At 54.6% G+C, this 136532-nt stretch overlaps 6 protein-coding genes and 1 long non-coding RNA gene across 24 annotated transcripts; 3 read left to right on the forward strand and 4 right to left on the reverse strand.

Annotated features, from left to right (window-relative positions):
- The first annotated feature begins 6742 nt into the window (after positions 1-6742).
- Positions 6743-19843, forward strand: COPZ2 (COPI coat complex subunit zeta 2). Of its 5 annotated transcripts, none has more exons than XR_010918515.1 (10): positions 6743-6906; positions 7743-7817; positions 9652-9733; positions 10485-10576; positions 11001-11056; positions 11781-11858; positions 12686-12737; positions 12858-12978; positions 15779-15817; positions 18333-19843. XR_010918515.1 is itself a non-coding variant. In XM_067541130.1 (10 exons), exons 1-10 carry the CDS (start codon positions 6787-6789, stop codon positions 18373-18375), a joined length of 663 nt encoding a protein of 220 aa, XP_067397231.1. In that variant the 5' UTR covers positions 6743-6786; the 3' UTR covers positions 18376-19843. The 5 variants fall into 5 exon arrangements, 2 of the variants coding, with proteins under 2 accessions (XP_067397231.1, XP_067397230.1); XR_010918516.1 differs by lacking the exon at positions 12858-12978 and adding an exon at positions 16823-16918; XR_010918517.1 differs by lacking the exons at positions 12858-12978; positions 18333-19843 and adding exons at positions 16823-16918; positions 18056-18120.
- LOC137148398 (uncharacterized) lies at positions 16462-28661 on the reverse strand. Its single transcript, XR_010918518.1, has 2 exons — positions 28541-28661; positions 16462-16767 (listed from the first exon to the last, which is right to left on the reverse strand). It is a non-coding gene; the product is annotated as an uncharacterized lncRNA (long non-coding RNA).
- Positions 28662-48356: 19695 nt separating this feature from the next.
- On the reverse strand, positions 48357-60174 carry CDK5RAP3 (CDK5 regulatory subunit associated protein 3). Of its 2 annotated transcripts, XM_067541131.1 has the most exons (14): positions 59986-60174; positions 58791-58836; positions 57931-58062; positions 57428-57528; positions 56732-56780; positions 55920-56098; positions 55047-55183; positions 53949-54093; positions 52890-53018; positions 52370-52445; positions 51592-51680; positions 50337-50542; positions 49905-50076; positions 48357-49744 (listed from the first exon to the last, which is right to left on the reverse strand). In XM_067541131.1, the coding sequence occupies exons 1-14, from the start codon at positions 59989-59991 to the stop codon at positions 49679-49681; spliced, it is 1533 nt and encodes a 510-aa protein (XP_067397232.1). In that variant the 5' UTR covers positions 59992-60174; the 3' UTR covers positions 48357-49678. The 2 variants fall into 2 exon arrangements, with proteins under 2 accessions (XP_067397232.1, XP_067397233.1); XM_067541132.1 differs by lacking the exon at positions 58791-58836 and having other exon boundaries at positions 59986-60065.
- Positions 60175-66476: 6302 nt separating this feature from the next.
- PRR15L (proline rich 15 like) lies at positions 66477-73358 on the forward strand. The gene is made up of 2 exons (XM_067541134.1): positions 66477-66681; positions 71336-73358. Exon 2 carries the CDS (start codon positions 71373-71375, stop codon positions 71682-71684), a length of 312 nt encoding a protein of 103 aa, XP_067397235.1. The 5' UTR covers positions 66477-66681; positions 71336-71372; the 3' UTR covers positions 71685-73358.
- On the reverse strand, positions 72053-84440 carry PNPO (pyridoxamine 5'-phosphate oxidase). 3 transcript variants are annotated; one of them, XR_010918519.1, is made up of 8 exons: positions 84195-84440; positions 83017-83141; positions 82392-82491; positions 81709-81762; positions 80500-80628; positions 80203-80273; positions 74635-74784; positions 72053-72180 (listed from the first exon to the last, which is right to left on the reverse strand). XR_010918519.1 is itself a non-coding variant. In XM_067541133.1 (7 exons), exons 1-7 carry the CDS (start codon positions 84333-84335, stop codon positions 79398-79400), a joined length of 786 nt encoding a protein of 261 aa, XP_067397234.1. In that variant the 5' UTR covers positions 84336-84429; the 3' UTR covers positions 78463-79397. The 3 variants fall into 3 exon arrangements, 1 of the variants encoding a protein (XP_067397234.1); XR_010918520.1 differs by lacking the exon at positions 72053-72180 and adding an exon at positions 74154-74175; XM_067541133.1 differs by lacking the exons at positions 72053-72180; positions 74635-74784 and adding an exon at positions 78463-79563 and having other exon boundaries at positions 84195-84429.
- An 86-nt stretch (positions 84441-84526) lies between these two features.
- LOC137148403 (uncharacterized) lies at positions 84527-93773 on the forward strand. 5 transcript variants are annotated; one of them, XM_067541135.1, is made up of 7 exons: positions 84527-84605; positions 85670-85953; positions 88116-88786; positions 89443-89513; positions 90298-90540; positions 91559-91805; positions 92795-93773. In XM_067541135.1, the coding sequence occupies exons 2-7, from the start codon at positions 85739-85741 to the stop codon at positions 92902-92904; spliced, it is 1557 nt and encodes a 518-aa protein (XP_067397236.1). In that variant the 5' UTR covers positions 84527-84605; positions 85670-85738; the 3' UTR covers positions 92905-93773. The 5 variants fall into 5 exon arrangements, with proteins under 5 accessions (XP_067397236.1, XP_067397241.1, XP_067397239.1 ...); XM_067541140.1 differs by having other exon boundaries at positions 91559-91789; XM_067541138.1 differs by lacking the exon at positions 92795-93773 and adding an exon at positions 92039-92788.
- A 1260-nt stretch (positions 93774-95033) lies between these two features.
- Positions 95034-111945, reverse strand: SP2 (Sp2 transcription factor). 7 transcript variants are annotated; one of them, XM_067541144.1, is made up of 8 exons: positions 111856-111945; positions 107881-108041; positions 102880-102956; positions 101438-102388; positions 100499-100799; positions 97781-97955; positions 97450-97643; positions 95034-96928 (listed from the first exon to the last, which is right to left on the reverse strand). In XM_067541144.1, the coding sequence occupies exons 3-8, from the start codon at positions 102940-102942 to the stop codon at positions 96828-96830; spliced, it is 1785 nt and encodes a 594-aa protein (XP_067397245.1). In that variant the 5' UTR covers positions 102943-102956; positions 107881-108041; positions 111856-111945; the 3' UTR covers positions 95034-96827. The 7 variants fall into 7 exon arrangements, with proteins under 7 accessions (XP_067397245.1, XP_067397243.1, XP_067397246.1 ...); XM_067541142.1 differs by lacking the exon at positions 111856-111945 and adding an exon at positions 111666-111727 and having other exon boundaries at positions 107881-108675; XM_067541145.1 differs by lacking the exon at positions 111856-111945 and adding an exon at positions 111666-111726.
- Between the last annotated feature and the right edge of the window lie 24587 nt (positions 111946-136532).

The following is a 136532-nucleotide window of genomic DNA, read 5'->3' on the forward strand; positions in this document are numbered from 1 at the left end:
GTGTCTGAACACGAGTTGGCCCTTCAGCCACGCAGACTGGCCAAACTGTTATAAATCAGCTGGACTGGAATCTTATTTAGAGACAGCTCCCCAACTCCCCAGTTCTGTGGCCAACGCAGCTAGGGACTCAGGGGAAGTAGAGTCACCCCCATTGACTAGCTCAAGATTTGTAGTCATGTTCAGAGCTAGTCTAACAATCTGATCACTGCCTTGGGACTCAGGTCTCCTGAGCAGAGCTGGGAGACATTTTTCGGTGAAATTTTTTTGGCTGGAAAATGCAGCTTCAGTGGAACCAAAACATTTAGCAAATTTGTGTCAATGTCACCTTTTTCAGGGAGGGGGTGGGGGGGAGGAGATCAGGAAAAAAAAACTACAAAAAAGTTCAGAAACTGAAATGTGTCAATTTTTTGGTTCAAAATGACTCTTCATTAAAAAATTTTCTTTGCTCTTATTTAAAAAATCCATTTTAAAATGGTAGAAATCAAGATGAAACGTGTTAACGATTTAATTAAATGTTTCCTTCGGACCAAAACTAATCCCGTGCCCCCCTCCCCATTTTCAATTCATCCAAAATTTCAAAAGAATTGCTTGCGGCTCGACCTGAAAAGAATTCTTTTCACCATTTTTTTTAATTGTCAGCACACTGAAAAACCCATTCCTCATACAGCTCCGCTCCTGGGTCCTAATCTCATCCTGATATTGCCTGGCCTCAGAAAGCAGTGGGAGGAAGTGAACACTCATTTTTCTTCACAATAGGAGCACTGGATATAGGCCAGATTGTGTCACACACTCTTGTCCTTCTCTGGGATTAGAAAGGAACCAGACCGGCTCTCCTAGCCACAGGGTGGGACTGTGGGAGGGCCATGGCCAGGACACACTCGGCTCCAGCGGTCTCTGGTTTGTGAATGCCCTCTTGGGCTCCACAGCCAACCACTGTACATTAGAGCAGGCCCTCAGGGGGTTCATATTGTAATGTGCTTCTCCTCTAAGGGGCTGGGGTATAACTGGCCCTTGAGAGAGGCTGTTAATCAGTGAATTGTTTAACAATAAAGGCAAAATGCAGATTTTTGTCCCCAGAGAGATTACAGCAGAAACCCGACGTTACAAGCATCATAACTGTGAGGATTTGGGCCATGGGGTGCTTGGGTCCCGTCAGCCACCAAAGCTTTGCTTTGCTGGATCTAAACTATTGCGACTTGTGCTGCAGTTTAGGAGTTCTACAGCAGTGGTTCTCAACCAGGGCTATGAGTACCCCTGGAGGTCTTCCAGAGGGTACATCAACTCATCTAGATATTTGCCTAGTTTTACAACAGGCTACATAAAAGGCATTAGTGATGTCAGCACAAATGGAAATTTCACACAGGCAATGACTTGTTTATACTGCTCTATACACTGAAATGTAAGTACAATACTTATATTCCAATGTATTTATTTTATAATTATACGGTAAAAAGGAGCAATTTTTCAGTACTAGTGCGCTGTGACACTTTTGTATTTTTATGTCTGATTTTGTAAGCTAGTCTTTTTTAAGTGAGGTGAAACTTGGGGTATGCAAGACAAATCAGACTCCTGAAAGGGATACCGTAGTCCGGAAGGGTTGAGAGCCACTGGTCCAGGCAGAGGCATTAGCCATCCTTCAGGCCACCAAAAATCAGAGCTGCATGGTATACAAGACTGAGCAAAGAGTACAAAGCTGACACAGGTATTCCAGAATTGGAGCGGCCATCGAAAATATACATAAACCTCCTTTTTATAGATCATCATCTGCTAATTCCGGAAGGTCAGATCGGATGTAAACTCCTCCTAAACTGTTAGGAGCAGAAGATCATGCTAGATGGCACTGGAAGATTGATTTCCCCTAGCCTGGCAGTCAGGTCTCTGTTTTCACATGCAGTGTCATGATAATTAAGGTGTCAACCCCACTGGGGTCAACCAAATTTTCAAAGAGGAAAGGAAATAAAATTTCTCTCCAGCAACAGCAGCACAGCAATGGTGACTGCATGGAGTTCAGTTCTACCCACAGTGTATATAGACTATAGAGTCCTACATCAGAAAGGAAGTGCAAAACAGGGAGTGTTTGATGCAACCTGATCCAGTTGTCCCTGCATGGGTTTATTTTTAGTTTAGCTATTTGAAGGGAGTCTCTACCGTCCAAGTCATGTGATGATTGATTAAACTCCAGGACTGCTTCCTGCATTGGTCTTCAGAGTTCATCTGATTTGGGGAAGTTAAGAAGCAGCTGAGAAAGGAGTGCAAGGCCCCTGATCCTGGCATCCAAGACGTGCAGTTGGAATTCTAGCACCCACACACAGGCCCCATGAAATCAATGGCAGGGGCCATGCCCACACAAATCAGCTGACAGGATCGGGGCCAGTGTAGAGACATAGCTCTACAATGATTATTTATAATACCATCGTACATAGGAGACCCAGTCATGGATCAGGACCTCACTGCGCTAGGTGCTGTACAAACACAGACCATAAAGACAGTCCTTGCCCCCAAGAGCTACAATCTAAGTAGCCATGACACTACCCATCCATGTTTATTTGAACCTCAGTTGTCAGAGGACCCCCCCCCCACAATACTCACCAATTGCTCTGAATATTCTCTGAATTAAACTGAACCCTCATCTATCCAGATGAATTCAGTTTTCCCCCTGCCAATCAGATCATTGAGATTTGGCTACAAATCATATAACTTAGGCCTTCCCTCATTGCAGAGGTCCCCACATTCGGGGTGGGGGGAGCAGAGCCTGGGCCAGTCCCCACAGGGGGGCAGGGAGGAAGAACCACCAAGCCCCATTCTGCTGTGAGCTCTGCTCCCGCCCCACGCTCCAGCCACGGCCCCTGGCCTGTCCGTGGCCCTAGCCTCAGCCCCTAGCTTGGCCTCGGCCCCCAACACCGCAGCTTCAGCCCATCCGCGGTCTCTGCACCTGACCCCTGCCTTGGCCCCTGGTTTCGGTGTAGGGCCATGGTCTCAGTACCCAGCCCTGGCACAGTCTCAGCCGCCATGGCCCTGCTCCCAGCCGCAGCCCCTGGCCCCGACTGTGGCCCTTATCCCAGCCCCAGCTGGAGGAGAGGTGGGAGGGGGCATGGACAGGGGTAAGGGGAGGTGTGGGGTGAAAAGTTTGGGGACCATTGACCTATTGCCTTCCTCCGGTATCACTTACTAGATTATATTGAGGGGGCTTTGCTGGACTGGTCTAAGCATCCTAATGACACTTCTAAATGTGGGGCTGGACTTGTGAATTTCGTGATGGGATGCCTTCACCTCTAGCCCATCAGTGCAAATTCAACCCAGATCAGTACAGGCTAAAAGTCATGACCCTCTGACTATTCAGTGGAATGAGTTTGGTGGGTCTTGACTCTCAGGTCAGCTTCCAATGAATAAGGGTCCTTTCATCACAAGACCCTGTCTCAGAACAGACAGGAACTGGCCTTTCCTTAGTAGTCTCAGGAGAGAAAGAATCCTCTACCCTCTGTGGCTGTTTATCCAGCACCTTTCACCAGCCTTTAAATTCATCAGGATATTTTTTTAAGGCTTCTACTCTCCATCTTCTTTTCATGCACAAACACTTTCATCTCCCGCACTCAGGTGCATGCCCCATTTAAGGCCTAAGCCTTTTCCCATTGAAGTCAAGAGCAAAACTCCCCTGGATTTCAACAGGGCCAAAGCGAGTCCTTACTAATTGATGCATCCCTGGCATTTTGCTTGGAGCTGTGTTGCAGGGTGGAAAGAGGCAGCCAGCCTTCTTCAGACGCAGCATGTGGCAGTGGGGAGTGAAAAGGGCACAGCAAGCTGCAGGAAACTGAAAATACCCATGGACTGACTGAGTGGAGGGTCAGCACAGCATGGGTGCGAGGCCGCTAATAATAACCATATTTAGCACATCTACAGCATGTTCTGAGCCCAAACCTGTGCTCTGGCAGTGCAGCACAGCTGGAGCAGCTCACGAGAGAGGTGACTTTAAGCCACCTTTTCTCCTGAAAGATTCTGGGTAGCCCCCTGGGTCAGTGTGGCTCCTTGCATAATTCACAGGGGCGCTGTGAGGCTATATTAGATACAGTTTTCTTCATCTGAGTATGAAAGGGGCTAGTATAATCTACTGGGTCAGTTGTCCACATACGTGGATAAGAGCCTACTGTTGCTGCCCGTTAAAAGGATTGCTCCTTTAGCTCAAGTGGTAGAAGGCTGTGCATTTAGGGTATTGAGTTCAATCCCTAGCGATGAGCTGTGTGATGGATAGAAGATCATTACAACAGGTAACTCCCAGACAACTAAAGACCTGGGTACACAGGGCAGGTTGCCCTGAAAGTTGTGATTTCATAAGGACAGTAATCAATTATTCTCCATGTCTCCTGAAGGCAGAACAAGACGGAATCAGCTAATATACACCAAGGAGATTGAGGTGAGATATTAGGAAACACTTTCCCCTTCTCAGGGCAGTTAAGCTCTGGAACAGGCTTCCAAGGCAGGTTGTAGAATCCCCATCAGTGGTGGTTTTTAAGAGCAGCTTAGACAAACACCTGCCAGGGATGGTCCTGGGCATAGGAAGATGGACTCTAAATGACTTCCTCAGGTTCCTTCCAGCCCAACATTTCTATAATTCTAGGACAGGTACAAAAGGAAAACTTACTGGAGGGGAAAGAGCTTTTCATCCACAGAAAAGATTAATGGATGGGGACTTTCTAAAGATGGGGTTGAATCCTGCAGTCCTCGTTCAGACAGAAATCCCAGAGACAGCTTGTGGGAGTTAAGTCTGCAGTATTCGTCTCTCGCAGAGACACACACCCTAGTGGAAATTCACTAAAACAGCTTCAAAGGCTCAATGTTGAAAGGTCAAAATATGGGACACAGACAAGGCCAGATTTGCAAAAGAGCCCATCACGCAGCCATCAGGGCCAGCTTTTCACGGGCTTAGCACCCAGTGTCCCCCTACTCTGACTCTCAGCACCCAAAATGCACCCAACATGCTGGGAACTTTAGAGGCTCTGCCCCCCGGTAGCCAGTGCAGGAGTCTGTCTCCTTCCATCGCATCACTTGCCTGCATCCCCAAGGGTTACAGCAAACAAGGAATTAAAATAGGCATTTCTATGAGTCATTGAGAAATCTAGCAGCCCAGTTACACCATCGCAGCAGAGTTGGGATAAGTAATTAGACGCGAATTACCTAATGTCAAAAGAGGTACGTGGCATGCACGGCTGTGTTTGGGTACAGATGGCCCTTGGCTGTACGGACCAGGTACAGCCTAATGTTCCAGTATAATATTAATGGTCCATGGGAGAACAGGTGCCAGCGAGAACCGGCAAAGAATGGATTAACATTAGTGTGCTGCTCCTTCTTCTGTCATCAGTGCCAAAGGCAAACATTGTGAAAACAGCACCGACCACTCTGAAAATGATTGCCTTGGATGATACCAAACCTGATCTTCTAGTTCCCTTTTCAGATGTACACTCATTTACCTTGCATCCCGCCCATCCTGCCAACCTTCTCCACACTACAGATCTTCTGGGAATCAGGGCTACGTCCAGAGGCCTGTGCAACACGTGCTATCCGCACAGGGACTTGTGCTTTTAGGGGCTTTGCTCTCCAGAACCCCAGCAGGTGAGAAGAAGGGAGAGAAACTGATGCTGCCCCTTGTAGCTAATCCAGGAGAGAGAGAGAAAGAGAGAGAGAGAGAGAGACCACCTTCACCAGTCACTAAACCTTCTGATCCCCCCACTTATGTTCCTATAACCCGAAGCCCCAACTCAGTGTTTTTATGGAAGCTTACCTCAGACTTCACACATCTGACCACTCAGAACTCCATCAAACCAGTTTCTTTCTCCTCAGCCATCACCTCCCATTTCTCACACTCTTTCACTCACATTTTCTCTCCTGTGCCAACCCCAGACTTTTTCCGAGTCCCACGGGGAGGGCGTACACACACACTCCCTCTCCCCCCCCATGCTCTGCCCCGGGTTCTGATGCTTCCCTGGCTTCCACATACCAGCAGGTGACAACAGAGGCCCCCTGACTTTGAGCCACAAGACCCAGGGATTGGGTTAGCCAGAAGCTCTTCCACAGTGGAGCAAATCCTCGTCTTCTCACACCTGCTGCGAAGGCCCCCGTTTAGACACCCCTCTGAGCCATCTGCCAGGCCTTCACCATTAGCCTGGCCACAAGCCCAGGCGCAATACATAACTGCATGGACTCACCCGAAAAGCCAGATCTTCCCAGATTTTTTTGGTGGGGGTTCAGCTCTCCAGATCACCCACATTGCTGCAAGCTGCCCTGGGGTCCCCCCGATCATTCCTATTGTTGCAACTTGCAGGGGGAGCCCATTTAAGGAAGAGCCCCCTCATATTGCTGACTGCAGAGGAGACGGCTTGATGGGGGGGGGGTTGCGTCACCCTAGGTCCCTCCATGATTTCAGGCTGTGGTGCACGCGGGGGAGGGGCCTGGTTTTAGAGAGAGCCCCCCCCCCCCCGGCCCACGTTACTCCAAGTTGCAAGACTGTTGGGGGGGGGGCAGGCTCTCTACTAATGGGGGTGGGTGAAGGGATCCCATTTTGGGGGGGATCCCCGATTTCCCCCTCCCCGTTAGTGCAGGGGGCACTGGGGGCAGCTCGCTTCCAGTACAGAGGGGACCCAGCCCCCCAGGACTGCAGGCTGCGGGGGGGGGAGCCCCCCAGCTACGCCCTTCGTGCAGCTCCGAGGGGGCGCCGCTGGCCTGTTCCTCCCCCCCCCACCCCGCCCCCGCGGTGCATGGGGCGGAGCAGCCCGGCCGAGCTCTCCGTGCCGCGGGATGCAGCGGGCTGAGGCCCGGCCACGTCAGCACCCCGAGGGGGCTGCCCCGGGAGGCGGCGGCGGCGGCGGGGACCGAGCAGCTGGAGCCACTGGAGCCATGGACCCCGCAGGGCTGCTGGTACCAGGGGGACTCCGGGGACAGGGGCGCGGGCGGCTCCTCTGCCTCCGGGGACGGGGCTCGCCCGCAGCGATGCCAACTCGGCAACTTCTCGGCCGCTGGGCAAAACTTTCTGCGCTGGGAGCAGCGCCGGGGAGGGAATCCCGGGGGACAGTCCGGGGAGGTTCCAGGGGGAGTCCCGGGAGGTTCCAGGGGGAGTCCCCGGTGGGGGAGAAGAGTCCCCGGAAGCAGAGTCCCTGGGGAGAAGAGATGGGGGCAGGGGAGCCAGGCCTAGGGGGTAAAGGGCAGTGCCGGGGGGCTGGAGGTTCTGGTGCCAGGCCCTTCTGAACCCAGGTTCTGGTGCCAGGCCCCGCCCTCAGCTGGTTCTGGAGCCAGACCCCTTGGGGAGCCATCTCAGCCCAGGCTCTGGTGCCAGGTCCCCCGGGAGCCATCTCAGCTCTGGTTCTGGTGCCAGGCCCATCTCAGTCCTCTCGGCCCAGGTTCTGTGGTACACTTGGACTCGGACTCTGGAGCAGTCAGTGCATGACAGAACTTGGGTTTGGATGGACCCTTTCGCTAATGGCCCCCAGCCATCGAATCTCCTCCGGCTCCTGGGACAGGGGATCCGGCCTGGAGCGGGGCCTCTGGCTTCACAGGGATGAAAGTGGATCAGCACAAGGCCAGACACAGAGTGGGCCAGGCTGTCTGCACTGGAGACTGTGAGCACTACGGCCCCATTTCAGCCTCATGGGGGTCACTCTGGGGAATGTTGCAGACCCTGTCCCGGGGCATGCAAGGCAGCTGGGTTCTGGACATACCTGGATGCAGCCTCTGGCTTCACACTGTCCTTATGTCAGTTTCAGGAGCCTTCCCTCTACACAGTCAAGGCCATTTTCATCTTGGACAATGATGGACAGCGACTCTTAGCCAAGGTAAATGCCACTTGCCCCAGAAGAAAACCCTAACACCAGGCCTCTGGCCTCCCAGGGAGGTGGGGCTGGCTAGGGCCGCTCCTGTGGAGTGAGAAGCAAAGCCAGAGGCATCATCGCTTTGTGGAGGCCTCTACACCTCCTCAAAACACATTCCTCCGTGAGGCCTGTCGACCCTATAGGTATTTGCTAGGTACGGCAACAATGTAATGAGCCTACAAGGTCTGTAAAACAATAGCTTAGCAGCTAACCCTAGATCATAAGTTATCACAAGAGAGAACTGCTGACAGGTAACCACAAGATGCTAGTTTATACCAGTTTGGGATATTTTACATTAGGAACATCAGCAGATGTCTGACCACAAGAATGCCATGGTGACTAATTTATATATATGCTAATAAACTTGAGGTACGTGGACTAGTAACTTATGGGAGAAGGGCACCCCAGCCTTAGTAGGGTGAGGAAATACAAATAAGGAAAAGGGGAGAAACCTCTACTGAATATGCACTAGGCATAGTGACAGCAGCATCTCAGCCTGTGTGCCTGCTTGGGAGATATAACTCTTGGGAGATGCCAGGATGACAACCACTGGTGCTGATGAACATGGGGCGGAAGATGACTTACGCTTCGGGTTCTTTTGCAAGGGATGGTATGCATATACGGATGCTCAGATGCACATTCTGCGTTGTCTCGATCTACCTTGCTGGATTGGAGTATTTGTAACTTCCTGTATTAACCCAACTATTGCAAATTCAAAAGGTTTCTCTTGAATGTGAGCGTTGCAGTTGTGTACATCGGGGTTCCCAACTGAACTTTAATTTTAATAATACGGGGCATGATCTTGGGACAAGAACCTCAGATTGTTAACTGGGAATTCTTAAGTAATCAATTAAATTAATACACAATCAATAGATCAGGCAACACCTATAAACCTAAAGTCCTCCATACATTGAATGTTAACGCGCGCACACACACACACACACACACACACACACACACACACAAATCATTGATCTAACACGACAGGTAGCAAACAGTACCCATTTGTCACTTGCTTTGCTGGATCATTTCCTTCCAGCCTTTGTCTTGTTCAGATTATGAGCCTGTCTTCATAGCTGTCTGTAAAGCACCTGGCAATTTCCTCATTTTTACAGCATTTGCCTTTTTAAATGTTCACCCCAGATGGAATTGTATTTTCTGATGCCTCCTCTGAGTGGGCCGGGACTGCATTATATACACTGGCTGGGTGTTGGGCGAGTTGATCTTTATAATTTCTATGATTGTTATGGAAACTCATGGGGTAATAGACATTGATTGTGACTTCTAGATTAATATCATTGGTACTGCGGAAGCATCTAAGAGCCCTAGTCGTGCACCAGGACCCCCTACTGCTAGGTGTTGTACAAGCACAGAACAAAAAGACAATCCCTGCCCCAAAGAGCTTCCAATCTAAGTCTACAAGGAACAGACCATACAGGAAGCACATGGAAATAACACAGTACTGGTGGGCATGATAGGCTCATCACACCTATCCGTGATCCAGGTTTTGAAGGCACCACTGCGAAGGAGAGTTTGAAGGAAAGATTTGAAGAGGAACAGTGAAGTGGCCTTGACTTGCGGAGAGAAACCGTGATCCCAAAGCTACTTAAGTGACTATTTCCCAGCCACCCCAAAATGTTCTTTGATATGGCTGTCAGCATAGAGAGCCTTTTATGGGTCTCTGTATTGATTCTCTCACCATGATTGGTTCATCTAGCTCAGCTCTCTTTACTTTTTCTTCCTATTCCGTTGGCTAGTCCCATGGCTGCTCTAACTCCTTTGTTCCCATCCTCTGCAGTACTACGACGACACCTTTCCATCCACAAAAGAACAGAAGACCTTTGAGAGCAGTGTTTTCAACAAAACCCACAAAACTGACAGTAAGTAGCTGAGTTTTGGGTGAGGGACCAGAAGATGAAGAGGAGAGTTTCCCTATATGTTCCTTCAGGCCATTGGCTACTTATATCACTGGATTATATGGAGGTTGCCAGTGGTTATGCACCCCTTGGAGTGTGTGATAACTTCTTTGTCCCATGGGTATTGCAGTCCAGGAAGGGGAGTTGAAAGGGTCCCGATATTGATGATAACACCCTGGAGGTGATCATCTCAAATCGCTCAAAAGAAATAGCGTAAGGACGCTAGCAAGGCCTATGCAACATCTCACGTTTGCACACAACTGCTGGCCCAGGAGTTTGATAAGCAGTGGTTGCAACACCTGAGATGAGACCTTTACGCCACCTCACCTGGAACAATTCAGTTTACGACACTGCTTCTGATGTGGGTAGGAAGCTATAAGATTTGGTTCAGTCAGTTCTCCCTGCCCCATCCCACAGTCCAGTGTGAGATACTTCAGGAGTCCCAGAATACACTGGGGCCATCACAGTCGCATGCTGGCAAATCAGAACCAGCACTGCCATGCTGGGTGGCCGGACTGTTGCCAGAAGAATGAGGACGACCAGGAACTTAAAGTGTTTGACATCCTGCCCGTGGTGTGGATGCACATCCCGTTGCCCTCCTGTAGGGGCGAGGCCAGGTTTGCCGTCCCATCTCCCCATGCAGACAGCGTGTTCTAACGTTACAGAGATCCGTGCTTACGTTGCCTCCCATTCTCCTTCCCTCCCGTTGTGTCAGGTGAGATCGCCTTTCTGGAGGGATTGACCATCGTCTATAAAAGCAGCATCGACCTCTTTTTCTACGTGGTGGGGAGCTCCCAGGAAAACGAGGTAACTCCCTGGGTCCCACTCCTCCCTGGGATAACAGAACAGGAGGGGCAGCTAAATGCTGGAGTTTCTTCTCTTTCCCCACTCGCTCTGCTCTGTGGGAGAGAGGCGCTCCGTTCCCACTCGCCGGGCCTTGCACTGGGATGGTTTTCCATGTCCTCAAGCCCTGCCCCGGCTCCATTGAGTTTGGGGCAGGATTTATCTCCTCTTCCTGGAGGTGCCCTGGGTCCTGCTCCTGGTTCCTAGGCCGCTCACTGATGCTGCTCGCTTACGTCTGGCTCTGTCTGCATGGCTTTCTGTTCGGCGGCCAGGACTGCCGTCCGTCAGACACCCTGAGACTCGGGTTGCCAGCAGAGTGCACATGAGTGGAGGGTCCCTGAGGGCATCTCTACACTGCATTGACGCGGGTCTCCTTCTCCTCCTTTAGCTGATGCTGGTGGCTGTTCTGACCTGTCTCTTCGACTCCCTCAATCACATGTTACGGTGAGTATATGGCCACGGCCAGAGCTCCTGATCCCATCTAGCGAGATCGCCCAGGGACAGGCTCCGGGGGCCCAAACTGGCTCTAATAACAACAGTGCTTTCCTTGCCCCATCCCCTTCCACCCAAGCATCTCAAAGCCCTTGAAGGAATCAAGCCTCACAGCCTTGAAAGCTATTGAGGACAGGGGCTCTGTCCTCCCTGGGGTATGGGCCAGCACTTCCTGAGTGCTAACAGAATACCCATAACAACAATTCTCTGTGGAGTGGCTGCTATGCGCTCCATTTTACAGATGGGGAAACTGAGGCACAGACTGGGAAAGTGACTTGCCCAAGGTTATCCAATGCCTCAGTGACAACACCCAGGAGTTCTGACTCCTGTTCCGTGCTGTAACCACTAGACCGCACCTGCTCTTGTTGCTGGAAGGAAACCCAGGAGTCCTGGCTCCCAGCTGATTGCCCTCAGCATGAGACTCCCAGGTGCTAGGGATGCAGTGGAGTTGGAGACCAGTTCTTGCGGCGGGGCCTTGAAGTGAGACAGCGGGTGTCATCCTTCCCCTGCACACGAGAGTCTCCGGTCCCCTGAGCAGCTGGCATTACTGTACCGGGAGGAGAAAGGAGGCTGGGAGTGGGGGGAGGTCTCTGCAGCTGCGTTGGGACTCAGTGCTCCAGACCTGGTTGTATGGAGTGTCTCGAAGTCTCATGGGCTCACACTGTCTTGCCTTCAGGAAGAACGTCGAGAAGCGCTCCCTGCTGGACAACCTGGACGGGGCGTTCCTTGTGGTGGACGAGATCGTCGATGGGGGGTGAGGCGCCGTGGGGCTTTGCTCGGAGCTGTGGAGGGGAGGGGAAGGGAAGGAGAGGGCAGACAGGCTAGTCAGGCACTGAAGGGAGAGAGGCCAAAAGCCCGGTCTATTGCTGAAAGTCCCGGAAGAACGAGGGAGTCATCAGAGCCAGGGTTCCCACTGCAGTGCTGGCCGTGGGCTGGCTGCTGGCTCAGGGGGCTGGAACCTTCCATCTCTGGGTCTCCAGTTCAAATCCAGCCCATGTTGGTAATAACCAAAAGCCTTTACCATCTGGTGGCTGTTGATGACCAGCATGAAATGAGTTGGGCAGGTCTCAGTCCAATCTCTAATGGACAAACCACAGCTAGCTGCCCTCTTTGTCATCCAAGTACTGAACAGGCAAAGATGATGGAACTTCATTAGCACCACAACCCAGCTCTTATATTGCACTTGTGATCCATAGATCTCAAAGTGCTTTACAAAGGAGGGCAGTATCACCAGCCTCATTTTACAGATGGGGAAACTGAGGCACGGGGAGGGAAGGTGACCTGCCTACGGTCACTCAGCATGCCTGTTTGAACCCACGTCTCCTGAGTCAAGTCCAGTGTTCTATCAGGGCTGAGGTTCGCTGGTGGGGAGGGGGAAAAGTTTGCTTTGCCAGTGCCTATGCTATATTGTTCTGGGAGCAAGGGGGGAGGGGGTCAGTTTCTACAGCAGTCCATCTGGCCCCTTGCCTCAGCTCAGAACTCACACCCATTTTGTCGCAACGGGGAGCAAAACACCATTAACGTGCCCTTAGGAGGAGCCGTGATCTGATGGGAAAATGCCATTGCTCCCCTTGTTCGTAGGGTGATTCTGGAGAGCGATCCTCAGCAAGTGATCCAGAAAGTGAACTTCAGGGTGAGTGCCTCCCGCAGCCTGTCCCCGCTGTCTGCACAGCCCCTCCGTCAGTGCTTCCTTCCCTTCTCTGTCCTTCAAGCCCTCCGCTCTAATTTCCCTCTTTAACTCTCTCCATCTCAGACGGCCTCGGAGCCTGCGGCGTATGGGTTTGTTCTCTTTGATTATATCGCCGGTAACTCAGAGCAGAGTGAATCTGTGCCTGCCAAGGGTGGCAAGTAGGCAGCGGCCAGATGGGAAGCAGGTGTGAGGTCACTTCCTTCTAAGCATGTCGCACGTGGCCCCACTGCGTGGCCATGGGGAGCTCCGGTGGGCTAGTTGGGAGGTCACGCCCTCTTCTGCATGACGCGGGTGACTTGGGAGTGACAGTCAGGCTTGGAGGGATTCTGTTTTCATTAATGACTGTTGTTAATTGTCAGTTTCTGCCTCCATCCAAAAATCTTTTAACAAATAAAACTGGCATGGAGGGAGCGGAAAGGGACTGATTTCCAAACGGATCAGGCACCCAACAGCTCCCATTTAGGCACCTAAACAAATTTTCCAAAGAGCTGCTGGGCTTTGAGCGCTTCTAAAAATGTTCCCACAGGGATACCATACTCTCATAGAGAACTAGCGTCTCCTGCTGCCTTAAACTGTATCCAACAGGTCTGATTATGGAATAGCAATGACGCCATATGATTTTTATCACCAAATCTATTGCAAATCTCAACTGTTGTGAGATTTTGGCTAACCAGCAAGGAGTATCCGCGTTTATTTACTTCCAGGGCGGAGTTTGTTGATAAAAATGTTGTAAAAAGAGTTCTCAGAAATAAACCCCAATCGCCTTCAAAACTGATCGAAGCTACTCGGATCGTTCCAAGCCTGTAGTAGCCTTGTGTGCTTGCTTTTGGGCTCGGCCAGTTTGAACTCTGGCTCAAAGAACAGATCTAAATCAGTCTGAGCCATGCTAATTGGGTGAGAATTTCGCTGCCTACTAAGGCGTTTTCGGCAATACCGATTTGTACTGAGGTTGCCACTGTGTAAAGTTCTTGTCAATGCATAGCTGGGTCCGTAACCTTGCGGGGTTACTGTAACAACCCTACCCATGACGTGATTATCTGGCCATTACCAGCTACTGACATGGTTGTCTTGCTGTGGACTTTGGATGGTTTAACTGCGTAGGTGTAATCAAATTAACCAGTGTCCTACCTCCCAGACTTCCAGCCAGGACAGTATCCTAGTGCACAGTGTACGTGCCGTCCTGTGCACCAACAGCTAAGGCATTGTGGGATAGCCACCAGATTTTCCCAGCATGCATAGCTGTTGACACATGGCGCATGGGAAAACAGTGCTCTATGAACACACCCCGTCATTAGCTGTGTTGTGTCAGTCGAGCATGCCCGGATCCATGCTCGCTGTGCTTGTATCAGGGCCTACGAAAGGCTTGGAAGCAAGAAGAAGTAAAACTATCCCAAACAAGACCTGTCTCTTCCACAGCAACTGATCCGTGCTGGTGTGATCTGAGCCCAGAGCTGCCCAGGCACGTAACTAGCCAAAGCGGAGGCGGTTGTTCCACTTGAGAGCAGAGTAAACAAATGCTTCAGACATGCCAGCTGCATGGTGTTTCCTAATCCAGCTCCCCCAAGATTGTTGGAAACAGCTGGGGCACAAGGCGCTCCTATCTCTCTCTCTGTGTTTGCGTAACACAAGCCCTCAGCAGATAGCAGCCGTGACCACAGGCAGCTGGGAAGGAGAATGGCATTCCCCGGCCCTGGTGACACCCGGAGAGGCTCTGGGGAGCTGAGGAGTGGATTACAGAGCAGCGTGGAGAGCTCTCAAAATGAGTTCTCTTGCACTGTGTGTGTGTGTGTGGTGGAGGGCACCCTACAAGCAAAAAGAATAATCACAGTAATGTCGTGCATGGCTCTTTCAGAGGATCTCAAGGTTCTTCATCTCATAACGCTCCCTTGAGGCAGGGGAGGGCTCTGCCGGGCTCATGCCACCCGTGGCTGAAATGCAGCCACCTCTGGGGTGGAATGTGGCAGCTCTTTTAACAGCCACCCAGCACAACAGGAAGTGAAGCCTGTTTCATTCAAATGAACCTACAGAGGGGATTTAGGTGGGCAGGATGTGATCACCTGAGTGGAAACATGGCCAGGACATTAGGGCTAACGCATCTAAGTGCCCAGATATCTTGAATGCCTGCAGACAGTCACCATGACCTCAGGTTTGTGCATCACCTAAAAGTCTGACCCTCCAGAGCCTTAGGCATGGGCCGTAGAGGTTTCCTAAGGAATGAGGCAACCAAACCCTAGAACTGCTTTTGAAAAAACCTCACCATCGCCACCTCCCTGTTTCACGCAGGGTCCTCCATCCAGGTGCTGATCTAGCCTGCCTCCGTTTAGCTTCCTTGAATTGGCTGGAGCCCAAAAGCAGGTGGTTTAGCTAGATGTGCTGCACAGAGCACCATAGCAGAGGCTGAAAACAGGCATCAGGTGGGGCCTGGCCCCGGTGGGATTTTCCTTCATGTCTAGCGAAGGGGAGCTTGCCCTCCAGCCTGCTTGGCCTCCTCCTCCTCCTCCTCCTCCTCCACGCACAAGGCCCAGCCCCAAGTTGCACCTGCACAGAGCAGCAGTGGCATCTCCCGAGCGAGCCATCGCTGCCAGCCTGTACTTCCCGCCAAACCACGGCAGGAAGCTGCAGCTCAGAACGGCGCATCCGGGGGTAGGGCCAGGGAAGCCGCAGGATGGGGCTCTGCTCCTCCCTTTGCTAGGGAGGCCGAAGGGTGCACCCAGATCTGTGTTTGAAGTGGGGCAATGGGGCCTTTGGGCTGCCCCCGGTGAGCCCCTGCTCTGTCTCCTGGCCAGCCCTTACCTGCACCATGAATAAATGATTCCAGCCCGCACTTGGAGATGCTCCCCTCCTCCCGCGTGCTCACGCCCATCTGACCTGCTCCCCCCACTCACTCTCCCATGCCCTTTCTGATGCATCACCCCCACCGTGCCCTGCACTCACTCCAATACCCTTCCCCGCTCCTTAAACCTCTGCCGTTTTCCTTCCTTTAGGTGGACGACAGCCCTCTGTCTGAGCAAAGCGTCGCCCAGGTAAGGGTCCCAGGACTCCCCTTTCCTCTCTGGGGGCTGGCATGGGATGGCAGTGACTGGGCAGTGGAGGAGGCCTGGTGAAGTGGCCCCTGTCCCTGCAGCACCAGCATGGAGGAGACAGATGCTGTGTGCTGCAGCGATCAGCGCCTGGGCACACTGGGCTAGCCATTGGAAGCACACAACAAGACTGTGTGACACAAGGAATGGGTATTCGAATACCCCTGGGGGCGCACAGACCCGTGGGGGGGGGGTCTTCGCAAGAAGGGGTTTGTGACAGTGCCCCCTGGTAGCTGTAGCATCAGCACAGCCCCTTCCATCATTGTGAGCCCTCAACTGTCAGCATTTAAATCACCAGGTCCCACTCACAGCAACACGTCAATGTCCCTTTCTGTGGCCAAGGAAACTTCACCTCCCTCCCGTGATGTGTCTCATTGTCCCCCTTTAAAGACATTGGGGCACAGAGTGGTGAAGTGACATGGCCAAGTTCACACAGCGGGTCCAGCGCAGGAGAGGAGCTCACGAGTCCTGATTTACAATCTTCTGCTCTAACCACCGGCTGACACCCGCCTGCCTCTAGAATAGCGCCCAGGAATCCTGACTCCCCGCTCCCCTGGCCGGCTCTCACCACCAAGTAGCACTTTGAGGGGACGGGAGGTTGGGAGAACATTGGAACAGAAACGTGCTGAGCTTGGACTCACGTGTCCCTAGCAGGCTTTGCTCTGCTGGGTCCAGCATTGTAACAATGCTCCTGGGTGCCCACAGCGTAGTGTGAGTCATCAAACCGAGCTCCCCCCTCCCCACTTCCTCATATAGCCGGTGAGGACAGGGCAAGGTGAGTGAGTCAGAGGGTTACAGACAGCGTGTCCTTCTCTGGGGCAGGCTCCTGGCATCGCATGTGGGGAGGCTGGGGTTGGGGGATGTCTCTGGGCTGCTGGAAAAGCCGGGTCTGCCTGGGGAGAATCAGCACAAACCTTTCAGAGCCCCTCACGCACTCTCTCCTTGCAGGTCTTTCTGTCCAGACTAATCCTGTCAGCTTGAGCACTAGGGCTGAGTCCTTGTCTAACCCAGCACTAACCACCTCCAGTCCTCACAGCGGGCAGAGTAAGTGACTCCCACCCACAGCGGGGGCCCATCACTGCACACGCCTCTGTTGCCTGTGGCATCAGTACCCATGTAACCCCTTCCTTCCCTCACCTCCAAAGAACCAGCTGGAAAAAAACTCCCTGCCCGGGGGTCTGTTCTGTTTACGCAGTGCAGCCAGTACGTACCGCCACCCGCTATGCCCAGTCACATCTGTCCGTGGCTGGCATCATGCCATCCCTAGGAATTTCCTCTCTCTTCTTTACTCATTCCTCGGGCCCCAGGTGGCTTAGCATGTTTGCACCCATAGACATACCCAGCTGTGCGAATTGCTGGGTGATCAGGATGGCTGGGATGAAGAAGCCCATTTGAGATTGGGAGAGGGGTGCCTAAAATGGCTTTAAATGATGAAGAGGGAGTTACAGAAAGTTGCCTGGGGTTCTTTGGGAGTACGTAGCTGCCTGTTGAAATGGTCCCAACTACCTGATTTCCTTTGCTGGCTGCTTCCCTCGGCACGTGCACTCTGTTGTATGTAACTGCATGTGTATCCAGGGTGATCACAGCTTGGACTGACCAGTCAGGTGTATGGGTCTAAAGCCAGTTCCCCTCAGCACCGATGTCTTTGCCCCTCGGAAAAATCCACCTCTAATTTGGATCAGGAACTGTATTCGGTGGACAGGTGTGAAACCTGGTTTTAAACATTGGTTCCAGCCAGTGTTTGCCCTGAGTTGCGATAGACAGACCCCAATTTGAAGGCCTCCTGGATCGGAGGCTGTTCAGATCAGGGGTTCTTTTTAGGATCCACCTCTAGTCCCAGCAAACTCTGATGATGGGGTGGCACCAATTGGTGGTTAGGGTCCAGGATGTAGTTTAGGGAGAAACTGAGGCTAGAGTGGGGTTCCCAGGCATACCTAATTCCTGGAGCCAGAGGAGAGAAGTGCCTCCCCACACCATGGCATTGCAAAACTGCTGCATCTTCCTGAGCATCTGAGCCCAGAGAGCAGCCCAAGAGCTTTTATGAACAAGGGGAATCTCTGGTTGTTGGGTCTGGGGGATTTGAGTCCCTGTTTCCTTCTAGAAATGGAGGGAGCTATAGAAATAAACAGGCTAAAGGAGCGAATTTTCCCCCCATGTCAAGAGTCCTTGCGTTTCACACAGGTGCCACCCCATTGAAGAGGCACATCTGCCACCTAGTGACCGGTTGGGGGAAATCGGGACTCAAACCACCCTGCTTGTTTCATGGAGACACATCAGAAATCTCCCTCTCTTAGAATGGGGCAGGTTTATGTTGGCACTAAATGGGTCTCCTGGTGCCCGTGAAGGAGTCCTGCTGAGTTCATATGGAGTTGTAATCCGTTTTCAGAATCCCCGAGGCTGTGGGGCTTAATATCTCTCTGTTTTTCTTCTCTTTTCCATCCCCCCACCTCCTTAATAGGTTCTGCAATCTGCCAAAGAGCAAATTAAATGGTCCTTATTAAAGTGAAAGTCCCAGAGGAGAGCGCCTGGATCCTCCCTATTGGATGGGTCTGAACCACGACGGCAACTGATGCCTCGCCTTATTCGATTAGCCGTTTGCAAATTGGCATTGAAAGTCTGATGAAAGCTTTTGGGTACGCTGCAAAATGGCTGACGTCGGCCGCGCCTCCAGCCTTCCATGGACGCTGGCTTCAACCAAGTCTCTGTGGCGTGAAATTCTCTGCATGCTAACGGGGAGGGAGGGGGCTGGGAGAATTAACCGGTTAACAGACCAAATTCTGCTCCTTAAACCAGTGTAAATGTGGAGTGACGTCAAAGGGGTTATTTCAGATTGGCAATGGTGTAACTGAGAGCAGAACCTGGCCCAAGAGCCATTAAGAACTCCAGAACCATTCAGCGGAATTAGTAATTATCTTAGGAACGAATAGGAGATTGATTCCTTGTCTTTACAACACTTAAAGCCCTGCGTGAGAGTCGGTTAGAATTTGTTTGGTACTAGCAGAGCCAGAACGTACTAGAATTTAATCTTCAGTTTCACCATTAAAGAGCTGGTGCCTTTCTTTGCAGGGCTGTCACTAATGCACGCACACTTGCTGACCAACGCTGAGAGCCAATGAGTGCTCCTCATTGAGGGTCGAGGCCCTGCAGACGCCGCCTGAGACTTTCAAAATCATTGAAGGGACTTGCATGCCCTTTTCCCATTCACACAAATGGGGCTTGGGCACCCAGGTCGCCCTAGGCTCTTTGGAAAATCTCCAGCCACTTCCAAAATCGCCGCCGCCATCTCCCAAGGCAGCCAGCGCTTTGATCTCTGTGGGGGTGGCTAAGCATGAAGCCTGCTCACCACCCACGTGCCACTGTCCCGTCCACCCAAATGGGGATGAGTGTGCAGAAACAATTGTCACCCTGTCAAAGTAAGATTCAAAACCGCCACGTGACAAGCAATAATAATATAACCTCCTAGCTCTTACAAGGTACTTTTCATCAGTAGATCAGAAAGTGCTTTACAAAAGAGATCAGGATCATTATCCCCATTGCACAGATGGAAAAACTGAGGCACAGAGCGGGGATGTGCTCTCCCCAACGTCACCCAGCAGGCCAGTGGTAGAGCCAGAAATAGAACCCAGGTCTCCTGAGTCCCAATCCAGTTCTCCAGCCACTAGGCAGCATTGCCTCCCTCATGCAGCTTTGGCCGTAGTAAATTTTGGAAACAGCCCTGCTACAATTAGTTGTCGGCTCAAACATCATTAAAGGCCCCTGGTGCAGTGAAAATCCTATGTTCAGAAAAACCATTTCCTTCCTTTAACACGCCAGATTACTAATCGTAAGAAAAAACTGAAAATGGAGAATGGCCAATTGTGCGATACTTACTTCTATTGAGGGCTTGGTACATTTCAATCAATTTCTGTACGCTGCGCACACCCAGCTTCCTTTATGATCAACAAATAAAGTTTTATATTACATGGGTAATTTTTCCCCATCCGTCTCTCCTGTCTGTAGTGTGTGTGGGGTGCCAGCATGTTTCTATTACAGCGCCACACAGAATTAAGACTGTGTCAGTTTTTCCATTACAAGGCTTGATTTTGAAGGGGTTTATAACTCATCCATAAAAATCATTCTGGACGAAGGCGCAGCATCAGCCTGGGACGTGTATATTTTTGTTAAATGTTTTTCCTTCGGCGGCAGCAGCAGCGCTCCCAGAAAGCTTGCATTTGTTATCTTTACCGTGAACTTCTGCTCCCTGCTGCTTCTTAATGTGGCTTGGAGGGTGCTGAAATATTTATTTTACTTCAAGACAAGCAGACTTGTTTCTGGCCTAGTGCAATTTTTCTCAATGACCAGTCCATGGACCGGCGCCGGTCTCTGAGAGCTCCCTGATACCATTTAGGAAGTCAGCAAACTGGTCCCTGGTATCGAAAAGGTTGAGAAACACTAGCCTAGTGTACTTGAGAACTTTCCTGGCTGTCTTCAGCCTGCATGGCAGCTGTGTGAGTCCTCATGGCACTGTGTGCCCAGGAGTCTGAGAAAAAGGAATTGCTGGTGATTTTTCATCAGGAGCTTGGATCAAAATATGGGTGGGTGGGTGGGGAGGGCGTCTGGTGTTTTTTCCACATCTTGCTCTTTAGCTGGTGCAAGAAACGTGTCTGGTGCAGGCCCAGGGTCACAGAAAGAGTTAATGCATCACTGCCACATGGCCAGAGTCACTTGGGGTGCGAGGGGAGGAGGAGGCAGGAGTGGGGCATGTTGCGTGGGAAGGGGTTCATTCCCCTCCCCCAGGTAACCAGGCTCCACTAGATTCAGCCCTGGATCCTAAGCTCTTGAGAACCTCATGCACGTGGCCTGGGCTCCCCCAGATCTTGGAGAAAAGCCAGGAATGTCTTGCATCATGGCTTGATTCTTCCTCTTTTTTGCGACGGTCCCTAACGCCTCCGCCTCGGCGTAGGTCTGTCTCTTGTGCCTTGCTCCCCCGCATGAGACGCACGCACGCACGCAAGGCGCCTTCATAACCCCGCCCCCAGCCACTCGCGACACCGCCCCCAGCTGCGCTTAGCCCCGCCTCTCCCCCCGGCCGTAGCGGGCCCCGAGCCCCAGGCTCCCCATTAGTGATCCTGCAGCGCCACCTGCTGGCGGAAACGGAAAGTGCAGCCTCCTTGCGATGATGCCCAGGGACTAAAACGTGTTCCCAGTCTCCATCCCTGTTCCAGCTCCAGGGTTCCCCAGCTCCACCCTTTCCCCCATATCCCCCCAGCCCTAGGGTTCCCCAGCTCAACCCTTTCCCCCATAGATTCCCCGCAGCCTCGGAGCCCCCAGATCCACCCCATAGCCCTTTCCCCCAGCCCCAGGGCCCCCAGTGCCACCATTTCCCCCACAGGTCCCTTTAGCCAATCTCTTTGCCCACTCCCAACTTGCCCCCAGCCCCAAAGCCCTGCACCACCTTGTCTCCACCCTCTTCCAATCCAGAGGCCTTAACCTCCTGCTCCTCAGGTCCAAGCCCCACCGCTTCCCTTCACTCTCAGTCCCAGCCCCTATTCACTCTCTCAGTCCCCCTCCCAGCCCCAGCCATTCACGCTGGGCTTTTGCACCACTTGCCCAGGTGTGAGAGGGAGACCAAGGGTTCGGCTCTGCCCCCTCCCACCGCTGGCCTGTGCATCCTGCAGTTTGAGCTGGGGGGAGGGTGTCTTTAATTTTCCCAGAAAATATCAGTGGCCCGACATTCACAAGCAATCCTACATTAACAAACCCGTGCACACAGACCAGTCAGGGCAAGGGGGTGACCCTACAATAACAAACCAGTGCACACAGATCAAACTGGGGAGAAGGAGGGAGTGATCTTACAATAACAAAGCACGGCACTCATCCCAGACTTTTGAGGTCACCCTACAACAACAAACCACTGCACACTGCCCAGACTTAGGGGTGACCCTAAAATTACGAGCCAGTATCCCCAGCACTCATCAGCGACCCTACAATAACAAACCAGTAGCTGGGAATAGCCCTACTATAACAAACCAGCACACCCAGCCCAGTTCTTGTGAGTGGAGGGGGACAATTGAAAACTACTTTGATGAGCTCTCTGTAAAGCGTGTCTCTGGCTGGACCCTCCCGTGGGCAGGTGCCATGCAGCAGCAGCTGGCTGGGGGCTCTCTGATCAGCAGGTCCCCCAGTGGCTGGAGCAGACCCTTTTCCTAGCTCAGACCAGCAATGCACCCTTGGCCCAGCAGGGTCAGCACTCAGAGGGACATCACACCTGGGAGCCCTCTCCAAGCCAGGGCTATGGGGCTTGGGGTACAGATGCTGCTCCTCTGGGTCTTTGTTGGGCGAGGGCTGGAGGTTTGGGGGGGTGGGACTTTCCTCCCCACTCCTGGTCTTTACCAGTAATTGTGGTTACCCCTGGGGTTGTGATCTCCTTGAGAGATTCCAGCAGCCCACACTGCAAATGAGTTCCTTCTGGCTCCCTGCCAGGGAGTGGGGAAAGAATCCCCCACCAATTCTGCATCCATCCATCCTTTCCTCCTTCCTTCGGTTTCCCCCTCCAGCTGCCTCTGACGTGCCAAAGATGCCAATGACCTCCCCTGATGAGCTGGCTCTGCCCTGCAGAGCATCTGCCATGCAAGCTGTACTCTAACGCTGCATGAGGCAGAGAGCGGCTGATATAAACTCCACAGCCCAGTGGCTTAAGGGACCTGGGCCAGGGCTAGGGAGCGCAGCATTGGTTCTGAGAGCTGCAGCCTCCCTGGAACCACACGTTCAAAATCCAGAAGGACCCTTCACCCTTGCTAGGCAGATGCATTGAATTCCACACATGGCCCTTTCGGAGCAGACCTGAGGAGACTGCTTTGCATGGTCACTAAAAATGCAAGGCATTTGATGGGAGAGAAGGGAAGAGTCTGCCCCAGTGTCAGCGAGGCTGTATGCTGGGATGTTTTGGGGATCGCTCAAAGCATTAAGGGTTCTGTCACCATCTGCTCTGTAATTTTGGGTGTCAATGTGATGCTTAGCCAGCTCACAGGCATAAAGGTCTCACCCTGACTTCCACCAACCTAGTTACTCCTTTCAGGGTGACCCTACCAGCCCGTCCGGTCGCAAATCTCCCCGAATGATCTCCCCAAGTTCTCAACTACCAGACATGCAGACATTTCCCCTCTGGTTCATCACTGCCAAAGGAGAGAATCCTGCCCCCAGTTATCAGCTCATGCAGGCACACACACAATCTGCACAGTTTGCACAGCAGATAGCTGGGGGAGAAAATAAACAAAAGGCAAATTGAATAGAAAAACCGCAGATTCAATGCTGAAGTAGTGAGGGAGAGCAAACACAGACAAGTCACAGAGAATACACATACAGATGCAACTTTAGGCTTTCCACTTCTCTATGAGCTAAATTCCCTTTCCTATGGTCTTGTCTACACTAGCGCTTATGCTGGCAAAACTTTTGTTGCTCAGGGGTGTGAAAAAACACCCCCTGAGCAACTAAGTTTTGCTGGCATAAGTGCTAGTGTAGACAAGACCTCATATAAAATACTTATTGCCTCTGGACAGTTTCCCAGTGTACCCGTCATAGAGGGGATCCAGCATTTCACCAACAGTGCCATGCCTAGATGCTGGCCCTCAGTTTCTGGCTTTTTTTTTTTAAACGCTTTTCACTCAGAGTATGGTGATTCACGGTGGGGGAAATTCTTGCCTCTTGGTGGGCTTGTCTACACTTGAAACACTCCCATTAGTGCAGTAAACCCACCTCCCCAAGAGGCAGTAGCTAAGTCAACAGAAGAATTTTTCCATTGACCTGCCATTGTCTACACGGGGACTTGGGTTTCAGGAGCGTGGATTTTTCACACCCCTGAGTGATGTAGTTATATGCCAATGTCATTTTCTAATGTAGACTAGGCCTTAGTTTTCCAAGACTGGGGTTTTCTTTTCAGTTTCAATTGGTTTCCATGTTTTCCCATTACCTCTAATGGTCTACCAGGGTCGTTCCCTGGCTGGACAATGGATGGGGCATTTGAAGTTAGTTTCATGTAAACTGGCTTGGAAGGAGTCCCTCCCTGCTATAAGTGTATTTGAAATTGTAGTTCTGGTCATGCACATAGCATTCTATATACATCACTACACAGATTCATACCCCCCAGTCTGTACCTGTATCTCCTCATGCCCAGCCAAGTTCAGAACATTACAAGCTTTCATAAAAGACCCTTACCTGGCATATTGTTATACACAATTACCTTGTATACAACCAGTTGATTTAACAGCTTATTCTTTGGGGTTCAGACCCCTTGTTCTCCCTTTGGGGTGTCTGGACCCTGATTGTCACATAGCCCCAAGCCAGAACTGGCTGCATTTCAGTGGTGCAGGATGTTTATAGCTCTGAAGAGCTTCAGGCTGGAAGGTGCTTTGACATGTATGTGGCTATGTTAAATCAGAGGCAAGGCGAGTTTGAGAGAAGTGGCACAGGGCGAGGGAGAAATGGGGTGGAGATCCAGAAATGGGGTGGAGACACAGGGGGAGGGCTGCTCCTGACAGCAGGAGCTGCAGAGGAGAAGACTCCGGCAGTACCTGCCGGGAGAAGCTAGGTGAGCTGGGCTGGAAAGACCAACAGGGCGATTAGAAGGGGAATGGGAGAGTCCCTGCTTTTGCCTCCAACTTATGACTGACGCCAGGCCTAGAGCGCCTGCTCCCACTGCCTTCCTGACATTCTCCATGGAGCCGGATCGGCGAGCTCCAGTCACTCAGCCTGGATGCCAGCCAAGCACCATTCCTCCTGGCACCAGTCTCCCCAGACAGCTTCATTAGCCGTTGGCATGTGGCTGGCTTGTCCCAGATCGGAGACAGACACAAGTGGCAGTGCACGGGCACTAAAGGCAGAAATTGCCGCCCCCACCCACATGCGAGCTGAGCCTAACAGCTGCTGCTCAGCAGAAGAGACTTGCAGGGGAGCGTCGGGGGCCCCCAAATCCCTTCTTCTGCCTTCCACCTTCCCCCACCTCATGGTCTTGTGCTCCTTTCCTTGGGGAGGATCCCCCATTTATCACTTTCACACACACCCCCCACCTCCTCTGCTGGACCCAAACTAGAGCAGATCCCAACACTGCTGCTCCCTATTTTAATAAAAGTTGGGAGGCCCTGGGTGAAAGTGCAAGGGTTCCAGGGTGTGATGCAGCACATAAGTCTGGTGCAGGATGCAGGGTGGTGCTGGGGTGCAAAGCATGGTACCACGGGGTCAAGGCAGCTAAACTGTAAGAGGCTTCAGAGGACAGTGCAGCCCCAGGGTTTGGGGTGCAAGGGCAGGGCTGCGCTGGGGTTCAGTGGCTGGAGGGCAGCACTGTGGCTTGGGTGGGGCCTTGAAGTTTTGGGGAAGATGCAGCTCCCCCCTGAATCCCAGCATCATTCTGCTGCCTGAACCCCATGGCCGCCCGGCAGCCCCTCCCTGAATCCTAGTGCTATTCTAGCCCCTCAAACCCTGGTGCCAACCTGCCCCCTCCAAATCTCAATGCCACCCTACACCTCACCGCTGCCTTGGTGTCACCCTGCACACAGCCCGAGCTCCAGTGCCACACTGCACCCCACAAACCCTCTGACAGCACAGCTGCCCTGAACCCCGCTGCTGCATTTTGCACCCGTGAGCCCCAGCACCACCCTGCTGGAGCTGGAGCTGTGGGGGTGATGCAAGTTTTGGGGTTCCCTGGGGGAGGCACTGGGTTTCAGAGGGGTGCACAGGCTGGCAGTGGGGGTGCAGTGCAGCTGGGGGGCGGTCTGGTAAATCATCCAGCCTCACCCCCCCGGTCCAATCTCCATGGTGCTTTCCCAGCAAGACCAGCCGTCACTCCGAGTCCGAGCCGACTCCAAGTTCCCCACGTGCCCTACCTTTATAGCCACTTACCGTGAAACCAGGCCCTCGCGTCATTGGCTGCTTGGCAGCAAAGGCAGCCCTCGCCTGATTGGCTCGTGGCCAGACATTGATGAACGGCTTTGCCCGTGACTGGCTGGGACCCTGGCGGCGTCACTGGCTGCGCCGCCCCGCCCCTTTTCTGCACGCCGCCTTGGTCCCAGCACGCTGGAGAGCAGGGAGCGTGTTTAGAGCAGCGAGGGTGGACTCAGTTTCCCTGGGGAGGCCCGCAGCTGAATCAGGCTGCACCCATCCAGCCCCATCTCCCTCTCCCTCTCCCTGGCTGCTGGGGATGGGGTGACGTTCCCTGAGCCCTTCTGCCTCCCCAGGACCAGCAAAGAGAGCCACATTGTTCTTACTTCTGCCCCACACCGGGGGCTGTGTGGGACCCCCACCCACCCTACACTAGGAGGGGCTGTCTGGGTACCTACCCCTCCAGAGCCCCCTCTGGCCCACACCCAGGGGGGCTGTCTCTCCCCTCCCCTGAGTCCCTTCTGCCCCGCTTCGCAATGAGGCTGCTCTAATGGGATGACTTGGGTCTGCCAACCCCGCTCTGAGCCGCCTCGAAACCATCAGCGGGCAGAGATTGTGGGATGGGGAGAAGGGGGCACCATGACATCTGCTGGAGAAACACCTGCTTCCCCTTTCACAAGGCAAACCAGAGCCGTGGGGCAGAGGACGGATCCGTCTGTCCCCAGCAGATGGCAATGTAGGATCAACCAGAGTCTCTGGAAGGTGTCTCAGAGCCCCAGAGAGATACAGAGGGCTCACAGCACGCTGGCCACAGGCTTCACAGTGAGGTGGGAAGTCGTATGCACAGTGCACGGCAGAGTCTAGTTGCACTACAGAACCAGCTCCCCCAGGGCTCGCTCTGGATTAGCCCAGATGTCTAGAACCAGCTTCCCCAGCAGCTCTGGGCCTTACAGGGGATGCTCTCTCCATGCTTTAACGTATGCTTGAGAACTGCTCCTATTCCAGTCTGCATCAGGTAGAAAACCAATGCGAGGGAGGAGCCCGGGCGGGAGGCTGAGGCACCCTGCAGGCTCCCCCACTGCAACTGCTGGAGGGACATTTGTCTCCCCTGGGCTCCCCATTGACAAAGGGAGGAAGGGGAAGAAACAGGCTAGAGAAAAAGACACAACCAGAAAGCAAAGACCTGGAGGGAAGCGAAGGAAACAGCTGCTGCCTCCTCTGCCCCCTCAACCGCCTGCATTTTGCAACCAAAGGCCAAGCATGGAGACCTGTCAAGGTGCCACCTGAGGTGACAGGTGGGGAGCACATGGGAATCCAGCTGTCCTGAGTAGAGAAACCCAGCTCCATTTCACCCCAGCGCCCTTCACTGCAGGAGTCAGTTCCAAGTCCCCCTCCTTGTATCACACCTTGCCTGTGTTCTTCTGTAGCTCCCCTGGCTGTAGCGTCTGAGCACCTCCCAGCCTGTGATGTGTTTATCTCCTCCACACCCCTTGGCAAGGTCGGGCAGGGCTGTTACCCTCATGTTACAGGTACGGAGAAGTCTGTGGCACAACAAGGAACTGAACCCCAGTTGCCTAGTGCTATAGCCCCTGGACTATCCTTCCTCCCCAGCCCTATAGCCTTGCTCCTGCCGACCTCACAGGCTTATGCAGCCAGATTTTGCATTGCCCTGTGACCCTAGCTAAGTTTGTACAAAAAGGCCCCAAGGCAGCCCTACGGCCCTCTCCCCCTCTGCTCCCATTCAAAATACACCCAAATGCAGGGAGCCCCTCTGCCCCATGCAGAGGCCCAGCACAACAGGCTGATGTCAGGGGGCAGGCTAGGGGCATGGCTGTGGTATGCCTATGCCCTGATTATTTCAAAGGGCTGCACCCCTACACACCCAGTATGTTAGGCAGCAGCAAAGTGGGTGCCAGTGGCTTTGAAGAGCATTTCCAACTAACCATTCTGGGTCTTCCAAAGGCAGCTCAGGGCAGCGGTGAGGGGGAATCTGGAAGCAGCAGCACCTCAGCTGGCTGCTGTATGAAGAGGGCTAGCCTCTGGGTTGAATCCTGTCTCTGAGCAGCTTGTCTGATACCTACAGCTGCTCCCAAACAGGGAAGGACAGATCTGAGAGTTGGTTGCAGCAAAGAAAGGGACACTGTATCCAGGGAGCATGGTATCCATGTTCTGGGATGAGGGAGCCACTAGTAGAGAGGACAAGGAAATAACTCCACCTAGGAATGGACAGTGTGGGGGAAGCTTGCCCTGCCATGCCCAGGCTGCCTTCCACTCTGGGGCTACTTCTCCAGCGCTGTCAATGCAGCACCCTGCTTAAACCCTGTGTAGAAAGAGTCTGCCAAGAACAAAGAGGAGAAGGCGGGAAAGGAGTGGAGGTGAGGGGAGCCTGAAACAATGGCTGCATTGTCCACTCCTTTCACGGCTTGCAGCATATACCCCCTGCCCCAGTGACTCACTTTACCGCCTACCCTGACCTCCCAGTCAGTGGCTCACCTCTGGCTGACACACTGACAAAGACAGAGCTACAGACAATCAACTCGGAGGAGCCTGACAAAAGACATCACTACCAAGGGGGCCGCCACTGTGTCCATCATAGATGTTGGGATAGGATGACACTGGGGAGGGGTCTTGGAAAGGCCCCCAATGGCCAGGATTCTGGCTCAGCTCCTTGGGAAAGCAGTGGTGGCTCTGGAGTTCAGCTAGCTGCATGCAGTGTGTGCACTGAGGGACTGGGGAAGGGAAGCCAGAGAGCAGAGGCCACAAGGGCAAAGAACAGAGCTCCCCTCCCCGCCAAACTCTGGCAGCTGGTCATACCTCAAAGGATAGGAATTCCCTCTGCACGGGCCGCCTCCATTTTTACCTCTGGGGATGGTCTCTCCAGGCTGAGGCACGTGGGTAGAGTGGGAAGAGGAAAGCTCCCTGAAGCTGTCTGTGCTGCACCTGTTTTGGAGATGAAGAGGAGAGTTTGGTCTCAGGGCTGTGAACCTAGTACCTTCCACCAATGCTACGGATTTCCTTCCCCGCCCCAAAAATAGTTTCTCTGAGGGCTACCAAATCCTTCAAGGAGTTTTTAACTCCTCTTATGTGTGCATCTGGAGGTGGGAGTGCGCAACCCCTTGCAACTGTCTCAGAAGGAAATAATTCACAGCAAAGTTAATCATTCAGAAAGTCCCTGTTGTGAGTTAATCAGGCCCTTCCTGCTAAGTTTGCACATAGCCAGATTTGTGATCTTGTCATTAGCACTGACTCAGATAATGCTCCTTCTTGTACCACATGATTGTGGGATTTCTGTGGAACCAGAGACAAATCAGGCAATATTTGAAGTTTTACATAGAGCACCAGCTCCTAGAGCCAAGTGATTCTGAGAGACTCTCAGCTTTCATTGAAAACAAAATATGTAAGTTTCTAGCCCTGGTAGTTGCAGAAAAAAAAAAAAAAAATCTTACACACTTGACCCAAGTGTCATCCTAAAGGCTCAGAAACCAGAAGGGAATTTTTGTTTTGTTTTGAATCTCATGACTTTTCAGGGCAGGGGGTGTCTGACATATCATTTTGGAACATTTGGGGTTCCAATATTGGATTCCATGGAGAAAAGGCTACTGGTGCAGTGATACCACTACCCATCTATTTATCTGTATTCATCAGGTGACTCTTCTCTTATATTTACATAGTAAGCTCTTTGGGAACTGTCTTTTTGTTCTGTGATGGTACAGTACCTAGCACCATGGCGTCCTGACCTGCAATTAGGGCCTCTAGGCACTACAGAAAAGCAAATAAATAAATAATGGGATCTAGATCCAACAATGTGGACACAGTCAGGCATTGGTTACCCACATACACCCCTGGCACAGACAATCCCTCTTCGCTAGCAACGCTCAATGCCCAGATGGATTCTTATCTTCCTCCTCCTGAATCTTTCCCTTTCATCTCAAGAGAGGCAGCTCAGATATTACAGTTCTATTAGGATTATATACCAAGAGCACCAGCAGCCCCGGAGGCATCAGAGCCTTGTTGTGCTAGGGGCTGTACAAACACATTGGAAGAGGGAGTCCCTGCCCTTAATAGACAATAGAGATGAGAGCATCTGAAATGGAATCAGACAGGGGTGGGGGATTCATCCCTGCACAGCAGCATGCTTCCCTCCCTCTCAGGGAATACCCCCAAGGTAGGGAACCTTGAAGCAGGCACTGAGATGGCATAGCTGACCCTATGCCATCCCCCAGAGGATTCCCCACCATCAGGGCAGTGAGGGGCCATACCCAGGATCGTCCTATGGCTTGGCTATTCCCTGCTGCCACAAGGGCCCCTGGGGTGGTGTGTAATTTGGCACAAATTAGGGCAGCTAGAGACCAGGAGGGCACATTGGCTCCCTTCTCCGTCTCTGTACTGGTGAACTGGAACCAAAGGAAAGGGGGCCGGGGAATGTGGGGAGTAAATTACAGCTAGATCCCAGCGGCTGTGTGCGGTGATCTGGCTCCCAAGTCTCATAGTTCTTGGCCGGACCTCGTGGTCCACTGAGCCCGTGTCCCCGGCTTAATCAGCCCCTGGCGGAAAATGCTCATGAGCAGGCAGGGGTAGGGGAGGAGGAGCCCAGACGCCACCGCAGCCCAAATATTTGTCCCCATGGCCCTTCATCTTCTCTCCAGCGTATAGTCCAGCCTCACCCTTCCAACTCCCACCCGATGGCCAAGCCAGGCCTCGAGGGGGCAATGAAAACTGCCTCCATGTGAACGCCTGCTCTGTGCATGCGTGGGGGGGGGGGGGGGGAGAAGCTGTCCTGGGGGATTTTCCGGCGGGGGGGGAAGGGGATTTGATTTTCGCCCAGGCCGTATGGCGAAGGCTGCGAAGATGGAGATAATCAGTGAGCCAGTGAGACAAGGCAGAGCATCGACAGCAGGAGGTCTAGGCAGTCGTCATGGCAACCGAGGCCTACTGGGCCACTTGAGCCTCGGCCTACCTCCATTTCCACAGCCTAACATCTGCTTTCCCAAGGGCTGCTGGGAATTTGGGAGGGTGGTGGGGGGGGGAATGGGTGGCGTTTCCCCGTTAAAAAAAAGGAAGGGTGGGGGGGGACAAATTAGGCCGTGTGTCCAATAAGGGGAGGGGAAGGTATTTATTAGTGCCAGGGAGAGGTTGTTCCGCCGGCCGCTTTGATTGATGCCCCAGCCCCCATCTTGTCAGTCTGTTTTTGTCTCCAGGATAGAAAGGGGAAAAAAAAAAAAGAATCGGGCGGGGGGAGCTGCAAAGCGCCGGGGTTGTTAATGGGAGCCGGGCGCTTTTTCATGTTTCCCGAGGCTGTCACCCTTGATTGATAGTTCAGACAATGATTGGCCAGTGCAGGGACCGGCTGCTTATCCAGAGCATCTTCCGAGAGCCCCATGCGCTGGAGGAAGGGAGAGAAAGAAGCGATTCTAGCGGGGGGGGAGGGGCGGGGAAGCAATTAAAGAGCCATGATTGTGCAGTGTCCCCTCTACCTGCCACCTACCTGGGTGGAGGGGGAGAGCACGGTCCCCAGGAGAAGGGTGGCAGGGACGGGAGACAGTTTCAGACCTCGAGAGACACTGCCCACCAAATTGGACAGCAAATCCAGTCACACGAGGCAGCCTGGGCCCCGGGGAGCTGGCAGGGAGGATGGGGCTGGTTTGATGCTGAGTGAAATGCCACTCAGGACCAGGGTATTTACTGAGTCCTTAGCTTGGTGAATCGCGATCTTAGATGCAAGATCCAAGACTGGCAGATGCTCATGTTCTACTAAAATATCTACCTAGAGTATCAATATCCTGCTACCCTCTCTTCCTTACCTCCTTTCCCTCTCCTGTCTCTTTCTATCCTCTTCTTTCTCTATCCCTTTTTCTATTCTTCATTCTCAGTATTGCTGCTTTCTATCCCTCCTGTCTCCTCCTCCTCCTCTCTTTTTCAACTTTCTTCTTTCTCTCTCTTTCTATCCCATTCTTTCTCTGTCTGGCCATGACCCCACAGCCCGTGCATTGCTCTCCCTGAGAAGAGAAGGATGCTGAGATAAGAGACTGGATTGTCAGAGGCCTGGTTAATGATTCTTCCTGCCTCTCCTTATATCTGTGATGCCCCCTGTGCAGGGTGAGAACCGGAGCTCAGCCAGTGAGGAGTCAAAGTCCATAGTCTACTCAAGCACAGCTCTGCTCCTGCCAGACTCTGCCTTCCCTGCTCTCTGCGCAGCCTGTCTGAACATCATGACCAGGGGCCATTGGGAAGCATCATGCACAAGGACAGGAGCACAAGAGGAGGCTAGTGGGATTTGGGGCACTAACAATGTCTGCCAGGAAATGTAATAGCTTCAAAAAAGCAACCCCTCATGAAACTGGCATATAAATAACAAGATTTAAAAACAATTTTTTTGTCCCAATCCTCAGAGATATTTAAGCATTTGAAATCAATGGGGATCAGGTACCTACACACTTGTGAGAGTCTGCATCTTTGGGTTCTTTGTATTTACACTTTGGTTTTTGAACCATGGATCACGTTTTCAAGCTTTTCTCTGTCACCACCAGACGCTTATATTTTCTTTTAAACCAAAACTGAAATTCTTTCGTGTTCAGATGACTCTAGGAGCTGGGGATTTAAGGAGAATCTCAAATATTCCAAGAGCTGGCCAAGTTGAGATTTTCAGCAGCACTCCAGACCCAGTGGCACCTGTTATGACACTAACATGCCAAAATCTTTTGACTGTCTAACTCTTATTTCGTTGTTTAGATAGAAGCTGGACTTGTGAAAAACCCAGCCCTGGATCTCACTTGGACAGAGAAAGGTCTAACACAGTCCAACGGGAAGTTGGAAGCTAGACAAATTTAGAGTGGAAATAAAGTGTAAATTTTTTACATTAAGGGTAATTAACAACGGGAACAATTTACCAGCGGTCGTGGTGGATCCTCCATTGTAGACAATTTTAAAATTAAGATTGGATGTTTTTCTAAAAGATCTGCTCTAGGAATTATTTTGTGGAAGTTCTCTGGCCTGTGCTATACAGGAGGTCAGAGTAGAGGATCACAGTGTTCCTTTCTGGCCTAGGAATCTATGACTATGAGCACGTTTTGTTACTAGAATAGCACAAAGAGCATGATTCCCTGACTGGGCTTTTCCTACTCAGGTAGGTGGAGTAAATTGCACCTAAATCGGCTATATGCCTTTCATGCACAGGTAAACTCAGGCACGGATAGGTCCACTTACTTGCGCAAGGTCACACGGTATTGGAATCAGGAACAGAACCCAGGTGTTCTGATTCCCATACCCCTGCTCTAAAACTAGACCACATTCCTGAGAGATGTAACATGGAATCTGGCCCAGTGTCCTTCCCCAACTCTTACCCTAAACTATAGTATGGCTGTGAAACAGCTGCCAGATTCCACCCCAGAGGTGGCTGCATTTCAGAGGCAGATGAAGTGATCTCTCCATGTTACCTACCTACCTTCCTCCCAGGGCAGGATGTGAGAAGAGGCAACATAATGGTTAGAACAATCCTGGCAATCATGTGATGTGGGATCTAATGCTTTCTCTAGCACTGACTTGCTGCATGACTTTGGATACTCATCTCCCCTTTCTGTGCCAGCTAAATGCTTGGAGATCCTCAGATGGAGCAGAGCTGGGGTTTAGCCCAGTATTTATCATTCTCCCTTGGCTGTTTCTTATCAGCTAAGCATTTGGAGGCAGCGGGGAGGGGGGACAAGTTTATACAACAGACGTTCTACAAAGGAAATGTGCCATACACTGTTTGCAGAACTGGGGCTATAATACATTCGTCCCAAGGTGCACTGGGGCATCTGTCGCACAGTTAAGTATTGTTTTAACGTGAAGATTTAGGGCTCTTTAAGCAGCTGTATTGTCTACACATAAGAAAGCAAAGAGAGTAAATGTTACCAAGGGGGCTCTGAAGTGGCACAGCAAGGGAGGGGGGAAGTTTGAAGTATGAGGGAGAGAGGTGTGGGGGGAAGGGAGAAGAGTGAGCCATACTAACCATAAGTACAAAGGCACTGGAGGAGGCATAGAAATTGGCTTCTTTGCCTCATCCATTCTGCATTCTCCTAATGACAATATTGCTCTGAGACCTGAAGCACTCATGACAGAAGGGGGGTGATTGGGTGGAAAGAATGACTGCGGGGGGGAGAGGGGGGAGAAGAGAAGATGGACAGGGTGGGGCAGGGACAGACAGTGAGTGAGGGAAGAAGAATAGACAGAGTGTGTTAGACCCCAGGGAAAAATAAACAGTGCGGGTAGGCTGGTCAGATGTGGAGAGGGGGATACAGACAGGGTGGTGGAGAGATGGACGGACCCATTGCAAGGCCGAGGGACAGACGGACTGAGGTGGGGAGTGGAGCTGTGGACACCCAGATGGGCCAGTCGAGAGGGCGCCCTGGGTTGCCTGCATTCTGCTGTGTTTAGCAGCTAATTGAGTGAAACTGTTGTCAGCAATGTAATTAAAGAGGAACGCGTGCTTTCGGGCAGGCCTCAAACAGATGGAAGGCCCTTTAATTGGTAATTACATTCCCGCCTGGCAGGTGAGGCAGGAGCTGCAACCTGAGCCCCACAAAACCTCAAGAGGCCTGAGCTCCTCTCAGGGGTGCTGCATGGGGGAAGAGGGGGATGCACATCAAGCTGTCCCCTGGTACAGCAGACCCTGCTCCCACTGGATTCCCCCTCACCTTCCATGCAGGGGCTGCCCAGTGCATTCAGCCCCTCAGCCATTAAAAATACAGGGGAGGCGGTTAAGGGATCTACACATGCTTGGCAAAGGGGCTCTGTAAACCCCACCCCTTCTCACACGGCCCGGCTGCTCCCCCTGGATGTGCCCGGGCCGTGGCTTCAGCTGGGTTGCTAGCTGCACCCTCCCATGGCAGCTATTTTCCAGCATGGCACCGCTGCACAGGGGTTTCTCTGTCTGGTGGGGGGGGCCTGGCGGCTTGTGGCAACCTCTCTCGAGACATTGCCCTCCTGGGCTATGTCTGCCCCAGTTGCTTCTACCCACCTATCCCTCACCTAGTGCCCGAATTGGTTGTGCCTCTGGCATAGGCACGGTCAGCTGAGCTCAGCAGCATCCTGGCAGAGCCAGGGGGTTTGCCTTGATGGGACTTGAACGCAGTCGGGGCCCCGGTTTTCAACCCCAGCTGAAGGGCAGCAGGGGGCCACCTTTGAGCCATGCTGCCAGAAACATCCAGCTTTCCTAACGCAGATTTCAGCAGCCTGTAGCGGGGCTCCTCAACCCCGGTGGTGCCTCCCGGGTCCTAGTCCAGGATTCCTTGTGGCTCCTGGGCCAGCATCCAGGGGCTGCAAAGCCAGTGGATCTTCTCTCTGGGGGAATCTCTCTAGTGTAAAGGGGATCCCTTGGAAGCAGAAGGCTGGCAGAAAAGCCCTCCACCCCTCAGAGCCCCCAGCATGCATTTTGGCTCTGTCTTGAGAGCAGACTCTGCCTTCCAGGCCATGAGGTTCGGCCCTGCCTACAGACCGACCTGGAATTAGCAGTGCCAAGATGCTAGGGAAAAATCCTCTGGGGTTGGGGAGTGCGTAGGACGGAGCTGGAATGGTGGAAAGAAACCAGCTGTGAGACTTACCCAGACTACAACAGCCAGATTTTTGACAGGGCCTGCAAGTGCTCACTGGTTTTGGGTGCCCAGCCTGCTTTTTATAGGCGCTGAGCACCTGCAGCTGCAGTCCATGGGAATGTGTTGCAATCACAGGTTCAGCTGTAGCCAGTGAGGCAGGATTGCCCAGTGATTAGGGTGCTAGTTTAGCTTGGAAGGCCCCAGTTCAATTCCCTGCTACAGACATTCTGTGTAAACCTTGGGCAAGTCACTTAGGCCCAAATCCTCAAAGGTATTTAGGTGCCCAACTCCCATTGATTTCACACCTTTGAGGATCTAATTAGTATAATTAGTAATTAGGGACTAACCCTGCAGCAGCAACCTCCCGCCTTAAGACCTCAGAGTGCTCTCCAAATACGGGGACAGATTCCGATACCCCTTCTGCTGGTGTAAATCCAAAAGATGTCACCCCACCGTTGCCAATGGGTGTGAGGATGGAATAAGTGAGCAGGGATTCTGGCCCATCACTTCCTCCGGGCTGATCCTCCATTCCACTGGGTCTTGTGAAGGAGGAGGTCGGGCGCTGCCAAGCGCTGGTGGCATGGCTTTGCACTGGTGTACAGGACAGCACAAGGGGACTGATTCTGCGTTGCCCTGTACATAACCTTGGGACCTAATGACGTTCCACTCTGGGCCCTGTCTCCTCACCGCTTTCTAGCTGCGTGCAGACCCAGCCAGGTCTGTCCTGTGAGTCTGTCCTTCCAGCCCTTTCCTCTGGGACATGCCATTTAATTCGGTGCATTCATTTCTCCGTATCCTCTGCCGTCCCTGCTCCCCCCTTGCAGAGCCCCTGGCTTCCCTTCTGATTGCAAACCCTGCCGGCGATATCACAGCCAGGCAATGAAAGGGACAGCTGAGCTGTGTGGAGGGACGGAGCTGCCTGAAGGTAAAGGACAGAGCGTCAGGCAGTTGCCATACAGCAGGCTGGTGACAAATCCTCCATCCCCCCTGCTGCTTCCCTGGGGAATCTCCAGTGGAGACAGGGCTTGGCTGAGTCTAGAGAAAAGCATCCGCCTGCCTGTCAAATTAGGGTGACACAGGGCATCTCCGCCGTTCCTCCTCGCCACCTGTTCCCCCTCTTCCTTCTGCCAGCTTGTGCAGGGAAAGGGCAGCAGCATAGAACAGCTCCCTGCAGCAGGTACAAGCACCTTCCTCCCCTCTCAGGGGTCTGTCTAGCTGTCTCAGGTGGCCCCTGTCATTAGAGCATCTCATACTCTTTAATGGATTTAGCATCACAACCCTCCTGGGAGGCAAGGCAGTTCTCCTCCTCTTCAGAGGGGGAAACTGAGGCACAGAACAGGTAAGTGACTTGTCCAAGGGCACACAGGAAGCACAGTAGCAGAGTATGTACTTGAACCCACATCTCCCAAGTCCTAGGCAAGTGCCCTGACCACTGGACCATCCTCTCTCTCACGTGAAGCAGGGGTGCAAGGATACAGGCGCCTGTCACTGGGAAGCGCTGAGGCTGTGCTAGGTTGGCTAAATAAGGATGCAGCCAGACCCATCTCCTTGCCCCAGGACCCAGGAGGGGGGCAGTATCAGGGCAGCTAACCATCCCATTCAGCCAGGAGGAGGAACTAAAGGGATCCAGAAAAGGCGCTGGCCGAAACAGGGCGAGATCTGTGGGTTAGGGTCCCACTGGGGCCCAGCTAACAATAACCCTTAGCTCTTCATCCACAGACCTCAAAGCACTTTACAAAGGAAGGTGACTCTTATTACAGATGGGGAAACTGAGGCACAGCGTGGGGAAGCGGCTTCGCCAAGGTCACCGGAAGAGCCAGGCTGAATGTCTGGGTGTCCAGACTCACAGCCCAACACTCTGCCCCCCTGACACTGCTGGTGGGGTGGCTTGAGCACAGCCTGGCCGTGGCCGTACTAGCGTTGGTCGGGCAATACCAAGGGATGCCCATGGGCCTACGCCACATCAGCAACCTCTTCTGTTGCAGACTGTGCAGACTGACAACACAGCAGCTCCAGGGATCCGGGGGAGGGACAAGTCCCATCCCAGGCCCCGGCACTGCTCGCTGCTCCAGCCACTTCTGACCCCTCGGCTCTGATCCAAGAGGCGACGCGGATCGTGTGACTCATCGCTCCAGAAAGCGACCCGCTCCTTCCCCTTTGTCTGCCTGAAATGGATTGTGCTAAACAACAGCCCGTTATCGCTGCTCCAGCGCTGCGGCGGCCTGATAAAAACCCAGCCCCAATCTCACAAAGGGGCTGCAGCGCCCCTTTCTCTGCAGCCCCATTGATCTCTGACCGGCTGGCTCCGGGCGACAGTCACTGGGTGGGAGGGAAGGTCCAGCACGCCAGGGGGGTTAATGGCAGGCGGGGTCAGAGGTTGTCCAGCTGACAGCGGCTGCAGGGCTGGCGGAGGAGATCCCCAAATCTTCCCAGAGGGAGTTCAGGGATGGAGGACGGGGTCTCTTCCTCATCACATGGGAGCATCAGCTCTGACACCGGCACCTGGGACTGTCAGCAAAGGGTCACCTGTTCACGGCCCCCACTTTGCTGAGGTTCAGAGAGAGCCGCAGAATTTTTTAAAGATCTGGGCTACGCACACAGAGCACGTGCGTACAAGCAGGCTCCGGGGGGGGGGCCGAAGCCTCTGCTCAGAGAGGAGACCCAGAAGTAAGGCAGCAGCGCTGGACACAGCAGATGTTGCTGGATAGGCCACTTCCTTGAGAGGAAGGTCTCCGGAGTGAGAGAAAAACAAGCGTCTGTCAGATCTGCACCAAGGTGGTCAGCCCTTTAGATAGACAGATAGATGGAGGAGTGTGTGGGGGGCTAGCTAGCTAGCTAGATAGATAGAAGCGGAGGGAGTCACCCCAGAGTCACTGGGGTACAGAAGTGGGGAGTAAGACATTATCCTATGCAGATAAAATTACTGGTGCAGGAGAAGATAATTGTGGTGATTTGGGGGTGATTTGTGTCGCAGTGGGGGAAGCTGTTGTATTGCTCAGGAGTGGGGGGCAAAGGGAAGGGGTTTACCCATATCGCCTGGGCCTCCGTTACTCCTGGGGCATGAGAGATTTCTAGGAGCTAGGGCGATTGCTCTGCCCTGCCAGTGACAGCGGGGAAAGCTGGGGATCTGCAGCACCTGTCCCGGCAGCCCCGGTCCAGCTGGGACGCTGCCTGTGTCCACCAGCCAGACTCCTAGGGGAGAAGGGCCAGGGTCCTGCGGACAGGGATGCTCTTTGGGATTCACTGGACCGTGGCTCAGTTGGCGCTAGATCCACAGGATGCGGGAGGGCGGCGTCTTTCCGCTGACATCAGTGTGATCTGGATCAGGTGCCCAGGGCCACTGTGAAATTAAGCTGAAGGCTGACCGGTGCTCCGGGTGCAAGACGGGGCCCTCTGGCGCGGTGCAGTCCATCTGGGGGGGTCCCAGAGCAGTCAGCTCGGTTAGAGCCCCTCCAGCAGGCTGGATTACTCAGCACTGTGCCCTGGGGGCCCTAAGACTACGGGACCCCTCCGCCCTGCTCTCCCAGATGCCCACACAGGAGCCGGGGGACCCCCCGTCCCCCCTGACAAGGCCCTCTCCCGTGTCGTCCCCCAAGGGGACCCGTGGCAGCTCAGCCTCTCCCAGGAGCCGCCCGCTCCTGGCACAGGCAGGGTCTGGCTTTCTGGGCGGCGAGCGGCGCGGATGGTCTCCATTAGCTCCTCAATCTTGCGAGGATAATGCATTGCTGAGGCGCGGCTGTGCGGCTCATTTGGGGAAGGGGAGGGGGCGGGGGAGGCAGGGGGCCTGCCAGCAGGGGAGTGGAGAATGAGGATGGAGTAGCAGGCGCGGAGTGGAATGCAAATCAGGAGGACACGGCAGGCAGGCCTGGGCCCGGGAGCCAGCCAGCAGGGAGACGCGGGGTAGCTAGCTGGGGGGCGGGGGGGATGAGAAGGGGAATTCAGGGGTTCCCCTCAACAGACCCTCGAATCCTCCTTCAGCTGGCCGAAAAATCCTAGGCCATGGAGCTGTTAACAGCGAGGGGCCTTTTCCTCTCCCCGCGGACACAGGTCGGCATTCTCAACCCTTCCTCGCTGATGGGGAAACTGAGGTGCCGAGGGAATCACCCCCACTCGCCCGAAAATGCAGAGCAAGCCCAGATCAGGCTCTGGTACCACCAGGCCACGCTGCCTGTCTCTGTCAGCTGGGGTACTGCCAAGCGCGCAGACGGCGGCGGGAGAGAGGGGGAGGTGTTTGCTGGGAGCTGGGGTCTCCAGGATAATCTGGACCACTGTGCCCCTCCTGTGGGGTGCTCCCAGGCTCCAGCCCGGGCAGAACATCGCTGCCCACTTGCCTGTCCTGCAGAGAAGCATCACCCGCCCCCCACACCCCTCCTCCAGCAGCTCCATGTCATCTCCATTCACACCACACCGCCCCGCTGGCCTGCCAAAGCCCCCAGGGCTTTGCCCCCGCTGCCCTCCCCAGCCAGGATGCTCTCCCGAGCGCCAGCTGCCACGCTGGAGTGTCCCGCTCCTCCTCCTCCGGCTCCTGCCCCCTGCAACAGCTGCCCCAGCGGCTCTCTCCCGCAGACCCCACCCCAGGAATACTCCTGCCTTCCACATAGGGTGACCTGACGTCCCGATATTCGGGTCTGTGTCTTATATAGGCGCCTGTGAGCGTTCACACTGGCCACTAACCAGTCACCTAGTTCCACACCTGCGTGGAAAGGTTCCCCACTGACTGAGTGACACCAGCTGAGGAGCTGGCCCTAGCACAGACGCCTCGTGGGCTCCCCCCAGAAGCCGACCACCTCCAGCGGGAAGGGCAGCATCCGCACAGCCAGCAGGGCGTGGAACGAAGCAGGGCCAGGAGGGGAAATGTCGGCCAAGGACCCCGGGGGCGAATCCGCTGCCCTGACAGAGGGGGCCCCACACAAGGCAGAGGGCCTCAGATGTGAAAGGCCTCATTGGAAAGGCCGACCCGCCGTAACGCACAGGGCCCTCGATGCCCCCTTCTCCTCCCGCCCCCGCCTCTGCAGCCGGTTGCTTGAAAGATCCTCCGCAGAACAAAGCCTCCCAAATCTTGTGCAGTCCGATGACGGGGGCAGCGCCAACATCCGGAGCCCAGGAAAACGTCGTTCCCCACGACCTCGCTGCTGGGATACACCCCGCACCCTGCAGGCTCGGGGGAACCCCTCCCTGAGCCTTCCTTCCAGCTGGGGGCCTCTGGATAGTCTGGCTCTGTGGACCCAAACAAGGGCAGAGATATTGGGGTGATGAGAACAGGATAGATAGATAGATAGATATTGGGGGTGTGTGGTGAAGATAGACAGATAGATAGATATTGGGAAGATAGATAGGTGTATGGTGAAGATAGATAGATAGCTATTGGGGGGTGTATGGTGAAGATAGATAGATAGATAGATAGATATTGGGGGGTGTATGGTGAAGATAGATAGATATTGGGGGGTGTATGGTGAAGATAGATAGATAGATATTGGGGTGTGTGGTGAAGATAGATAGATAGATAGATAGATATTGGGGGGTGATGAAGATAGATAGATAGATAGATAGATATTGGGGGGGTGTGAAGATAGATAGATAGATAGAAGATAGATAGATAGATAGATATAGATAGATAGGGGGTGGTGAAGTGATAGATAGATAGATAGATAGATAGATAGATAGATATTGGGGGGTGTAGATAGATAGATTAGATAGGGGGTGTATGGTGAAGATAGATAGATAGATGGATAGATCCCATCTGTCTCCAGCTTCCCCTTCCATCTCTTCTGTTCAGAGCTTGCCTGAGTTCTCGGCACAACGGCAGACTTGCCTCTTTCTTTCTCGCCCCGCCAGCCCCGAATGCTAATTACAGCAAGCTGGGGAAGAGGTTTATTTTATTTTCCTGTCATTATCGCCCGGGAATGTTGGAGATAATGGGAACAGCGATCGGCATTAGAGGCCAATATTTCATGCGCGATCAGATCGCGGGGACGGCGCCCAGACAGTTATATTAATAACAGAACCGAACGGCATTCTAATAAAACACTTTTTTTCCAGCACGAGGGTTTTTTTTTTTTTGGTGGGGCGGGGGATGGGGGGGAATGCCAAGTGGGACGTATTAAATTATACCAGCGGGCAACAGCGGTAATAAGGTGGGCAGGGGACGGGGGGACGCGGCAGGCCCCCACCTCCACCCCGAGACTCCTTCCCACACAACAGCAAAATCCGGCACCACCTCCAGCCCATCGCTGATCTGCAAAGAGTCTTTTAATTTCACATTAAAAGGACCCCCCCCCGGCCCTCCCGATCCCACCCCTTCTCCCTGCCAATCGCAGGCGTGACCCCTGAGGGGGGGGGAGGGGAGAGTGTGCTGACCTATGTCCTCTGCCTCCCCCACCCCACCCCGGGGAGGCCACGGCTTGACCTCTCCATTGGCCCCACCATGGGAGCGGAGGAACAGCTGCAGCGCCTGGAGGGCTGGAAATGGCCCCCAGAAAGCGGCGCGGGGTCACGGGGGGTCGGGTGCGGGGCTGTGTGAAACTCCCCCCCCCCGGCCTTTTGTGAGCTGAGCAGCAGGGAGAAATTAGTTCCACAGGCGACTGCTGTGTCTGCAGAGAAAGGCGCTATTATGGATAGGGGAAAAATACACTGTCCCGGATTCTTTCCTCGCCCCATCGCCATGGAGACGGGGCAGCTTTCCGGATTCACGCATGGAAGGGGGGGGACCTCTAACAATAGCCCCCCCCACTCTGTGCCCCTCTTCCCCCCCCCAACACGCTGCCCCGGGGGGAACCAGTGACAGATCAGCACTTCCCGGCCTGCAGATTTCCCCCTCCTCTCCTAGGGCCGTCACCTCTGGGCCGGCTGGTTCCCCCAGGCCCGCGAGGCGCTGAGCACCGCGAGCGCTCCCCCAAGCCCGTGGCGGGGGGTTATGGGTTGTCAGCACCATTCAGGATCAGGCCCGCTGCTCCACGTGCCCTTGTCGTGTAGGAATGGCCAGACCGGATCCCATCCAGCCAGTCCAGGATCCTGCGCCAGCTGCTTTTGAGGAAGCCGCCCAGAATAGCCCTTTGGAGGAGAATAGTCGTAAATACAGCTGGAGTGATCCCCTTAGCAACCCCCGTCCACACACAGAGACCCCCTCACTCGGGTGTAGCAGCTGGCATGACCATGGGGGTAGGGCAAACCTGGGAGAGTCTCCCTCAAAAACCACCAACCAGGGCGATCGGCAGCGTCTGGCTCGTGCGTTTAGATCAGGGAGGCACTGACTCTTTCGCTCCGGGCTTGAGTCACTCACTAATCCTGCGCCTGGCTGTGCGCAAAGCGCTCTGGGCTGAGTTCACGGCGTGAGCCGAGCACCAGGAAAGCCACGTCCTAACCTCAGCTCTGCCTCTGTCTTGGGCCGGCTTCGTCTCGTCTCGTCTCTCAGCCGGGCTGGCCCTGGCTCACAAAAATGGCAGTTTTCACAGCTGGCCACTGATTCACTGTTCTCAGAGGGGAAGCGTTTTGAAAATCAGGCCCCTTTAAGGCATTTCCAGCCGGGCAGCCAATCTCACAAGTCACTTGGACCCCCGTGGGGGAGGCAAGACACCTGAGGGGGGCACATCATCCAGAGGGGGCTGTTCACACACAGGCCCCAGGGACAGAGGCACAGGTGATCTCCCGCCAGCGTGAGCGAGACCGGGGTGCTCTGCGCTCAACTCCCACCCAGCGCGTGTCGTTTGGCAAGCGGGTTCGCAGAGCCCGCTGAGTGGGTGGGGGGAGCGATCGCTGTTGTCTGCCATCACCGGAGTAAACATGGTGTGGGGCACGGAGGGAACCAAAGCCCTGCGATCTTTCAGAGATTCGGCTGCTCTTTGCAGGAATCAAGGGGCCAGTCCTGAGCATATTTCACCCTGGGCCAGTCAGTTCTGCAGCTTTCTTCAGCTTACTATTGATTATTTCTACCGCAGCAGCATGTAGCACAGTGCTAGGTGCTGTACAAACACAGAACAAGGAGACAGTTCCCTGCCCCCAAAGAGCTTGCAATCTGCTCTTCACCACGATCCCTTCGATGTCCTAAGCTGTCCTATGGCTGCGCTCCGTTAAACTGCTGCTCAGCCCCTCCCCAGAAGTGGTTGCTGCCTCAGACCCTGGTGACATGAGCTGCCCTGTTCCCATCTGTCTGCTGCCCTCTCCTGGATGGACCAGGACCACGCACAAGCCCGCTACTGTTAGCAGCTGGTGGAGATCCTCCTTTCGCTCGTTACAGAGGGTGCCTGTGCTTTCGGAACAAGCGAAGCGGAGTTCAGGTGCAACGAAGCTGAGCATCTAGCATGACAGCCGCCATGAAGGGCCGCGGGTATGAGCAGCAAACCCCGTCCCTCCCTGTTCACAGACTGAGGCAGAAATGGGAGGCGGACGTCCCGCCAGCTGGGACAGGGATAGGCCCAGCGCGGTGGCCCCTTAGCTGAGACCACACAAAACTTGCTGCTGTCGGGGATGTTCCTGATGGGAGACCCAGGCATCAGAGCCCCAGTAACAGCCCGGCCCAGGGCAGCAGGGCTGAGAACAGGAGGCGGGATAGAGAGAGCACCGTAGCTGTTTGGCTCACCTCCTCTCCTACTGATGGGAGAGGGGCGCAAGGCAGGGGCTATTAAACCTGTTCCTTCCTCTGATACTGGAGTAGCATTGGGGCGGGCCAGCTCCTGCCCTGATACTGGAGGGGAGCTGGGCCAGCTCCTGCCCTGATACTGGAGGGAGTAAGGGGGAATTGGGCCAGCGTCTGCCCTGATACTGGAGAGGGGCTGGGCCAGCCTCTGCCCGATACTGGAGGGGGAATAGGGGCGCTGGACTGGCTCATTGCAGACATTGGGATGGGGCCAGGCCCTGGCCGCGCTGGGGAGGGAAGGGCCAAGGACGCACCTGCTGCATCGCTCCCCTCGGCTCGGGGCTGACCCACGGTCCAGAAGGCATTGCTGAGCGTTCTAAGGGGGAACTGACAAGGGCCTTTAATATCCGTGACAGCCGGGTCTGTGGGAGGAGCTCGGGGCGATGGGGGGGGTGGCCCGTGCCGACCCGTCAGCCCCGCTTTCTGGGACAGGCCCCCCCCCCCCCCCGCCCCCCCCCCCGACTGACAAAGTGACACAATAAAAGATGGGACCTAATCCTTCCTCTTCCTCTTCGCTTTGATGGACCATCCGTCAGCGCCGCCTGTCATCTCTCATCACCTGGCAACCGCCACCTGCCCGCCTTGCTCCCTGGGGCGCCCCGCAGAGATGCCCAGGCCCTCAACACAGGGGGGGGGGGCGAGGATACTGGGGAGTCTCCATCAGGGCAGCCCAGCCAGGGATGGCACCCCCTTAGTGCAAAGGGGGGGGCAGCCTCCGGCTCGGGTTGTCATACGCCTGCTGGTCTCACTTACCTCCCTGGGCGCTTATAAATATGCCTGGAAGAGTCTAGAGCCAGCCTACGAAGCAGGGGAGGGCTGCAGGCTGCCTCTGGCTAGTTGCCCCTAGAAGCCGTAACGCGACCTGTACCAAGGCCGTGGGACACGCACAGAGCCCTCAGCTGGCGCCTGACTGCTCAGAACGTGCCATGGACGAGGAGGACGCACCCAGCTTGGGATCGGGCGTCAGGACTCCTGGGTTCTATTCCTAACTCAGCCAGGTGACCTCGGGCGGGTCACCACACCCCCCTGTGTCTCAGTGTCCCCATCCATAAAAAAGAGGGATACTTCCTGGCAGCCAGACGATGCGCCCAGCTCATCCCTTCTACTTGTAAGCTCTTTGGGGCAGGGACTGTCTCTGTAGGATGCCTCGCCTGCCAGGGCATGGATCTCAGCTGGGATCTCCGGGTGCAGCTGTCAGACACCTACCCCCATTGTTGCAATGAGGGCAAGAGCAAATTTACCCCAACCGTGAGGGGTGGTGGAAATGGAGGAGGGGGGCTAGTCGCAGGCTCTGCCCCTGTGTAAACTCATGTATGCCCGGGGGGGGGGGGGGGCAGTGGGGACACAAGCGGGGCTGAGATCACAGCAAGGAGCTGAAGTAGGTCAGGAAGCGGTAGGCAGCCCCAGGACCCTCTTCCCAGCCTGGAGGTGGCTCCTTCTTCTCCCCATAGCCCCAGGTGCTGGGTCTCTACCTCCCCTCCTGAACCCCGCATTCACGGGTAGCTTCTGCTCCCCCTTTGCCAACAGAACGAGCGTTCATCTGCCCCTCTCTTGCCTCCTGCCCCGAAGCAGAGAGGCCCTCCTTGCCAGCTCATTCTCCTGGCACCGGGCCGGGGCTTGGCTGTTCGATCCTCCGGCCAGGAACGAGTTAAGGGCGCCGTTTAATTCGTCCGTTAATCACAGTTACGAGGAGTAATGAGAGTCTCCCCCAAGCCTGGGTGTTTCTCTGCAGATTAAGCAGCAATTTGCATAGCCCCTTTATTCATCTTCACCTTCCCCTGCAGCGGCGCCTCGTCCTTTCAGACACAGCCAAGCGCAGCCTGCGGGAGCGTTTGACAAATGGGTTCGCGGCGTGTGGGTTTTTGGGGGGAGGCAGCGCGGGGGGCCAGGGCAGTCGGGCGACAGTAATGGATCGCCCAGGTGGGAAATAGCCCAGCACTTTTGATTAGACACGCCGGAGAAGTTTAAATATTCCAACCGTATTTATTTCGAATGGGCACTGGGAAGAGCCGGGGCGGAGGGGCAATGGGGCCGGGAGGCCAGGCCGGGCGCAGTGAGCCTGGCTGAGAGTGGAGGAGGATGGCTGGGAGCGGCCTGCCCTGCTGCGCTGGGGCATCTCTGCCCTGCTAAACTCTGGTACCCACCTGGGGTGTCTCTGCCCGGCCACGCTAGGGCATCAGGTAGGATGGGGCCATCTCTGCCCTGCTGCGCTGGAGCAGTGAGGGGATGGGGCATTTGTGCCATGCTCTGTTAGAGCACCGTGGGGGGAGGCGGGGGGGGGGGGGGAGGAATTGGTTGTCTCTGCCCTGTTGAGCTAGGGCAGAGGGGGAAGATACCAGCGTAGGGCAGTGGGGGATCCAGCCAAGGAATAGCCCCCCTCCAGCAGTGCTCCAGCAGCTCAGTGGTGGGGGGCACCGTCACGCCACCAGCCAGCCCCAGCTGAGCCTGCTAGCCCAGGGCTGGGGGCTGCCCTAGGAAGGGAGTTGTCTGGATCTGCAGGAATGCAGGGCCGGGGCCTCTCGGCAGCAGACTCAAAGACACAGCAGGCCCACGGCGGGAGGCCAGCGAGGGCTGCCTAGCGGAGGGGATCAGGCCCACAGGGGAGCCCACCGAGGCTGAGTGAGCTGGGCCAAGAGGGGCTGGGCAGAGGCCAGGCTGGTTCCCTCCAGGTAACGTCTACGTGTCAGGAACCCCTCCTGGCTGGGTGAGGGAGTGGGATGGACACAATCTGGTGGAGTCCATCTCAGGCAGCGTCTGCAGGCCTGGTGGTTCCCACAGGAGGGGGGGGTCATCCTCGGGGTGAGGGATCCCCCCACAATCCCAGCTCCTCCAGTGCTGGCGAAAGGACCCTTGACAGAGCTTGACCTGGTGCAGCAATCGCCGCCCAGCATGGACTGGTCCGTGCCAGGCCAGGGAGTAGGATGGGAGGGGGGGGAAATGAGATGGAGGGTGTGGGGGGGACAAGGCATGGAGGGGGGCTGCTGCAGGCAGATGGCTTCCAGGGTCTTGGCTGCAGCCTTATCATCCCCAGGCCATTGGGTCAAACCCACCCTGGGGAGGCAGACACACAGCTCTGCTCTCAGGCACACGAGCCCCGATGAAATCAGAGGTGAGCCCGTGTCACTGAGCCTCTGGCTGGTGCTCGGGGCAGGGGGCTGCCCTGCAGAACAAAGGCAGCTCAGGGCACTGGAAGGCCATGTGTGGAATCAACACAAAGCTCAACTCGGCGTCCGACCAGTTCAGCATCCGGCCCCATCGAACCACGCCACATTCGGGACCACGTGTGCGAAAGACGCGGCGCTGGGCAAAGCCGTATCGTTAACCTGGGGAACGTGCTGCCGCTGGATTCATTCTGGCGAACGGCTGACAAGTCTGCTGCCACGTACCGAACGGCAGAGGGGAAGCTGCCCGTGCAGGGGTGCCGGGGCAGAGCGGACGTGCTGTAATGGAGAACGGCAGAGCCTGTGCTGCAGCCATTCACCAAGGGCTGGCTCCGTTGCCCAATGAACTCACGGGCGCTGGGCCTGGCTCCTAAGCAACCTCACTGCGCTGTGGTCGAAAGCTACAGGGGCCCCCAAGCCTGCTGCTGCAGGGCCTAGAAGAGGAATGCTCCCAGCCCAGGGCAGGCGCACTCCGGCAGCAGAGGGCAGGGGCCTGCTGGATTGCCAGGCGGCAGCTGCTCCAGGCCCAGTGGATTCCCTGCGATGTGCGGGTGGTGGCAGGTTTCCCCCCATGCTCCTAGCTCCCCCCCAGCACCGTGGCTGGCCTCCTCAGCTCCCCTCATCTGCTCCCAGCTACACCCCACTGCTTTGCCTCTCCCCCACTAGTTCAACTTTGTCCCATCCCACCCCCCTCCCCCGCCAGGCATGCACCACCTCGTAGCCATCTGCACCTGGATTTCATGCCCCTCCCTCCCCCTTTGTCTCACTCTAGCCCATCACCCGCCTCTCCCCAACCCCACACCAAACCAAACCAGGAACCCACAAGTCACTGTCCAGAGCCCCGCCCGCCCGGATTTCTCTGCTTGTGAGCTGCATTCCTTCTCCACCCCGTCTGTTCACACTGGGAACTCCTTGGGGCCAGGGTGATCTTTTTGTCTCCAACTGGACAGCTCCAAGCACACAGTGAGCGCTATTGCAATCACTGCCAAAGGTCAGGCGGACCCCCCGCTCCTCCAGAGGAGGGTACAGCAGGAGCTGAGCAGGGAGATGTGTGAGGGGAGGGCTGGGGATAGGAAGAGGTTTCTTCTGAAACTCCAGGTAGCGTCCAGACCAACACTGGAGGCGGGACGGAGGATGTATGGGACCAATGGGCTAGTCAGAGAGGACAGGAGGCGGGATAGCAGATGGGATGGGACCAATGGCCTGCAGCTGGGAGAGCCTATGCAAAATAAATGGCCTCCAGGGGTTGTCCTCCACTGGCTGAAGAGCCACGAGGGGGTTACAGACCTTCCCAACCCCAGCACGGAGCTGGCCTTGGGGGCTGGGAGCTGAAGAGCACTGGGGGCGCATGCTGGGCTCCCCCTACCGAGGGAGTCCAATCCGTGCAGGAGGCGCAAATGCTCCTTTCCGGTCCCTCGCTCCCACACCTGCCGCCGCCCGCCCAAAGGGGGCGAGGCCGAGGGGCTGGGAGGGTGACGGCGCTTGACGTTAATTGATCGGAGCGGTTGCGGGTGCCTTATCTCTCTCCCCCTTCCTCCTGCGGATAGCGTGTGTCCGCCGGAGTCCGCGGGGTCGGTGATTAATAGGGGCCATCACTCACTGTCCGGGCCGGCTGAAAGGCAGCGGGGAGGGGGTGGCCCTCCCCACGACTGAGATAACAAGCAGCAGGAATAATGAGCGGTGTCACTCCACTTTTCATTTTGATGGAAAGTCATTACGGGAGTCAACGCTGGCGACAAAGAGCCATGAATCAACTGCTCTGCTATGAAATTAAAATCGAATCGCCCCCCCTCTCCCCCCCGCAACCCTTACCCCAAAAGCAGCCCAGGCGGACGGCAGGGAGGGGGGGCAGGGCCCAGCCTGGAGCAAGGCGGGCAGAGGGCCTCCTGGGAGCCGAGGCTGGTGGGTGTTCTGGGAGATTTCACAGCACTGCTAGCCTCCGCACTCGCCACGGCTACGGGCCAACTGGGCGCGGTAACAGGCAGCCAGGTAAAGCACTTGGCAGTGGCTTGATGGAAGGGCGCCGGGCGGAGGGAGCAGGGCTTCTCTTGGCAGACCCGCTGCTTGCCTGAGCGTCTCAGATCCCGGTGCGCTGGCTGGCCAATCGCTGTGCTGGGGGGCTGCTCCGGGGAGGAACACGTGATGCTCCTAGGACGACACCCAGTGACAATCTTCCTACTCAAGGTGGGGCAAGGGTCAGTGTCCCTGTGAGATGCACAAAGGATCTGGCCCGGTGCAGGGGAGGGATCAGCGTCCTGGTTAGACACAAGGGAGGGAGTGAGGGGAGGTCTGCCCTGGTGCCGGGGGAGGGATCAGCGTCCCAGTGAGACACACTGAAGGCTGGGCCAGAGGGCTCAGGGTGCGAATTCACGAGGAGCCGGGTGAGGGCGGAGCAGCTTCCCCTGCTTTATTGAGCAATCCCATCCTGGAAAGGGCAGGAGCCGCAGTTACCTGCCTTTGTCCCGTACGTGTCTGCTCCTTACAACGTGCGTGGCAAACCAGCAAGTCCTGGCTAGCGGAGGCCTGGGGAAGCCCCCTCTGGGGGACCCTGGCTCCATGCTGCAGAGAGAGCTACATCACCGTGGAGGGGTCACAGGGAGGTGCCCATCAGATTCACAGGTCGCCCGCTGTACCGTTTGGAAACGTCTGCTTCGATCTGAAAGACAGGGCCACAGGGTCAGGCCCAGGGTGGGGTGAGGTGGGGAAGGCGGGGGAGAAGTGATCGGGACCTGAAGCCTGGGTTACACAGGCTGGGGGCTGTGAAAATCTGTGCACACGCGAAATCTGCGCACCGCAGACCCTTCCCCATTTCTTACTAGTTTCTGCAGCTCCTTGGTTTTCTGCACCAGCAGGTCGAGTTTGGGCTCCAGGGCGCCCTGCTCCTCCAGCGCCTCCTGCCTCTTCTGCGCCATGAGCTCCTTCTTCAGCACTAGCAGCTCCGCCTGTTTCAGCTTCTGGCGGAGGAGCTCGCTCACGCGGTCCACGTACCTGTCCCCGAGACCCAGGTGTACCGTCAATACCCACCCAGCTTGGACCACTCCCCTTCAACGCCACCCAGGACCACTGCCCCTCGCCCCCAAGGTGCTCCCTCTGCAAAGGCTACCCCAGAGCCAGCTCCATCAATGCTCTCTGTCACCCTGATCCTACAGTCCCCTCCCTCAAGGAGAAATCTCCACACCCCCACAGGAAGGAACGGGGTCCCCCCCCCTGCAGAGCAGGCTGGGAGACAGGAGGGGGCCCCCACGCACCTTGGGGAGGCGAGGATCAGGAACAGGTGCTGCATCCGCAGGTTGGTCAGCTGGCCAATCAGCGCCTGGACGGCTGACACCATGGCAGCTACCTTCTCTTTGGTCTGGTCCTGCAGGATGGGTGGGGCCAGCTGGAACTGGCTCACTGACACCACGTCCGCCTCTTCATTCATCTCCGTGATGCGGTGGGACAAGAAGGTCTCCAGCTAGGGAGAGACGAGGAGGGAGAGAGTGGGAAGCAGGCATGGACACCCTGCCAGGCAGGGGAACTCCTGGCCATACGTGGAGCATGAGCCTTTAAAATCCCTTCTGGAGTTCCTGCAGCCCGGGAGGGATGGAAAGGGCCTGGACAAGGCGCCCCTTCCCTCCCGTAAGCCATGTTTAGAGAGGCTGAAATCCTTTGGACGCAGGCTCAGAGCAGGAAGAAAACAAGGCCCTCTGCTGCAAGTGGGTTTCCAGGGAGCCCAGCCAGGGACCAGGCTTTGGGGTGTGGGCTAGCACGGCATTGGAGGACACCCCACTAATGTCATGACCCCACAGAACCCCAACTTCAGGCTTTTGAGCTCCCGCTCATCCCAGCTGTCCCGGGGGGCTGCAGGCTAAGTCACCCTCTGCCCTCAGCAAGGGGATCCCGTGTGCTGCAGTGCCCACGCTCAAAGGGAAGGGGGCAGGGGTAGGATAAGGAGGGGTGGGACCCCTCCTTGGGGGCTCCAGACTGGCAGACCTCCTGCTTCAGCTGCACTGGCATAAAGTCCATGAGGTCCCTGAGAGAGCAGCACACCCGAGCTGCCTAGATCCCAGTCTGGATCGTGGGTATGAACAGGGGCTGGCTGGACGACTTGCTCCCAGAGTGCTGCTGTGAGCTCTCTGATGCCCTTCAAAGCTTCAGATGCTCACTCAGGTCCCCAGGGGGACGGACAGACGGGGGCTAGAGGTTAGAGGGGGGGTCAGGGAGGATGACAGATGACCAGGTGTTTGGATTCCTGGGTTCTGTTCCCCACTTTGGGAAGGGAATGGGGTCTAATCGTCAGAACAAGAGGGGCTGGAACTCAGGTCCCCTGGGTTCTATTCCAGGCTTTGCCACTGAGGCAGCATGTCTTATGCTGCTCCATGACTCAGTTTCCCCAGGTGTATAAAGGGGATAGCAACATACCCCGCTCGCCCTTAATTCCTTAGTGTGTGCAAAGCGCTCTGGAAGGGGTAAGGGGAGGGCAATGGGTCACTGCTGGACTGGCACCGCCCTGTCCCGGGATACCTCCATCAGCTCGTCGATGAACTGGTTCCGGGTCTCTGGGTTGGCGAGGAGGGTCAGAGCATCAGGGCCTCGGGCGACTCCATCTGGGACTGAACAGGAGAAGCACACGGGGTAGGGGGTGCTGGGAAACAGAGCAGGGGGAGACCTCACTAAGCAGCTGCGGAGGGCTCCCCACCAGACACCAGGTCGCCTCGAGTCGGAGCCGCTCACCGCAGGGCTCCATGTGCTCTCCTGGGGCAGAAAACGCCCAGCAAGACGGAGCTGGTGAGCACGGGGCTGGGCCCCACCCCGGGGACATCCCCAGAGCAGCCAGTCTCCTAGAATCCCCGAAGTGCCATCCCACGGCGCCCTCTAGCGGCTGCCTGATTTTCACTCAGGTGCCTACTCCACCCACGCACCAGGCTCACCTGGCTGGCCGTGCCAGGGCCTGACTCTCTTCCCCCACACCAAGAAGATCCCTGCTGGCTCGATTCATCTGGGGACCTTAGCTCCCACTGTCCTGTCCCTTCTGAGCAACACACGCCCCCCACCCCTGCCAGGGAGTCCGCCCCCACCCCAGCGTGACAGCGTCCAGAGGGCCAATATTGGCTCAGGTTAAAGACGGGGAAGGAGACGGCCACAGACAGGCACGGAGAGGGGGGGAATTTGAGGGTGGCAGAGGTTATGATCCCAGCTGCATGGTTTCCAAGTACATTTCCCCCCACCTCTGTACCAGCCGCTCACCCCACTGTGTTCGACTCCCAATACTGCCAAGAGAGGCAGAGAATGAGGAGCTTACCCTGGATGCCAGCCTCCAGCACCGTGATCTGCACCGGGTCACCGCCACTCCAGTCTGTCCCGTCAGTGCTGGCTCCCTGCAAGGAGTCAAACCCAGCCTCCGGTAAGAATGGGCGCTCTACCCCATAGCACCAGCCCGCCAGGATGGGAGTCCTGAGCTGCCCTCGCCTTGAGAGAGAAGCAGCCAAGACCTAGCATGTCTCCTCAGTAGATCGCAAAGGTGCTTTACATCGCACTATCCCCATTTTATAGATGGGGAAACTGAGGCACAGGGAGGGAAGTGACTTGCCTGAGGTCACCCAACAGGCCAATGGCAGAGCTGGGACTAGAACCAGGTCTGAGTCCCAGTCCAGTGCTCTAGCCACTATGTCACATTGCCTCCACAGTCTAACGCCTTCCCCTAGTATCCCAGCCAGACCAGATACAGGTCAGCATGGCTGTGACCCAACGGGCTGAGTGGCCGCTTGGCTGGTGAGGCGCCTGGAGGGGGAGGAGGGAAGATGGGTATAGCACACACCCACCTGTGGGTCGGGTTCCAATGAGATTCCCCAGTCTATCTCCCCGGCCTGGGCTCCGTCTTCTGTGGAAATGTCGTAATCAACCCCCACGGGGGCAGGTGCTGACTCCACCCCAAAGTCCCCCCAGTCGATCTGCAATGAGAAGAGCAAGACGCCCCTAGAGAGGAGCTCTAACGGGCACCAGGGCGGGAGAGCATCGACAGGGCGGGCGGCCCGCCCTTGTGCTCTCTCTAGACGCCAGCTCCAGGCTGAGCTGATCTCGTCCCCTGGAGACACCTCTCCTCTCACTGTTCTGCACCCCCAGGCGCTTCCCCTGCTGCCTCTGGAAGATGCTGCCCACACCCCAGGGAGACCAGGTCGCCTGGTTACAAGCAAGGGCTGGCCCTCAGAAGCTGGGTTTCACCCAATCATGGGAGGCTGCACATCATACTGCCAGTCCCAGAGGAGCAGCCGGTTCTCCTGGTGCCCGGGGTTGGAAAGCACGGAGAGGAGGGGAAATGACAAGCAACGCTGAATGTTTACACAGCACTGAAGGATCTCAAAGCGCTAGGGATGCCTTCCCCCACCAAAGAAATGCAGCCACCTCTGGGGCGGAACCAGTGACCCGCACAGTCTACAGCACTGAGGGGAGGGAACATTCTGGCCAAGGACGCAGGAGCAAACCCCAGACCAAGCCGTAGGGCCAGTGAGCTCCATACAGAGCAGAGAGGACCTGGGTTTTCTCAGGTCTCCACCAGTCAGTAAACTTGTGGGACTCAGCTTCTCTCCCTGGGGAAGATGCAGGGCTGAGTCGGCCCTGCTGGGAACTGAACTCAGGGGTGCAGGTGTTTCACATGTGACGCTCCCAGGATGAAGCCAGTCCGGACAGCGATGAGAATAAGCCAGTCAGGAAAGGCTAAGCTGAGTTTGGGTCAATTCACTGTATCTGCCCTACTACCCCCCAGGGCTCTGTGGCTGTATCAACCAAGGCCCACTGGGCATTTAGACATGGGCCCATCTGCTTCGCAATCCACCCTTCGGCCATATTCTCTTCTACTCCACAGCAACCTGGCTGCCACTTACCGCCTCCTCATCCTGCTGGTCAGGCACCTCTTCCGCCTGGGGGCACACCACCATGGAGGGCTCCACCCCCGTCCTCCACTCGTAGACGGTTGTGTTCCCGCGCTCCTGCATGTGTCGCAGCATGGGTACCACCTGCTCCGTGGTGCTGGAACACACAACAGGGCCGGGTCAGTGCCAGGGCAGCCGGGTTCTGCGACCCTTCTGCCTCCCCCCCGGCTTTGCTCCTGCCCGATGGACTGCTGCATACAGCCTTCCGAACGCCACACAGCTACGGGGGAGCAGGCTGGGGTCTGCATCCGCTGTGAGGGCCTCGGCTGAGGTCTGACTGGGAAATTTGCCTGACAGCGACTGCCAGGAGAAGCTGCAAGGACCCATCTTGACTCTCTGTCACTGAGGTAACGTCCCCTTCTCCTGGTAACGGCGCCAGTTGGATGTGGGTGGCACAAAGAGGGGGAACATGGAGCCCAGGGATGGCAATTTAAAGCCACCTTTCTCCGTGCAGTCACAGCAACCCGATTTGGATTTAAACAAGGTCATTGCAGGCTCCGATCCTCCCCAGCCGAGGGGGGATGGGAAAGCTCGGCGAGTCTCTGAGGCCGAGCCAGTAAACCAGGCAGCTCGTTTCTCCTGCGAAGGTCCAGAACTGAGCCTGGCAGCGCTCTGCCCGGAATCGGGTATTTAAAGATATGCCCGAACAGCCAGGAAAAGCCCAGGACTTCCACAATGAGCAAATTCCAGGGGCAGATCAGCAGCAAAGGTGGGTGAGAAACCAGAGCCGGTGTGGGAAGGGGGGTTTAGATTTCCCGAAACCACTTACTGGCAGGACTGGGGAGGGAGGAAAGAGACACCCTGGAACAAAAGGAAGCCCCAGCATCCTGCTCCCTCTCAAGAGGCTTTGCACACCTGACACCGCCCTGCCCTGGGGCTACCCCGTCATTAGCCAGCGGGCTCAGCACCATCAACACCCAGATTCGAATGCCGAAGCACAGGGAGTCTAACGGCAGAGGACAAACTGCCCGAGAGGTGGAAGAGAAAAGAGGGACCAGTCTGCCTCCCACCTCGGCCTGCAGAGCATTCCCCACGCAGGCATCTGGTTACCTCTGACACACAAACTGCACACAGGCCTGGTACAGCTCGATGGCTTCCGAGAGCACCTTGGCCTTGGCCCCAATCTCAGTCAGCAGCGACGGCAGGTCCTTCACCAAGGCCAGCAGCTCCCGGCACACATTATCCCCCTGCAGAGTGAGAATGAGCGGGGGCATGTTAGAACAGGGAGCTGGGTATTCAGGCCAGCGGCCTTCCCCAGCCTACCGAGGGGCTAGCGTGGGCTGCCTGGCTGGCGCGTTCCATCACAGCAGAGACCAAGGGCTGGAGGAAGGAGTCCTAGAGAACAGTGGAATGCAAGCTGGCTTAAAGGCAGGAGACCATCAATAGAGCCAGAGAGAGCTGGGGTGGGGTCGCCAGGGGACAGCCTCTGGGTCAGACGCAGAGCCGCTGGAGCGAGTGGATATGATCGTCCTGTGCGTGACGCTCAAGCTGCAGTTGGGCACGTGATGAGAGGCAGAGGAACCAGACCCCAACGGATCTGCAGGGTGAGCAGTGGCAGCACGTTCAGTTCCACGGGCACAAACCTGGTGCTAAGAGCCTGGGGGCACGGAGCCAACCCAGGACCGGGGGGCGAGGGGTGGGGGAGGGGGCGCCACTTTCCAATGCAGGTGTCCTACTAGGAGAGCCACATCCCTCCCTTGTCTGCTGAGACTGACACCCAGGGGTGTGCTCAGGGTGTTCCAGTACCATGGGGGTGGGTCACTGCAAAGGGCACTGAAGGCCCAGACACCTAAGCCATGGGGAGAGGTGGAGAGAGCGCGTACAGCTTGCTGGAGGCCACACAGGGAGCGCTGCGCAGGGATAAGGCCCCGTCCATGATCTCCGAGCAGGCCTGGCCCCTCCCGGGCACAGCGAGGGACTCACGGTGATGCCGTACTGCTTGCAGGAGGTGTAGAAGCGCTCCCTCATCTCGGCGGCCCCCAGCTGGCACTCCTCCTCCTTGCGGCTGTATTCCTGCTGCAGCTGCTGGCACTTGCTGATCTGCTTCTTCAGAGACGGGATCTCGTAGCTGATGTTGCGCATGAGAAGGCTGGCGAGTTCCACTGCAGTGGGGAAGGGAAGGGACACACAGATGATGAGACGCTTGGGGCATTGACCCTTCCTACCCGGAAAGCCACACCAAGTGCCAGCTGGCACGCAGGCTATGGGGTTGACCTGAAGCTCGCCGAGCCGAGGGCTATTTGCCAGGGAGCCCCTGACCCCAGCAGGATTCTCTCTCCTAGCTCTGACCCATTCGCCCCAGCTCCCCCACTCACTTCAAGTACATTTAACTCCAGTTCCGGCCAGGAGAATGAAGGCCTCGATGGTGAGAACGGGCACGGTGTTTACACCACCGCTGCCAGGTGCTCCCCACACTGCCCTGCCAATGTCCATCAGCCCTGACGCTCTGCCGAGAGAGTTAGTGCTGCCCGCCCCCACGTGGCTCTGCGTGAAGGACCCGTTTCTACTGGCTGTGAAGGGCTAAGGGAAGTGGGGATAGATGGGGCGTGGGGCCCTGGCTCACTGATGGACAGCGCGTGCCAGCTGGGAGCACATGTTATTTCATGCCATTCAGAGGCTGATCCCAGCAGCTCACAGCCAGAGCTCTGGCAGGAAGAAAGCAGACACTGAGGAAAAGCAGACACTGCTTGCCCAACACCTGCGCATCCCAACGTGGTGAGGTGGGGCTGCCTTACCTAGATAGGCGTTTTCCTTTTCGTACAGGGACACGATCTCCTGCCAGTCCTGGAAGGGGGAGGAGAAAGAGGGAAAGGCTGAGAAGATGCCAAATGCAGCCGGAGAAGCACAAAGCCCCTGAGGATCTGACTGTGGTGTGAGAACCAAAGAACAAGCAGGGGCAGGGCATACGGCCACGCCCGGGGGCTAGGTGGGAGTTCTGTGCTGGGGAAAGATGCCCAAGGCCAATCAGGCAACAGCAGCGCAAGCTTCCCCCACCCCTCAGAGCGGCTTAGTGAACAGCGCACTGGACTGAGACTCAAGAGACCTGGGGTTTAGTCCTGGATCTGCCGCTGGCCTGCTGAGTGACCTTGGGCAAGTCACATCCCTGCTCTGTGCCTCAGTTTCCCCATCTGTAAAATGGAGATGACACCGATCTGCTGGTGGAAAGCACTAGGAAAGAGCTAGGGATTATTATTTTTATTACTCGTTTCGCTCTGATGCCACCGTACAGGCACCAGACAGCAAGAGCTTCTAACTGCTGTTGACTCCAGCTGGATTCAAACCAGCACCGTAGAGATGAAAGGCTCCATGTATCCCGCTAACATCCAGTCCCAGCCCACCCTGACCTGTTTGATGGTGGAACCAGCCTGGCAAATTCCTGGACACGCCGACCGCCTGGGCCAGCCTACACAGGCTGCTTCTTCCCCACTCACCTTCATCCGCTGGGAAGAGTAGCGACCAAAGATGTTTTTACTGGAGGCCTCGGTCCCTTTAAGAATGTCCACAATCCTCAGGCAGTGAAAATAGTGAATATCTGAAAGCAGTGGTACACGTCACTGGGTTTCTGTCTCCTTTCTAAACAGGGATGTTTGTAATACCCGAAGCCCTTGGGGCTGGATTCCTCTGGCATTTTAAACCTGCCCCAATGGGCTTAATGAATGCAAGGGGTGACTGGGGGCAGGGATGGGGACATGCAAGCACCTCAGCTCTGGGATGGACAAGGTCCCGGCCCTCGTGTTACATCGATCCCAGCAACAAAGTGCTAGTGGAGTCACAGGAAGCCAAGTGACAGACCAGGCCCCATGCATGCAAATGGCCTCCACAGCAAATCCCCTGCATGAATGGGATCCACTGCCCCTGCTTCTGACACTGGCACCCAAGCCTGCACCAGGGATACCCTCGCCCGCCTCCCCCACGCTGACACAGTCCCACTCACAGGATCCCGAGAGCAGCTGCTTGATCTCCTCGCTCTCCGGCATGTCCTGAATGGCCGTGTTGATCTTCTCGCGGATAGTCAGCACGTGGCTCTGCCATTTCAGGTTGCAGTGTCTCCTGTCCACCAGCCAGTCTGCAGCAGGGACATACAGACATTAAACACCTCGGTGTCCACCAGCAAGAGTGAGGGGCAGCCGGGGAATTGCAGAGGAAGGGCACTGCTGGGGCGTTTTCCAGGCATGGGCTCAAAGGACTGCCAATGGGAGGGGAAGTCCCTCACCTCTGGCAGCTGTTCAGTGGCCCCTATGAGCTGGAGGTTCTCGGGGGGTGCAAGGCGGCTGCATCACAAGCTCCCCACAACTCCTTGCTGGCTGTCTCAGCAGAGACAGACAAAGAACAAACTAACTTCTCTCGTACTTCCCCGATCAGGGAGGAGGCACATTGGTGTGGTGGGGGATCCTCACCCGGCCACTGCCCTTGCTTGTTCTGGGGATTAAGGGGGGGACTCCAATCACCTGGATTGTCAAGACAGCATCTCACCCTTACGCTGACCCCACTAATCTACATGAGGTTGGTGCTGACAGGAACATCTCTGCTACGCTTCCTTTAAGGTTTCACCACAACAGGAGAAATGACGACAAACTTGCCTCATTCCCGACTCCTCTGGAAATCTGAAGGACATGAGCTTCAAAGTGCAAGGAAACTTGTGTGCACACTGACAGCCAGGTCTCTGGCCCACCTCGCCCCCCACCCTCCTCCAGCATGTGCTCCTCTCTAAGTGCATAAAATCAGGCACCCCAACTTCCTCCTTCCTTCCCTCTCTCTCCAGCTGGAAGCGGGGGACAGGAGCTAGTACCCTACCTAGCAGCTTGCTTGTCTGGATGTCAATCGGCAAATTCTGATAGTCCTGGTGAAGAGAGACATACATTGCAATAAACAGGGAGAATCTGCTGGGTGAATAAAGCTTGACAATACTGGTAACCAAGCCAGAACCTGGCCTGTAATCCTCCCCACCCCAACACACGTGCCATCTCCCAGCACTTCCCCTGCTACGCCAGCTCCTGGCAAACAAGTCTCTTGGGCAAAGGTCTAGTCAGTTGCAGTGCTGATCCAAACCCAGATGCTCTACTTTCCTGGACAGTCTTGGGAGAATGGGTGAGGTTACACTCAGGCGGTGCCCAACAAATGCATTTTCACTACTGCACTGAATCCCCCACACGGACAGCGAATGCCGTCACGACGGCATGACCGCAGGGAGAACTGGAACACCCACAAACAAGGCAGCTGGATGGAGAATGCATCACTGGTGGGTGCAACTTCCACAACAGGTTGGAGAGCCAGGATCCCCAAATCCTGTACAGATGAATTAAGCCAACCCCCCCCCCCCCGCCTCCCTCAGAAAGGGCAGCATCACTGTCCTCATTTCACAGATGAGGAACAGAAGTGACTTGTCAAACGACACAGCAAATCCATCAGTATCTATGGCCTAGCCTTGACTGCCTTGCTCCTGCTTGCCCCACACTGTGCTGCTGGGAGAGGGGCTGTGTGGACTGGGAGGGCGCGTGTTCAGGGGCAGAAGAGAGGGTGGGGCTGAAAAACCAGTGCATGTTTTCAGTGTCGCCCTGTGTGAGATATCGGACATTTGAAATATCGTGTGCACCCTGGGCCGGGGAAGCAACGGCTCTGCCAGGGGAACATCGGGGGGGGGGGGGGGGGGGGGCGGGGAGTCTGCCTGGGCTGGGGAAGGAGTTTCCCGAGGGGGGTGCTCTGTTCTGGGGGGCTCTGTTCTGGGGGCTCTCCTGGGGGGGCTGCCCGGGCTGGGGAAGGAGTTTCCCGAGGGGGGTGCTCTGGCCAGGGGGCACTTGGGGGCGCGCTGTTCTGGTGGGGGCGGGGGCTCTCCTGGGGGGGGGGGGGGGGGGGGCTGTCCTGGCAGGGGAGGGGGGCTGTCTCTGGGGGGGAGGGGCCCTTCCCTGTCAAGGGAACGGGGGACACTTCCGGCGGGGGCCTGTCCTGGGGGGGGGGGGGGGACACCCCCGGGGGCGGGGCCCGCTCCCACCTGCATGCCCCGCTCTCCGGCCTGCCCCGCAGCCGCTGGCGCGTTGGTTCCTCCCCCGGCCGGGCCCGGCGCGACTCGCCTGCTCCGGAACTTGGCGCAACTCCGCCCCGCCTTCCCTCCCCCGCCCAGCCAATCATCGGGCGGCGACGCCGGGACGGCGCAGCCAATCAGAACGTACGCGCTGACGGAGGGTTCTCGCGCCCAATCCGAAGGAAGCGCAGTGCGACGTGCCGGCACTCCGATTGGCTGAAGCGAAGGTGGGCCCGCTGACCAATTAGAATGTGGCTGAGGGAGGGAACAGTGGCGACCACTGGCCGGCAGGTGGCACCAGCGAGCTGTAGTCGCAGACCCGAAGGGGAGGGGACGGGAAAAAAAAAAAAGCCCTCTACACGCATGCGCAACAGGCTCTTGGGGGGAGGGGGGGAGTTATAGCAGCAGCAGCAGCAGCAGGGCCCTCCCCCCAGCAGCAGGCTGGGTCTGTTGTGTTACATTAGCTGGGACTATGTGGGCCAAAGGCGTCCCCCTCACCCAGTCACCCTCCAACAGTGTCAAACCAGGGCTGGGGGTGCAGGGTACAGAGACCTCAGCCTGCCAGGCGCCAGGGCAAAGACACCCATGAAAACCCTTTCACCCGCAGCACACAGCATCCACTGTTTCAACAGTACCCATTTCATCTTCCCTTAAGGAAAAAAAAAAACCCATAAGCAAATAAAGCCCAGACCCAAGGGAATCCGGTGCGGCCTGCAACCAGTTAATGGCAGCATTCAAACACAGCTGGCTCGTGATCACGCAGCCTGAGCTCTCCAGACTCAGGTCTAGACTAAACTGAAAACTAAGGTCAACCTCGCTACGTCACTCACAGCTGTTAGAAACGTTGCACCCCAAGCATCGTCCTTAGGTCGACCTAACCCTGGGTATAGATGCAGCTAGGTGGACGGAAGGATGTTTCTGTCTACTTAGTTACTGCCTCTCGGAAAGGTGGATTACCTCCACTGGTGGAAAAACACCATCAGTCGATGTAGGAAGCACCTGTGCTGCGGCGTTACAGCTGCAACGCCTTGACAGTGTCACTGTAGCACAGACCTATCCTCAGTTTCTGAGTTCTGTAGTGGTTTGGGAGGGCCCAGAGGTGGATCTGCCGTATGGACCCTGTAGTTGCTGGTCCTGTTGGTTTCTGTTGCCAGTAACCGGGTGGGCATGTGCCAAGAGCCCTGTGAATTAGGGCTGGTCACAAATTTTCCATGGAAACTGATTTTTGATGGAAAATAGGGTTTTTGACTAAATGAAAATGGCTGACAAACTTCCATTTTTGGTTGAAAAATTGAAACACAAACTGAAATAGTTTTATTGGGAAATGCTGTCACCATGCCTCATGGGAGTTGTAGTTTGGTGGCCTCAGGTCGCCATTCTCCTCTGGGGTTCCTGGTTGGACTGCATCTCCCATGATGCACCACAGCACGGGGCTTCCATGATGCAAGAAGGAAGTCCATGGTGCATCGTAAGAGATGTAGTCCTTTCAAAGAGCCTGACCCATGGAGGAGAATGGGAGCATGAGGCACCCAAACGACAACTCCCATGAGTCACTGCAGCAGCATTTCGAAAATTGAAATAATTCAGTTTTCACTACAATTTTTGCCAAAAAAAAAAAAAAATTCCGAAGAAACCCCCCCATCTTCTGACCAACACTTTTGTGGGTGTCCTCAATAAATGGTGAGCCAGCCACCTCTTTGATTTTGTTTAGATGCTTCCTGTAGCCTCCCTCAAGCGTTGGTCACATTGTGTCACCTTGGCACACATGATATAATAGCTGTTACAAGGCAGTTTGCTGGACTGTTACAGGGCCTGAAAAATATTGCTCTTGACTTTTCTCCTCCTTCCAGTCCAATACATGCAAATACACTGGGGTGGAAAGATTATTTCCTTGTGTGTATTTTTTTTAAGGCTGCCTTTAAAGCCACTATAAAGCCTGGGCCGCTTCTTGGAAGGAATCCTGAGGACTGAAACCACTGGGCACGAGTCTAAGTTAGTTTGGGGCCTACGTGGGAGCAATGTGAAGCCGTGTTTTGGAAGACACGAGGGTCTCTTGGAGCTGCTGCATCAGACTCTCCGCAGAGGCAGGCAGACACCATTTGCTTCACATTTTCAAGCTTTCCCTGGCAGCCATGAGAAGTTGACACCTATTTCCTTTTTAAAATGAAAGCTGCGATTCTGATGTAATCACCTGAGGAAACTGCAACCCTCAGGCACAGGCCGCAGTGCCTAATGCCTTCCCCTGGCCAGGTCATGAGCATGAATTCACTAATGGTTGCAGAGTGTTATAAGATTCTCAGAGGAAAGGGGATATATATTGTAATTAACCGTAATTATTTAGTATTGAATTAATATTCATTAATTTGCATGGAAAACAGGATCTCAGGAAACCAGAGGCAATGACTCCAGCTGGGAAAGAAGCAGGGGAACTATTCCAGAGTTTACTAAGCCACTGACTTCAATAAGGAAAAAACCGGGGCCGAGGCCCACAACCCCCCGAGCTGGAAGCTGAATTGTCTTTCCCTGGAAAGGCTCCCCAAAATGTCGGCTATGGTAGTATTGGGGTGTCTGAGTGACAGAAGCTTTGTGCTTTTGTTCGATCAGCTCTGCAGCCACATGCCATCTGTCAGCCCAGCAGGCTTCCTGAGAGCAGCTCTCGTCTGGCTAGCGCAGCGCGGCTCCAGCCCACGTCACCGCTTGCTGAGTGGCTCCACTGGATTTGATTTGAGCAGTAAATAGGGTTCAGCTGTCAAACAAAGCGGCTGCAGGAGATTCCATGTGGGAAACTGAACAGGAATAAGGCAAACGAGTCACCCTGCACGCTGGCTGTTCATGCACACGTACACACAGAGCAGCGTACGCACACACACGTATGGAGTTACTCACGGACACACACAACTACTGCGTCATGCTCACACAAGGGACTATGCATCCATGCGCGCTGCACTGCAGGTGTAGACACACACACAGTGCTACGCACACACACAAATGCATGCACAGATCTGTGCACACACCCTGAGCTATGCATGCTCATGTATGCAGTCATGTACACACGCACACAGAGCTATCTATGCATACAGGCCCTCATGCACGCACACCCATGGTACCCTCACCTATGCACATTCACAAACAACCCCCGGCTCCTAGATAAAACTTGCATCCATCAAGCAGTTGTTTCCACCGAGTCTGTTTGTAGCCTGGAGCTCCAGCCGACCTCTCGGTCACTGCCACACATCATGCCGAAGTGACGCTGATTGCCCTGCTGTGATTGGATCTGTCTCTGTGATGAATGGGGCCGGGCATCCCCCTCCTTCGATCTGCCCAGCACCATGTGTTCAGCCCCCAGGTGGCTGAGGCCTTTCACCTGTCAGAGAGGGAGACGTGACGGTGCCTGGGATAGCTGGATCCCAGCAGCACCGAGAGGGCTTTCGGGAAGGGCAGCAGGCCCCTTTGAAAAGCCCCGACACAGGCGTTTTCCGCCGGTGCCTGCTCCCTGGAGATGGGGTTGAAACCAGGCAGTCCTCCGACAGGTGGTAAAGGACACCCCACCGACTCTGACTGAGGAGGGAAGCCCCATAGTCTCCCACTGGAGAAGAGACCCCATAGACTACCGATCCGATGGACTCCCACCCACTCCGAAGTTCGCCAGAAGATGCCCACGTGGGGGCTCACATTACATTCCATAGTCCCACCCATGCCTCTGTCAAGCAAAGCCCAGCTTCCAGCCACAGCTCCAGAGGGGGGTGGGCAATGTGCAAGATGCACGCAGGGTTGCCTGCGTCCACAGCCAAGTCATGGAACTTGGCAAGGAGCTCAGAGCCACACAGATGCTGGCAGCAGAGCAGTGAAAGTTCCCCTTGGGGGAACTGGGTTTTCCCACGCAGACCAGCCACTGGCATGGAGTCAATGCGCTTTCTGCAGCTTCCACGCTACACTCTGCTCTTTCTTCCTGTCTGTGTTGTTTGTTCAGCACCCCCCTGCCCCACCCTTGGTTCCTTTATTTACTCCCTGGACATGAACATTTCCGGGCTCACTGTGTTTCCAGCCCCATTTGTTCCAGAGTCCCTGCCTTCCTTGTCCACCCCTGCCCCACTGGGGGAGAGCTAGAAAGCAGCACTCACAGAAGCCTTCAAAGGTCACCAGAGAATCTGTATAACCCTACGGGAGCTTGCCCATCCTGTATATAACTGGGGAAACAGCACCATCTAGTGGCTAGAGCAGACACTCAGGACTCCTGGGTTCCCTTCACGGCACTACATTGATTCACTGTGTGATCTCAGGCGGTTCAGGTTCTCTCTTTATGCCTCAGTTTCCCCTTCTGCAAAACAGGGAGAAGGATAAGTCCCTATCTCCTGGGGGGTAGCGAGACCTAATTCATTCATGGCTTTAAGATTCTCATATGGGAAGCTCTAGAGACAGGCAAAGCATTATCATCCCTGGGCCTTCTCAGTGCATGGTTAGCTAGGCACAAACTCCTTCTAGCTAGAGTACCAGGGGCTGAAGGCTGAGCCAAGCGTTATGGGAAAGGCCAGTTTCCTTAGATTTACAAGCCGGTCTCAGATTTAGTCCACAGAGGTGAAATGACTTCCCAAGTCACCTCAGCAAGTCAGTGGCAGAGAACCCAGGAGTCCTCACTCCCCATTCCCTGCTCTAACCATCGCCCGGTCCTGCCTCTTGTATGCATCATAACCTGAGCTGCAGCCTTCAGGAGCTGAACAGTGAGCAACAGAAGGGCTGACCTATAAAATGGACCAACAGAAACGCTATTTTATGCAGCACACAATTAACTACTGAACTGGCTGCCGCAGGATGGATGGCTAAATAGACAGGGCGTTAATGAGTCAAACGGTGGAGTGTGCTTCAAAAGAGCACTGGCAGTTCAGACGATAAGAATCATGTCTGCAGGGAAACCAGCTAGGAGAAAAATAAGCAGATCCACTGACCCTCATTCCGGTGAGCATCAGGTGATTGCTAGGTGGGAGTCAGGAAGATGCTTCTCCCCAGGGGATAGTGTAGCACAGCTGGGGGGGGAAGGGGTTATGAGATCTGCACCTTCAGAGCATTGGCCAGCAGAGAAGGTCAGACTGGATGGACCACGGATCAGAACTGCAGAAGCAGTTCCTATGCAGGGGAGCTGGGATATTCCCGGTCTGTGAATGGAAGGGGTAGCTGGTTTGGAGTCAGGCCTGGGCTTCCTCCCCGGTTCCACCACTGACTCACTGTCGAATCACTTCCCCCTCTGTGTCTCAACCTCCCCATCTGTAAAATGAGGATAAGGATCTCGGAGTGCTCAAAGCACTCTCCAGGGGTGGATATTGCTAAGCATGAGTATTGTTATAATCATAGCTAATACGAAGCAGCTAAGAACGAATGAGAGCTCAGCCCCATGGTCTGAAATCCTGCCAGGAGCTAGGTGGGGCAGCTTATTTTGCAAGTAACCTAACCAGGCCTCATGCCCTCCAGAGCTGATCCAAGAGCTGGTTCAATCCACCCGGGGGTGGCGATATTCATGGCAGCTTCGGACCCAACATCACTCGTTCCCAGGAGCTGCCTGGAAGGATTGTTTGTACGAAAAGCAGAAGCTGAGCTTTGGGTGAAGGGGAACTGTTCAGATCAGCAGAGTTTAAGAACCACGTTCTGCTGTCATCTACAGCCATGCAACCCTGCTGCAGACAAGGAAAGTCCGGGGCGGCGTGGGTAGCTGAGGGCAGCATACGGCCCTACAGATAAATATGTTTTCTGCTTGCAGGAGCTTTACCGCCCTGTCGTTACCCGTAACACAGCAGATGGCAAAAGGGGCACTGCTGCCTCTGGGGCCATGACTTGAGTCCATTCATTCCATGCTCCTCCTCCGGCCATTGCTCTGATGTCGCCTGACTTGCCCAGTCTCTGCTGTGATACGGACCCATGGCAGCAGAGAAGGGTGGGAAACAGGAGAGCCATGAGGCTCAGGCCTTGGACCAGGTGCGAAGAAGGGGGCAGGCTGCAGAGGAAAGGCGAGATGGAGGAAGAAAGACCGAGGCAGAGACGCAAAGAAAGAGGAACCGGTCTGGCAACCAGTTTAGCCAGAGTCTAGTTTCGACTAATCCTTCAGAAGGAAAGAATAGCAAAAATACAACCTCCTGCTCGGCAAATGGCACCAGTGGGTTTAACCCTCTACTGCCCACGCCTCAGGGCGTCAGGCCACACAGAGGGCCTACGGGGCTGATTTCCCCCTAGGAATCCAACGCTGGAGAAGCCCCTCTCATTGTTAACCTACCTACTGTGTTCCTTTCCCCATGCCCCAGGTGAGAGCAACCTGAGCTGCCTGTAAGAAGCCAGTGGCAGCAGCTGCCCAGATCGGGTTTCCCCTGTCATGAATATTCAGACCTCCCCTGGCCCAGCCTCTGCCACTGTTTACTTAGGCAGGAGTGGCTGGATCTCAGGTTAACCTTGACACAGAGCAAAAGGGAGCAACAGGTACAACACACCCCTGCACCTGCCTCCGCATGCACCTGAGCTGTGACAGCCACTGCTCCCACCCTTTCCCGGTGCAGCTCAGCCGGCCAGCCTGTCCGTCCGCAATAGCGCCCTGGAGCCTGGGCCCTTCTCTCCTTTCGCTGAGCGTTCCCTGGGGGAGCACAGCGCGCCCAGCAAGGGACTGAATCGAGGTGTTTGAAGAAGCAGGTACGTTGGCCTGGGTGTTTGGGGGGAAATCGGGGGGAGGGTGAGGGCAGGAGAGGGAAACCCAAGCCCAGATGTCATGCCTCGGCGCCTCCATGAATGTTTAATTGATTAGCGCTGCTGAGAACGGGCCAACCTGGTGCTGAGCACCTGCAGCTCTGTGGAAGTTGAGGGTGCTTAGCCCCTGGCAGGATCGGGTCTGAAGCTGGCTTCAGGAGGAGGGTAGCTCGGCAGCTCTTTGTAACCAGCCAGGTTTGATCACAGTCCAGGGGCGATCTGGACAGCTTGTGGGTCAGGAATGGGAGCCGGAGCCTTTCCCCTCAAGTGGGGCCTGTTCCGATCTAGCCCAGGGTGGCAGGGACCGAAAGCTGCTCCTATGGGATTGGGGAGCCACTGGGAATGGGGGGAGGGGCACATTACGGGCATTTGGTTGGATCTTGGGAGGCCCAGGAGTCAATGGGCCTCGGAGACTCAGCCTTGGAGATGGAAGTACACGTCGGGGAGGCGTTTTGGGGGGGATGGTTGTCTTGCCATTACCCTGGCTAACCCTGATCTGTGGCTATCAAGCGCCATCAACCCAGCACCTTTCATAAGAAGCTTCTTTTTGGTAAAGGTTCAGTCTTCCTAGGTGTAACAGACAGCGGGTGACTAACGATCCACTAGCCCAATTAATCCCTGACTAGACCTGCTAAAGTATCTTCTGGGGCCTCTTTGTGGATCTCCGGGTCAGAACTGACAGCAGCACCTGCTCTATTCAGTCCAATGGAGGGGACACAGAGCGTGATCCACAGAGCTTTTGGTTTAACCCTTGGTATGCTGGTAGCCAAATGAATGCTAAGTGGGGGGGAGCTGTTGAGATACTAGACATTTGTCGCCTCTGAAGGGTTATACCAGCTCTGCCCCTCACTGGGGCTGCATCTGTGACATACGAACACTGGCTCCTTCCATAGAAATCTCTTGCGTGGTGCAGGGCTCATTGGCTGTGTAGGTTTTGGAGTGGCCAGCGGGAGCAGCCGTTCAGAGGCCTGGCCTGAGGGTTTAAGGGGGTTGTTAGGGGGTAGGTAACAGAGGGAGAGGAGTCCCATCTCACAGGGCCCCAGGAAGAACTATTTGGAGAAAGATCTCTCATGCCATCTGCAGTGCAAATGAGCAATTCTCAGGGCACTGAATATGGGGAGGGGGTGTAATCAGAGGGATCCAGAAGGCAGAGATCTCAGACACTGGGAAACCTTCCCCCCACTCACGAGGGACTGACCCTACCCCCATATGCCCCTGCCTGGGCTCTGCTATTCCGCCTGAGCTATAAATGTTTAACTTGCTGAAATATTTGATGGACCCAGCCCAAGGTTACGGCTACTTCGCACCGGATGAGCCCCTCCCCGCCCCCTGCTCCCAAAGCCTTCCTGTACTGAAATCTCTCCCCCCCAGCTTGACGTAACACCGACCTCCTGGCTCTCAGAAACCCCGCCAGGCCCCTTTCCCTCGTGGGCAGCTGACAGGGCTGCAGAGGGGAAACGCAGCCCCTATCACTGATGGTGTCTGTGCGGGTTCAGGACTGTCTCAGGCAGGCTGTGCTCAGGGAGGCAAAAGGACAGCTGAGTAGGGAAGCCCAGGGAACTCCTAGCCAGCCAGGCTGGCCACATCCTCCAGCAACCTCACAGACCGTGTCCCAGCTCCTTTCTCTCCCTCGTTAGAGAATGTCACTACACACGACCAGGAGTTCCATTCCTCCAGAGAGACTCCCTAGATCTCAGAGCCAGGAAGTGGCTAGGGTAACTTTGATTGGGATTTGGCTATTGGGGTCATTTCTTAGATGGGACCTTGCCCTGTAGGTTTATGCTGCTTGTGTGTGCAGGCACCTGTCTGTGTGTGTGTGTGTGTGTGCAGGTACGTGTCCTTCTGTGACTGTGCACACAGCTCGGTTTGCATGTATGCCAGGATCTCTGTGTTTGCATGTGTGCAAGTACACCCCTGCGATGTGAGCATGCACTGCGCTCTCTGCAAGTGCGTGTGTGTCTACATGAGTGTCCGTGCGTACATGGGCCACACGTGTGCTCAGACAGACAAACGGCGCTGGCGACGGTGAGGGCTCAGCCTTCTAGGGTTGAGAGGGTACACAGCAGCTCGGTCCAAGCTGTTCTCGAGGCAGCATCTCACCTGGAGTGGAGGGCAGCTTGGAGCCTGAGGGGTGAATGGGGGCAAGCTGCGAAGGAGCCTACAAGGAAACGAGCGGGCGCTGTGCTGGGAAAGGGGCAACGCTGCGGCTGGGAAAGAGACCTTGAACCTATCCAAGGTTTTAACCTAATCCTTGTGCAGGGAACCTGAGTCTGAATCTTATCCTCAGCACCCCACCTCCCCGCCGCCTTTTCCCTGCTCTCTGCTCCCAAACGGTGACGTAACTCCAGAAGCTGCCTGAGGTTCATTGCAGAATGAGAGAAATGCCCCAGCAGAGCCAGGCCGCTGAAGGGCAAAGCTCGCCCCGCAGCAGACAGTCCCATATAACACACTGGCCCTCGTTCACACTACTTCCCCCGGATCGATTAACCCTTTGGGGACTGGGCCCAAGTTTCTATCAGTTACATAAAGACAAAGCCAACAATCGCTGTGGCTCTGAAGGGGGGCGACTGAGAACAGACACTGGCCCACAGCACCTGAACATCGAGCTTCCTCTAGCGGCAGGTGCTGTGGCAAACGGACTCCGTGATCTAACAGGCCTTCCCCACAGTGCTGCATGCCTTCCTTGGCAATCAGGCCGTTGTGGCTTAATCAGGGGGAGACCAGTACTCCATGGAGCTGGCCAGTTGTTCTTACTCTTCCCCCCCTTCCCTTGCTGCACCAACGAACAGACAGACCCAGGGAAGGCCACCCAGCTGCACCCAGGTTAGGTTTTCCCGCTTCACTCCGGTATATGGCTGAATGTCTGCAAGAGCTCTGCCGCCTCTCTAGGCCAGGCAGTGCTGAGTATCAGGGGATGCGCCCATGTGCAGGACTCGCCCTCAGGGACGGACCCTTCCCCCACCACATCCTCCCCTCCCGGCTGCCACCTTGGCTACCGAGCGATTGAATGTTTCTGTACAAACAGCTGGAGGGAGCGATCAAAGGGTGAGATACGCCTTCAGCAAACACCCAGCTGCGATCAGGCCGGAGGCTGCTGCCATCCAGGAAGGAGGCAGGATGGAAGCCAAGGACTTAAATCTGTAGTGACTAGTGGCGTTAGACTGGGAGCATTGGTTGGACCTGATCTGGGAGCCGGGCGCCCTGGGTTCTATTTCGGGCTCAATCTGTGGGTGAAGTCTCGTTGCTGTGACTCAGTTTCCCCATCTGTACAATGGGAAGGAACGGGAAATGGCTGGTCAAATTTCCACCCAAGGCAAAGAGCGAGTTTTACCACAGGATTTGGGCTTTCACGTGGACAAAATGCCTATAGGTACCAGAGTTGGCACACTTCAATGTCATTGTTCAACAGGATTTTCTGAGTATTTGTGGCACGCTTCGGCGTTGTCTAAACACAGGGTAAGAGATGGGGATTGGCCCCAAAGCGTTTTCTGTCAAATTAAAACAAGATGCAGCAACTGGGAGTAGCAAAGAATCAGCCAGGGAAGAGGAGGGGAGAAGTAGCAGTGAGAACACGGGCTGGCCTGGGCAAAGATAAATGGTTTGGAGACAGCTCTTTGTTGCAATAATGGATATAGGCCCCAGCCAAGATCAGGGCTCCATTGTGCTAGGCACTGTGCAAATACACAGCAAGAGAGTCTCTGCTCTGACATTTAAGTAGACCAGACAAACAATAGAGGGGAAACAGAGGCACAGACAGGGGTCGTGATGTGGTCCAATCTCCCACAGCAGATCAGTGGCTCAGCCAGGAGCGGTCCCCTGCTGGCCTCCCACCTCCAAAGCTAGTACCCTAGCATCTTGCAAAGGAATAGCTCCTGCTCCGTGCAATGAAGGCTTGCTTTGCCAGGCTGCGTCGTCATGTTGCAGTGAGTTGAGGCTGCAAACACAACATCAAACGCCACAAAGTGACAGCTGGGGGAGGGGAGGAGGCCCGCTGCTCTTTTGGCCTTGGTCTCACCAGAGACCTTGCTAAGACGTAGCTGAGTTGCGAGCCATGATTTTCCCTCACAGCAAACACTGCAGCTGCTTCTTCAGAAACAAGCGCCCGGGGGTGCCGATGCTCATTGGCCTAGCAGGTAGCATTTAGCCCCGCCACGTGCCACACTCAGGCTCCGTTCCTGCTCCCCCTCTGTCGTTAGCAGCCTATTTGGCCCTTGGGGAGGAAAGGGAACAGCCGTCTCCCTCAGCACATTGACCACAGGAGGCAATGGGCTCTGAAGGGAATCTCAGCCAGCAGGGGCATGGTCATGCTGAGCCACGAGCAGGAAAGGGAATAGGCAAAAGTGGAGGCAAATCAGCTGGCGCAGAATAATGGGGGGGGGGGGGATAATGTAGTGTATTGGCTTGTGTGTGCAAGCAATGCTGCCCTCTAATGATTGGCTCACAGGGTGGGAAAGTGACCTGTCCTTATTCAGCCAGGAGCTCTAGATCTTGGGTTCTCCTCTCCGTTCCAAGGGAGGGTGTGGTGTAAAATGTATCTGATTGTCCAGGGAAACAACACACCTAGGAAAAGGGTCTGCTCACATATCTGCCTTCTCTCTAGAGTCGAGCTCCTCTGCCACCGGCGGGGAGAAGCCGCCATGGCGGAGAACTACAGCTGGTGGAAGCTGACCTTCCTGCGCAAGAAGAAATCCACCCCCAAGGTCCTGTATGAGAGCCCAGACATCTATGCCAACGAGAACCAACAGGAGGCCACACGGACAGAGGCGGGGAGCGATGGTGGCACCGAGCGGGAATTCAATGCCCGGCTGGAGAAGATTGTGGATAAGAACACAAAAGGCAAACACGTCAAGGTCTCCAACTCAGGGCGCTTCAAGGAGAAGAAGAAAGTGCGAGCCACGCTGGCCGAAAACCCCAACCTCTTTGCTGATGGCGAGCGGGAGGAGAAGTGAGGCAGGGGAAAGAGGGCGTGGAGGGAACGTGCTACAAGGGGACCAAGGCTCTGAGGCCCTTGCGCGTGGACCCTTTACGAGTCAGAGCCAGCCTAGATGTTGATTCTGTTCTGTCCGCAAATGAAGTAATGAGGGGCAGATGCCCATGCTGTAGATTTCAAAGACTTCGGTCCTGACGTGCACTCAAGAAGGAGAAAGGACTCGATACTTATTTAATACAAATCATCATATTTAAAATAAACGCCATGGGGAAGCTGGAGGCACCCGGCCCTCAGCTCTGAAGCCTTGGAGGTGGGGGACGCCCAAGTCCCATGGCTAGAGGCTATGGTTGATGCCGGGGGCTCTGGGACGGAAAGAGCCAGTTGATTCTCATCCACCCTGTTGTTCTACCACTGCACATAGAAGATGGCTGAGGAGAAGGGCTAGGAACTTCCTCTGGCTCTTCCCTGGGGGATTTCCCAGCAGTTTGCTGTGGCTTGGTCCGCATGAAATGACACTTGAAAGATAAACGTAAGAATGCTGGGAACATCTTTTAATACCACAGAGATTCCCTGGCCTGGGAAAGAGAACTATTTGGCCACAAGCAGTCACTGGCTAAAGTGCACTGCTAAAGGCAGAACTGGGCATGAGACCCGTGATCTTCATGGCCTGGATAGCAGCATTCAGCCAGTTGAGCTAAAGGAGAAGCACCCTTAGCTGTAACAATAGCCTCTCTAGGCCTCCAGCTATTATAGAGCAACACTAAAGTGGCTCTGAGGTTCCAGCCGGCCGGGGGGAAGGAAACACTGGGGTAAAATGACTAAAGGTTCCGCTGACCGGAGAAACTGCTGCCAGGGGGGGTGGGTCTAGGGGTTTGGAACAGCGTGACGGCCCTGAGAGCTTATTTTCTTTGACTCAGTTTCTTTCACTGTAGTGCATTGGTTGATGCAGAAACCAGCTGGAGTCTGCTAGAGTAACTCTGTAAGAGGGGAGGACAGAAGATCTAGTGGTTAGCACAGGAGCACCAGGAACGAGAAAGCCTGGATTCTTTTCCTACCATTGACTCTGTGCCTCAGTTTCCTGCTCTGAGTAGGAAGGGGCCATCTTTCAAGTCACTTTTCTGATCAAAGCCTTGCTTTTAATTTTCCTTCCACACAAGCAAAAAAATGCTAAAGGACACGCTAACATTCCCAGTAACTAAAATTAAAGGTTATTTTTAAACTATTTTTCCTGCGTTCATCTACCTCTGCACGGCGACCAGCCACACATATCTGGCAGCCCAGGTGGACTTTAGCAGCAGAGATACTAATAACTCACTCAGCAAGCCATTTTGCACTCATAAAATGCATGTTTGCTGAACTTTGTGTACAGGAGCACCTGCTGAATTCACTTCGTTTCTGGCAGACACGCCTGAAGCAACAGTGCAGAATCCTCCCCTCCGTACATTGGATTACTAAAGGAAAAGTTTGCTAGCCCTTTTAATGTCCAAGAGCCATTTTGCTTCTGATGCTTTACAGCCTTGATCTTCCTGGCTGATGCTTTCTTCGTGTTCAGAATCACTGATTCAGTGCATGGGCAGTTAAAAGATGAACTGTTCCCAGTGCCGTTGAGACTGAGGTTTGGCCACCATAACCAAGGTATAGGCCAGTGCTGTGGCTTATGGTGGGGGGGGGATGGGGGGGACACGACGACGACACCCCTAGCACCCTGAAGAGACAAAACATGCTTGTAGCTCATAGTTAAAGCTCCTCTCCAGAGTCTGAAGTTGATTTGTTTTTTTGTGTGTTTGTAAATGTCCTTTGTTAATAAACAAACCTGAAAACAAAGGGGGCTCAGTGGTTGATCTGTGAAAACACTCCAGGGCTTGGATCAGATTGAAAACTGAAAACTGAAAACTGAAAACTGAAATTGGATCAGATTGGAAAGACCCAGGGACCCTAACTCTCCAGCACAGGAAAAGAGCACCGGTGAGACTGTCTATAAATTACGGGACATGGTATTCCCCTCCCTGCCCCCCAGCTATAGGTGATGAGTTTTCAGGGCCTAACTGTTACCATTGTTCAGTCTATGGAATGCTATCTTCAGGGCTCTCTAACTACTGAGGTGAAGTGTGCATGTGGACGTACTGGGGAGCTCCCGAGACACGGGCAGTGTTCCAGAAACAGGATGCATTCATGCAGAGATCTCCAGCACCTCCTAAGAGGGATGCGTTCAGGCAGGGGGATCTCCAGCTGCCCAGACACACCACTGCAGCCAAAGCCATATCCACACACACACACAGCCCTATATCTCCATCTCATGTTACCAACACCCAGCATGGACTTCCCCCACCACATCTCCTAGTGCCAGGAATCAAACCTGCTGCCACAGCAGACAGGAGGGCAAAGGAGAAGGAGGGAGAGGTGAATCAGGGGCCCTTCCTTGCTTGAACATTGTGATCAACACAAATAGTTTCCACAGGGAAGCTCTAAAAAAATTGTTTTTTATTAGCAGGGAGTGGCTGAGCCTGAAGCTGAAAGGAAAGAAAATAGCGACCTTCCAGTTATTATAAAGGCCATATTGTCCCACCAGCTTTGATTCAGACAACCCCCCTCCTCAATAATTAGTCACACCACAAACACAGCCCCCAGATAACCCAGGGTTATTATGTTCCCCAGCAGCCTCCGCCCTTACAGTCTGTTACCAAAATAAACAGAGGAAGAATTCTGCAGACACACAAGGTGTTTCTTTGTCCCAGACAAGAGATTAGTGAGAACCAAGGCTCCTTGAACAGGTGGGTGGAGAGAAAGAAGGATCTAGCTATTGGCTAAGACCTATCGGGATGGAGAAGGAAAGGCAGAGGCAACTGGAGACCTGTTTACAGGGCAGCCCCTACAATAGCATCTGGGCACTCGCAACACTATTTTAAAGCAAAATTCAAGCTGCCCATCATCGGTGGCTGTGAAGCGAAACGTGTTGGGAATTTACTCACCTTTGTCATTAGCCAATGTGAGTAGAAAATCCTTGGCCATTTCCCCCGTGGTCAGATTCACCGCAGCTACCCTAGCTGTCCTCAGCCCGATAAACCAGCTTACAATCAGCTACATACGAGTTACCGCGACTTAAACTGAGAATGGCAAAACTGCAATGGAGGGGGAAAAATATTCTCATCACTTAATCTTCTACTAAATACGATAACTTTGCTAACATATTTTAAAGCACTCTATGAAAATTGGGGTCTGAAACAGTTCAGCGGCAAGCTGAGCTGTCAGCTTAATGTGTTTGTACAGACCCAGCACAATGGAGTCCGGGTCCAAGACTGGGGCTATTAGACACCACTGCCATACAAATAATGGGGAGAGGCACAGCGGAGCTGTGAGCAGAGACAGACAACAGCTGTCTTCTACCACTCCTTTAAGGTAGGTTCTGCATTGTGGGAGAGTTTCTTGCTTCATTTTGTTCATTTGTGCGCTACTCTCTCATCAGTCCAGGCCAGGAGCATCCTGTGCCCTGAAACCTCCTACTCTTTCCTGTGTCTCTGTCCACAGTTCTGATCTCCCCATTCAACTAGACTGTTTCTCATCCCAATCAATGAGTCGGTAGCCCCGGGGGCTTACACAGCTGCCTGATTCATGGCAGTGGAGTAGGAAACATTTTCAGCTATTTTAAGGATACTATTTTGAAATTTTCTCATTTTAACCTACCACAGAGGGGTATTTATCTGGCCCCTACCTCCAACATATCTGAGCACCGCTGTCTTTAACGTATGTGGCTTCGCAAACCCTCAGGACGCAGGACAAGGCTGTAATCTTGGTTTACAGCTGGGGAACCGGGGCCCAGGGAGACAAAAACCCAGATCCTCAGAGGTATGTCAGCACCTCATTCTCATCAATTTCAAGGGGAGTTAGGTGCCTAAATAACTGAGATGATCTGGGCCCAAGTGACTGTCCCAAAATCACCCAGAAAGTCTGTAGCAGTGCAGGGAATTGAACGCAGGTGTCCCACGGCCCAGGAGTGTCCTAACCACTGGGTCATCCTTCCTCTTTCAGAAACCTATGTAATCTGATTCCATTTCCTGTAGGCATCTCGGGCAGCAGCAATAGAAAGCTGCGCAGAGTTTTGCTCAGTATTTAAAACCCAAAGACGTTACTCAAATACCAAGGATCTAACCCTTTCCCTATTCTAAGCGGCTTCACAGATGCTCCTTGACTCTCCCTCCTGCCCCCCCTCCTCAAAGCAGGCAAGTACTATCACAATTTTACAGATGGATGAACTGCCACCTGCAGAGCTGGGAGGGACCCCTTCAAGAGCGCTCAGTGAGTCAGTGGTAGAGTTGCGAACAGCACGCAAGGATCCTGCCTCCTAGTCACTTGCTCTAGCAACTAGGCCTCACTCCACGAGTCAGGAGATCTGGATTCTAATCCCAACAGTAACACAAAAGTATTGTGGTTATAGCAGGGGGATGGAGGTCAGGATCCTGCGGTTCTATACCCAGCTCTACAACAGAGGTGCTGTTGGGCAAATCTTTTCCCCTCTCGGGGAAATGGAGATACCCTTGGAAAGGGACTATGGAAGGTGCAAAGTATTTACAACCTCAAGCCATGTCAGGCAGAAGTTGCCACGGCAACCACTGCAACAGCCAGCAGCAATAGACAATTTCTCTCTCCGTCACTTGTTCCTTTCATTGTGAAATAGCCCAGGAGGGGTGGAGGCAGCTCACAGCTATTCGGCCTGTGTTGGAAACCAGAGCTGTGTTGGTTACTGTCTCTGCCCTTGGGACTCCCCGAGTCCCTCAGCCCAGTGTGGTGAGACACCTTCCCCTTCCCCCTACCCTGGCCAGACAGCTGGCCCTCAGGCTCTGCCATGTTCCTCTGTGTTTAGTTAGCAGAGGGTGGGGAGAGTGACTCACTCCCATGCTATTGTTGCTGGCTGATTTTCAACCCCTATTCACACAAAGCTGGGATCTCCCCTCTCCTGCAGAGCTCAGCGTGGTGGTTTTGGGTCGTGCTTCCCACTGCTCAGAGCCAACCTGCGTCCCACTCCAGCCCCCCCCCCCCCACTGCACTGAGACACCCACAGAATTTCTTCTAGGTTGACAATACTGCCCCCCTGCATTTGGGTCAGAATTTAGGGGTCCCCCTTCTCTCCAACTTTCCCTCATCTGCACCAGTCCCCATAGGCATTAAAAGATCAGCTGCAGCATGGAGCTTCAAACCTTCCTTCGAATATGAACGATTAAGCCTATGTAAATGTCTGCTGAGAGTGAAACTTACTTCCTGCTGTACACCTGGGTCCTCCAGCCTGCCAGCCCAGCAACAGAATGGGCCAGGTCTGCCACGCCATTACAACCCACTGCACCTGTCTCATCCTACGGGAGGCCCAGGCAGGTGACCCTCTCCCCACCACCCACAAGTGAGTTCAGGACGACAGCAGCAGACCCAGAAATACTAACAGTCTGTCAAGGGAGGGGGCACAGCATGTCTTAGAAGAGAGGATATTCTGCACACACCGAGTGCAAGCAGAAGAGGGCTGCAGCAGCAGCAAGGAAAGCTGCCCTTTGAATGGTCTGGCTTTACTGTTTCAAGTAGGATCCATATTTTGATGAGAACCACACAACTTTTCAGATCACCCCCTTATCCTCCCCCCTCCACCCCTAAAGTCTGCTCTATGCAACCTTGGGGAATTTAGGCACCTGCTACAATGAGGACTGTGGAAGTGGTTAGAGGATACGTAACAAACACACCCCTTCGGTCGAAAAGGTACCAATTACCTTTAGCTTAGGGGGGGATCGCCCAGTCAGCCTGCCACACCTGCGGCTGGAAGAGCAACACCCTGATTAGCTCTGCAGCGAGACCCAGGCTGCTGAAGGCACTCATGGCAGGACGGCTGTGTCACCTGTTCTCTTCTTCCCCTCCCCCACTTTCCCTCCCTTACGTGCACCAGGAGAAAAGGCCATGGATGCTGCTCCCAGCATAAAGGGGGCAATTGCTAGACCACAGCAGACCAACTTCTGAGAGCAGCCAACACCCGGCCAGAAACCCAGAGACGGACAATTATGAAACACCCTGCACAGGGGAACAGAAGCAGCTTAGCTTGCAGCTCATTGCCATGCAGGAGACAAAGGAACTCCACAGCCACGGCCCCATTCTGATACTTCCTAAAAAAAACCAAAAAATCTGCATGGGGTGTGTGTGTGGAGGGCAGGGGGGAGGGTCTCACTGTTCACAACAAGCGGTTATAGCTGACAGAAGCGTGACCAGGAGACAGTAAGGTACTTCCCAACTGCAGTAACTGATTTGCTTTTGGTCTTACGCAGTGATGAGGTGGCAACGGGGGTGGAGGGGGAAAGACGGGCAAAGGCAGGCCTGAGGCCAAGGTGAAAGTGCTTAGGGCGTGAGGTTGGTCACTCATAATGCTGCATGGGAATCCCGCCACCACAAGAGAAACAGCCCAGAGATCCTGACCCCGATTGGCTGGGGAGGAAACAAATGACTAAGAAGGCAAATCTGTGCAAGGAGCTGGGAGAGGGCAGGGGTTATCAGGCCGCAGTTTCACTGGGACACAACCCAAGAAAGTGAGAACAAACGTCCGGGGTGGCGGGTGGAAGAAAACAAACAACCCACATTCAGGGCAAGTTTTAGCTTATTGGCTGGGAGACCAGCGACCCCTGCTGGGGGTTACAGGCACTTGGCACTGCCTGCCAGCCCCCCCCAGCTGGAGAGAGGATACAAACCAGTCCCGTCACCTCCTGAAGCATTTTTTCCCCCCCTCTTTAAAAACTGTCACAGGTAAGTTAATGTTAAACCAAATCCCCTTTCAGTTCCACTCATCAGCTTGGACTTTATTTGTGAGTTTATACAATCACTTAGACTTTACACAGCAGCACTGATAACAGCAGCTCAGAGCCCAGAGCACCACGTTGGCAAGAGAGGGCCATGCCGGTACCGCCAGGCTGGAGTCCGGCAGCAGAACATCCCTATGCACAGAGATTATACAGATCACACAGACACACACATTACCAGTAACATGATTGCTCCGTTTGGATTCAGAATTGGTTACATTATTGCACTCAAATAAGCGCTGGACAAAATTTAACACCTGATTACAGTTAACACACACACACCACATCTGTTCCCGTTGTCATGCTGGCGCTTGAAGACTGGCAGGTTAAAACAGGGAGGCCTTCTGGTAGGAGACACCTGAAGAGGCTGTCCAGGGGAGCCAGCCTCCCTGTAGTTTTGTCTCACCCAGCTCCCAGGCAGGCCATCAACAAGAGATCCCAAGAGTATCACTAACCAATGGCCTCTCTGTGAAATGAGTTTGGTGGATCTCAGCCCAGTTCTCTGTGAACCAGCATCCACATGACAAAAGCCACCACAGTTGGTACTAACTGCCCTCATAAACACATACTTCACTTGTAGGCTCAGCAGAGGAGCCAAGGATCAAATGAGCTATGGAGACTGAACTCCCTCATGTCTAGAGTTTTCCCTTTAGGTCAGGGAAGCTCACACTGGGATAGATGGAGGGCTTCAGTCTCCAGGGCTGCCAATCTGGCACCTCTGAGCCCCCCTAAATAGTCCCTGGTTTTGTAAAAGTTAAGACTGTTGTCCTCTGAAGTGCAGGAGCAAGGGGGCAGAGCCCCATCCTCCTCCGCTCCTGGCTAAGGGAGGTGGGGAGGCAGAAGGGTACTGAAAATATCCTGGGTCCCTGTGTGAAATGAGGAGGTGACTGAGACCCCTTGCTAGCTTTTGGCCTTCAAGGGGCAAGCCTCTCATACACCCAGTTCCCCTCTCCCTTGTGTGTCATGGGTCCCGTGGGGGCAGTGGCGTCCCGGAGGTGCCGGAAGACGATGCGGTCATGTAAGCGGTTGGTTTGGCCCTGCCAGAACTCCACAACGTCTGGTTTCAGGATGTATCCCCCCCTGAGGGAAAAACAGATGCTGTTAGAGAGGCCCATGCAGAGCAGCAGCCTTCACACAAGGCCAAGTGGGACCGGAAAGGTCCCTGTGACGAAGCAGAGCTGAGCTTTTATGCAGCACACATCACAACAGTGGCTCCTAAAAAGGACATGAGGCCTCCACACACCTAAGCTCCAAGGCCAATGATGTTCACAGCGCTGCAAAGCACACTATCTTCTCGCAGGGAACAGCTCAAAAGCTGGCCCGTGTCCACCCTAACTGACCCCTGAAGCATCCTTTAAGTAAATCCATGCTTTGTTAGGAGGTGGTACTCAACTGCACGAAAGCTTTAGGTTCAAGTCAGGCACCTGGCCTTCACTCTCAATCTAACACGCATGCTGCAGGGCAGCGCTTGGCAGGAGCGGGAGGCAGCAGCTACATTATGAGATATACGGTACCATCCTTTGGAAAGTTAAACCTAGGTGCCGTCTGTCCATCTCTACCAGCCGGGAATCTGAGATCTTCTGGCAGTTTTAAGGAGACCAACATCCCCCCAGTTTCTAATAGCCAAGGCTGGGGCTACAAACGGGAAGGGACACCAAGGGAGGGAGTGGGATACCTAGCTTTCATCAAAGCTGATTTTAACCACCAATTATCACTCACCAGTACACTGGCTTTGGCACTGTGGCCTCCCGGTACAGCTCTTCCAGTTCTTTGTTCTTCTTCCTTAAATACTGCAAGGGAAAGGGAAACATTCTGAAGGCCTTGGGCTTCCTGCCATGGAGCACATGTGCAAAAAGCAAACAAAGCAAGGCCAGGGGCCCTCACTGCCCCCAATAGCAGATAGGACGCACCAGGACATGTAGCGAGGAACAGAAGTCCCTGGGGAAACCTCCGAGACACCCAAGGGGCAGGAATCCTGCACAATCCAGCCCACCCTCAAGTCCCGCTGCTCCTCACCTCCCTGTCGGGAACCACAGTGCTCTGGTGACTCACAACTGCACCGATCTGGCTGCTGTGGGGCCTGGAATGGAAGTAGTGCTCTGATTCCTCCACCGGGAGTCTCTCCACAGAGCCCTCGATACGCACCTGCAATGACCACAGTAAGATAGGATCTGGCCCCAGGAAGGGGCCAGGAGGAGACCAAGCTCATTTTGCCAACAAGATTAGGGTCCAGGTTTCCATGAGGAGAAGGGCGGAACATTAATCTATCCTCCCTCTGCGGATTCCCCAATTGTCAAGGGCTCGCTCCGTCCCCGCCACGAACCTCTGGTATTATACCAGGTGATCATCAACCCAGGCATGAGATGGGGATGAGCTAGAGGCAATCTGAATCACCATCACACCTTGCAGGGTAGAAAGAGCTCTAACTCCTCTCCAGAACCCAGCTCCCCTGAAGGCAGCCAAATCACCAACCCCTACCTCAGGCAGAGTCAATTGGGAAGAAGATCTACAGAACCCACCTGAGATCCACTTAGAACTCAGTTGGTTTCAGTGCCTCTCTCCCCACGGTCCATTATTAAAGACCCAGATTTCCTTCCCCATAAGAAACCTGCTGCTCCTTCCCTTTTTAATCCTGTACATAGCTGACTTCCCAAACAACCTCCTACTCTGGTAATTATATTTTGCTGACTTAAATCACCTTGCAGTTTCAGCTCAATAGACCCACTTCTTGGTGTTATTCTTCAGTTCCCCTTCTAAGAACTATTGTGCAGCATTGCTGAGTGCTGTTACACCGCTACCAGCCTCTATCCCAGAGGCAGCTGCTTTCAGTGGTGCGTGAGAACTCTCTGTCAGTGCAGTTCAGAACTTACAGCCTAGCCCAGCACATTTCTGGAGCAGTAAATCCCTTGAAGCTGCAGCTCCCAAGGAGCTGAATAAACTACAGATTCCAATAACCCATCCCATCTGGTGCAAAGCAGTTTTTGATCTTCTCAGAAGCCTTCTCAGATCAAGATGAGCAAAAAGACAGTCTGCTCAGGGACGCGGACTGCACTTTGAAAGCGAGGGAGACTGCATCTGCCATCTCCTCTAGCACTTCACCCAAACATGCCTCACCAGGGCATCCCAGCAAACGAACATAAGTAACTATGATACTGCATTCAGGGAGCTGAGCCCATCCCCTCTGCAGCTTCCTCCCCTTGATTGGGATCAGAAGGCACAACTCACCTGACGGTTAAGAGGCTCCCAGTAAAAGACGATCGAGGCAAAAGGATTGGAGTCCTGAAGAGTGGGGTGGAGGCAATAAAAAAACAAACAAACAAACCATAAACCAAAGGACTTTCATTAACTAGGTAATGTTTCAAACTTTAAAATCTGGAGAAATTACCCACCTCTCCCAGCTCAGACTCTGCTCCATTGTTTGGGACTTGGGGGAATTTAAGAGCCCAAGACAGACTAAGCCAACACAGCCCATGGGGACTACAGGTGCCAACATGCTACATTTCACCTTGCTCAAAGCAGGAGAGGGATGGGGAGACCAGGAGACATCTCACTCCCCTCTCTCTGATCACCACACCTGGGACCAGCATAGCCCAAGGCTTGTTGGTATTTGAGGTGTATTTGTGTACTGAAGAAGAGAGGCAGCTGCAGTCCACTTGATTCGATGCAAGCCTGGTGCAGACCTTGAGCACCTGACAAGTCATCATCCTACTCCTCAGCGGGGCAGAGTTCAGGGGCCCATGGAGAGATGGAAAATACAGGCCAGTGTGTAGCACACCTGCTTGCTGGTCACCATCCTGTGTCCCTGGAGATCCTCCCTCCTGTCTGCTGCTGCCACGCCCACCCCTCATCAGAAGTCCCAGAGCATGACCGTCACCTGCATTCAGTGACATGCCCCACACATATCTCACCAGCTCCTTTCCTTTCCGGCTCTCATGATTAGTGAAGAATCGAAAGCCATCCTGGCTAAACCCCTTCAGAAGCACCATGCGGGCAGAGGGCCTCCCATCCCTGAGCCAAGAAACAAATACCACCAGTCGACATAGGTGTGCACCCACATGTGTATACACATTCCAGAGACAGCCCTTCCACCCACGCAAAGGTGAAGGGAACCTATCCTCTTCCTTCTGGTCACGAATTGATCACAGCTGAGATCAGGAAGGAAGGTTTACCCTCTCTCACTCTCCCCCCCGTACCTCATTATAGGAGACTGTACATATGGGCTTTTGTGCCGTCCTCTAAAGCATTTGTGATTGGACCCTGGGGTGGGTCAGCATAACAGGCTGGATGGGCCAGCTGTCTGACATAACAGGGCAAATGCCCAGTCCCCTCCCAACCCACAGCTGTGCCCCTGGATCTGCTCCTCACTAGCCACACAAACAGGCCAAAAGTTGCCAGGTTACCCAGCCCAGGACATGCAAGCTGGCAGGGCAGCTCACTGCAGGAAAGTAGCAAAGGAAATCACCCAAAGATGCTGAAAAAAAAGAGTTTCTGAGCCAGCAGGCAACTTGCCAGTGACTCCCTTGCAACACCCACCTGGTGCAGGTGGCCAGGCACATAGCATTAGCTTCTCCGATGGAGGGGCACTGCATGGCCTCCTCAAACCACACAGCAAACTGCTTAATCGGGTCAAAGGAGGCGAGATGTTTCTCCTCAAACGCCTGTATAGGACAGAAATGGGGAGAGGAGCAGAAGAATGTGAGTGTTACACGCCACACATCAACCTTGGGGATCCTTTGCTTCCATCATCTCAAATCCTGCTAGCCCTGTAACTGCAGGAACTCCAGCTAAGGACGCCGGTTGAGATGACTAGAGCTCTCCACCTGCATACACGAGTTTAGCTTCACAACTCCTGGCCTGCTGAACAGCCTCTGATTATCCACACTTGAATAGAGGTGCACAGCTTAAAGTTACATAACGAGCCGATGACAATCAAACAGAACCTAGAGTCCTAACCTGCCCCTCTGTCTCCCTGTTCTAGCCACTGGAAAATACTCCCTGGTTGTTGGTTTATTTCCTGTCATTGCTTGTTTATTTTTTCAGGTCAGCTGAGCTCTGGGAAGCTGTTCTCTTGTCCCACGCTGAGTAATGGACAGGCTGGTCCTGAAGCTTAAAGCATGGGACTGAGAGTCAGGAGACCTGGATTTTAGTCCCAGGCTCTGCTACTGACTCGCTGTGTTTAGGGACACCTGGAGCATGGGCTTGTGTCCCTGACCATCCTGGCTAACAGCCACTGAGGCCACGAGCCCCCCAGGCTGGCTGTGGGTAACCATCCCCCCCTACCCCCCGAGACGAATGGGAACCGCCCCCCCCGATAACACACGCACCACCCCCCCAGGCCTGGGGATAAGAGCCGGGCAGGCGCTAGGGGGGCGAGCCCCACACCTCAAGGCTCAGCAGGGTGAGGCCTGGCTCAGCTGCCAGCCCAGGCACCTATGGGGGGGGGGGTGATTGTGCACCCCATCTGTGGGGGGGGAGGGGCAGAGATGGAGACTCCTGGTCCCTCTCCTTCCTCCCTCCCCATCCTTCCCTTCACCTCCCCCTTTGAGCCCCCCCTCCAGGCCCCTCCCCCCAGGCCCTGCCCGGTCCATTTAGCCCCCTCCAGGCCCCTCCCCCGACGGGGACCCATCCTCCCAGGCCCGGCCCCGCCCCATTTACCCCCCTCCAGGCCCCTCCCCCCCCGTGCCCCTCCCCCATGGGGACCCCTCCCTCACCTCCTCGTCCCCCCGGTAGCTTTTCCTCAGGGGCCCCAGGTCCATGGCTGCAGCCGGCGCCGGCACGGGCCGCGGGGGACCGTCACGCGACCCAAGCCAGGCCCCCGCGCGCAGCCCCCTCCGCGCCGCGTAACGCATCATAGCCCCGCCCGCCGCTCGCGCAAAAGCCCCGCCCCTTGGGAGGGAGGCGGGTGGGCCAGGACGCGGGACGTCACGTGTCGGGCGCGGGGGGCGGAGCGATTTCAGCTCACGTCCCCCCGTCCCAGCAGCCAATAGAGGGCGGAGGCCTGGCCTCCAATCAAGAGGGAGACAGGGCCTGGCCTCAGCCAATGGGGAGGCGGTAGGGGCGGGACTCAGGGACCAGGAAATGGTGTCAGGGCTGTAAGCAGGCACATGGAGGGGATGTTAAAGGTACAGTGTCCCGGGGGGCGGGGGGTGGACGACAGGGGGTGGGGGTGAAGAGGGGTCCATACAGGGGTCACGTGGGGGGAACAGACGGGGCAAGGAGGAAAGGGGCAGACAGGGGACATGGGGGGACAGACGGGACGTGGGGGATAGACAGAGGGAAGGGGCAGACATGGGACATGGGGGGAGGGGACAGACAGAGGGAAGGGGCAGACATGGGACGTGGGCGGAGGGGACAGACAGGGAAGGGGAAGACGGGACGTGGCGGGGGGACAGACGGAGGGATGGGGGCAGACAGGGTACATGGCAGGGGGACAGACAGGGAAGGGGCAGACGGGACGTGGCGGGGGGACAGACAGAGGGAAGGAGGGATGGGGGCAGACAGGGTACATGGCGGTGGGACAGACAGAGGGAAGGGGCAGACAGGGCTCCGGAGAGGAGACAAGTGAGATCGATTGGGGCAAGGAGAAGAGGCTCGAGTTGAGACAATTATCATGGGGAACCGGCCAGAGGAGAAGGAAAGGAAGAGGATCAAAGGGCTGAAAAGAAAGGGGACTAGACAGGTGATAAGAAAGGGAGGAGGCCAGACAGGGGGCAAAGAGAGGAGTGAGAGGCCAGGCGGGGAGCATGGGGGGGATCAAGACAGGAGTAGTAAGGGAGGATGAGACAGGAGGAAAAGAAAGGAACACCGAGCAGTGCAGGGCCAGGGTGAGGGAGAAGCAGGTGTCAAAATAGCCAAAGGGCTGTTTTTAGAGGGAAGTTGGGGAATCAGATGTGGGGCAGGAGGGGTGCGTGTGGACCAGAGAGCGGGGAGGGAGTTGGGGGGGGACCAGGTCGCAGGAGCGGGTGATGGGGCTAATCAGAGAGAAGGGCAGAAAGCTAAACTAATCCTGCACCAAGAGAAGGTGTGTGGGTGGGTGTTGGGAGGTGGAAGGTGGGGGGCTCGATTGACAGGACCAGTGGGGCGAGTGTTAGGACAGTGTCAGATCAAAACTGATATTTTTATGCAATGTTTTCCAATGTCTTTTCTCCTGCTGGTGTCTCTTCCTACGGCTCCCTTCTCTCTTCAGCAGGTCGAGTTTTCCTCCCTCTCCTCCAATGTGTTTCTTTGGTGCTGGAAGCTGTGACTACGAGAGCCAATGTCTGGTGGTGTCGCTGACCTGCAGGCTCTGCAGAGCCACCTGCAGGCCATGGAACAAGGGATGAGAGATGGGGAGCAGCCAGACGATCACACACTGTACAAACTGCCTGAGCCTGGGCTGGAAAGTCCTGCTCTCTGTAGCCCTGACTTCCAGCAGCCCCAGGAGCTGGAGCTTCAGGAGTCCCGACGACATGCCCCCCCAGAATGTACCAGGTAGGAGGAGGGCAACAGAGTGACCCAGCTGGACCCACTGAGAAGGCACAGTAGTGGGGGCCTGGTTTGATTTCTTGAGGAAGGCAGTGTGGCCTAGACGATAACGCACTGGCTTGGGACTCAACACACCTGGGTTCTAGATCTGGCTTGGCCATGGGTCTGTTGGGTGACTGTGGCTAACATCCCCTTTCTGTGCCTCATTTTCCCGTCTGTAAAATAGGGGAAGACATACTGACCTCCTCTGAAAAACGCTTTGAGAACAACTGCTGCCGCTGAAAAACACTCTGTGTAAGACCTAGCTATTACTCTAAGTCCTCCAGCTACAGGACAAGGACAACACAGGCTTCCCTGATAAACACACTTCCCCCTTCTATAATGGTGAACTCCTGTTTAGTCTCCATTGCACCCTGAGCCTCTTTGCGGAGACCTCCAGCTTGAATGGTTGCTGCTATTATGGGACACCTGCCCAGCAGGAACTGGCCTGTGATCCTTAAACTCATTTCTTACAATCCCCTGAACAGCCAACTGATGGTAACAGCTGGCAGTCACTGGGCTGAATTTGAATTGGCACTGACAGGGGAAAGGCACCAGCTCCCACTCCCCTTAGCCCACTCGCTAGTTCCCGGTTCCTAGGGAAGGACTCTCCAGGGAACCTTATCCGAGGTGGCTGGCAGTGAGGGCACTCTAGCTACCCCCCTTTGGAGCTGTGGAGAGCTTCCTGGTACGATTTGTAGATTGAAATGTATCTTCCTCATGCTGGGGGAGCACACTGCAGTGGGGCTGAGAGCAGGACAGGGGCACACTGGCCCAGGCCAGACCTGTGGCTCAGCGACGGAAGGAAGGATGGTGTAGCGGCTAGGGCGCTGGACCTGGGTTCTGTACCCATCTCTGCTGCGGACTCTCTAGGCTGCTTTGTTGACTCTGTGCCTTAATTCCTTGTCTCTAAAATGGGGATAATAATTCCCCCCTATCCCAGGGGTGCCTGAGGATATAGGCCAGTTCTGGTGTCCACAACTGAAGAAGAATTGGAGAGAGGTCAGAGAAGAGCCCCAAGAATGAGTAAAGGGTTAGAAAACGCCTTGTGGTGATAGACTCAAAGAGCTCCCTCTGTTTAATTTAACAAAGAGAAGGTTAAGGGGCGACCTGATCACAGTTCCATATGTACCTACATGGGCCACAAATATTTAATAATGGGCTCTTCAAACGAGCAGAGAAAAGTTTAACGCGCCAATGGCTGGAAGTGGAAGCTAGACACATTCAGACTTGAAATAAGGTGTAAATGTTTGATAGTGAGTATAATTAACCACTGGAACAATTCACCAAAGGTTGCGGTGGATTCACTATCGCTGGCAATTTTTAAACAAGATTGGACGTTGTTCTAAAGGATCTGCTCTGGGAATTGTTTGTGGGGACGTTCTCTGGCCTGTGTCGTACAGGAAGTCAGACTAGGTAATCACAATGGTCCTTCTGGCCTTGGAATCTGAGTCCATTAATAAGGGTGAGGTGCTCTGATGCTGAAGGGAGGGGGGCCAGCTAAGTACCGAGACAGAGTGAATACAATAGGTCTATCTGGGGGGAAAAACGGAAGAGCTCTTAGTCACTAGGACCTGTCTGTTCTCACAAGCTAAGCAGAGCCTGCTTGGCTTAGTCTTTGCAATGGAGACTTCCAAAGACCTTCCCCCCCCAGTGCCGGTGATTCGACCGCGTGCCAGGAGGTGCTTAGAAGCAATTTAGGTTTGGTTCTCAGAAGTGCTTGGCACCTGCCACTCTGACTGAAGCCAGAGGGGTACGCTGTGTCTTGAATCAGACTGAAAGCCACAATCCTGAACTCCTGTGGCCATTAAAGACCCTTTGGAACTTTCCGCAGGAGTTAGCCCCAATATCCTGCCCGGTGGTGGAGTTCTAGCAGGTCCAACCTACCTCCATAAATTCCTGCTGCAGCTTCAGGTGGATATAACATTCTCCTTCACGTCCTACCATCAATTGCTATCTATGTTAAACAGCTGCCGCATAGCACCCCAGAGGTGGCTGCATTTCACTGGTGGGTGATGGGATTACTGCATATGCATGCACACACACAGTTTGTAAAGTACTTGGAGATAGAAAGGGCTGGACAGATGTGATTTAATTATGCTCCCTTCTTGGCTTTTGTCTGCTTCCAGCACCCAACCCCAGGAAGCCCAGAGCAACTTTGGGCGGCCCAGCCGTTCTCTGCTGTGCGTGGAAGAGGAGATCAAGAACCGGAAAAGACCCAGGCTCTCCAATGGACCCCAGGCCAGTCCCAGCCTCATCTCTCACTTCCCTCGTGCCCTGAGTGTGCCAGAGCCCCGGGGCCTGCCCTCGCTTGGACACATCCTTCAAAGCAATAGCCTGGATCTCCACAGCAGACATCCCCAGGACGGGCTGCAACACACCAGGACTTTGGACAATCCCAGAGCCACCTGTTCTGAGGCCTCGGTTTTCTGCAGGCCCAGCGTGGAGCAGCTGGAGTCTCTGTCGCTGAATTATGGACTGGAGGATCGCTGCTCACGCAGCAGCCGAACTCCCGTAGGGGGCAGCGGCGTTAGCAGCCGGGCAAGCAAGGTGACAGGTCTGTACGCTGAGCTGGTCAAGGAGTTAGAGCAACAGATGTCCGAGCTGCGGACTCTCCTCGCCTCGCGGGAAGAGGCCGCCGTGTGGCAGGAGAGGAGGATCAAGGAGCTGGAGCTGGAGAACCAGCAGCTGAAGAGCCAGCTCCGGGACCTAGAGGAGCAGAACGACCTCCTCTCCAGCAGGAACGGGGCCGGGGCAGCGGCAGCCAGGACGATGCCGGGGCCTGGAAACAGCTGTGTTGGTAACCCAATCCTCCTCCCTCCTTAGCTTCCTGTCATAGCACCGTGGAGGCAGTTTGCAGCGACGCCAGCTACAGTGGCGTTAACCAGGTCTTGGGCTCCAAGGCGCCAGCTAGTCTCTGCTTCAAATGGCGCCCCGCTGCCCAGAGGGATCAGAGCATGCGTAATGGGGGCATCACCTATCCTGAAGCGTCAGGCCGTGGTCCCAGCTGTCCAGCCTGATGGACCAAGGGTGTGATCCAGCTGGGCAACCCCGGGTCCCTAGGTTAGAGATGGGAAGACCCATGGGTGAGCTCTGGGCTTGGCAGCAGACTCCGGCCTCCCACTGCGCCTGGCAGGGTCTCCCATGGGTGTGGCGGCTGGAACTCTAGCGGTCCTGCCTAGCGAGAAGAGCATGGCCGGCCGTCTGAGAAGCTACACGGGTGCCAGCTCTGTAGAGAGGCCTCTGGGCTGGGATCAAAGGTATGGGCACCTGGCTGAGCTCGGGGCAAGAAAGGGGCACAAGGTGAAACGCAGGGTGGATGGGGAACGAATCCTGTGCTTTGTGTGTGGGACTCTCATCTGTCCCCCCGCTCAGCCTGAGGCCTGGCCAGGGATGGAACTGGTTTCCCAGGGGCCTCGGTGAGGCTCTGCTTTGTCTCTCTCTCTCTCCCCCCAGACATCAACGAGAGCAACATCCAGTTCCTGAAGGACCTGGTGGCGCTGCTGGAGAGCAACGCAGCATTGCAGGTGGGTGCTCCCAGCGCCTTGCAGGTGAAAGGCTTCCCTGGCCTGCCTCCCTTCCTAGGGTGCGCATGGATCGGAGAGGCCGGAGATGAAGAAATCCCTGGCAGATCCCCTCTGCCCCACCCCGCGGCCCTAGGGGACATTTTCAAGGGGGTTGCCCCAGTGTAATTTTAAATATTCCAAGTGATGGGGAGAAGATCCCACACACTAACAGGTCTGCCTGACAGGATGATTAGGGGGCTGTGGCACAGGACTTCTCAGGCGAGGCTGAGGGAACTGGGCTTGTTCAGTCTGCAGAAGAGAAGAGTGAGGGGGGATTTGATAGCAGCCTTTAACGACCTGAAAGGGGGTTCCAGGGAGAATGGAGCTAGGCTGTTCTCAGTGGTGGCAGATGACAGATCGAGCAGCAATGGTCCCAAGTTGCAGTGGGGGACGTCTAGGATGGATATTGGGAAAAAGTTTGTCACTAGGAGGGTGGTGAAGCACGGGAATGGGTTACCTAGGGAGGTGGTGGAATCTCCATCCTTAGAGGTTTTTAAGATGTGGCTTGACAAAGCCCTGGCTGGGATGATTTAGCTGAGGTTAGTCCTGCTTTGAACAGGGGGTTGGACTAGATACCACCTGAGGTCCCTTCCAACCCTCATCTTCTATGATTCTAGATGGGGAGGGGCTGGCATCTGGGTGTGTGGGGAGGGGCTGAGGCAGGAAGGGGTAGATCACGGGTCACCTAGTTTTTCTACCACGCGTCCCTGTCAGCGGCATTCCCACGCCTTCGCTCCTATTGCAGGTCAGTGGTCCCCAGCCATTCTCCTCTCCCAACGTTGCGGAGCAGAGGTGCACCCCGGCTGACGTCCCCAAAAGCCCCCCGCCCCGGAGGATGCGAGCCGGGGTCCCAAGCGGCTTCCCACCCTGGATGAACACAGAGGATGGCTTGGGGAGCCCTGCCACGCTGAGCGACGCCACCTGCTTATGGGAGAACATACAAGATACGCTGCCCGATGGGACCCCCGTGTGGGCGTCGCCCGTGGAGGTGCGTGTCCCATGCTCGGCTCCTGTGTGGGCATTGCTCATTGAAGGTCTGGGGATGCTGCCTAATGGGAGCCCGGGAGGGCACTGGCCATAATAGTGGGGTTGGGCGTCTTTTCTCCTTGGAGCCAGGACCATCCCTACTCTTCCAGCAGGGCCGGTGGACACCGAGGTCCCACACTAACAGAGGCAGCAAAGGTTCCCTTGCTGTGCCTGCCTGCCCAGGGCAGATATCCCCCCCTCTTATCGGGGGGGTGGGTTGATGGTTGAGAAGGCAAGGGACTCAGTTGTTCCAACTCTTCTAAAGTCAGTGAAACAGTGCGTGTGACTGACAGAGAGGGGAATGAAGCAGCTCCTGAAATCTGGAGTCACTCTGAATTCTGGGGGTTTACACCAGCCTAACATGGCAGAACCAGTCCTTATTGTATCCATCGAGAAAAGAGAAGGCAGGGAAGGTTCAATTTACTGGGGGAGTCTCATCCCATCACACAGTGACTCTTAGTTATGTAATAAATACTACTTTGCTCTTCTAGACCAAGGATCTCCCAGGGACTTACAGACAGGCAGGGTCAGCATTATCCCTGTTTACAGTCAGGGAAACTGAGGCACGCACACACAGGGCTTAGGTGTCTCCCCCAAGCAAGTCAGCGGCAGAACCTGGGCGTTCTGATACCAGTTCTCCCCGCTGGACAACTCCCTCCCAACAGAAACTGCCCCCCCGCTTGCACTGAGATTGTGCTCACCTGCTGCAGGAGAAACGCAGGATCCTGAACTCAGGGCTCGGCTGATGAATGGGGGAAGGAAGTGTCAATGGAGCAGGCCGTGTGCTGCAGCCCACTGAGATCAACGGGACTGGACCTGAGAAAGGGCAGTAGGAATTAGCTCATCATCTGTCACTTGTTTAGCCTCCCCAGTGGGGTTTGATGAAATCCATGGAGGGTCTCCCAGGACTCTGGGCACCCGCAAAGAGCAGGGGGAAGTAGCAGAATGACGAGGGGCTTCTTTCTCTCCCTTTCCCACAGGAGAACGGGAGGCCCAAACTGGAGCTGATCCCCAACTCGGGGGTCTACATCACCCACCACCAGCTGGACGATCTCTCGCAGGTTTCCACTGACAAGCCCAAACTGATGACCAGGCGCCTGCTGGATTACTTCTTCTCCCGGGAGACGCTCGCCCGCTCTTCGGCCACCGGCCAGCGCATCGCCCACAACAACACGACCATGGAGAAACCCATCCGCCTGCCGGTCGCTGTGGTAAATGCTATCAAAGGTAGGGGGGGTGGGCAGGGGGCTTTGTGGAGGGAGGGGTGAGGTTTGGGGCTCCTGCCACCACACCGGGCAGAGAGTGAGGGTGGGGTCATTCCCCCACTGCCAGGAGGTCTGAATTGGTGACCTAGAGAAAAAAAACTCACAGCCCCTACCCCACCCCTTGAGCTGTCCAAGATGCTCTTTGGAAAACTGTTTTATCGGTACCCTCCTCTCCCTCGTCCGCCCCAAACACAGCAGCATTGGTACTGCCCGAGAACCAGCCGCAGCCAAGAGCATCGTGGGGCCAGGCCCAGTGAATTGCAAAACGTAACCGCACAGCATCCATGGTGAGACATGAAGGAGGCTGCAGAGAGAAAGGGTTAGCTTGAGTAACCCAAGCTGTGTTGCTGGGTCGGACAGGCGGGGAAGTTTGAACAAGTCTAACAGCACAGATGCAGGCCAAGGTTTCCAGGAAGGCTCCACCCGAAGCAGATTAAAGGGACCTGGTTTTCAGAGTGCAGGTGCTAAGCGCTTTCGGAAAAACCTGTCAAGGGGTCTCAGATTGGGCACCCGTAATACAAAGCAGCCCCAGCGACCAGTCACGTCTGCCGCTCTCACCCCGTGCCATACACACCTTCAAATCGCTAGTGCATTTGATCTAGTTAATCATCCGCCCTCATGCAGTGCCTGTGACAGGGGGTTACCAGCCCCCCTTTGGCAGCAGAGAATACCAGACACAGAGGTTGAGGATACCACCGTGGTAAATGTAAGAGCAATTTGGATGGGTCACATAGCAAGTCAGTAGCACGGCTGGGATGAGAACTCAGGACCAGGGGCCCGGTGCACCCATATCCATCTCACAGCTTGCCCGGCTCCCGCATGCCGCAGGGTCGTAGAGTTTTTGTATGACGGCATCTGGAGTGATTCAGCTCCGTGGATTAATAAAAAGCCAGAATTAGTCTGGGGTTTTTGCTCCATTTCTCTGTCCCTCCTCCCCCACCTTTCCCCCAGAGTACGTCTCCAAAGTGTGTGGCAGGGGCTGCAACTTCAACGCCGTAATCAACAGCAAGTGCGGCACCTCCCGGAGGGCGGTCAAGAAAATGATCTTCAAGATGGAGTAAACAGCGCCGGGGCCAGCGTCCCCCAGACTTCCAGCAAGGCAACGGCGAGCCAGCTGCCCTCTCCGGAAACGCTCCTCAGGGGATCCATCGCCCCCCACTCCCTCCAGTTCAGCTTACACTGGCAGGAGAGCCACACAAGGGTGCTGCGGGCCCAGGTTCCTTCCCACACAGCAGCAGTGGGGGTGAGCGTGGTGGAGATAACACGCCCCTCCCTGCAGCCGTTACAGAGGCAGCAATGGTGCGGCTTGATAGAAAATGCACCGCAGGGTTTGACGTGCCCGCTGTGTGGCCATTCAGTCCTAGCGCACAGAACTTGGAGTGCGCGTTACTGGGATGGGGGTGATTTCGCCTTCTAACGAAGCGTCTGGGATCTGCTGCTCGTGGAGAAGCTGGTGGGACAGCCCGGGCGGTGTGTTCTGATGTGCTAGCTCCTCCCTTCACTTCTAAGGAGTCCCTGAGCAGGGAAGGCTGATCCAAACCGGGATGCTGCACTCACACGTGTGACATCTCTGTCCTCTTAAATCATCTCCATGCAGGCATCCCGGCTCTGTCACACTGAACATTAATGCACCAGCCCCTTTTCCTCCTCTGGACAAGCTGTTCTCCCCCAGCATCAGACTGTAAGGAGGATAATGCTGGCAGTGGAACGGGCCCCAGGCTGCAGTCCCTGCACCGGACTCTTTGGCCAGAGCAGGGGAACTTTTGGTTTGAAATATTTCTTACCAGACTGGGCCTGTAGATGAACCCATCCACCTGTGCCCCAGTCTGAGTCTTCAGAGTGAGGGGGGGATTTTGTATCCCTCACACAGGGCAAAGTCTGTTCTCATGCAGAGGCTCCAAAGGGAATTTCTCTGCTCACTGGAGGTGTCGGAATTTAACTGTGCGTGAGACTATTTTTTTTTTCCTGTAAAGGAAGTTCCCCTAAATATTCTATTTCTTGTAAATAAAATCCCCCCTCCCCCCCCGCCACTTCCCTAATAAAGGCTGGAATATAACAAGAGCAGCTCACTTGTTTCTGCTTAGTGCTTCCCCAGGTTGGGGACGGACGGTGGAATGTATAGTCTCTGGGGTTGTTATAGAGGTTAAAAGTAGCGTCCTGGGAAGCGAAGCAATCTCCAGTGGACACAGGCTGGATAGTTTTAACCATTAGTTCCTTCCCTCCTGCCCCAGATGCTGAACTATTGCTCGTCCCCCACCTACCCACCCACCCCCCTGAGCCACCATTCAGCCTGAAGAACACTCACAGGTGAGCTGAAAGCAGATTGAAAGTGGCCAGCTTGCTGCAGCTACTGGCCACCTCGTTCAGGCTCGGATTGGAACAGTTCCTCCCCCTACTCCAGAGGCTGAGCTGACCCCAGAGGCTCTTTTAAAAGGATCCTTCTCTCGCTCCCATGAGATGCTCAGAGAACACAGTAGTAGAGGGACGCTCCATTGCATGCCTGAGCAATTTCCCATCCTCCAGCTCATGGGGCAGCTTTGGAAAGTCATCGGCTGCAGTTTTTCCTGCCTGGCGCTGGTGAGCGGGACTTGATTGAAGGCCTTTGGGTATCCACAGAGCAGGGAGAGCCACAGGGCTTTCCCAGCACTGCAGATGGGGGAGTGAGATGCCAGCCCCCTCCACCATCTGAGTTCTGGTTGAGGCTGCCCCCAAAGGGGATAATGGCAGTGGTGGTTCATCTTGACGCGGACACTTGTCTGTGGGGAGCCAGCAGCTCATTTCACAAAATCAGACAGGTTAGAGGGTAACGCTTGTGTCGCCCCATCCAGGGAAGGACACAACAGACCCACAGACGGTGCCGAGGTCCGGTCTGACTGCACTGACAGGGTCCTTTTTTGCGTGAAGGGCGGGAGGATTAAAGAGATGCTCCAAAAGACACAAGCTAAAACTGTAAAGCTCTTTGCAACAAGGACTGTCTCTTATTCTAATGTACAGCTCCTAGCACAATGCGGCCTAATACAAATAGCAGTGTGGCCCAGTGGATGGAGCATTGGCTTGGGACTCAGGACACCTAGGTTCCATTCCCAGCTCTGCCACTAACCTTGATCCAGCCACTTCCCCTCTCGCTGCTGATCTTTCTCCTCCCAGCCTTTGCCTTGTCTAGGTAGATTTTAAGCTCTCTGGAGCAGAGACAAACCATCCAGGCATCCCCAGCGGACAGGGTAGCAAGCTCAGCTGGATCTTGTGGTGCTTTTCTAATACAAACAACTCCCCTGGTCTCCCCCAGCAAGCGTCTCATTGTTGCCACCTCTCAGTGGCGTACTGAGTGGGAGGGGGCCCATGGCCCTGGGCGCTGGCCTGTGGGAGGGGGCCCAGCCAGGCCCTCAAGGAGCCACCCCCTGCTGACATCCCCAACAGCTGCGCCGACCCGGCCCCTCCGCCTCAGCACTGGGTGCATCGAAAGAGCCGCAGGGACCCCACCACGCAGGGGCCAGGCAGCCCCCCCCCCCCATTGCCAGACAGCCTGGGGGCATCTGCCCCTCTCATTCCTGCTCCCTGCCAGACCGGGGATGTCAGTGGGGGGCAGCTCCTCCAAGGAGGGCCCAGCCAGCGCCCAGAGACATGGCCCGCTCAGTACACCACTGCTGCCGCAACCTCCACAGTGGGAGGGGGGAGCGGGAAACGGGCCCGCAGACTCCCACCGATGAGGGAGGGAGGAGGGCACAAATACAAATAGTGGCTCCCGGCGCCGGACACCCAAGGTACACCACTGCCACCTCGCCCCGAAAGCTCTTCTCTATTACTGGACATCACGTTTACGAAACAAAGGATCCTTGGCTTTCCATGCTGGGTTTGCCCCTGGGGACTAAATTTATTTAGCAAGAAAAAAAAAACTCTTGGCTGACTGCACCAGCCAGCCAGTTACATAGTTAATAAAGAATAACAGATCTGTCACTTAATTCATAAAACATACCTCAAGCAGTTACAACTAAAAAATAAAGTGGATTTTTTTTTTAATTTAAAAGCTCAAAAATAACAAGCCATATGTTTTTGAAACATGTAGTAAACACGAAAGCAATATAGTCTATGATACAATATACACTATACACAGTGATGGGAGGGGGAGATCAGTCAGCATCACGGGCAAAGGAGGGTTTAAAGATCCAAGATTCAGAAGGAAACGCCATGTCACTTGGAAAGGAAAAATAAATCAGTGGAGAGAAAAATAAAACCTCTTCAATTCATTATTGGAAAAGAACTTTAGAGGGAAAAGGATGGGGGCGGGGGGCGGGATTCTTAAACAGGAGCAATTAAATAAAAAAGCACTCACGATACACAGTTCATACTTGGGAGCTGGGCGCATAAGGCAACATTTTCCATAGAAAAAAAGGACCTTCCAAAGGAGTTTATATAGAGAGATATTTATAGATATTTATAGGTTTTAAATATAAAGTAGGAATGTGCTGCAGGGCGCCGGGCGGCCGGGCTGTGGAGTGCTGCCCTCTGCTGTGTCAAAGCTTCGCTGGCCTCCTTGCGCCGTTTCCACCAGGCCCATCTGGGAGCTTGGCACTTGTTCGCACCTGCTTGTTCAGTGCCCCAGGCCTGTGGCACAGTGAGGAAGGGGTCTGCCGCTTGCACCCATGTTAGTCTTTTCCTTTTAAGGGCTTCTCCTTCGTCCCGGCCCGTGCGATCAGTGTCCGGCTCTGAAAGGCTCTGCGGAGGGAGGAGCTGGATTCACAAGCACTGTGCTGGAAGGTGGATGGCTCCCGAGGAAGGAAGATCAGCAACAACTCCTCTCCTTGCGCGGACACATAAGGGAGGGGGATCAAAGCCAGGAGTGTGACTAGGCCTGCAGAGTCCCAGGCCGGCCATCTGCCCGGCCGACCCCTAATCCGTACCCTTGCAGGGACTGTCTGGGACAGTGCGGGGCTTAGCCAGCGCTACAGGGCCAGCTGGTGGCCCCCCCGTCTGGCTGCCGCTAATCCTACAAGTTCTTGGTGACCAGATGGGTTTTATAGTGCTTCGTCAGGTGGTCGCTTCTCATGAAGCGCTTTTGGCACTGCGCACACTCGAAACGCTTATCACCTGCCGGGGAAACAAGAGCAACATTCAATGCACTGGAGGCCGGCGCTCGCTGCCGCTGGACGGCCGGCACCTCGCGCGACCCGCAGCCGAACACCGAAGACTTGATCGCTCTGGTTCTAGACAACGCACGGAAGGGCTTCTGTTGCATCCTCCTGCCGGGAAGGTGGAACGCACCGATGGGAGGTCCCCTTCCCGCCCAGCCCCCCATGTGCACAGCTAGCACCCCTTCCTTCCCCCTGCAGGGAGACGACAGATCCATGCCAGACTGCGGCTGGGGCGATGCGAAGGCAGCAGAGACCCCGTACGCTCCGGTTGCCCCCTCCCCATCGCCTATTCAGCGAAGTGCTCAGCGGGCCGGGCAGCGGCATGCTGTGGGGTTACTGGCAAAGCGGAAGCAGGGGAGGCGGGAGACAGTCACACAAGACCAGCTCTGAGACACGGCAGGACTCTCCTCCCGACCTCATGCGAAACATCCTGGCAGGACGCAGGAGGAGGGGGAGCAGGCACAGCGGGCAACAGACCTGTGTGCGTCCGGGCGTGCCGCTGCAGCTCGTCGCTGCGCGTGAACCTCTTCCCGCAGAAGACCCAGTTGCAGACGAAGGGGCGCTCGCCCGTGTGCAGGCGCACGTGGGCCCGCAGCAGCGAGGTCTTGCGGAAGGTCTTGCCGCACTCAGGGATGTGACAGATGTGCTTCTTCTTCCCCTGATCCCCTGTCCTAGAGAGACAGGAAACCATTGCAACCATCACCCTCACTGGCGGAGGGGGGAGAAGGAGGGACCGCGGAGGGCGTGGCCTGCTCTGTGTCTCTCCCCCGAATCGCCTGCCCTGCCCTGCCCCCAGCTGCCTGCTCACCTTTTCTCCCCATCCTTGCAGTTGGGGCAGGTGCACGCCATGCGCCGCCTCTTCTCCCCAGGCTGGATCTCCCCGGACAGCGCCTGCTCCATCTGCAGCTGGATCTGGGTCGGGCTCAGGCCGCTGATGGTCAGGTTGTTGCCAGACACATTTTGGACGGTCAGCTGCTGCTGGCCTGCGGATGAGAAGCAGAGGGAGAAGGGTGTTGAGGCTGCAGCTCAGTGTCCCCCTAGCAGACCCCCAACGCTAAGGGGAGATGCAGACCCCTCACTGCTGGTGCTGTACACACCCCTTTTCCCACTCACCTCACGTGGCACCACTCCGGCTACCTAAGCAACATGGGATCAAACCCTTAAAAGAGGGGTCTGGCAAAGGGAAAGGACCCAGCTCCAATAATGTGACAGTCCCTGCTCTGCGCCCCTGGATTTCGCTTCCTTTCTCCTCTGTACCACTCCAGCATGCAGTGTCACAACGGCCCTGGACCACCCCCCCAGGTGCTGGCCCTTCAAGGAGGCGGTAAGTCCCTTTTTTCTGAATATACTGTGCGGTTTTTCAAAGTTTTCAGTTTAACCCTTTGGGGTGGGGAACGATCGGAACAGGAAACGAAAAAGAAACTTTGAAAAAACGTGCAATATATTTACAAAAAAACGGGACTTACCCGGGGCCAGCTCCACGCTCTGGCTTCAGGGACACGGGCGCCTGGGCCACGCCGGGGGCTGGAAAGAAGAAATCTGGTGTCAGTGTCCGTGAGTGGAATTGCCCTTCCCGGGGCATCTGGATGTTGGGAAATCGACATCCCTCAGCGCTGCCGAAAAAAGTCAGCTCATAAGACTGAAGCCCTGTAGCTACTGAGCAGATGCAGGATTGACAGGGCAAGCTTTGCCTTCAACATGCCTCGACACTGCTCTGGAGGGATCCTCTACGGAGCAGAGGGGAGCTCAGCCTCCATAATCCTTGGCTTCAGCATGGGGCCTGCAAAACCAAGTGCCCAATAGGCGTCTACTGGGGCGCGGAGACATCTATGTGGAAACTGGGCTGAGACACCCATCAACTCATCTCACATATGGAACAACCAGCAGGCACTGCGGAGCCTGGGCTGGATTTGAACTTGCACCCCTAGAGGTGGAAGGTTCCATCCTCATCTCATGACTAGGGCTCCTCAGTGATCTAGCCCTATGCTGGAAACCATCTCGTGGTGAAAGATGCAGACGGGGGTGAACATCTGCCAGTGCTGATTCATTTATATGCTAGTTTCAGGACAGGATAGCTTCCAACTTAAAAATCCAGATGGGAATCCTGCTGCTTTCTGGATCAGAAAGCAGATTACCTTTCCCCAGACAGCACTTCCTTTCCCTATGCTCCCTGCAGCAAAAGCCTCCCATCTGAGCCCTGGAATGCAGAAACCTGCCACCGAGAGCAATGGGTCGATCTACCACATTGGGTGGGGTGCAGATGCAGGGAATGATGGAGCACACCAAAGGACCATGATTCTCCTTAGTAAGCTATGAAAGGAAGTGTCTATGTCTGCAATGCCACCTTGGAACAGGAGGAGTGGAATCTAGTGGAGTATTTGTAACCTCTCTGTTGCCAGAGAGATATGGGGACTTGGCTAAGACTCATTGTTACCTTCAGCCTACACAAACGCAGGATGACAGTTATGGTTTTGTTATTTTCTCTGGCACGGTGGGAAAACCACTCATCAAAGAAGGGGACGCAAGGGCTGTGCCCAGAACTGGACAGCAAAGGCATTATGAAGATGGGTATTTTCCAAGAGAAGCTGCTATGAGCTGGGACACACAGCCACTCAGAACTCATTAGGGTCAAATCACTAGTCTGGGACCAGCGCTTGGGAAATTTTAGAGGTCCTGAAAGCATCTAGACTGGTCTGACTACTAGAAGCACCTTTGCAATAGTCTTTCCCCCTGTGATTTTAGCAGCGAATAACTCACCATCTGCGAGGGATAAGAGATTAAGGCTTTACACCACTTGGAAGTTGGGATTCCAAAATTTTTGGTGGTATAAATTACTGGGTTCTAGCACTAATGGTTTTGTTTTAAAAAGCTGCTGCTTAAATAATGGGGAGCTGAAGGGCAAAAGAATCAAGAAGGAAATCCTAATGGCGGGATGGTATGGTATGATAGGGATAGGCTAGAACAAAGCAGGAATTCCAGCTCTCCAAACCATCTGCCTCTAGTCTTGGGGTGATCTGATAAGCGGGTGACCTTAAAACTCACTGGTACCTATGTCTACCAGGGCTTTTGGGAGATTGGTTCAGGACTGAACAGAGCAAGCCTTAGCTCTCAGGCAGGTGTGACTATCAATCACTGCATTCACTAACTTGCTAGCTCAGAGAGGCTGTGAAGCACCAGGTTAAAGGCTGGGCTCAGCACAGCTGATCTAACAGGAGATGCTTTACCAGGAAGAGCCCGAAAGGCCTCACGAGGACTGCAGAGAGATGCTAGGTGGGATCTTTTGGGATGAAAGGGGCTATAGACGTGTAGAACAGTTAACACCCTGCAATACTCTGTCACGGGCACCAGAGCTTGGCTTAAGAGGGGGCATCCAACTTAAATTTATGCTGCCAGCTAGGAAGTTCCTGGCCTCCAGAACATTAAGGCTTTGGGAGCTCAGACAGTTCTTTCTCTGCCCAGCCCACCCATCTGCCCAGTCAGCATGCTTCACATCCCTAGTACGAGTGTGTAACAGTGCATATCCCACCTCCGGTGTTGGTGATGGTGACAGGAACTCCTTGGACTTGGACACCGTTGATGTTGATGGTCTGCATCGCCTGGGCAGCCGCCGCCAGCTGCGCCGCATTCAAGCTGATAATGCCTCCGGCAGGGGCGATCTTTGGCAGGGTACGCTCTTTGCGCGCGGCTAGCTTTTTGCCGCTTCCTCCTGCCTGGGAACTGCGGGACACAGGGCTGCTGCAGGAGGTGGCGGAAGGGGCCACTGTCACAGCTGGAGCCTCCTGAAGCAGCACGGTCTGCAGCTCCCCTGAAGGCGTTTTGAAGTAGACCTGAAGGAAGATGGAAACAGGAAAGGAATCAGACCAGCCATTGCTTTGTAAGAGCACAGGTGTGGTGCCGTGTCACCCACAGGATCGGAAGGATGGGCTTTGGGCCCAGGACCCCCAGAGCAGTCAGACAGGAAGGTCAGCCAGCAATTCACGGGGAATTAAATGTAACTAACATACAGTAGGGCCAGCCTGCTAGAAGAGTTCTCTGCATCCTCCCAGCACTGGGGCTGCCCTGGATCTCTCCACCTAGTCATGATCAATCAAGAATCAGGAGCAGGGCTATGTAAAAATAAGGCAAGTCCTGCAAGGATCCAGCACAAGGAAGGCTATGACACACAGGACGGTGGTTGCTTGCCACACACGGGTGACACTGCTACAAGAGACAAACAAACCTCCCTCGGGACATCTCAAACCACCATGCTTGCATAACGTGGAAATCTGGGCTGCAATATGCAGCATGAAAGGAGAAGTGGCGCAGGCCTTTCTAAACACAAACCCCGCCTGCAGAGATTGCTGCCTCATGCAATACTTCCGGGTCCGCTCTGCCTTTCTTTATATATCACCGGCTGAATCAGTGATCATAGGTGGATCTCCCAGATAACAGATGTCCCCACCAGAAAGGGTTAAGGACATGGTACCTGCGTAGGAGTTGGCTCAGCTGCCTGGATCTGAAAGTTCTGAGAGGACTTCTGGGGGACGGTGGGCAGCGTGGCTGAGGCCGCCTGGACCACTCTCAGGGCCTGCTGGGGAATCTGTACCACCTGCTGCTCTTGCTTGGGTTGGACCACCTGGACCTGCTGCACCACGGCCGGCTGGCCTGAGCCAGGACTTTGCACGATCAGCAGGTTATTTCCTGCCTGGATTATGTTATCTGCCGTAGTCTCTATCAACACCGTTTCTACTTGCTCAGCCACAGCCATGGCCGTCTGTGCGGGTGACATGGCTTTCTTTCTAGTCTTTTTACAGGGTTTTGACGGGCTCTCGGCTAGGATCTGAGCCTGAGTGCTGGGGTCAGCTGCATTCACCAGGTTATTCACGGGCAGGGTGAGCGTCATGTTGCTGCTGCCGGTCAGCTTGACTACGTTGCTTGCACTCTGCATGGACGACGCCCCGGCCTTGTGCGCTGGAGCCGGCTTGATTGGCACAGGCTTGTGTGTGGAAGAGGAAGGGGTGATGATAGCTTGGTTGGTGCCGGGAATAATTTGAATCTGGTTGGCTAGGTTCTGTTGAACCTGGATGGTCTGCCCCCCCGTGGCTTGAATCTGAGGGACGGTCTGGTACTGGATGTTCGTAGACGAGCGGGCCCCTTTGTTGATCATGGTTGGATTCTGAATGGCAAAAACCAGCTGCCCCCCGGGATAAGATGTCCCCAGCTGAGACCCCTGGATCTGGAAGAGGTTCCCTTTCGACGACAAGATCCCAAAGCTGTTCTTACTGGAACCCAGAGGAACTGGTGCGGGTTTGATGGGGACAAGTTTTCGAGGTGTGGGCTGAGGCGGGGCAGGAGGAGTGACGGCGGCTTCCACTGCCGGAGGACCGATTTTGCTACATGTCGCTGCAAGCAGGGCTAGAGGAGACGGCTGAGAGTCCTGGAGGAGGAGACAGGAATGAGAGACGGGTTGGAGTTGAGTTGGCTCCGCTGACACAGGAGATCAGTTGCAGAGGTGATGTAAAACACAAAGCAAGCCTCTAAAGTTTCCGTACAGCTGTCAGAACCCTCCTTACACATCACTGGTGCCTTTGAGCTCAAAGCATTTTACTTATCAGCAGCCTCACAACCTCCTGAGGAGAGAGGCTGCTGTTACCAGACCCATTAAGCGGATAGGGAAAATGACACACACAGGGCAGAAGGGACTTCTCCAAGGCCACAGAGTGAGTCAGTGGCAGAACTAGGAAGAGACACCAGGAGACCTGGCTTCAAGTCCTGTGTTTTACCAGGCCATCCTTCCTTCCAAATCAACAGCACCGATCTCTACAGAGACAGGGGAGGAAGCGCTGCAGGAAACACTGATCCCCTGAGGGTGCAGTAAAGCAGCCACGAGCGAAACAATTTTGAAATGAGCCAGGCAATCCCCCTCACCTGTGCTGTGGAGGCAGCAGGCTGCAGATATTCACTAGGGCTGACTGCTGCAGTGGCGGCCATACTGTCCTCTTGATCTGCAGGAAGGAAAACACGCAGAGTAAGGCTAATGCTGACAACAAGGAATGCAATTCTCTCCCTTCTGCATCCTCTCATCACCCCCAGCACCTATGCCTAAAGGAGTCACACAACACTCCAGTCCCCTGAACAACTTTCGCCATCCGACTCATGACTTCCAGGGCCATCCGAAGGCACCAGCGCTGACCTAACAAATGGCTCCGTTTCTGGAACCGTGTGCCTTAATACGAAGTGGGATTTTATCATCTCGCAGTTTGTTATTTCAACCTTTGCATAGATTTTGGCTAATTGTAGAAGGGACCATTACGTTACCCTGAGCAGCAAAGAGCAGCAAAGAATCAGAAGACAGAGGGAAATGGCTAGATCCTTCGATTATTTATTTGTGTCTTAGCAGTGCCTGCAGGCCCTGCATGGAGATCGGGGCTCCAGTGTGCTAGGCGCTGTACAAACACAGAGGAAGAGACAGACAGTCCCTGCCCTGAAGAGCTTACAATCTGAACAGACCAGACAGATAAAGGGTCGGAGGGGAAAGAGGCCCAGAGACTTGCCCAAGGTCACACAGAAGGTCAGTGGCAGAAAGAATTGTAGAGCTGCTGGTCTCCTGGCTCCCAATCTAGTACTCTGGCTGCTCATCCACTTTGCCCTCTGTTTGCTTCCAATCCAAGGGCATGTCTACACTGCAAAAAAAAAAACAAAAACCAAAACCCTGCAGCAGCATGTCTCAGAGCCTGGGTCTACAGACTCAGGTTTGCGCGCTGGCACTAAAAATAGCTCTGCAGACATTCTGGCGTGGGCTGGAGCTCAGGCGCTTGAAGTCCTCCCCCCCACTCCCTGGGCTTTGGAGTCCAAGCTCTCTACACAGCTATTTTCAGTGCCGCACTGTAAGCCAGGGTCTATAGACTCTCTGCCACGGGGTTGTTTTGCAGTGTAGACACACTCAAAGTTTTCCCAACGTTAGGAATTTCAAACAGGGTCAAGTTTTCATGCCCTTTTGGGTTGGAAACACATTCCGTGCTGTTTACTTTGGTGTGGTATTGGTGCAGAACGTTTATTAGTCATTATGTAGTTGTGGGATAACACTCAGCTGGAGCTGCGCTGCTAGCAGTACAACTGTGGGAGGTTGAAAGAAAATTGCTAACATATAAATGGAGAGGTAGGACGTACAGCTGTAGTACTCAAAACAAAAGGACCAGAAAGGACGGCGAATGAACTCATCAGAGCCACAGTTAGATTGTAGAGTACATGGAGTTCAAAACAGGCAACAGAGAGGGAGGAAAGAAGAGATCAGGTCAAGCATGAGGCTACCCGAGTGTAGGTACACTAGGTAAAGACTGGGTAAGAGACGAATTGTCTGACACATTTAGCTGATGGAAGTAGAGATCGTAGTAGCAACCGTCTCAATTACTTGAATACTCTGATTAGATACAATATTCCTTTTAGGCTGCCTCAGAACTTGACAGCTACAGCAATCGCTGGAGCTTTCTAGTATGATAGTCAGCAGTGAAAAGGTTAAGACTGTTAGCATTTAATAGAAATCATTGGGCTTCTCCATTAAACACCCTTCTGACAGGAGTGGGTAAGTTCTCGACTTCTCAGCCCTAACACTTCTGTCGCTCTTCAGACTCCAGGGAGACAGAATGATAAAAGACACTGCTGCAATGAGCACATCTGAAAGGATTGTTTTTTTAAAGGCTTAAATACAGTGAAGTCGGGGAAAAACCCTCCCAAATCCTTAGAACTTTTGTCCTTGAGTAGAAAGACATTTCGTCCATGATATTTCCTTTGGCAAATTCCCCAGCCATTCCGCCTAACATTCTTAGTATGGCCCAGTAGCTTGATAGTATTTACCTAGACAACATGCCGGTGGGAGCTTTTCTAAGCCCAAACTCTGCATTACAATCACTGGCAGGAGATCGATTTGAAATGGGGAGTTATGGACGTTCGAGGAATATGGATTTGGGGGGAGAATGGTTAAATTGTCTCAGAAATGAAGTCCCAACTCCTGAAAGCTGGAGAGAAGACAGCGCTGTGGTATTTACAAAATGGCTGGGATTGAAGGAGCAATGAGAATGGTTGATGAGCAGCCTGAGTTGCATGATCACAAGACTAAGACTCTATGGTTTAACCCAGTGTACCAGGTAAAACAATAACCATGGCATAAGCACCGTAAGTGGCTTTTTGCTGCTCACGGGAACTAGACAAAAAAAAAACCCCACATTTTCAAACTGTTAGAAAACCTTTTTTTTACTCAGTGCAGGTAAAAACCTGGTGTAGGCAGGACCTGCATTTAATCATCTTATTTCTGAAGCGTCCCTGCTCAAAGGGCCGTAGGGGATCCTACACAGTAGAAAGAAGGGAAAAGGCAATGAATATGTGGGGAAATGGTTATTCTATAAAACTCCTTTTGTTGCTTAGAAGTTGGGAAGGAGACACATCCAGGAGAGCAAGTTCCTCGCTCCAGAGTTCACCACGACTAAAGCTCCATGGTGGAGGCACAAGAAGATTTGATTACGTCTCTGGTGACTTAGACAAGGTGCTTGATAGTACTTTCTTCCACACTGCCCCTCAGGTATGGAAGGAGGTCCCTGTAACAGCCGCAAAACCACCTCACTGTCCTCCTTCAAACTCTTCTTTGCCATGATGCCGGTGAAAAACTTGACCACGGTTAGGCAGCTGGTGCGCTAAGATCACTGCCCATCATGTTGACCAGTACTGTCTTATTGTTTCCTTATGCTTCCCTATCTGTCTGTATCCACCTGTTGTCTCATGTCTTATATTTAGATCATAAGCTATTTGGAGTGGGAACTCTCTTTTTGTTCTGTTTGTACAGCACCTAGCACCACAGGGTCCTGGTGGGTGACTGGGGCGCCCAGGAGCTCCCACAATACAAATAATATTGAATAACATCAATATTTTTATAGGTCGGTCAATGGAAAAATATAATGAATTAATCAAATTGAGCAGTGTGGTGTGTTGTATCAGTTTAAGCAGTAACCCCAGGAGTCAGTGTGTGTCTACACTTCACTCAGCACAGGAGCCAGTCATCAGTTCTTAATATAGCTCAGGGCTATTTATGTTTTTCAGATCAATTAAACCCAACAAAAAATGCACACTTGGTGACGTCAATGTCCTTTGCTCTCATTCTCTCATTCGCCAGCCTGGCTGCCCTGCACATTAATTTGTCGGTCGGCAGACACAGAAAACGTCTCTCTAGGCCAGGGCTCGACAAATTTTCTTTGGAGCTAGGAGTCAGCCCAAAAATTAAGGAGCCAGACAACGTGGGCCCAGCAGTGGGGCGCCCTGGCCGGAGCGCAGCAGCCGCTCTCCCCTCCTGGCCCCGCCCCGCCCCTTCCCCCTGCCCCTCTCCCACAACGTGGGCCCAGTAGCGGCTGCTCCCCCAGGAAAAAAACTAGGCGCCAGACTTAAATTTCTAGGCGCCATGGCGCCCGGGGTTTGTCGAGCCCTGCTCTAGGCAATGCTGGACCTTTCCCCAAACCGAGAGTAGCAAGGAAATTGAGTTAGCAGGCTCCACTCCAAGTCACCAGGGAGTCCACTTCTCAAAAGCAGACAGTTCAACACTACGTGTCTCCAGGCTTTTCCCAAAGCTACATGAAGGCTCTTTTGCATCCTGCCACGGCCAAGAGCATAAATCCTCAGAGAGTCAGTTAAGAGATCCCAGAGCCTGGGACATCATCAGATGGAAATTATTTGCATCAATTCTTATAAAAGGGCATCCATTCCCTTCAAGGCACTTTCTCGCATTCACAGTGGCAATCTCTCGGAGACTGAAGCATCAGATGTTTCTGCCCAGCTAGCTGGCCTCTGATAAAAGGACACATTCTTCCCAGCAAACCAGAGCTTGAACTACTGCCCAACCTAAACGGCTGCCCCTCCCTTTCAGCAGAATCAGGAACGGCTAAGGATGAATTTCTCTGATGGCATACGACTGACATTAAGCCAAGCCAAAAAACAGGACACATGGGGGGAGCGGGAGGCTTATTAACCTTTAGAAATCAATTAGGAGAATAAATGTGGGGGAAGAAATCATCTCTCTGTGTCTGCTGTTTGAACCCTGTGTTAATCTGTCACCCAAACATTTCCTCCCAATGTCCATTGGTGACAGTTCGACTTTTTGAAGAGGCAGCAGTGTACAAATCAATTTACAGCATGGTAAAACCAACGGGCTACTTAAATACAACTTCCAGGAGCCCATGTCTCCATCCAATTCAGATTTGGGTTCAGAACCATAATTTAACAGAGTAAATGTTTCCAAGCCTTTAGTGTCTTCTGAGATACAGACCTTTATAAGAGGCAGAAGTTCCCCCTTAGCAAACTATCATCATTTACTGTGAGCTACCCACTTATTCACCAAGAAGTCACTGAACAATTCAGAGTCACTTTGCCCTTCTGAAAACCCATAACTACAGTCAAGTGCCAAATGGAATGGAACACTCCGTGAATATGTTTAAACGGCGTTCATTCATAAAGTTATGATCTCTGCCCACCCCATTCCCACTACACATTGACTCTGTGCTTGCAACAGGCACACTTGTATGCAAAAAATATATCACCAGGTAAGTCCGATCTGAACCACGAATCTCACATCATCTGAACTGATGTTCTCCTACTCCCTTGCCTTCCGAGAGGATGATGAAACAAAAATACCTTGAAGACTGCTGGCTGAAGATTTGTTTCTTTTATCAAGCTATCTGAGTAAATACAATTAGGATTTGTTCCTGCCCTAGGATACACAAACAGGGACATGTCCGCACTAGCTAACTGTCCAGATATCATGCCTTCTATGAAGGCAGGACCAAGGGTAAATAGCTCTCAGAGACCTTCATTAGTTTATGACACATTTAAAAACCCCACAGGACTGCAATCTGAGCAATCAAGCCGTAGAACAAGAATGAGAAAACTTACCAATCGCGCCAGCCAATGAGAACCCATTTCCAGCCAGTAGTAACGCCTGTTAGAAGCCAGCTGGAACATTCACACCAGCACGATTGGTAGGTTTTCTGAGAGGCGACTCCTTCACTTGTCACAACTTAATTTTTTGAAACTCTGTCATTATCTTCAATATTCTACAAAAGATACAAAGGGAAGAGTGGTTTGGTTTTTTCTTAATTATAATTAGGCCCTTTCATTGAGGCTCTACCATCAGGGAATTTTCCTTTACATCTACAACTTCCTTCTCAGTGAAGAGAGCCGATGGAAATGCTTACATGTCTCCAGTCCTACAATCTGTTGTGCGCAGGCAGTCTCACACACAGATATGAAGACTGTGCAGTAAGGTCTATCTATCTATCTACAGTACTTATTACTGTAACATTTAAGTGCCTAACAATCTTTAATGTATTTATCCTCACAACATCACGGTGAGGTAGAAAAGTATTGTTCCCATTTTACAGATGGGAAACTGAGGCACAGAGTGGCTAAGTGACTTGCCCAAAGTTGCACAGGAAATCTGTGGTGGAGCAGGGACTTAATCCCGTTTCTCAATTCCTAGGCTGGCGCCCTAACCACTGAACCATTCTTCAAACCCACATGGATCACATTGCATGGTTGGAGCTCATGTATGAAAGAAATTACACTAGAAGAAAAAAATACAAAGGAACATATCCGCCTAACCAAGGCAATCTTTGTACATCCGGCTGCAGCTGACTACACCAAATCACAGCGTTAAGTAACATGGTCCTGTTACCAAAAGGACAGGGCCTAAAAAAGAATAAAATGTTAAAATGACTAAAAGATGGGGACAGAAGTTTCCTCTTTTGCAGAGGATTAGAAATACATTTGTACTGTGGTCAGACAGCAGATTCAGGAAACTTAAAAATAATTACTAAAACCACAAGTCAGCTGAAGGGAAATTCACTTTATTTTTCAACTGGCATTCTTCACAATGGTTATTTATTATTTGTTTAGTGTCAGCAAGATGCTTGGAGCTGTACATACTTTATTAAGATGCATTTGGTAGGTGAGCAGAGCTCTGGTTCTACATTTAATAGGACTGCCAGATAGATTAGGTTCAAAATTTAAGGCTAATGGAGAAAAAAAGGGATCTTACAAAAAACTAATGTTAGTAGACTTGTTTGTGATGATTAGCTTTTAAAAAATGAAAACTGGATAAGAGAGTGAAATGGATCATTTAAAAAAAAAAAAAAAGGTGAAATTGAGTAGTCAAAGTTTCATTGTCCAATTTCAGTGAACCAATTGTAATGGTAAGGAGTGAATTAGGTTTTTGAAATACTTTCCATTTTAACAATCAGCTTAGGAAAAAAATTATATCCATGTCTGAAAACGTCTGGACCTGATCCAAAACCCACAGAAATCAATGGAAAAACTCCCACTAACTTCATTTAAAAAACAGTAAATCAATTGTTAACAATTTTTAAGTCAAGGCTGGATGCTCTTCTAAAAGATCTGCTGTAAGATTTATTTTAGGGAAATTCTGGGGCCTTGTGCTGCACAGGAGATGAGACTAGATTATTAGAATGGCCTTAGAATCTACGACTTCAACAGGTTTTGGATCAGGCTCATCAGGAGTAAAAAACTAAGGGCAAGTCTACACTTAAAATGCTGCCTCAGTGCAGTTCTCCCATTAGTGTAGTTAATCCACCTCCTCAAGAGGCAGTAGCTGTGTTGGTGGGAGAAGCTCTCCCGCTGACATAGTGCTGTCTACACCTGGGGTTAGGACGGTATACCTACGTCACTTAGGGGTGTAAGTTTTTCACACCTGAGTGATGTAGTTATCCCAATATATCTAAGGGCTGGCCTATATTGAAAAGTTACATTAGCATAGCTACATCTCTCAGGGGTGTGAAAAACGTACACCGCGAGAGACGCAGTAAGCTGACTTACCTCCCGGTGTAGACATTGCTAGGTCAATGGAAAAATTCTTCCGTCGACCTAGCTAGTGCCTCTTGGGGAGGTGGATTACCAGCAACAGGAGAACCCCTCCTGTTGGTGGTGTGAGTGTCTACACTGAAGCACTACAGCGGCATGGCTGCAGCACTGGAGTTGTGCCACTGTGGCTTTTTAAGTGTAAGCAGAGCCTAAAAGAAGTTACAGAAAAAGTATTTTTCCAGTGCGTTTACACAGTGGATTGGCCAGCACTTTGTGTTTAGTTGGTTTCACTGTTACCCTGCAGAGGCAGCTGGCAAAGGAGAAACAAATGTCATGAATTTTAAAGCTAGAAGAGACCACTGTGGTCATTTAGTCTGACCCCCTGCACAACACAGGCCAGAGAACTTCACCAAGTGGTTTCTGTATCAAGCTACAATTTCTGATTCAGCTAGAACATATGCATGAGAGAGAGAAAATCCAATCTTGATTTATTAAAGAGCTGAAGTGATGGAGACTCAACTGCATTGAGACAACACAAACCTTACATTTTACTTTGCTATACCTGAGTCTGCGGTAGGCTTTGTCCTCAACAGACTTTTTAGGGAAATCCCCCACCATTTTAGCTTCATAACAGTGGGAGTGCTAATGTGAACAAAGTACAAGTGGCTACTGGTGCTTTGACAATACATATGTCATGTTATACAGATGACTGGCTCCCAGGGCAATAACTGTAAAATGTTGTCCTAAGTGAAAAAAAAATACTTCCTGAGATTGTGATTATATATTTTAATTAAAGGGATTTAAAAAAAAAAATCAATGCTGAGATCTCACTCACACATACACAGTTAGACCTGACATAGTCCTAACCCCAAGATATTGTCTTGAGCCACTTGGTTCCAGATTCTGGTCTCTAAACCATACTTCACAGCCTCCTCCTAACAGACCGTAGGAGACCTGTGGATGGGTATGAATATTTTAACTGTTTGATAGTAAACACCACACATTACATGGAGCCTCCAGCAGCATCAGGGAATAAGAGGGGGATCAGGCCCTGCAGAGACTTCCAGGAGCATCAGTCATGCTGCACCCTGTGGCTCCCAAAGCACCCCACGCAGGTGAGGTGCTCCAGCTCCAAGCACTCAGGGACCAAGAATCCCTGCATCCCCATGCACCCCTGCTAACTCCTTCAGTGTCACCCCACGGTAACCCATGCACTGTAGGGAAGCAGGTACCCCGTTAATCCCCCTCCACACACCATGCCCATCCTCAGGCGCCCTGCTCCTCCCCCTCCCCCCGGTGCCACACGAAGCCCTTGGTACAAAGTGGCCCCCCCCATGCCCACCTCAATGCACCTGGGACCATACAAACCTCCCCCCCCCAGTGCCCCCCGCACACTATCCCAATGCACCGAGGATGATGCAAACCTCTGTACCCTCTGCCCAACCCGTGACCCCTAATGCACCGGGGGCCATGCAAACCTCTCTCCTCCCTGCCCCCAATGCACTGGGGGCCCAGGCAACCCCCCCTGCCCCCTCCGGAGGCTCCGTCGCAGCAACAGCTGCGGGTCCCCGGGGAGGCGGGTTAATCGCGCCCGTCCCGCCCCTTCCCGGGCCCCGGAAGCGCCGCCAGCCCGGCGCCCGGGGAAGGCGGAGCCGGGAGCCCCACGCCCCCTTCCGGGTCCCCCGACCCCCCAGGGCCGGAGCCGCTCCCTCCCTCACACCCCGCCCCGCTCCCGGGGCCCGGGCCCAGGCCTGGCCCCTCCCCGCGGCCTGCCCCCGTTCTCGGGCCCCGGGGCGGGAGCTCCCGTGACCGGCCCCTCCCCGCGCCGCCCGCCCCGCGCAGGGTGAGCGAAGTGCACAGACCCGGCTGGAGCGGAGGCAGCGGCGCTTCCGACCCCCTCACGGCGCCATCTTCCTCCTCCTCGGCCACCCGGGCACCGCCCTGAACGCCCGCCCCCTCGGCGGCCGCACGGCCAATCCCCACCCGACCAGCGCCTTTGCTGGCCAATGGGAGCACTGACACACTTGCACTGCCCAATCAAGCTCCGCTTACGCCTGATTGACGTCTCCGCCGAGCAAAGCGAACCCAGTGATGGAGAGCCAGCTGCACCAATGATCGGCTGACTTAAGAATGACGGACGGATCTGGAGGACCAATAGGAGGACGGATTCCTGATTGACTGCAAGGCTTACTAATAGACGCGAGACCAGACTTTCGCCCACTGGTAGTTGATTGACAAGTGGGGGGGAGAGGACGTAAAGTAGGCGGGATTTTTTTCAATAGAGTTCTGCGATTGGTCATTGCCAATGATGATTGATATGTATAATATCCAATAAAAAAGCCAGATGGCACAGTTCCACCTCTTATTGGCTCTTCTAGATCGAGGTGGGGGGGGAGGGAGGGTGTGTGTGTGTGTGTGAATTCTGGAATGTTAGTAACAGCTGTTCCTCAGAGGCGGTTGCATTTCACTGCTGGGCTACCCATAGTCATACCTAGGGGCATGAGTTGTTCCAAATTGACGGCAGAGTTTGGGTGCCCAGCCTCAGAGGGCCAGAGCTGCTGAGCACCCCGAGCTCCCGCCAGTTAAGTGGGTTTGTGGGTGCTCAGCATCTCGGCACCACCAGGGACCCCCAAATCACCAGCCACTTTTTTTGGGGAAAATGATGCGATCAGCTGCCTGGTTCCACCCCAGAGGTGGTTGCATTTTGGTGCATTCCAGCCATTCCCGTTGGAAAAGTACTGTGGGATCCTTTGCGATGAAGGAAATGACTTTTTAATATATAGTAAATTAATTCCTATTAATAACATTAAATACATATTATTAGGAACTGTACCACCCACTACAGCGTTAGGTGCCATCCAAATAATCAAGGGCTGTCCTTGCTGCCAGGAGTTCTCAATCCGAGAGCAAGCAGACAAGGAAAAGGAGGTTGAGGAAACATGCAATTTAAATGATAGAGCTCTGCTTTTTAGAACTCATTCCCTTGTTCCTAAACAAGGGCCAGATTTTCACAGATGCTAAGAATCCAGCAGCTCCCAATGTGACCTGACCAGAATACAGACAGAGGCTACTGTTTACATGCAACTAGACTGCACGACTGAGCGAGAAGGCTCTTGAAAACGGATCTCTGCCAAAGCTGGTTGAAGAGGTCATCCTTAAACGCCAGGGGGCATCAAATACTTCAGAATTTGCAAATCCGTTTCTCAGTATCCCTGCAGTACTCACTCTATCCTATGTGGCAGGGAGATACTTGCCAACCAGATGGTTTGGCCAGAGTTTGAAAACACAGGAAAAACATTTGTTCTCCATGCATTTGTTCTCTTTTTTTCTTTTCTCTTTATAATAATGAGGCCCATCGGATTGCTCTGGGCAATTTAAAAAGCACACAGGGGCCAACAGAATTCATGAAAGGTACAATCTAACCCATTGAACGGGCCTGCCCTCTAAATACGTCTGAAGCACCTAGCACACCTTTGGGTACCACCCACATAAAATATTAATGATTAATTATTATTGATGAATAAGATGTGTTCTTTCCCATTAATAATCATCATAAACTCGATTCCTGGCATTATTTATTATTACATTATTTGTTTTGCAGTAACACTTACTAGCACCTGTCCTGAATCAGGACCTCACTGTGCTAGGTGCTGTACAAATGCAGAACAAAAAGACAATCCCTTCCCTAAAGAGCTTAACCCTAGGGTCTTGCTCCTGCTCTCATTAAAGTAAAAAAGGGGGGATTTGTTTTCAACTTAAATGGCACAAGATAGGGCCTTATGTCCCTGAACCTGCTTCTTCCCTCAACGGCCCGATCCAGCTCCCACTACATCAGTGGAAAGACTCCCATTGACTGCTGTGGGAGTTGGATAAGACTGCAAACGTGCAAGAAAAAAGGTGCGTTTTTGCAGCCTGTTGGGCTCGAGGAGCTGAACAGGGTTCCCTGCGCTGGAATGTAATCGACAGCACCCATCCTCTTGGGGGAAGAGCCATGAGGTCTTCAGTGAGCACAGGTGGTCAGGACTTGGCTTTTATGTCTCAGCTAAAAGCACCTCCCTCCAGACAGCTGTCCTGTCCCCCTCCTGTATCATCTATGCCTCTGCATGAGGTGTTCCACCATACAAGGTCTGCTTGAGACTTAATTTTAAAGCCCCACCTGCATGCCACTCACACCCAAGTGGGTCAAGGAGTTTGCAGGTTTGACCCCCAACCCAACACTTCCCTGCAGACTTAAATCAGCGCTGCCACCACCTCCTTGTCCTTGGAACTCAGGTTGGTAGGGGCTCGTCCTTGCCAGCCCCGCTGCTTCGTGGCCCTGCGACTCATCGGTGCACTCACCCCACAGCACAGCAAACCGGCATCAGTGGGGTAGACAGCTGCTGCCACGCAGATCCAATGGGCATGAGGAGGGGATCAGAACCAACCCAGCCCCTAGAGGGGTGGGCTCTTCTCCGACCTGACCCCGATGCTCGTAAGTCAGGTGCCATCAGGTTCAGGCTGGGTTGCAGGCCCCTCGTCCCTGGAGCGGCCCCTCGTCCAAGTACCATCCCAGCGAGGCCCTGATTTGCCTGTGGGGGCTGACGGGAGCTCAGGCAGTCAGAGGTCTTGCAAAGGGACCCAGCTGTTCCTAGAGCTCAGAGTTGGGACGGGGTGTAAAACCAAGACCCCCCCCGCCCCGGCCCAGGGAGAAGGCGTCGTATGGCCCTGGCGCCACCGAGAGTGCTCTCCCAGCTGCAGGCACTGGGCTGCCCTGCGGCCCCCGCGGCTCCCGGAACTGGCTTCCCAGGGCACATTGCTGAGATTTTACTAGGATTCCACCTGGAGCCTGGGCTTTGATCTCCCTTCAAACAGAAAGAGCAGGCAAAGGATTTTGCAGACCTTCCCCCCCCCTCCTTCAACTCCCCCCAGCCCGCGGCCTGCGGTAGGGAAGACAGGTCCCAACGTGCCCCCCAGTCACAAGACCAAGGCCTAGCAGGCTGGAAATAGGAGCTTCCTCTAACACAGTGCATGCCCGCAGCCTGGGGGGCGGCGGGGGGGGGTGAGAATTGGGGGTGCCCAGGGCCCAAGCAACAGAGACTCAGAGAAAGGCCCTAGCTGGCCCATCCCTAGGCGTTGGTGCAGGGATCTTCTCAATAGCCCACGCTTCTCGTCCCCAGGTGACTGGACTTCCCTCACTCCCCTAGGGAGACTCTCCCACAGCCTGATGGTTCTCGCTGCTCCCTAGGAAGTGTCTCTGTACAGGACTGGCTTGCGGATTAAGGGGGGATTCCCTCTATAGGCCAAGAGAGGCTGGGGAGAAGCAGCAACTGGAGGCCAACCTAGGAGCCCTCCCGCGTGCAGCTGCAACCAGAGAGCTTGTGTCACTGTCTCGCCTCTTGCGGCTGGGCCCTCCCGGGCTGTGAGATGCTGTGTCCCCGTTTCCCTACGCCCCTTTGTGAGGGACGCGGTGGGGCAGCTGCGCGGCATCTTTCATGACGGTGTCACCCCCTCCCGGGTGATGCGATGTTGCTAGCGACTTGGTGAAGCTGGCTATAAATATGTGACAGGCTATTAGTAAATTATCCAATTATACAGGTGAATCGCCTCCTGGACCAGCCCGGCGGAGCTGCACCTCTGAGATAATAGGCAGCTCTGAAATACCCCGATGGAGGGGGGTGGTTATTAGGCGGCAGAAGATGCATGCACAGGTGGGGTTCAGAATTCCAGCCACACAGGCAGGCAGTGTTGTCTAGTGGTCAGAGCTCAGGGCTAAGATGCCTGGGATCTTCTCCTGGCTCGGATCAGTGGTACCAGCGAGATCAACTCACAATTCAAGAAGTGGGAAGCTTATCTGCAAGACACCTTCCAAAACTGTGGCGGGTCCAAAAATTCCTGTTTAATTCCGGGAGATCTTGCGAGGTGGAAGGGGCTCAGATTGCAGCTTTTCCCTCCCTGGCTTTCCAGGCATCACGGCCCAGGTGGTTCCTTTCCTGCCTGGGCTTTTACAGCCCCCTGCTGCAGTTTGAGCCATAGGCTGTGATGCCCCCTCGGCCCACGAGCTAAGCAGGCTTGGACCAGCTCAGCGCTCCGACGGAAGACTGGCAAGTGCTGGCGCTGGGCTACTAGCTGGTGCTCTTTGCTCTCAGTCAGTGCTGACCCAGTGCGGTTCTACAGGGCGCCGGGAGAGGTGTGGGTAACATTCAGCCATGCTCCCCTCTCTGAGTCACCGCTGACCAAAAAGCCCCACCATCTTTCCGGCACAGCTCCTGATTGCTGAGAGTCGTTATAGATCCCCTGGTGCTTTTGCACGAGCAGAGGGGAGAACACCCAGCTCTCACCTACCGCTTTTCAGCAGCAAATCTCTGAGCAGGTCAGTAGCATTGTACCAGTTTTACAAATGGGGAAACTGAGGCACTGCAAGGAGAAGTGACTTGCCCTAGGTCAGCCAAGGGCAGAACCCAGGCCTCGAGAGTCCTAAATCAGGGCTTGAGCCATTCGGCTACAGTGCTGTGGCGTAGCCCTGGCATTTTAGGCCCTCTGTGTGTACACAGCTAAAGGTCATAATGCAGAGAGGGCCCAGTGATGCCCCTTTGGACTCTCTGGAGTTAGACCCCAGTCGTGGGCACCCAATCTGCCCGCCTGGGGGGTGCATAGTGCAGAGAGGCTGGAGAAGCGATGGGGAAGGGGGCTGGGATTGGTGACCACCTCGAGGATTAATGGCTGATGACGTCTGCAATGGGGGAGAATAATTCTGGGCATCCGATTTGCCCCTGCAGCCCCAGATGCCTCCAGTGGCCGGAAGGGTCGCCTCTTGCCTTTCACCTGGGCCTAGCAAGATGGCAGCTGTCCCTCTCGGAGGGGTGGCTCCTCCAGGCCCTTGTGATCTCCAGGCTGGATGGCCACAGGGGGCTGCCCTTGAAGCCTGTGTGCAGGAAGAAAGAGGGAAGGGTGGCTAGGGAAGGGGGGATCAGGGATGCAGAGGGAGGGGAAATGGGGGAGGGTACGGAGAGTGATCTCTGTAGGACTGGGTCTCTCCCCAGGGGACATTTGGTCCCAGCCTGCACGCCAGTTGCCCAGAGGACTCTGCTCAGGGTGGTTAATTGGATTATTGCTTTGATTATCCAGGGAGTGGGGAGGGCTCTGAACTCCGACGTCCCCCCCGGAGAGAAACTCACACCTCTCCCCACCGTGGGTCAGGAGCACAGAGACGTCTGGCTGTTGCCTCCAAATCCCCGAAGCCCAGGGACTCTGAAAGGGCTTGGGACGTCTGACCTCAAAGCCACCGGCAGGTGCCGAGTCAGCACCGGTCAGCATCTCCCACGGGAGGGTCCCGACTTCCGAAGCCGGCGTCCTGGGCCACGGGCTGGAGGAGCTGCCCTCGCCGAGGGCTGTCCATTGCTCTCATCCCCCTGATGGATTATCAGCCTCCCACTCTGTTGTGGGGGAATCAATAACTGGGATATCCAGGGGGGCTGCGGGGCTGGATTAACCAGCCCGTTCCTGAGCTCACAGGACCGGGCCAGCAGGGGTGGGCTGCACCTCAGAACTTCAGTGCAGTGGCTGCATCAGCCCTGGGGGTTCCCTCCTGCCTTCTGCTCTGTTTGGCCCCGGGCCCAGAGGGGCGGGCGGGAGGCAGCTGGGACTTCACTTAGTGCCTGCGGCGTATTAGGTATCCTGTCGCCGTGGCTGGATTCTGCCCCGTAAATAAACCAGCCCTTCTCTCTCCCACCTGTGTTTATCTGCCTGCGGCTGGGCTTCGGGGGACAGATCGAGGAGGGGCCGTCGGAAGCACGAAACGTGACGGGGGAAGCTGTGGGGGCAAAGGAATCAGGAAGGGGAGAGGGGACTCTCGGGGGGCAGCCCGGGGGGCCGGGATTTGAATTCAGCCCTCAGTCCCAACGTCTGTCTCTGCATGCTCCACCCCAGGCTGGCTCGACAGCCCAGCTTTCGGCTGGGGTCCCGAAGCTCCTTGGACAAGCGTCTGCCCATTGATTCGAACGGGCTTTGGAGCCGTCTCTGGGAGAACCAGCTGGACCTTGCTAGTGGGACGGTGACCATGGCCCGGAAAACACAGGAGGAGAAAGAGTTTCTGTGGGTGCGTGAGCGGCACAAGTAGCAGAGGGTGAAGGGAGGCGGGGAAAGAAAGGCCAACGGCCCCTAGCCATGGAAAGGAGCAGGAGCAAGAGGCAGGGGAGGGCAAGCGTCCTCCTCGTAGTCTCTCCTGCCCACGTGCCTCCAGCCTGCAGGGCAGAGGGACGTGGGCCTGCCGAGGAAGGGCCCCGTGGTTCCGGTGGTCAGGACACACCCACGGGCACGGGCCCATATGAGCGCCCCAGGCGAAGGAAAAGAGGGCTAAGCTGCCTCCACACTTAGAACGGTGCAGCTGTAGCGCCTCAGTGTAGACGCCCACCACAGCGACGGGAGCGTTCTCTTGTCGGCGTGGGTGATGCACCTCCCCGCCAGGCCGTAGCTGGGTCGATGGAAGGCCTAGCGCTGTCTACACCAGGGGTTAGGTTGGCGTAGCTCCTTCTCTCGGGGAGGGGTGGATTTTTCACCCCCCTTAGAGACACGGCTACGCTGCGGTAAGTTTTCAGGGCAGACCAGCCCCTGCTCCCGCTTTCTGTGCATGTTATTTAGCTCGACTTTGTGTCTTTGCTCTGACGTAGGTCAGGGTGGCTGGGGCCAGGTGCTATAAATGGGGTTGAAGGTGGCTGGGTGTCCCGGGGTGGGTTGCTATGACAACTGTTGGGGTGTCTATGGCAGGTTGGGTGCAGGGGGCAGGGGGCTGGGTTGCTAGGACAGGTGCTGGGCACCCGTAGAGTGTTGCTGTGACGGGTGGTGGGAGCGGCCAGGGTGCGTTACAGTGACTGGCGTCTACGGTGGGTTGCGGTGATGGGCGTTGACCCGGGCTGACCCCGCCCATCCGAGGGGAACCCTCGTTCCCAGCCCTGCTTTGGGGGTTCCGGAGCGTTTTGACTCCCGGGGCCCATCCCGGCTCCTTGTCCGATCGCACACCGAGCCCCCGTGCCCCGGGCACTGGCTCTGAATGCCCTGGACAGGAGGGTGGTGGGTTGGGTGGGCATCACCTCCCCCTCACCCTGTGGCACCAGCGGGCTGGCTGCAGAAACGGGGGTGCTCCCCAGCGCCCTGCTCCCCACCAGCCACGTCCCCTTGTGCCAAACCTCCAAGAAGCTCCAGGGCGGGCGGCTGAAACCGGCTCCGAATGGGACCATCACCTCCCACTGGAGCCAAATAATTGCTCAGTGCTTTGTTGTGCAGTGTCTATGGCCCCGAGGCCTTCATTTGTGGGAACTTGCTTTGGCTAGTGCCTCCCTCTTTAATTACCTTCCCCTCCTCGCTCCCTCTTGTGCTTACTCACTGCCTGGCAGCCGGGCGCAACTCCCAAACCCGGCCCGCCGCTGGGTTCTGACACTACCTCCTTCCCCCCCCCCACCCCGTCGCAGGCTGGGCTGACAGAGCGAGGGTGCGGAGGGGCTGGAGCAGCAGGATGCCTGGGTTCTATTCCCAGAGCTGGGAGGGAAGTGAGGACTAATGGTAATAGAAGAGTGGGGTTCTGGGAGTCAGGACTCCTGGGTTCTCTTCCTGACTGTGGGCTAACCTAGTGGTTACAGCAGAGGGAAATGGAAGCCTGGGTTTTTCTCTTGGTTCTGGAAGGACGTGTGGGAGCTGAAGTAGGAGGAACAGGAGCCAGGATGCCTGTGTTCTCTTTGTTGCTTTCTGAGAGATTGCTGTCAAGGGGTCAGAGCAGGAGGGACTGGGAGGCAAGTCTCTTGGGTTCATTTCCCAGCCGTGCCACTGATTTACCAGGTGATCTTGTGCAAGTCACTTAACCTCTCTCTCTGACTCACTTCATCCTTTTGAAATAGGGACTCATTTCACTCCCGCACCTCCCCAGGCTGTTATGAGGCTCTGCTGATGTTTGCAAAGGGCTTTATAGAAACACAAAGCATTCAAATAATGCTAAGGCAGATCCTCCCCCCTCCACTGACCTGCCCCAAGGCTCCCCCTTGCCCTGTATCAGCTGATGACTGATAACAGCCCTCCCATGGAGTCAGAGACCCCCCTCCAGGTTTTGCCTGACAGTTTCAAACTCGCCCAGAAACAGCCAATGAAAAGCTCAGAGGATGCATTAAAAGTAACTGAGGCCTGGGAAACTCACTTCAAAGCCATTCTGATCCAGTCTTTTCGCTTGCTCATCAGAAGAGCCACTTGATGAGCTACTCAGGATTTTGCCCATAAAAAACGATCCCATTGGAAAAGGCGTTTTCGATTTCGATGCAGCATTTCGATTTTCCACTCGGGAGGACAGAAGTGGGAGGTTTCATTTGGAATCGGCATTTGCAAAGGAAACAACGTTTTTGGTCCGGAAAGGCTGTTTCTGAGTGAAAAACGTCCAATTTTTGTTTGTTTGTTTGTTTGTCAGAGGTGACGTTTCGGATTCAAAACTTTTTTTGTTCAGTGAAATTTTCCACTATTGTGTTTCTGATTCTGAACTGAGACCAGCGTTGAAATTTCTTGCAGGACAAAAATTCAGTTTCCCAACCTGCTCTCCATTCTGGGAACAGGTTCCAGCACCACCCCCACACTCTTCCCAGAAGAGTACCTGCATGTCTGGGTTACACACGTGTGCATCAGTTTAGTGCTGGATTATTTGACCACAAAGAGGCAGAGAGAGGGACCTCCAAAAGGGTGGCCTCCCACTGCTATTCTATTGGCTCATCCCCAGAGAAGGGGAAGGGCCAGAAAGGAAATGGACTCGTGCTGGACAGACAGCCGTGGATTCTGCAGTGCTCGCTCTATCCAGAAGCCAAGGGTGGGAATGTGCAGGACAACCTTTGCCCCTGCTCCACCAGCGTGTCATGCCTCTGATCCAAGGAGCCCCTCCAGGGGCAAGAAGGGCGTTTGTCCTCCCATTGACTCCTTCAGCCCATGGCTTCTCTGCTGAGACTGCCTGCAAAGGGGCCAACTAGGCTGAGAACCAACACACTCATTTCACCTGGGCCACCTGCTGATGACGCTGTCCCTCCGAGATAGGTTTCCGAGCATTCAGCCCCCACAGTCAGGGCCAGATTTTCAGATAAGCCAAGTTCCCCTTCTAGGCACAGATTTTGGCAGCACCCAGCCGCTCCCATGGTGACCCCACTGGCCAGATTTCCAGAGGGGCTCGTTGACTCAGGGGGCAGATCTCTTTGGGCAAGCTGGCCTGACCAGTGGGCGCTGAGTACTTAACACTTGACCCTTGGGGGCTGGCTCCCTTTCCATTTACACAGAGTTCCCAATTAACGCAAGGACAGAACAGCTGGTGCGAGCTGGGTCTCCCAGCTGGCTTGGCATAACGATGTCTGGGATTGCGAGGAAGACGGCAGCGTTTACTTGACGCCTCAAGTGCTATGGGGCACAGAGGCATGCCACAGCCCCACTGCTGGGCGAGACTCATCTATTTCTCATCAGCTGAGCCATTCGCGTGATTGGGAGATGGCTCTGTAGCATAACCAAGATAAAGACATTAATACAAATGAAGAGGAAAGGGCTGTTGCTTCTTTGGCGTGGGTTCAACCTCTGGTTGGCCTTCAGCAAAGTTTGGATCTGGATTCAGCTTTTGTGTCTTGAGCACGCCTCTGATAATCAACTTCCCTTCCGTCCTGGGGGGCTTGGGAGGCCTAATGATTAGGTGTTTGTGATGGGCTTTGAGAGCTGCCATCTAAAGACCCAGGTCCTGATCCTAACGGCAATGATCCTGGTGTAAATCTGAAATCCCTCCGCTGAATTAATGTCTGGTCGCTCAGGACTTACCCAGAGCAAAATCAGACCCCGAGTGGGCAAATCTCTCCTTGAAGTCCGTGGGCTTTGTGCCTGAATAAGGCCTCAGCCAGGACTTTGGGGTCCTCGCACAGAGCAGAGTCTCCTTTAGAAACTTTAGATCACTTTCTCTGGGGCTGCACTGGTGATGGTTTAAAGCGCAGCCTTGGGCCCTGCGAGGCTGATGGGCCAGCTGCTGTGAGAGCAGAATTCCTTGTAACCTGACGGGGCTCATCTGACTCAGAAGAAGCTGTGACGTGAGGAGGAGGAGGACGAGATCACTGCAGATATCAAAGGCTGAGCCTTGGCCTCCATCCATCAGGGATGATTTACACAAGGGAATTCAGTCCTGGCCTGATGCAGGCAGAAGGACTAGCTGACCCAGTACAGCAGCATAACCTAGTGGGAGAGGCACTCGCGGGGGCCCGAGCACTAGTCCGGGACGCAGGGGTCTTAGGTTGTATTCGTGGCTCTGCTACTAGCCTGATGGGTGACCTGGGCCAAGTCACTTCCTTTCTCCGGGCCTCATTTTCTCTGTCTATACATTGGGGGCAATGATCCCGCCCCCTCTTTATAAAGCATGTGGGTGTCTACTGATCGGAAGCACTAACGGGATTCTGACAAAGAAACCCTAGAGTACTCGGATAGGACCCAGCCCTGTAACCGGACCCTTGCAGGACTGGAGCCAGCCGCAGCCGTGCTTTGAGTCTCGGTGTGTTTATTTTTAATAGAAGGGATGAGGCCATGGAGTAGCTGTTAGTGGCCGGTAGCAGAAAGTTAGAATGTGTCTGTGTGAAGCCATGGGATGCGTGTCTGCCTACACGTGTGTGCGCTGCATTTCACTGCAAAATCTAAAATTGGCCAGCGAGGGTCAGGGCTCTTCGCATGTAACTTGAATTTAAGGGACTGATGGCCTTAGTTACATACAAAAAATGAGAATTTTTCCTTTGGAAACCGACCCTTTTCAGTGAAACTCATTTCTGACTCTGGGGGAGGGACATTCTGTTAAAAAACGGGCAACGTTTGGAGTGAAGTTAGGTTTGGTTCCTTTCTCTCGTAGACTTTAAGGTCAGAAGGAAGCATTGTGGTATTCCAGTCTGACCTGTACAGCACAGGTCACAGAACATCACCCTGCAAGTTCTGTTTGGGCTCCTCATCTTGAATAAGAGCACATCTTGTCTTAAAGCTCCTAGTGACGGCAAATTTACACCATCCCCTCTGGGAAGCTCTTTCAAACTCATGGCACCTTATTTTCCAGGTTAGACTTTGCCGATTTCAGCTTCCAGCCATTGGATCTTCCTAGGCCCATGCATTTTATCAGCATCATCCTTTTTCCTACACACACACAGAGCAGCCACTTTTACTTTAGGTTGAAGACCGCAGCAAGAAAGAACAAAAATAAAGTCTCCAGGAGAAGAGAGAGCACGGCGTGTGTGACTCCCACTGTAACAGGCTGCTTGTCCCTGCAGACTGGCAGAATCCTCAGTGATTTAAAGGGGCAGAACACAGAAAACAAAGGCATCACAGATTCAAGCTACACACACCCCTGTGTGAATTATAATGTATGAAACAAACAAATCGAACACCACGTGATAGAGAGTGTCAGTGAAACATCAAATCCTTATCAATAATATTTTCTGAGACACATGATAACTTATACACTGTGGCACGGATGCATATGCTCATTAGTTTCACCAGGAGCCATATTTATTGCTACAGATCCCATGCACCATCATTTTTGCCCTGCATCAGGAGTCTGGTCTAAATAATTCTCTACCGCTGCAGTTGGTGACTTAACTTACCCCGGTGGGTGGATGCGTTTGTGTGCATGAGTGCGCATGCAGCATTCGTGTGAGTGTGCAGGATCGTGTGCGTGCACAAGTGCCTGCGTGCGTCTGCATGAGTGTATCCACAGAACACACGCCTATGTGTGGGTGTCCATTGCGTGTGTGTGTGTGTGTGTGCATGCGTGCACGCGGGAGCGTGCACATGGGATGTGAGAGAGAGCGAGACGGGGGAGGAGGTAGGGGGACCTGTCGTGCAAAGAGCCCCGTGTCCGTTGCCCTGAAGCTGCCCGCACCCATCTAGTCCAGTGTGATGAGCACGCAGAGCCACGCTGGGCACCACCTGTTGGCCTCCTCGTCCTGGCAGCAGCATAGGAGCAAAGGCGATCGCTGGCAGAGGGCACGTGCTCGACCTACATAAGGCAGCTTCTCGCCACCCAGCTGGGAGCTGAGTGCAGCGCTGCGCAGTCAGGCTGCTGAGGGCTAGAGCCCTTAGGTGGCCTGCCTGTTCTCCGTGGCTGTGGAGGAAGCGGAGCTGGTCCGACAGGTTTGCACAGGGGAGTGTTTGCAGTCAGGAAGCCTGGGGGATGAGACTGTTGCGTCTCTCTCTTGCCGCACAAGGCTGTGGGTGGGTAACGCCAGCTGAGGAGTCTGAGTGTCACCTCGCCGGTGGATTGCCCTCGCCCCACCCGCGACCCACTTGCTTAAGCTGCTGGGGAAGCCCCGGCTGGAAAAGGGGGCCTGGCAGGAGGAGGGCGCTGCGGCGATCTCCGGCTCGTTCTGCGCAAAGGGGCTTCTGAAATGTGAGTCCGACCTGGTCTACACCTAAACCGTAGGTTGACCCAGGTGTGTCGCTCAGAGGTGTGAAAAATTCACACTCCGGAGAGACGTGGGTGAGCTGACCAGAGCTTCCGTGTCGCTGGGCCGATGGAAGAATTTTACTGCTCAAGGGGGGATGGATTTACTACAGAGATGGGGAAAAAAACCCTTCCGTGGCTATAGCCCGTGTCCACACCACAGTCGCTGCCGCTGTGCCACGGTGGTGTAGACAGATCCTCCATCTCTGCGCCATGTAATCAGCATGTCTCTGTCAGTGACTGCGGGCACTCAGAGCTCAGAGTCATGTGCGCGGTGAGCCGGGTAGACCCTGGTGCAGCTGGTCTGGCTGTGGGGCGCAGTGCGTCTGATGCAGAGCACATGTGCCGGTGGGTCTACGCTGGGTACGGGAGACAGATGCAATGGGACTGCAGCTCAGCAGGGCTGGGCGCTCTGAGGCTCAGTCTGTGCAATTCCCCTCCAGAAGAATTCCCCTGCAGGGTGAGGTCTCTGTCAGCAGTTCTCCCCAGGACAGCTGGATCCCATTTATAGGACAAGCAAGTGGCCGGTGTCAGGAATAAAGTCTCCCAGCCCAACATGAATAGGGAAGTGAATCCAAGCCGGATCTCATTTAGAGCAATCCTGGCAGCTTCTTCAAACCAACGCTGATCAGCTTGTTTGGGCCTAAATCATTAACCGTCATTAATGATTTCTTCGAAGAATTAGAAAGTGGTTTGCAGATCTCATAACCCAGGCAAGGTGTAATTTACAAGTGGGTGATCCAGCGCCGGTGGTGTCATCCGCGCCTGGGGGGGGTCACTGACATCATGCCACTTGGATGGCTCACAAGTTCAGCTCCCTTTGATCATGCCTATTAAACACACCCGTTCCTGCCTTTGGCTTTTAATGACAATCTTTTGCCTTTCTCTAGTGCCCTTGGCACAGATCCTTAAAGGTAGTTAGGGGCCTAACTCCTCATTCAGGAGCCTAAATCTCTTTGTAGATCTATGCCTTTCTGCTTGAGGAGTTTAGAGCCAGAGGTTCCCTGAGCCGTGGTGCGTGGAGCAATCGCTGGGGGTCTACGGAGAGCCGGCTTTGCTGGTGGGGTGCAGTTTGCTGGATGGTGAAACTACCATAGACTGGTCAATTTCATGGCATTTCTAGTCAGTTCCACTTTCCATTGTCCTGTTGTTTTGGGGTTTCCAGGGGCTGTTTCACTTGTCTCTGAAGAGATTGTTCTCCTGGCATTTCAGAGATCTACATGGGAACAGCACTGGGCTGAAAGGCTGCAGTTCGTTTGTTGTTAGTTCTCAATATGGGAAATGCACTGGGCTTTGTAAATGATGGCACAGGGTTCAGGGCAATAGAAAGAAGGTGTCCACTGACAGGCAAAGGGGGGAAATCTAGTGATAGCTGAAGGAATGTAAACCACCTAGAACCTTAAAAAGCAGTTTTGGTTTTTGCAAAACTTTCCTGGCGTGCAGGAGACGTTTTTTTCCATGCTTAGTTTAACTCTTTTTGCTCCTGGGAAATTTGTATCCATGTACAATGGCCTGGTCTAATGGGTCGGACAGTGACTGTGAGTCAGGAGATTTCAGATCTAGTCCTGGCTCTGCCACTGCACCTGCTGGATGACCTGGATGAGTTACTTCACCTCTTTCTGATTCAGTTTCTCCTCCCACCCTTTGTCTGTCAGCTTGTAAACTCTCTGGGGGCAGGGGAGAACTCGCTGTCACTGTTTATGTACAGCACCTAGCACAATGGGGCCCTGATCTCATTTGAGGACCGGTGGGGTTACTGTAATACTCAAACATTTATAGAGAATTTCCAACTGAATGGCACCTTGTGTTTTGCAAAGAGATGCTTAGGACAGATCTGCAGCCGAAGTCAGAGAAGACCCTTCTTGTCACGTGACCCCTGAAGCACCAAAAATTTGAGATAATTTTCTTGGTGATTTTCCAATGGATTCTAAATCTGGTAAACACAAGGTTTCCCTTCCCTGCCTGAGAACATGCTCGTGGGCTGCAGATAGGGAGGGAGATTTCCCGGGTATAATTAAAAGTTGGATTTAAATTATTCAGGGCTGTCGGCTCTCTTTAGGAAACGGGCAGGGGAAGCTGTTCATTTAAAAGGTCAAACCCCAAAAGCCATTCAGACTCCTGGTGATGAATGAATGCTACCTGGAGGCACAACTTGAACTGGTGAGAACCTGACTAGAACAGAATAGCAACAGTCCCGGAAGATATTCTAGGGATCCTGCCTCGGTTTAGAAAATAAAACCACCCAGGGGATAGATTCTATCCTCTGAGACAATCAACTGCGGCAATTTATTCAGGCTAGATATAAGGCACTGATTTTAATTTTCGCAGTGAGGGTAATTAACAGTGGAACAACTGACCAAGGGATGTGGTAGACCCTCCATGGCTTCCAGTCCTTAGCTCTCCTACAAGATCTACTCTGCTCAACCAGAAGTTCAGGACTTGATGCAGAAGTCACGGGGGGAGTTTCTCTGGCCTGTGACATACAGGTCAGACTGGATGATCACAATGGTCCCTTCTGGCCTTGAAGGCATTCATCAAGTCTCATCCGGAGCGCTAGCTGCCGCCTGGCCCGTGTCACGGTGCAAATGTCACCACCCAACCAGTCTGCGCTGGGAAGCGACAGGGTGTCGCGGTTCACTGCTCTGGTGGCCGAGCGAGCGGCTCAGCTGTGTCTGCGTGAGCTGCAATCCCAGCCCCCGGGGAGGTCGGATACTGCCCAGCTCCTCTGGGAAAGTTCAACGCAGAATCCCCATGCATCTGTGCTGCCTTCCTGCCCTCGATCTGCTGCCCTCTGTCCCAGCCCCGCTCTTGGTATGCCCCCAGCTCTGGTGCTTGCTCAGGTCCACGTGGCTAATTCACGGCCAGCAGCCGAAAGGGGCTGGCGTGGGGACACGCTCCCTCCCTGGGACTGTGCTGTTTAACAGCACGTGAGCTGGGGGCCGGGAACTCTTCCACTGCCTCGCGGTTAATCGTGATCAGCAGCCACGACACAGGCCCTGCCCACGCTGAACGCCACGTCACGGCTCTAACGCCGGGGAGACCAGTCCTGCGTGATGATGTGTCGGCCCCCAGGGTGGTTTCAGCCCTGAAAGGGCCTGGCCAAATGTTCACCAGTGTCCTGAAGGCTGAGTGGGCTAAGGTGCCCGGTCCAAAGCTCCATCCCTTCCCTCCAGGTTTCCTGGTCTCCCTACAGCAGCGCCGGTTCATGCCCCACGTCCGGCGGGTCCATTATGATCCCAGTGGCACCTCCGGCCTTTGAATCTGTGACTTGGGGGAGGAACGTCATTCACAGACCATCTCAGCCACTCCTGTTTAGTTCTCGTAGAGGGCTGGATCGCCTATTAGGGGGCAGACGTGATAGCATGTGACACCCCCCCTCCACCCCTCCTTGCTGGCCAAATCTCATAGCTCAAATCCGGAAAGCTGCCAGCTGGCAAGTGAGCCACAGATTGAGGTTTGTTGCCCAGACACATGCGTCAACCGGCCTCAGCTAGTGGGCGAAGAACGTGAAAATCTGGGAGCAGCCAGCAGGAAAAGAGGCAAGATGTTGGGGACCAGACCTCGGATCTCCAAGGACGATGGCAGAGGATGAATTAGGTGTCACCTCCAGAGCCATGAAAACTTGCAAGGGCTGGTTCCCCCCAGGTGTGTGGTCGTCTGCATCCACGCTGGCTCTGATCCTGCCCTCAGTTAATGCCATGGAGCCGGCTGAGTCTGGTCTTACTCTGCTGGCCGGGAGCTCAGAATCAGGCCTTTTGTCTTTCTGAGCTGCCTCCACCTCAGGAGTTCCCCTGCCCCCCAGTGACAACCCCCCTTCCGCCCCACACACCCGTCCCATTGCCACGCTGCCCCGCCGCCCCGCCACGCTGTGCAGGCTGCACTCCCGGCCTGTGGGACATGCATCCACATGGCACCCCAGCGTCTCCTGACAAACAACAATTTGTTTTATGACAGAAGAGGAAATTGCCGTCAGTTTCACAAGCACCAGGAGTCCCTTTGAAGTGCTCTGCCCTCCGGGCAGGGGCGGGGCCTCTCTTTTCCCTCCATCTCCCCTGCCCCCCAACCTCTAATTACGGCTTGGAAGCAGCTCCCCAGGAGCCAGCTGGCTGCAGGAGCCAGGAGGGAGGCGAAGGGAGGTGCCGCTGCGCTGCCCGCTCTCTGTTGATGGGCGTTGCGCTCCCAACCACTGAACATCTTCCAAGGGCCGTGGCTGGGGCTCCCGCTCCGGGCCGGTCCTGGTGCAGGCCTGGGACGGGGCCCATATGTGAACATGGGGAGAGGACTCAACTAGAGGCGGCGCCGGATCCTCCGCCGGTGTAAATCAGGGACTGCAGCTGGGGAGCTGCGGGCAAGGCCAGGATGCTCCATGTCACACACTGGGGTGGGTTGCTTGAGATCTAGGCCGCCCCCCCTTGTCACTTCCGGGCCGGGCGTGACGTGCTCCCCCTGCCCCGGGGCAGCAACTCCACCTCCTGTCTGCCTTGGTCTGAGGCACAGTCGCTGTGGGAGCCCCCTGTGAACAATAAAAGGGGGGTTGCTAAATGTACAACAGCACCTGCCCCCCTCCAGCAGATCCTGTTTCTCCCCTCACCCCCCATTCTCCCTCACTGCCCCTTCCCTCTCTCTGTCACCCCGACTGCACCCCATCCACTTCCCCCCCGTCCCTCCGTCACCTCCCACTGCCCCCCATCCACCTTCTCCAGGCCCCCGCCCTCTTCCCCCGGCTGACACGGTTCAGCTCTTCCCTTGCAGATCCCACCCGGCCCTCCACGCCTCCCCAAACCGGTCTGATCGGCCGGATGCTAACTAGGGCGAGGACTCCAGACCAGTCCAGCTGCGGGAGCTACTTGGCCATAGGCAGGAAAGGCAGATCCAGGGCGCGTCCAAGGGCATCTGGCCCTAGGAGCAGGGTGGGTCTCGGGTGTTGCATAGGCAGGGCTGGAAAAGCAGGAACAGGGGTGGGGCTGGGGCTGGGCTGGTGCAGAAATAACCCCCACCACCTCCCTCGCAAGGGGAAAGCCCCTCAGCTTGGGCCACTGCTGCTGTATGCTAAATCCAGCCAGGGCAGCGTATGGGCACTGTGCTCCCACTGCAGGTGGGGGGAAGGGCTTAACCTCTTCCCTGCCAGCATCTCCTGCAGGTCCTGTGCGGGGGCAGAGCGCCTGCACTTAAAAAACCAGGACTACACCCCAGCGCAGCGCCTCCCCCTGGCAGAGGCGCCGTCTCAGCGCCAGTCCAGGACCCAAGCTGCCCAAGTCGAGGGATCCCTTCCTGGTGCTGCTGGGGCAGGGACGGAGGCTGTCTCTGGAGGTTGCCAGATGCTTCCTGAGACCCCAGAGCCGAGAGCTCTCCGGGAATCCTGCTCTGGCTGACACAGCCCCCAGACACAATGCCCCAGCCGGGCACAACGTCCCCTCCAGGCAGGAAGGAATCCACAGTCCAGTCGCACTCCCTTTACTCTGGGATTTGGTACGAGGCTGCTGCCAGCAGGCTGGGCCGGGCACCAGGCAGATCCGGTCACATGGGCCCCGTAGCCCTCCCCAGGAGCTGTGCAAACAAAGCTGATGTCGATGCCGTGTTTTATTGTAGAAGTGAGATAGAGGGAGAGAGGGATTTTCCTTTACTGTTATGATAATGGTATAGTTCTGTTTAGTGGGGCATAGGTGGACTCCATCTTGTTAGTTTCTTGAAGTGAACTCTTTCCTGAAACTTGTACAATTGAACCTAAAAACATCTTGATGAGTTGTGTGTGTGTGTGTGTGTGTGTGTGAGTGAGGAATGTATGTGCAGGGCATAAAGAGACAACAACCCAAACTGCTCTAACAACAGAAAGAGGAGTAAAGACACCAACTGCCATCCTAACCCTGCAGGCCGAAGAATACCTATCAACGACCCTAAAGTGCGAGTAAACCACCCTAAAGTACAGAAGGGTCAGAAGGACAGAAATAAGAGAATAATCATCCTTGCAATTAGCTGCTGATTAACAACCAGCTGAACCTGGAGGCAGCATGACACAGCCAGGCCCAGAGACTTATGTGAGAGGCAGCAAGTATAGAAGATGGGGTAAAAACATGGAAACTTTCGGGTCTCGTTCTGCAATTGTCATCTGCAGCATCAGCTTCGCGACCGACAGAGGCCCGGCTCCCTCCCCGTGCCCAGCCAGGCTGGCTTGAGCAACGCATAAAAGGACAGGTCATTATATCACACCCGCTTGCAGAACTTCTTGGGTGTGAATGTGTGTGTGCATGTGACAGCTTTTTAATATTCTTACATGTGCAGTACACGCGGCGTATTGCCTGGTCCCCCTGAATAGGATCCTGCTAGTCTTTTCTTTTACAAATATAACAGCCGGCCTCAGACTCAGGCGGGTAACCCCGGAGCCCTGTGCAGGGCCTGATCCCGTAGGGAGCTGTACCAGGCCTCTGCCAGGAGGTGGCTGGCTCAGTCCCTCCCCAGGGGGGCTGGAGTCCCAGCACGGGCACCTGTTACAGCCCCCTTGTCGCAGGGTGACTGGCATCTTTTGCAGGGCGCAGGCACCAGTGCACCTGTTGCCCAATTGGGGCTTAAGGGAAGGCACCTGGGCCTAATAAAAGAGGGAGCCTGGCAGTGGGCAGATGCCTGGGGCCACTGAGAAAGGCGGCTGCAGCTGAGACCTGGGGTAGCCCAGAGTGGTGAGGGACGGGGTTCTAAGGAACTGCAGGAAGGGTCCCTGGGGGAGCTGCTGTGAGCAGGAATGACACTGGTTTCCTGCAGACCTTTGACCAGGAGGAAAGCGTTGGGGCCTGAAAGCCAGGGCCGGGAGGAGTGGGAAAGACTCCATCCAGGGTGGGCTGAGCGTGGCCGAGGCAGTGACGCGTTGCGGAGAGCAGACTGGGGGCGCGGTTTGAGAAGGAAAAACCCTGGAATTGAGCAGTGTTTTGTGTTTTACGCCAGCAAAATTAGGCCCTGGGAGACGGGGCCTCGTTGTACAGAAATAAAGCCTGCGTGGTGTTTATTTCAGGCGTCCCCTTGAAGGGGGAAACAGAGGCAGGGCTGGTGCAGTGCCACACCTGGCCAGCAGGGGGTGATGCAGGGCAGGTACTAGCACACCTCCTGCCCCTCTCCCCGTTCTCACCCCCTCCCTGTCTCCCTTCCCCAGCGGCGTTGCCCTCCCCCCAGAGTGAGAAGCTGGGGCGGGGCAGGACTGACCCCTCCTCCTCAGGGCCACCTGTTGCTGTTGCCAGCTGGGCACCCAGGAGTGTGGGGTGGGGGGGCGCCCTGGGACTCCTCTTCATCCCCCTAGAGACTCCCAGCCTGCCCCCCGCGGCAGGGTGTGGCGTGGCTGGCAGGAGCCCCGTGCTTGTGGTGTCCTAGATGGGTGCTCTGCCCGCTGGGGTCGGGGTAGCCTGCAGGGCCTGTGCTGGCCACCGTGTCCCGGCCGGGCCCCTATTTGCCACAGCTCCTGCGGCACGGCAGGGTCCCTAGATGTGGGTCAGGGTTGAGGGACGTTGGCCAAGCGGTGGGGGGGGGGGATCTTAGGATTGGAATAAAAAAGGGGCTGCAGGTTGGGATGGAGGAGCATCAGCAGAGCTGTGTGTGTGGGGGAGGGGGGAATCCAAGGACTGGAATAGCGGGTGGGGGGCTGTGGGTCAGGCTTGCGGTTTGCTTGGCTGAGTCGTTCCACGGACAGGAAACCGAGAACAAATTGCAGAGCCCAAGAAGGAAGCGAAGCCTGAAAGCAACGCGGACGGAGGAGGAAGGGGTGGCAGACCCGCTGGGTGTCAGCCACAGAGCCGCTTCCCAGCCATCTGGAAGGGCTCTGAAATCCAGGCTTCAAAACCTACCCGCCTGCAAAACGACCCATGCGCCGTCTCCTGGGGAGGGAGCCGGAGATGGGTGCTGAGTACAGGATTTTCCTACCACCGGATGAGAGGGTCTGGGGGTTAGGAGGGGCGAGGAAGAGATGGGGGAGAGGGGTGAGGTCCCAGCTGCTGCTGTGGTTTAGGGGGAAGGAGGACAGGGTGTGTGTGGGGAAGGGGGGATGTCGCCCAGCTGTCGGAGCAATTTACATGAAGAGGCGGTTGTTGCAGGAGCTGTCATGGGGTAACCCGAATCCCATGTGTGATCCCCAGTTAAGGGGAATTCCTGGGGTCAGGGAAGCTCAGGGGTTACAGAGAATTACTCTCCCCCCATCAAAAATAGCTCTGGCCTGTTCTGATCCTGGTCCCGGCTCTGACCGTGTGAGGTGTGAGTCCCCCTCCGCAGAGATCTGCTTTTAAGACCCAGATCCTTTGACCTGAGGCATTTGCCACTTTCTCACCCCTCCCCACTGGCTTGGGAAGGAGAAGGGGAGAGAGCTCAGGACCTGAGGATTTGTCTGCGCCAGGGAAATGAGAGCGGGGTCCATCCAGCCCTACCCCCAGAGCAGGGTGGGGAAGGGCTGTCCCTGTGATTTGGGCAGGGCCAGCCGCGTCCCATCCCCCTCCCTGTAGCAGGGCGATCCCAGGGGAGTCCCCGAACCCCAAGCCTTTGCTGCAAGGGGTGTTGGTGCAATGCAGGGCAGGGGGCGTGGCTGGCTGGAGGCCTGTTTGCGTGAGGCATTTCCCCCGTGCGGACGTGGTTTGTGGCGCCTCCCGCAGCCCCGAGCTCCTTCCCCGGCGCATGCAGAGCCCACGGGCGCAGGGAATTTAAAGGTCGCGTCTCACAGGCTCTGGTCTGGCTGAGCGGCAGGCAGCTCTGGGGGATAGTCACCCGCCTGCTTTATGCGCCACACACCCCTGCCTATCCTGGGACCAGCCAGGGCAGGGCTGGTCTCTGGTGTGTGTTAGAGCAACCTGGAGGCTGCTCTAATTTCTGAGCAGCTGCTCCAAAAGCTGGGGGTGGCCGTGGAGCAGGGCAGGGATCTGCCATAAGCAGGGCCCTTGGCTCTGAGAGACCAGGGGTTGGCTAGTGGCGGGAGCAGGGATGTCCTGGCTTGGAGAGGTCCGGGGATGGCGAGCGTGGAGAACAGAGACACTACTGCATTGAGGAAAGATCCCACGGCAGCCTCTGCTCTTGGCTGGTAGCTCCACGAATCTGGCTTTGCCTCCGACCCCGTCCTCCAGGCGAGCAGACGAAGCCCTTGCGGCTCCACCCTGGCCCATCCCCAGCTGGGTTCGCTCTCGCTCCATGCAGCGAAGAGCTGGAGCGGAACCTGCTGCCTGAACACACCGGAGGGATGGAAGGAATTTGCCTCTCGCCTTGTAATTTATGCAAATGGGCTCTGTAATTAGCTGTAATTTCAAGGCACGACTCGGCGTTGCAGACACTCCTTGGCGAGGAAATGCCCCCACGTTAATTCTCCCGCATGAATGTTATTTACTCCCTCTGTGTGGTCCTGAGCCTTGAGTGCTAGGGCCAGGAGAGCAGCTCCGAGCCCATCTCTTCCCAGAACCCCCTGGAAAAGCTTCCAAGCTGGGAGCGGCTGTAACTCCAGCCCTGCCCAACGGGACGATCGCCGCAAAATCCTCATGCTGATTACTAGCCATTGGGCGGCGTTGATCCCTGGTGCAGACCCACTGACTACAAGGAGGATGCTGTGAGCCTGCGACGTGGCGTGGTAGTAAAAGAAACAGACACCGGCTCTGCCATCCATTGTCTCCCTGGTTCCAACGTTGCCAAGGATGACTCATGCTGAAGGAGCAAAATCTCCTGCTCCCTGGCGCTGAGCACTGGTTGAGAGCCAGCTCTCCGCCCCAGAGGTGGCTGCATTTCAGTAGTGCCGCATGGGCACCGTTCAAGACGTGCCGTTTTGTTATTTGTATCGTGGTGGCCCCTGGGGGAGCCCGTCATGGGCCAGGATCCTATGGTGCTAGGCACTGGAGAAAGACAGAGCAAAAAGATGGCCTCTGCCCCAGAGAGCTTACAAGCTAAGCAAGTTTCCAGAGTGTGGTCGCCACTCGCTTCTCCACTGTCAGTGCAGTTCTCTTTCTGGTGTCTGCACGGGAGGGCTGGGGTGAGCTTGGCCAGGAATGTGGCCTCTCGCAACCCAAAGTTCTGCAGCGCCTCCTCTCTGTCCCAAACCTGCATTACGGTGCGATCCCCCCAGTCAGTGCTTGTTCTTCGGGCCCAGAAGCAGCCCTCCCCCATCTGCAGCTGCTCTGTGAACGCCTCCAACAACCTCCAATTGTTCTTCACTGTGTCCCTTAGCAAAGTGTCCTCAAATAAACCATCACGTATCCCCCCCACACACACATTGGTGTGGTACTTCCTGCGAGTCTGAAAATACAGAATGGAGGACTGGACTCCTGGTTCTGTTTACAGCTCTGAAAGGGGGAGTGTGGTCTAATGGTTAAAACAGGGGATTAGGGAGTTAGGATTCCTGGGATCTGTTTTCTATTTTGCCATAGATTCCTGGCTCGAGTCCCTTTACTGCTCTGTGCCTCAGTTTCCCCATCTGAAAATGGGCATAATGATAAGAGCTGGGTAGGAACTGGATTTTCTGTTTTGGGGGAAAATTGCACGATTTCAAATATTTTTCTGTTCCAAAATGAATCAATCCACTCCCCCCAATTTTACACACAATTAAATCCTGAAAAAAAAAAAAAAATCTCATTTTTGGATTGACAGAAACGTTTCGTTTTGATAAACCTGGAACATTTAGTTCTGTTTCCAACCTTTTAAAACAATTTAAAATGCATCTTTACATAAGCAAAAAAGGCTTTTCATTTCAGAACGAGAACTCGAAACCTTCCTTTGTGAAAAATGTCCCAGGCGGGACCCCGCTTCCACATCACTGAAGTGCTTTGTGCTGGTGGCGTTTTTGTAACGAAAGGTGGTTGAAATCCACACGTTTCTCTCAACGTTTTGATTTAGACCAAAGGAGACTTTTTCATCAAAACAACCATTTCAATGAAAAATATCCCGTTAGCTCTGCTCCTGAGCCTTTTCCCCGGGTGATGCCCTCCTTGGGGACGTCTTCACTGCAACTGGAGCTGGGATAGTGGCATGGACAGGCGCACCAGAGCCAGCGTTGGTCTAGCTGGCACAGCTAAAAATAGCTGTGCAGACGAAGCGGCACGAGCCGTACAAATGCACCTAGAACCCTGGGTATGTCCTGGCATGGCAAGCCCCGTGCTATCATGTCTTCACCACTTCAGCTGAGCTGGCTAGATGCAAACGAGCGTGGCTCTGCCCAGCTAAGCTGCAGTCACACCTCCGATTGCTGCGTAGAGGTCCCCGCCCCTTTGTGGATGGTGCATTCTAACGTGGGCATTTCTCTAGGGCGCCGTGCGTAGGCGTCTGACTTGGCCCAGATCTGCACATGATGGAAGGGTGTAGGTGTGGGGGTAAACCGGGAAGCACTTTTTTAGTCCCTCTCAGTGCAAACCGGGATGAGAGGTGGTGGCTCACAATCTTGGCAGCAGAAAGGAGCCAGTTCCCGACCCCTATTCCACTCTGGCGAAAGGAAGACCTTCCCCACTCCACCACACCAGAGAGAGGAAGCCCGCACAGCTGCTCCCTCGAGGTGAAATCCTCTTTTCTGTGGGATCTCAGGGACGCTGAGCTCCTCGGAGTTTTCCTTGGCAAGGCCAGCGCTTCCGGGATTAAACGAAAAGCTCCACCGCAAAGGATTTGGCAAGCACAGGGGCCTGTCCTGTCTCGGCACCACGAGCTGGGATCTTCCGCTTCCCTGCACTGCAGCTCCCCAGAGCAGCAAGTCCTGCGTGGATGGGAAACTCCTTGGAGCCTCTGTAGGGTCCTGCTCTGGGTCTACACAGCCAGGAGGAGACAGCAGGGATGCCCTTAGGGTTACCTATCTCCGTCTTGCTTTGTATCGTTTGGGGCCCTGAAGGCTAAGCAGGGTTCAGTGTTCAGATGGGAAGTGTCTGAAAATCCCAGCTGCTGGAAGGGGAGCTGGTGAATCTATGCAATGATCTAGCCCAGGTTCCGGGGGCACATACTTTGTAGGAGACCTAAAACCAAGCCCCTGATTTGCTTAATGATCATTGGCAAAAAGGGCAGGGGTATTCAATCCCGGCGTGGGGAATCGCCTCGGCTTTTGTGCATTCCCCAGGGGATCTCCTTTGGAGCTGGGAACCTTCGAGCTGCCCCGTCCTAAACTGCTGCGGCGTGTTTCTTGTGCAACTGTTACACAGTCACTGCGCTCCGCTCCAGGAGTGCTGCATTTCAGCGAGTGGTGGAGTGGTTCCTGTACACTCCTTGAGATGAAAGAACTTTTAGAAATGCCAGGGATTAGGGAAAGAAGGCGAGTGTTCTTTCCCAGTGCCAGGCTAATCCCTTCTACATGCCATGTAATTTAGTGTCTGAA

This window comes from Emydura macquarii, unplaced genomic scaffold, assembly GCF_026122565.2.
Source record: "Emydura macquarii macquarii isolate MOO-44397 ecotype Brisbane River unplaced genomic scaffold, CSIRO-AGI_Emac_v2 contig_629, whole genome shotgun sequence".
Taxonomy (NCBI): Eukaryota; Metazoa; Chordata; order Testudines; family Chelidae; genus Emydura; species Emydura macquarii.

What these genes read in the sequence shown, in the direction of transcription:
- LOC137148403 (XM_067541135.1), top strand. Translation starts at nt 85,739, where the DNA reads ATGTCTGGTGGTGTCGCTGACCTGCAGGCTCTGCAGAGCCACCTGCAG. An exon ending in GCCTGGAAACAGCTGTGTTG is followed by an intron (nt 88,787 to 89,442) that starts GTAACCCAATCC and finishes CTCTCCCCCCAG; the next exon opens with ACATCAACGAGAGCAACATC. An exon ending in TGTGGTAAATGCTATCAAAG is followed by an intron (nt 91,806 to 92,794) that starts GTAGGGGGGGTG and finishes CCTTTCCCCCAG; the next exon opens with AGTACGTCTCCAAAGTGTGT.
- PNPO (XM_067541133.1), bottom strand. Translation starts at nt 84,335, where the DNA reads ATGATGCGTTACGCGGCGCGGAGGGGGCTGCGCGCGGGGGCCTGGCTT. An exon ending in TGCCTGGCCACCTGCACCAG is followed by an intron (nt 82,492 to 83,016) that starts GTGGGTGTTGCA and finishes TTCTTGGCTCAG; the next exon opens with GGATGGGAGGCCCTCTGCCC. An exon ending in GTGCCAAAGCCAGTGTACTG is followed by an intron (nt 79,564 to 80,202) that starts GTGAGTGATAAT and finishes TTTTTCCCTCAG; the next exon opens with GGGGGGATACATCCTGAAAC.
- CDK5RAP3 (XM_067541131.1), bottom strand. An exon ending in GCTGGAGGCTGGCATCCAGG is followed by an intron (nt 51,681 to 52,369) that starts GTAAGCTCCTCA and finishes TCTCCTGTTCAG; the next exon opens with TCCCAGATGGAGTCGCCCGA. An exon ending in CCAAGGAGCTGCAGAAACTA is followed by an intron (nt 49,745 to 49,904) that starts GTAAGAAATGGG and finishes CCTGTCTTTCAG; the next exon opens with ATCGAAGCAGACGTTTCCAA.
- SP2 (XM_067541144.1), bottom strand. Translation starts at nt 102,942, where the DNA reads ATGGCCGCCACTGCAGCAGTCAGCCCTAGTGAATATCTGCAGCCTGCT. An exon ending in CTGCTGCCTCCACAGCACAG is followed by an intron (nt 102,389 to 102,879) that starts GTGAGGGGGATT and finishes CTCCTCCTCCAG; the next exon opens with GACTCTCAGCCGTCTCCTCT. An exon ending in GCACGCCCGGACGCACACAG is followed by an intron (nt 96,929 to 97,449) that starts GTCTGTTGCCCG and finishes TTTCCCCGGCAG; the next exon opens with GTGATAAGCGTTTCGAGTGT.
- PRR15L (XM_067541134.1), top strand. Translation starts at nt 71,373, where the DNA reads ATGGCGGAGAACTACAGCTGGTGGAAGCTGACCTTCCTGCGCAAGAAG.
- COPZ2 (XM_067541130.1), top strand. Translation starts at nt 6,787, where the DNA reads ATGCAGCGGGCTGAGGCCCGGCCACGTCAGCACCCCGAGGGGGCTGCC. An exon ending in TGGACCCCGCAGGGCTGCTG is followed by an intron (nt 6,907 to 7,742) that starts GTACCAGGGGGA and finishes TCCTTATGTCAG; the next exon opens with TTTCAGGAGCCTTCCCTCTA. An exon ending in GACAGCGACTCTTAGCCAAG is followed by an intron (nt 7,818 to 9,651) that starts GTAAATGCCACT and finishes CATCCTCTGCAG; the next exon opens with TACTACGACGACACCTTTCC.